General features: G+C 50.4%; 1 protein-coding gene across 1 annotated transcript in view; it reads left to right on the forward strand.

Moving 5' to 3' along the window:
- EFNB1 (ephrin B1) overlaps positions 1 to 8787 on the forward strand; it is a 13034-nt gene extending 4247 nt beyond the window's left edge. Inside the window, exons 2-5 of the mRNA XM_026485817.4 lie at positions 5231 to 5508; positions 6292 to 6384; positions 6591 to 6719; positions 6889 to 8787. Coding sequence (XP_026341602.1) covers positions 5231 to 5508; positions 6292 to 6384; positions 6591 to 6719; positions 6889 to 7301 — 913 coding nt within the window. The 3' untranslated portion in view covers positions 7302 to 8787. The remainder of the gene's footprint in view (positions 1 to 5230; positions 5509 to 6291; positions 6385 to 6590; positions 6720 to 6888) is intronic.
- Positions 8788 to 142697: the final 133910 nt, after the last annotated feature.

A 142697-nucleotide genomic window follows, 5' to 3' on the forward strand; every position in this document is an offset into this window, starting at 1 on the left:
GCCACAGGTGGGGGCTTCAGAGTGATGGGAACCCAGCAGCTCCTAAAGTTTCCTGTTCCCATCCCTCCCCACCCCCACCCCAGGCAGCCGGGCCAGGGCAAGAAGGGCCTGTGAGGCTGGGCAGGGAGCTAAATGGAGGGTTCCCTGTTTCCCCTCAGGTTCTCCACTGCCTCCTCAGCTCAGGTGGATGGGGATGAGCAGGCCCTGAAAACTACTGTTTTCTGGGGTTGAGACTATGGAAGGGGTGCGCTGCCAGGAGGCTGCTTGTTGCCATGAGAACACCAGGTTCGGGGGAGGGTCCACTCTGTGATTATTAGGGGAGCTGAGGTGGGGGGATGCTCACCAGCCACATTCTGGGTTCCTGGACCTGGGCACCATAGCAGCCCCTCCTGTGTGTGTTTTCATAGTGGGCATTTGGGGGTGGGGGTGCCAGCAGCCAGGAGCGGAAGCTCCTTTAGCTTCTTACTTCTCGATGGTACTATGTTTGGCAGGCTAACTTAACAGTCGGGCAGTACCTTGCTTCTTACAAAGCATCCTCATATGTAAGTTCATTGGTGGTTCCCAACAGCCCTAGGGAGTAGGAATTGCCCCCATTTCCAGATGAGAAGGCCTGTGCCTGGAAGAGGGAAGTGACTTGTCTAGACTCAGCTCATAGGGGTAGAGCTTGCTGTGTGCCATTCTTTCCATGCCATCCTGCTACCTTGGAATCTAGGAGAGAGAGGAATTCAAGGTGGGGTTTGGAAAGAGGTGCCGGCTCCCTGCCCCTGGGTTCCCCTCTTACCTCACAGGTGTGTGTGCATCTGTCCTTGTGACTCAGGCCCTGCCTACGTGGGATGAGCAGTGCCCTGGCTTCCTCATTTGCTTTTGCTAGGTCTGCCTCTGAGGGCAGCCTGCTTGGGTGACCTGAACTAGAGGCAGTCCATTCACCGCCTGGCACTCTCCCTCCTGAGCTCTGAACAGCACCTTTGGTTACTCTCTGGGCCAGGAATCTCACTTCCTCTCAGGGATCCCACAGAAAGCAGACAACGAGCAAAGGAGTTTTAAGCCCCCCAGTGGACCCAAGTATGAGCCTGGTGGGGCAGAGAGGAGGGCAAAGGTCAGTGTAGGTGGGGAGGGTGACTTCTTCTGGGTCTCTCCTGGCTTCCCTGCCTCCAACAGTGCTGCGTGTGCGCCAGGACCCAGCTGCTGCTCCTGCCCACCCACGCCTGGGCGGGCACTGCTGGGACACGCCAGGCCTGCTCCTGCCGCCTCGGGGGCTGGGTGGAGCTGGGGGAATGAAAGAGGAGCCTTTAATTTGGGGGCTCCCCACCCTTGCTGGGATGAGAGCAGACTTGAGCTCTGGCTTGGGGTCTGTCCTCCACTCGTCCTGCCACTCTGTGGGTGCAGGCGCAGTGCTGCCGGGGTCACCAAATCAAGGCTAGAGTCTTCTACCAAACCTGGACCGGCACGGCCTGGGACCGGGCTCTCCCTTCATCCACTCTCTGACCACCTGTTCCTAGAGGCTGTGGGAAGGGTGAAAGGGAAGGAAGTGTGGGCCTGGTGGAGCATGGGCACCTTTCTGGGCATGACCCCCATAGCTGCAAGCTGGCCCCACTGCAGATTGTATGTGTTTGGGTGGAGAGGGGCTCAGCTGGACGAAAGAAGCAGGAGGGCAGTTGGCCTCTGAGCAGGCTACTGCCCCAGACCCTTCAGGATTCTCCTGTCCCAGGATTCTTACTAGCAGTCATGGCAGCACTTCTCTGCTCAGTAGAAAGGCTGAGGGACAGACTTGGACTAAGGTGGAAGGGCAGAGGTAGGCCATAAGAAGGAGCTGGAACACTCAGGCTGCCTCCCCCAAGTCCCTTTACTCCCTGGGGTGGCTCACTGGGGTCCTGGGGCTATCAGAAGCTAAGGAGGGAAGGCCTCAGGGGTTACCATGGCGACCTGCTTCAGGCTTCCTGCTGGGCCTTGTCAATCCCCTTATTTTCCAGAAAAGGGCTTTGTCTGGGGGTGGCCCCAGGCAAGAAAGCTTGGCTTGATAATGGGGGAGTAGTAGTTTTTGAAAAGTGGGGCATAAAGAGTTTAACTTGGGGACAATCTCTTCCTCCTCCTCTCTTGCCCCTACTCCTAACCTGACATTTGTGATGGGAGACCTACAGGCTCCCCCCCGTATAGTATGACTAGTGTTGTACCTGGCTTCAGGCTTCGCTTTCACTGGCTACATACCTGCCCCTTTGTGTCCCCTTGCCACTTTCCTGGCCTTCTCATAGGCCAAGAAGCAGTTCTCCTGATGTTGGAGAAGATGCTGAGGAGGCACCATTATGGGGGATGAGGGTCAGGGAAGGCAGGTCTCATCCGGCTCCTCTTCCTTCTGCACTTTAGAGGAAGGTGAGTTTCCCTCTGCCAGCTGCTATGCAAATGAACAGATGAATATTTATGAAGTCTTCGGAGGTTGAAGAGAGTCTGAGGGGGGTTAGGGGCAATAGTCCTCTTTCCTTCTCTCTCCTCCATCCACTATATAGACATCTGTTTCCTCGATGTCTCTGGATTCAAGGTAGAGCCCCCAGTAGCTGGGAGCCCTGTGTTTCAGTCCAGGAGCTCTAGAGCCTGAGCGGCCATAGATGTGCTCAGAACAGCTAAGCCTCCCCGGTGAGGAAGCCAGGGCCAAGTGGTTCAAAAGGTGAGCCAGCCTGTACCCCTTCGCATGCCCTCTGGGTACCTGCCATCACCTCCATGGAGAGTCTCGTTGAAGTGCAGCTATGCAAGGATTCAGCCAAGGCTTTAGGTCTTCTTAGACCTGTAGGGGTTAACGTCCTGGGTGAGGGTAGCCTCCTCCAGTTGGCTTTGAGCATCTCTCTTCCATAGGGATGTTCATGTGATCACTCCCTCCCTCACATGAGGAGCCTGAACTCAGTGGGTCTCAAAGGTTCCTCTGGCTCTGAGAAGTTAGGAGTCATCTAATCCTGCTGTCTGGGTGGGCCCAGTGTGAGGCTGGGGAAGTGAAAACTGCCTTGGGAATTATAGGGGCGTGGGGTGAGGGTGTTCCCTCTCCGATGTTTGTAGGGGCCTTCATCCCATGCCTGCCTCCTTTCTGGCCCTCTGGAGTGCAGTCAGGCTAGGTACTAAGGGAAAGACCTTCTTGTGGTTTTTACCCTCTTGTACAGCAAGATGGCAGGTCTCAGCTTGTTGAAGCCTCATTTAACATGGAGGGAGGGCTGCCTTTCTTCATCTACTTGGTCTAGACTCACCTCCTCGGGTAGCATTTGCCTCCCTGGAGTGAGGCCCTGAGCTCCCGGTAGGCCCTCGTACCTTGTGGTCCCCAGTGCGCAACGGGCCCCCAGGAAGTGGAGCCATGTTCTCCTGCTGTCAGCTCTGTTCTCTTGAAGCACTGCTTCCAACCCTTCATTGTCCTTGCTGGAAGGTCTGTCCCCAGTGGGATGAAACTCGTACTGCTTGTTGTGACACTTGAGGCCTCTCAGTCCGGCCCGAGCTGAGCTTTCCCACCTCTTCTTCTGCTTCTCTCTACCAGTTGTGGGGCCAGTCACTGGCCTGGGGTTTGTGTTCCAGCCACTCCTGTCCACTCTTGCTCTGTGTTAACTTCTTACCCGCCCCCACAGGACGCACTTTCATTCTGCTCGTTCTGAGGAACCATCTCCTGTCAGATGAATTGTCTCCTTGCTCTCACTGCCTCCAGCCCTTGCAGTTTGAACCACCATCCTCCCACATAACCTACAGATAGCCTGGTACTGTCTGTTGCTAAAACATGGACCATTTTTACTTTTCTGACCCACAGCAGACAGTAAAATCCTCCGGGATGGGGCCATCGCTTCTCTTCCTCTCGCCTCCCCCTGCCGCCGTCACCCAAGACTGGCCTCATTGGTACTTGCTGTTAGTATCTTACCTCTTGGCAGACTAGACTGTTTCTAAGCAGGGGTCAAACATGTTGAGTGCTTACTATGTGCCATGTACTCTGCGTGCACCATTGCACTCCCTCCACAATCCCGGGGGGTAGGGCTCTTACCACTGCCAGTTTATAAGTGAGGAAACTGAAACTCAGGGAGATCAGGCAGCTCATCCAAGGTCACAGAGCTAGGAAGGGCCCTGTCTGTCTGGTTCCAAAGTCTATCTGCTTTCTCCTTCCACGCTATTGCTTTGCTCCCAGCTCCAGCCTGCCCAGGCTCAGAAATGGCCAAGAGAGCAGCACTGTTGCACTGTGTGCTTAGGTAAGGAGAGAGTGATATGAATAGGTGGGCTTGGGCAGTTGCCCTCCCTCTGCTCTTCCCTGTGCCAGGCCTTCAAGATTAGAAGATTAGCCTGGCTTGGAAGGCATTTGTCCATCTCCCTCAGGATCTGGAACAGAGGCAGATGTGGAGGTGGGGGGATTAGAACACAGAGGTGTGAGGTTCCTGGGGTCCTATCTTACGTGATCTGTTGTCCGTGTTTGGGGCCCTTCTCCCCTCCCTCTGTTCTTTTTAGGACTGAGACTGGTCAAGTTTCAGGACTCAGGTTTCTCACATTATGGGCCTTTGATGGGTACCCCCTCTAAGACACTGGGCTGTGGGTATGGGGAGTGGGGAGAGCTGTGTGCAGTCGCACCTGGCCAGACACTGTACCCATTACCCCTTGGTTCCAGGCGATGCCTGTTCCTAGCTCCCCATCATGCCCAAGATTAGCACGGATGGGAGAGAGGGCTTGGGTACCAGACAGGTTGAGCTCCCCCAGTTGTAGTCTGGGAGCCATAGGGGTGGTGGCTAAGGCATGTGTGGGCTTGTGTGTGTGTGTGTGTGTGTGTGTGTGCATGTGCACTCACACACACCATGTATTTGTATGCATGTGTGCACACACACACACACGTGTGTGTGCTGGAGAGATGGTAGCAGTGGCTCTGAAGGAGTGTGAGTGTGATGGGGGCGGAAGGAGAACAGGGCTGCCAGCTTGACACCATTGGCCACGTCAGCCCCCTGCGGAAATGCCACATTAGGACAATGGGCTCCCCCAGCTAGGCAGTGCCCCACCCTGCCGAGCAGTCAAAGCCTGGCAGCCTTGCCCATGGGCCACCCCTTCCACACCCTGCTGGTAGTGTTATTGTCTCTCCTCACCCCCAGCCTGAGGATGGAGGAAGGACAGAATGCCTATCCTTGCCATCTCTGCCCAGTCAGCTCAGCCTGGTCCTCCTCATGTGTGCCCCCAATTCAGGGGATGGCCCGGGACCCCTGACCCCGAGGCTGACTGTGTCTTCCCTTCTGGGCAGGTTCCTGAGTGGGAAGGGCCTGGTGATCTATCCAAAGATTGGAGACAAGCTGGACATCATCTGCCCCCGAGCGGAAGCGGGGCGGCCCTACGAGTACTACAAGCTGTACCTGGTGCGGCCCGAGCAGGCGGCTGCTTGCAGCACTGTGCTTGACCCCAACGTGCTGGTCACCTGCAATCGGCCAGAGCAGGAGATCCGCTTCACCATTAAGTTCCAGGAGTTCAGCCCCAACTACATGGGCCTGGAGTTTAAGAAGCACCATGATTACTACATTACCTGTGAGTCCCTTCCCGTCACAGGCTCCTCTCTTATCCAGTAGCAGTAGGAGCTTCTAAGTAGTCCAGTGAGACAGCGCATGGCCTATCCTGGTCCGGTCCCCTCTGCAGACTGGCATCCTCTCCTTCCAGCCTGGCCTTGGGCTTCTGGCCCTAACATCGGCCAAGGGGGTGGCTGCCAGCTCACGTTGGCTCTAGGAATTGGGGGGCAGGAGACTCCGATTCACGGTGCCCTCTAGCTACCTGAGGTCTCATCTCGGGAATGGCAGAGTTGGCAGAACCCTTGGGGATCAGCTGGCTGTTGGGCCTTTCTCTTCGTGGGACACTGGCCCCAAGAGGTGAAGGAGCTTCTTGCCCCATGTCACTCGGGAAGTTAGGAATAGTACTGGGACGCCAGCCTGGTTCACCTGAATGGATTCCTTCCAGTCTGTATAGGAGCCTCCCCCATGATTCCGGTTCTGATTGTTTTGCCTCTGAGCAACATCGCCCAAAGAGAAGATACCTTAGTGTCCACTGAGAAAGAAGGGCTAAGGCCTGGTCGTGCTAAAGGAGCAGCACCCTTGGGGGAAGCACTAGTTTCTGACGTGGGCTGGGCCGGGCCGGCTACTCTGTTCCCAGCATGAGGGAGACAAGCGGAAAGGTTCGCGGGTAGGTGGGAGCTGCTTGCCACCCCCCAACTCCCAGTTCTGTTCTGTTCTGTTCTTATGGGCTAAGAGAGCACTAGGATTTCTCAGTCATGTGGGCAGACCTTTCTCTCCCCCTGACTTCTCTGGCCTCCTATTACAGCTACATCCAATGGGAGCCTGGAGGGACTGGAAAACCGGGAGGGAGGTGTGTGCCGTACACGCACCATGAAGATCGTCATGAAGGTTGGGCAAGGTGAGCGCCCGGTGCGAGGGCTCCCCAGTTGAGCCTTTGCAACAGATGTCCCTGGCTGGGTATGGGTGTGTTTGGGAGTAGGGAAGGGGCAATAGGGTCAGAGTATCTGAGGTCTGACATACCTGTTCACTGTTGGCTCATGCTGGATGAGTGAAGCACCTGTGCTAGTGGGGGGCCCCTCTCACCCGTCCTCTCCCCACCCCCAGACCCCAATGCTGTGACGCCTGAGCAGCTGACCACCAGCCGGCCCAGCAAGGAGGCAGACAACACCATCAAGATGGCCACGCAGGCCCCCAGCGGCCGGGGCTCCCTGGGCGACTCTGACGGCAAGCATGGTGAGTGGATAGGTGTCTCCCGAAGGGCAGAAGCCATTTTCTGAAAGGCAGCAGTTGCCTTTTCAGGCCCTGTCTCTGAAGGGAGGCGGGACGGGGCCCGGCCTGAAACGGGCAGCGTGTCCCTGGGGCCCGCAGCCGACCATGTCTCCCCTCCCTCCTCTTTCCTTAGAGACCGTGAACCAGGAAGAGAAAAGTGGCCCAGGGGCGAGTGGAGGTGGCAGTGGGGACCCCGACAGCTTCTTCAACTCCAAGGTGGCCCTGTTCGCGGCCGTCGGCGCCGGCTGCGTCATCTTCCTGCTCATCATCATCTTCCTGACAGTTCTGCTACTGAAGCTGCGTAAGCGGCACCGAAAGCACACACAGCAGCGGGCGCCCGCCCTCTCACTCAGTACCCTGGCCAGTCCCAAGGCGGGCAGCGGCACGGCGGGCACCGAGCCCAGCGACATCATCATCCCCTTACGGACTACAGAGAACAACTACTGCCCCCACTACGAGAAGGTGAGTGGGGACTACGGGCACCCTGTCTACATCGTCCAGGAGATGCCACCCCAGAGCCCAGCGAACATCTACTACAAGGTCTGAGGGCCCAGCACGGCCTCGGGCCCCCGAGGGACAGTCGGCCAGGACTGCACCTCTCCTTTCTCCCCCACGCTCCCTCCCCTGACCAGCTGTGCCCACCTTTGTATTTAGTTTTGTAGTTTCTTGGCTTTTATAATCCCCCTTTTGTCCTGCCCCCCTGGGCTTCGGAGGGGGGTGCTTGTGCCCCCAGCCCCCATGCTCTTGTGCCTTCCCCCTCTGGCCAGGCCTCTGGGCTCTGCAGGGGCGCCCCTTCTTGGAGGGCAGGGTTGGACGCTGATGGACAGCAGGCAGGAAGATGCCCCCCTGGCCCTGCCTCCCCCACCCCCTTTCCCCCCTTCCCAGGACTGTTTGTCCGCTATCATCACTGTTTTTAATGTTTTTGTGTTCATTTTTTAGCTGTCAACTCATTTTCATCTGTTTTTTAAAGAAAAAATGGAAAAATGGAAAAGGCAGCCCCTCCTTAGGCTTTCTGAGCCTGGCCCAGCCCAGTTTAAGGGAACTGGGGCAGGATGTGGCCAGCCAGGAAGCAAAGGATGGCATTTCTTTTATAAATTCCTTGGTATTTGGGGGAGGGGTGGCAGGCCAGAGCCATTCTTGCCCATGAGGGAAGACAAGAGTGCCGTTGGGCAAAGTGTCTCACCCTGCCCTCCTGACCCTCCTTCTACAAAGCTGATCTTGGCAATGGGGTAGTGGCTGCCACCCTTCCACCAAAAAAAAAAAATCTCTTCCTTGTGGGATTCTTGGGCATCTCCTGCCTCCCTCACTCTCACGGTAATTAACGTCTTAATTGGCTGTTGCCTGGGGAACAGGAGAGCTGCTGCAGGCAGATGACCTCATGGGGGTGGAGGAAGGTGAGGTGCCCAGGTGGCTATTTGCCCTGCAGAGCTGGGAGTTCCCCCTCCCCCTCCCCTCCCTGTTCTCTCCTCACCTTTGGCATCCTTTGGCCTGGTGGGGAAACAGAGGCCCAGGGCAGAGACCTAAGCGGGTATAAGGCCGGGCGGCCTGCTCCTTTTCTAGGCTCTAGCACAGGTGGGTGCCCCCTCAACCCAGCTTCTGCTGGCCCCTCCAATCTTGGGCCGGGGCCTGGAAAGAGGAAGACGCTGCCCAGGGCTGGGCCAGCACGCCGTGCACTTTGACCCCGGCTCCTTGCCAGCACGGCTGCTAACAGACTGCCACTTGAGTGCGCTTTGCAGGCACTCCCAGAGTGGCCATGGATGGAGCTGGGCCTTACACCATCCACCTCCACACTGCCTCCTGGCCAGCTGCCCACCCCAGTGCCAGGTGGGAGAGGGAGTGAAACAGCCAGCCCCTTCCAGGTGGCAGTCGGAAGGGTTTTTTGTTTTTGTTTCTGTTGCCATTTGTGTAAATACTAGTCTTTTTGGAAGAAATAATGTAAAGATGTTTTGTATAAACTCTGAATTATTTTCTTGTTGCTTTTTTCTTAGAAAAAAATGAGAACTAAAAAAAAAAATTTAACCACATGGAGAAATGGGTGTAAAATGGTGTCATGATGTTGGGGAATGAGGTGTGAGTATGTGAGTTGCGTGCATGTGTGTGTGTGTGTGTGTGTGTGAGAGAGAGAGAGAGAGAGAGAGAGAGAGAGAGAGAGAGAGATCCTATGCCCAAATTACTGAAGATGCGGGCAGGTATGGGAAGAGGGTGGCATTCCTAGCGGAGCAAGAGGTTTCAAGTATCTTATGCCTGTCCTTTTCTGCCCCCCACCCAAGTTCCTCTGCCATCTCGTTTTGCTGGAGCCTGCGACCCTTTCTCCCCTGTCCATCCTGTCACCTCCGTGGCACAGGCTCTGAGCATCTGCCCAGTCTGTCATTAGGCTCTGCTAGAGAGAGTTGATGGGAGAGGGGGTGTTCCCATGGGGACCTAGGTGTGTCCGCCAGCACTGCCACCACCTGGCTGGAGCTATGTCTGGGACCTGCTGGCAGGCCCGGCCCTGCCCTGCCTCAAGACACCTAAAGGTGGATAGAAATAACTTTCCAAGAGCTGGACCTCAGCTGTGACCTACTGGGTACTGGGGTTGCTTGAGGCCACCCGGTTCACTTCTTAGCTAGGAGAATCTTCCTCTCTTGTCTTGTCCACACCAGAGTCCTCACCGCGGCATCCTTAGGGGCTTCTGGCTGGCAGGTGAAGCCCTAGAGCTAGGCAGCCGTATGCAGCTGTGAGCACCCAGTCTCCCGCCCACAGGCTGATGGTCTGGAGTGTGGCGGGGGCCGTGAAGAGGGTCTGGCCTCAATCCCACAACAGAGAGGCAGACTGGCAAGGGCCTGGGGCCTTCCTGCTGCCATCTGGGGGTGGGGAGCTCCCTGTAGAGATGGCCAAGGCAGATGTCAGGAGAGGAGGCAAGTGAGATCCCAGTAGCCAGAAATGGGTAAGAAGGCACTAGAGGAAAGAAGAAGGAGGAAGGAAGGGGAGGGTTAGTTAGTGATCCAGAGCAGAAGCTTCAGAGAACCAGCCAAGGAGCAGGCAAGGCTATGAGGGAAGTGGGAAGCGCAGGGAGAGGCAGGGGGAGGAGAGCCACGGGACCAGTAGGGTGAAGGGAAGAGGCTGCGCTGGAGCGGGGCTGGAGCAGGGCTGGGCCCGGCTGGGGTGCTCCTGGAGCCAGCTGGGGCAGAGGCTGTTTATTTGGTTTCTCATTAACCAAAGGAAGTGCCTGGATCAGATGGGGCCTCTGTTACTTGACTGCCTGCCCAGAGTGGGGCCCCCAGCCTGGGTCAGGGGGGTCTTTAACCAGGGCTGGTTCAGGCCAGGTTGATGTTTCTAACTGACGTGGAGCCTGACCCCGGTTGGGTGAGCCCTTCACGCACTTCTGCAACTCAGTGTCCTTGGGTGGTCCCCCACCCAGCCCATGATATCAGCTGCCCTCAGCCTACCAGTGGGGGGTCGAGTTCCTGGGGGACCCTTGGGAGTAGCTGTGGGGGTGTGAAGTAAAATCTGTGGGAGAGAGCAGGGGAAAGTGTGGGGCCATCTCTCCAGCAGCCCAGATTTGTGACTGGCTGTTCCCACTTGCCCTGGCCTGGGTGCCGCGGCTGGCGCTGGTTTGGGCTCGGTGCCCGAGCTGTGCTGGCCACACAGCGGTGCTCCGTAGCTCCTTGTGGCAGAGTGTCCTTCACCCGGACAGCGCCTGCCACTTGTTTCAAACACTTACCTTACACACATTATGTCACCGAGGCTCATAAACCTTCCTGTGAGGGTGGACAGTGGGGAATTATTTGCCTCATATATGAGATGAGGAAACTGAGACCCTATCAGGGGCAGGGACTTGCCCAGGAACACACGTCAAGTGATCCAGAGAGCTAGGACTGGAGCCCAGGCCTTTTTCTACACTGTGAGCAAATAGAAGTTCCTTGAAAGTGATTCTCCTTCTCCCCACCCCCTCACCCCTTCCCCTGTCTTAGGTGAGACCGAGCAAGTGTGCTTCCAAGCTTCCTTCGGGACCTTGAAGAACAGGGGCCCTCCCTCACCTTCCCTTCCCAGCTGTGTGGGTCAGAGAGAGACCAAGCTGAGCCAGGTGGACGCAGGAGGTGTGAGCCTCCTGTGGTAGGGCCCAGACCAGCCACACCCTCAGCTCTCCTTCCTGTCCCAGCTGGGCCCAAGCTTCTGGTGAGTCAGGGATAGAGGATGCTTTCCAGGTGAGGGTGGGGCTGCCTGGCTTCCTCTGCAGGCTGAGCCCAGATCACCAACGAGGCAAGCTGGGCAGGTGCTAACCAGGCCTCAGTTTCCCTTGAAGGGATGGGACTCGTGGTGCAGAAAACCAGGCCTCTTGTGATTTATTGCACTGGTCCATTTTATGCTCACAAGAGGCCTCCCCGAGGATGTGGATGGCCTGGCACACTCGAGGCAGGGACCTGAGGGTGGGCCGAGGAACCCAAGGAGAGTCCCGGGCCCCACCAGGACCATTCTAGGTTTGCCCCGGCTGAGCAAGCGGCCCTTTGGCCACCTGGCATCAGTCACTCTCAGAAATCCAGCCTTGCCTGCCCAGCCTCCTGTCCTGCCCAGGCATGTCACAGTCCCACTGACACCCCAGCTGAGTCAGCCCCAGCTGGCCTGGGGACCCTCCTTGCCCATCTGCTGCGGGTCTCCTGTACAGCTGGCCGTTAGATCTGGGGGAGCTGGAGCCCCAGCTGGTGCTTGTTAGGTTGGCTCCCTCTTTGGGAGGCTGCTGAGGGGGAGACCAACCTCCACCCAGGACAGGGGTCACGGATCCCAAACTGAAAGCAATTTAAGGGCATGGGGGAGACAGTAATTATAGGTTCTGTTTCCAATGGTTAATTACCCAGCTGGCAAAGAGAAAGTAAAGAGGAAAAGCTGGGGGGTGGGGGGAATAAGGAATGTGTGAAGGGATATGGGAGGGTGGGAGGAGCTTGCTGCAGGTCCCTGTGATAAAGGGGAAAGAGCCCAGCCTGAGAGGCTCGAGACTGAGGGCCTGTGCCAGCTCCAACATGACTCTTTCTGACTAGAGGCAGGCAGGTCCCTATTTCTTTGAGCCTTAGTTTCCCTGTCTGGGTAATGAGGGGTAGAACAAGATTTTTTTACCTATTCAGAAAATATTTACTGAGCGCCTACTATATGCCAGTGGGTGGTCTGGACATTGGGGTACAGTGATGAACAGAATGGACAAGGTCCCTGCTACGAGGGACCTCACATTCTAGAAAGGCCTTTAGGTGCCCGGTTAGCTCTAAAAGTCTTTGTGTGGGGATGGGTCGTGGGAATGTGAGAGGCAGAATAGAAGGTACACAGATTAGAAAGTTGGGTTCTAAAGTTAGCCTTTCATGCATTCATTCACCCATTTTTCCCCCCATAAAATGTTGAACGCTGGGCACGTAGTAAGCACCAATAAATACTACCTGTTGCTTTTCTCGTGAGGCAGGGAATGGACAGTTGGGCTGCACTTCCTGGGGACCGCAAGCCCCTGGCTGTTCCCATCATCACTGACCAAAGCTGGCCTTTTGTAAAGTTCCTGAACATCCTCATCAGAAGTTATCCTGAGGCTCCAGTCTCCGGGCTGCCTCCCCTAGCCCCTGTCCCAGGTTCCTGGGTTGGGGGCTAGGGCAAAATATCCCTGTAACAAACACTTCCAAAGCCAAAGTAGAAGAGATGTGTGTCCTTAGCCCTTGCTACTACCCCTGTGGCTCCGTGGGCTCATCTCTCCCAGCCTCCCTAGAGGCAGTACTTGAGGAACTGGCTTCTGAGAGAGGAGCTGCCTCTTTTCTCTGGCCAGGGCCCTAGGGAGAGGCTCCCGATACCAGGAGAAGCCAGGGAGATCCTGGAATCCACCCCGCATCACAGGGATTTCACGCCAGCGGGGTTCTACTGGGCAGAGCCTTTGCTCTCAGGGGGACTACCCAGATTTCCCTGGCTGCCCTCATGCCTGTTCAGTAGAATCTAAGAGGTCAGAGGCCAGGAAATGGTAGAGCTAGGACTTTCCCAGGAGCTCCTTTCCAGACCAAGCCCCTTATGGGGAAACTGAGGCCCAGACACAAGAAGGGACTTATTACCCAAGGGCACACAGGGAGGACCGGTCGAGCCAGGCATCAGAAGCAGCTCCTTTGCCTCTCGCTCTTCCACACTGTTGCTTTGTTCTCTCAGAATCCCCAAGTTTGTGCCTGTGAGTGAACCAAACAAATCTGTATATACACAATATTTTTATTGACAAACTATGGAAATTTACACACGGCAATTACCGAAACAACACATTATACACAACCCTGAGGGAAACATGGCCCTGGGAGGTTTAGGCCTGGTCGCAGCCGACCTGGAAAATGCACTAAGAGTTTGCCCCGTTCCCTGGAGGCCCCTCTCCTGTGGCACCTCACACAGCTCTGAAGTCACTCGGTACAATAGACTGGGGCCCACTGTGGAGGCGAGACCCGCTGGTTCATGGCCCAGACCCAGAACTGGGCATTTCAGTTGGACGGGGCCCTAAAGATAAGGCGGCTCACCCTTCCCTGGGAGACAAGTGAGGTGGTCCCGCCTCCTGTGCACACCTCCGGGACCTTCCTCCCTCCCTCCCTCCCTCCCCCACCCAGGCAGCCAGCCTGGGCCTCTCAGGCCAGCCTGACAGTTAGCTGTCCTTGCCCTGTCTTCAGCCCCCCTGCACACACTAATAGCCATGGCAGTAACATGCTTTCACATGCAAATTGCTATGGAATTCTCAGCCCCTGCCGGTGCCCCAGCCCCCAAGGCCTCCCCCTGGGCAGATTCAGAGAAGAGAATGGAATCTTTCAAGTTGTTAGGGCGTTTAGAGACCTCCTAGTCCAGCCCCCTTGTTGGATGGATGGGAAAACTGAGGCCCAGGGAGGGAAAGAAGGAACTGCCCACAGTCACACAGAAAGTTCAGCAGGACTGGCCTTCACCCAGGTCTTCTGACTTCCAGCCCATTGCCTCTTCAAACTACCACACAGCCTCCCAATACCCCTGAACCCCCCCCCCCCCCGCCGCCCCTCCGCCATGGATTGTTTACTGTGGACTCTGGGATCCCTTCCTCTAGCACAGATGCTCAACTGAGGCACTTCCCAGTGGGGCCTGGGAGGGTCGAATCCAGAGAAGAAAAGGCCAGAGGTATCTATGACCTAGGGGCATTGCCCAGGGAAGGGAGCCATTCCATTCTCCTTTGAAACAGCCAACAGGCAGGATTTGCTCATTTCTCGCTCTATACAACACCCCACCCACCCCCATCCCCTGATCCAGGCCAAACTGCTCTCACTACCCTCCCACCTACCCACTTACACCCCCCCCACCCGCCCCACCATCTGCCCCAGCAGGTCTGCCAAGCCACGCCAAACCTTCTTGGGCCCTAGCCTCACCAGATCTTCGTAACTTCATGTGCAATCACTCCGCTGGAGTTGCCACCAGTAAAACCTGGGCCCCAGAAGGTGCAGGAACCCAGGTCCCAGCTGCGGGATGGAAAAATCTCCCTTTCTTTCAGTTAAGCTGAAACAAGATCAGAATTTTCTGCAATGAACTTTACAAGGGAACAAAAATAAACACCAAAGGGGGAAAAAGAGAGCAGTTTACAGAGCACAGGTGTCCGCTCCCACCTCAGCCGTCGTCTTGGCACAGACGGGCCTCAGCTAGAAACTTCAGGGTTAATCCTGTAGTTCTGCCTCTGAACCAGCTCTTGGCTCTGCACATTGCTGACCACCCCTAATGCCACCACTCTGGTTCAAGCTTCCTTCACCTCCTGCCCGGACTGTGGCAATAGCCCCCCACCTGGTCTCCCTGCCTCCAGCCTGTCCTCCTGTCTTGCAACACAGCAGCCAAAATGAGCTTTCCCAATCCTGATACTGTCCAATTCTGTTCACCTTTCAAATGTGTCAATCATCCATCGCCTCCTCGGCATGGGCATTGGGGCCCCGGGAGATCTGGCCCCTGCCCATATTTTAAGCTTTGAACCTTTCATCCTTCCACGCCATACTCACCTTACATCCCAACGACAACCTACTCACTGGTCCCTGACCAGGACAGGCAGGCACCCTTAAGCCTCTGAGACTTTCTGGATGCGCTACCATTGGCCCGAAATGCCCACCCATTTGCCCTTGGCCTAGCAAATTCCTATTGCTCCTTCACGAACTCTTCTCATCCGCAAATCCTGGCAAAGGTAGGGTTCTCTTCTCAGCTCTCTCAGTGCTTCTGCTCACGCTATGTGGCCTGTGTCTGTTTCCCCCACTAGATTGTGAGCTTCTGGAGGTCAGAAACGCTATCTAGTTCATCTCTGTATCTCCCCTAGAGTGAGGCCCAGAACAGAGTTTAGTACAGAGGCAGGATCAAGACACTTTTGAAACGGTTGTCGCATTGAGGGGACTTGGATGGGCTGGGACTGTCATCCCAGGGTCCTGTCCCTGCCCCTCTACCTGCTTACATTACTGTCCAGCCAATCTGGAGCGTCGACGTCTTATCATATTACCCTACAATAACAGGGAACATTGGCTGAGTCCTTATTATGGGCCAGGCGCTGTGCTCAACACTTCACGCACATTACTCCATTGACACCTCAGGTCTCAGGCCTTATCTCAGATAGGGCTATGATTAGCCCCGTGCTACAGATCCGGAAGCTGAGGCTCAGAAAGGGGGCACAAGGCTAGAAGTTGCAGAGCAAGGATTTGAACTCAAGAGGCCTGACTCCAGAGTCCAAACACTTAGGTACTTCGCCACGCTGCTGAGGTGAGGGGGAGGTGCTGGCCAGAGGAGAGGGTAAGGCTGGGCCCTGCAGCCCACACCGGTGATGTTCAGCCACGTGGCCTCGCAGGCCAGTTGCCGGTGGTAGTTAAGAGCCCAGACTCTGGAGTTAGGCTGCCAAGGTTGGCGCCCCAGCTTTACCACTTTCTGGCTCTGAATTCTCTAGCAAGTTACTGAAACCCCTCTGTGCCTTGGGTTTTTTCTCTGGAAGATGGGCCTGAGAGCAGCAGCTGTCTTCAAAAGATGGCAGCGAGGATTATGCAAATGCAGGCATAACAAGCCCTGGGAACAGGGCCCTGGTAACTGCTCCGTGTGGCCTGAGGCAGGCTTCAGTGCTTCTCACCCACCTGTAGGCCGTCGCGTCTGCTCTGGTCTGGTCTCCGTGTGGCCACCGGACTCAGGGGCTCAGCAGCCAGAGACTGTCTGGCCTCAGCCTCAGCCTGGATCACGACGGTTCCGGTGGGAGCCCAGTGGTGGCAGGCTGCAAGCTCCTCCAGGCCCAGAGGAGGGAAGATCCGGTCTGTTGTTCCCCCATAGGAGCTTGGACTCAGGCTCGGGGGGCCTGTGTTTGATGCCTGACTCTGCCACTAATACTTGAATAATTTCTCTCTTGGGGCCTGGATTTCTTCTTCATCTGTTGGGGAAGGAATGATGCAAGTAAAACTGCTTGGTAAAAAGCACCTACAGAACTTTGATGTAAGGAGCCACCACTTCCCATCAGAATGTGGGTTCCTGGGGTGCCTGGTGGCTCAGTCGGTTAGGCGGCTGCCTTTGGCTCAGGTCATGATCCCAGGGTCCTGGGATCGAGCCCTGTGTCGGGCTCCCTGCTCGGCAGGGAGCTTGCTTCTCCCTTTCCCCCACTTGTGCTCTCTTTCTCTCTCAAATAAATAAATAAAATCTTTAAAAAAAAAAAGAACATGGGCTCCTTTGGGCCAGTGAACCTGGCACTCAGCAAAGAGCCAATGAATGAATAAATAAGTGAGTGTCTCTCCCACCCGGCATCTACGACCATCCCCCGCCAGGCTCCCGCCAGAGGTCCGGCTCCAAAGCAGGAGTGCTCTGGTTGTTGTCTGCAGTACTTCTGGGAAATCAAGAAGCATGTATTGCCCTGTTCAGGAGAAGCCCATTAACCAAAACCTGAGATCCAGAGACTATCTTGTTCACAACCTCTGCAGGGTCACTGGAGCTCCCAGGTCCCATTGAAAAGAAAGACACTACTCTAGATGTCTTCTTTCTAGCCTTATTAGGCTGGTGAAGGGTAAGCCAGTGCACTCTTTCTGGAGCTCACTTAGATAATATACATATCAAAAGCCCCCAAAAGGTGCAGACCCTCTGACCTAGCAATTCCGTGTGGATTAAGGGCCTGTATAAAACATTTTCATTGCAATTGTACAGAGTTCTAGGGTTTTTCTGAAATCAAAAAATTCATCATCTACACACACACACACACACCCCTCCAGTAATAATGCAAATGTTTTGAGGTAGCATATATTAGTTGTCTTCTCCGTTAAGATACCTTCCTGGTTCTTTTTCTGAGCTCTGTGGGTGTCCCTGGACTCTAACACATTCGATCACAATTACTGAGTTCCTCACCCCTCAATAATTCAGTTTTTTCATCTGTAAAATGGGATTGCTGATACCACTAATAGTGTTGGGTTGTTAAAGAGATGTCATGTCAAGCCCTCAGCACAGAGCCTGGCAGGCCATCATCACTCATTTTATTATGACGATTACTATCTCAGTGAGAGATAGTTGCGTGACTCCCTCTGTCATTACACTATGATGTCTTCGAGGGTGCAGACTATGCTATACATTTTTTTTCTCTGAATCTACAGGGCCCAGTACAGAGCTTGGCACATAGTAGGTGCTGAGGGAGTTTGATGAGAGAAGAAATTTAGTCCAGTGCCCTCAACGGGAAGAAAAGGCAACTGAGGCCCAAGAAGGGGGCAAGTCAAGGGTTAGGCCTAGAACTTGGGTCTTCTGTCCTTCAATTGTGGTGCCCTGGGGATTTGGGGGTGACGGTGGGGGTTGGGAGCAAACTCTGGATCCTTTGAACTGAACTGCCTGGGCTCTTTCCATGCTTTGGGTCTGGGAGCCCATGATCAGAGAGACCCCAAGGCTGGGGCAGTTGTGCTGACTCTCCTCCCCATTCTTGCCCTCATTCTCTCCATCTCAGGCTCTAGCCTGGCCCAGCCAAACAGGAAGATTCATTAACCATCTAAATATACAGAGCCCAGGGGCCATGTGCAGCCTGCAACAGAGCTGGGGTCCCAGCAGGGCCAGAGCCTGAGGCAATGGTGCAGGCAGAGGGCTGGCTGGGAGGGGCCCTGCAAAGGGGAAGGCCCTGAAACAGCTAATGTGATGATTGATGGGGAGGTGAGTGAAGCCAGGCCAGCGCCAGGCCCTTGAAACTCCCAGTCTCTACTCCCATTTGTAGCCATCTATCCCTGCACCCCCCCCCCCCACAGGTCTGACCCTGGTCCCCATGCCAGCTTTGGTACCATCCCCCTCTCCACGCTCCCCAACCCCTCTGTCCAGGTTTCTGAGCCTCAGAAGTATGGAGCTTAAGAGGTGGGCAACCAAGAGTGGGGGTGGGTTTCCCTAGGCTCCTGCCTGCTTATTATTGTAAGGGTTATTTCTCTAATCAAAACTCCTCAATTACCCAAGGGCCCCTCTGATTAATATTCCATGATAACAGGAACAGGTCACATCTGGCTGCAGGAGCTGGAATTCGACACTCCAGGAGCCCCATGATTGGTCTGCAGGAAGAATAATAAACTTCCTTTATCCTGCCCCCCTTTCCCTTCCTTCTCATTCAGAGGCTCCCCTTTTCTTCCACCTCCCCTTCCCCAGCCCTTTTCTGCCCCTCTCCACCCCCATCCAAGTTCCCTGCTCTGCCCTCTGCCCTCTGTGGAGGTGGAAGTCACCTTCCCAATCTTGGTCAGGCCCCCTGGTCATTATCTACCCCTATGTTGCTAGGCTGGCTCTTTGGCCAGGAACGTCTTATGCTGGAGTGTGGCGGACTGAGCGGGGAGGGCAATCCCTGAGTGATCGTGGATGCTCTGAATGTCTCATGCCATCAAACCCTCAGTCCCATCTCCTACAAGGGGGTCACACTACCCCTGTTTACTGCTAGGGGCACAGTGCCTCTGAGAAGCCTCTGGACTTGGCGCCATCACACAGGCTGTACATGACAGAGCTGAGATGTCAAACTCAGGGCTTTCTGCTTCCAAGACTCCGCTCCTCCCTGCGCCCCCACCCCGATCCGCCGAGGATGGCTGCAGTCTCTGGGTGCTTGGACTAAGATGGGACTCACTGACATGACATAGAATCAGTGCCCGGGACACCAGACCCCCAGGCTTCCATTGGATTCGAATTGGATTTCTAGGAAAGAATGAGCTGAGACCTTGCAGTTGAATTCCACAGGCCAGACGAGAAAAGACTCGCCTTCATGCATGCAGGGAGGTGGTGGTAAATATGGGACTTGGCCCCAGGTCTTCTAACATGCGGATGAAAACCTCTTCCATTTGCTGTCCTGTGGAGGGCTCCGAGAGAGCGGTTTCCCATCACACCTACATGCGAGAGATTGCCAGATGCCACCAACCTCTGACCTGACCCCCACACACCTCCAAGGGCATAGTTGCTTGTGTCTGTTCAGTCTTCCCCAAGGAGCCTGGGCAGAAAGCAGTCTCTGCCTGGAGTGGGGTAGGAGCACAGGAGAAGGGGCTGTGGTCGCCACTGAGGTCAGAAAGGATTTGCTTTCCACCAGCTCTCCCCTAGGCTGTGTGCCCCACTGGCAGCTGCTCCCTCCTTTCCTGCCAGGAGAAGGGGCAGGCCTTTGCGTGTCAGTGGCACTAGTCTCTCCTGTTCTCCCTTCCCCCTCAGTGGTGGGGTGCACACAGGCTCTATGAGTGCCCAACGGCCAGATAGCAGTTAGATTTTGCTAAGGAGGGCAGGGCCAGGGGGTGTGTGCCGGTCATCCCTCACACTCTCACCTGGCACTTTCCCTTGCCTCTCACCTTGCTCATACCTCCTCTGTGCGCTCTTTGCCCAGTGCTGTTCAGAAACACCGTGGAAGCTTCTTTCTACTTCATAGTTGGATAAACTGAGGGCCCCGGATGAAGAGACTGACGAAGGCTTGACTCCGTCAGTGGCACCGGCTCCAATGGCTCTTCCCACTCCCACCATTTCATGGCTGGGTTGGTCCTGGCCAAAGGGCTAAAACATGGGGCTGCTCCGTCCTTGTATTCTGCCCTTTGGTGAGGTCTGAGACCCACCGGGCTTTGGAGGAAGCCACGCGGCTTCTGGGACACAACTACCTCGAGATTAATGAAGGTCCACCCAGGTCTTGTGGGATCTTGATCCCTGCCTGGGGAGCAGAGGCCCAGGTCTCCCTCATCCCTATGTTGTCTTCCAGCTACTGTTTGTGTGGCCCTGGCCCCACAGCCTCTCGCTTGAACCCCTGACTCCACCTCCTTCCTGGTCCCACTCTACCTTCCAGTTGCCCCTGTAACTCACCTTCTATGCACTGAAGCCAGGTTGACCTTCTTAAACTCCAGATCCAGAAGGTGCTTACCTTCTCTATGCCTCAGCTTCCTCCTCTGGGAGGTGGGGATAAAAAGCAGACCTAGGGGCACCTGGGTGGCTCAGTCGGTTAAGCGCCTGCCTTCGGCTCAGGTCATGATCCCAGGCTTCTGGGATCGAGCCCCACATCGGGCTTCCTCCTCAGCGGGGAGCCTGCTTCTCCCCCAGACCCCCCACCCCGCTTCTGCACACTCTCTCTGTCAAATAAATAATGAATTTTTTTTTTTTAAAAAAAGCAGACCTAGCTCATGGGGTTGTGGGGGTGAACTGAGAGCACGAGGTAAAGCACTTAGCTCCATGACCAGAGGAAGAGGAAGCACCCATTATGGTCATGTCCTCTGCCAATAATGAAAAAGGCTAACACCAAGTGAGTGGTTACTGCATGCCAGGTACTGTTCTTGCTTCCCAGCCCTGGCTTAGGCGGTTTCTTCAGTTTGGAATGACCTTCTCCCCAACCCCCACCAAAAAAAAAATCCGTGCATATACGAACACAAACCCTGTCTTTCCAGGTATTTAATCTGAACCCATCTCCAAAGCCAATGGTTCAAAGCAAGCACCTGGAAAGGCAGGGTTTTGGGGGACATTTTTGGGGGGAGGGGAGACAGAGGAACCTGGTGGTGTGACCACCCTTATGAAGCTATATAGGGTGCTCCTTGCCAGTGGTCCTTAACCATTTCATTACCTCGGGCCGTCCTTGGAATTCTTCCTCCTCACTCTTCTCTTCTCCCTGCCCTCAATACCACAGCTTTGAAAGATCTTGTCTACCAAACCCTCTGCATTTAAAAAATATAAAGCAGGGTTGGAGAAGGCAGATCTCCTGGGAAATCAGATACTGCCTTTGAGAGGTGTATGGATTTTGCCTTCTCCACATACCCTGCTTCTTCTGAACTTGAGTTTGAATGAGTCCATGCAAGTTCTGGGCAAAACTGAGGCCGGGGCTGGGCCCCCTGCAAATGAGAATAGAAAGATCAGTATTTTCCGCTCTGCTGTTGATATGGCTTTATTGTCATGCTATAGGACTGACTGCAAAAGACAACTGATCCGACGGCCCAATTATTATCAGAAAGAAGACCTTAAGATCAACAACCCAAAAACCCAGATCATCAGCGTTGGCAGACAGCCCCCAGCATTCAGCTGGTTTCTCTCCAACAATTTAATACAGCAGGTCAAATCATTTAGTTACCTGGGGGTGCAATTTGCGACTAATTCATCTTGGAGGGTTCACCAGGAAGCTATATTGCCTAAATTAGATGTTCTAGGGGTGTTTTATTGAGTTTTTAAATGGCCACAGTGGCAATTGGTAACGCCCGCTTTGAAAGCATTCCAGACAGAAATGGCTACAGGCCTGGCTCGATGGCAGAGAACTTTGCACATTGGAGGGGATTCAGAACTGTTTTCAGGAGAACATTGCCCTTGCACATGGGTACCCCTCCAGGCCTCCCTGTGAAAATCCCTCCAAGGCCCTTTTGATCCATGTAAGACCTCCCCTCTGCCTAGCTCTCCAGCCAAGCGTGGGGCTCTGCCCTGCAACAGCGACTCACAATTGCAACACTCCAGGATCTTCCTCCAGATAACTCAGCCTTGAAGCCCCTGATGCCCCAGCCTTATCAGCAGTGCAGTTGGGAGAACCAATATTTATGGTGGATGGTCTGCAGAGCAGAGAGTCCAGCCTATCTCCTGGAGTCTCATGTTATTCTTAGCTTAAGGCAGCTCATCAGAGGGCTGGGTATTTGCAGCACAGCGCCGCGGCCCTTCAGGAGGCAGGAGAGTATAGTGATTACGAATCTGGGTTCCAGTGACAGACTGGTCTGGGTTGGCATCTAGCCCTCCCACCTCCTGTCCATCTGTGTGCCCTTGAACAAATGATTTCGCCTGACTCTCAGTTTCCTCATCTGTAAAATGGGCATAATAACATCGCTCACCTCCTGTGTTTATTTGGGGGGGATTCAACACCTGGCATGTAGTAAATGGTGGCTGTTGTTATTTATTGTGATCCTTGGAAAATTGCTTTGGGTCCTTGTGGTAGGTGGCTAGAGGGAACATTGTGAGAAAGTCAGCCTGGAATTCACTGACTGCAGGGATGTTGAAGACATTGTGTGGTCATTTCTCCCAGGGTCCTCTTTGTGAAGGGCAAAGGAAAAGATGTGATTTCTTTTCTGTCGAGGGAAAGCCATACTTCTCTGGAATATTTGCTTTATTTTTATCTTACGGATGCTATGAAGCTTATAATTGATGATATTTCCCTCTTTTATGAGGATACCAGAGGAGCCGGCTCCAATATCTGTATAGAAATTTAGAGAAGGGTGTGTGTGTGTGTGTGTGTGTGTGTGTGTGTGTGAATCTTACTTCTGGTTTTATTATTTTCCTGCCCTTGTTTTTCCTTATCTCGATTTCTCTCAAGTACATATTTTATCATTTCATATTTTATAGTATTTGTTCAGTTGTCCCAAATCCTTTAATGACTAACTTGTGATATAAATGACTGTGTTAGAGCCACCATCATTTAGTGACCAGTACTCACCAAGAATTAGCCTGATCACACAACAACCGTATAAGAAAGGGGCTGTTATTATTATTTTTACCTTTTATTTTTATTTTTTTAAGATTTTTATTTATTTATTTGAGAGAGGGAGAGAGAACAAGCAGTGTGAGGGGCAGAGGGAGAAGCAGACTCCCCACTAAGCAGGGAGCCCAATGCGGGACTTGATCCCAGGACCCTGGGATCATGACCTGAGCCAAAGGCAGATGCTAAACCGACTGAGCCACCCAGGTGTCCCAGGGGCTGTTATTATTATTCAACTTTTACAGACAAGAGAATTGAAGTTCTGAAAGCCTCAGTTACTCACGCCAGGTCATATGGCTTGGCAGATCTGGGTAAGGACCTGTGCCATCCGACTCCAGAGCTGTACCCTCACTCTGCAGTGTGCCTCTGATAAATGGAAGGTAGGTACACAGGTAGGTATCTAGGGGATACGTGTATACAGATGACAGATTTGATAAACAGATATAGGCAGATATGATAGGCAGAGATGGCAGACGGACAGTGAGATGAAAGATATGATTGGTTTTTCCGTAAGATAACCAGAGTTGCCACGTCGGGGAGATATAATTCTAGCCCAAGGCGAAAGAACTTGATGCCTTAGCTTGAACAACCCTACCATAAAGAAATGTTCATTTTCCCTTAGGGCTTTTGAAAATTGAGATACTTGTGGATGTTCGTTAATGACTTTGTGAACCCCTATTCATTCATGCATTCATCCATCATGCAATTACTATGTGGCTGGGCACGGGGGACACAGAGATAACTAAGACATGATGTGTCCCCACCCTCGAGGGGCTCCTGACTCACTGAGTGAGACATGCATGAAGACTAGAGATCACAGTGCAGATGCTGGAACCCAGGCCTCTTCAGGGTGTTTGGGAAACGCAGAGGCAGCCAGCGGTGGGGAGCAGAAGGTCAGTGAGGATCAGGAAATGCTTTAAGTCATCATCTCGTAGGGAAATGCTTCCAAGAGGGGGAGTTGAGCAAAGAGTGGAGGACGATTAAGGGTTTGCTAGGCTGCCGGAGGATGGGCGGAATCACATGGGCAAAAGCACAAAGGCGGGGGAGACCGGGGCACGTTGGAGAAGCTGCAAATAATCTGTTCTGGTTGAAAGGCAGGGGAATGTGTTGGGTGGCCTAAGAGATGAAGCTGGATGGGTAGGGAGGCCAATTCCTGAAGGGCCAAGGCATTTGGAGTTCATCCTACAGCAGATGGGGAGTCCCGGAAATGTCAACGGCAGGGCAGGGACCTGGTAGTCAGAGCAGCGTGGAGTGTGGAGGCAAAGAGAGCAGGTGAGAGGCAGTTTCTACCACCCAGTTCTGAGCCTGCTACCGTACGTGTGTCACTGCCTCCACAAAGATCCATTGAGCACCTATAAAGCTCCAGGCACCGTGGTGGGCATTGGAGACACGGCAATGAACAACGTGGACCAAGCTCCTTGCCCTCGGAGACACACCAGAAACAATAGACATAATAAACAAGTCATTTCTGTATGACGTGAGAACGTGAGGAGAGCTACAGAAAAAGACAAAATAGAGCACAATAGGGAGAATTGGAATTGTGAGGTTGGGGCTGGCTCGAGGCCTTTTCAAGAAGGTGACATTTAAGCCAAAACTGTGAAGAAAGCAGAGGCCAAGTACTCTTTCCATGTCTAATTCCTACAGACCTGCACAGCTCAGGCCAGTGGACTTGGGATCTGACAGGCCTGGGTTCAAGTCTTAGCAGCTTGGGCAGGAAATCGCCCCTCTGAGCCTCTATTTCTCCTGTGCACCCTGCCTCCTGAGGCTGGGGTAAGAGGGTGAACACCAACACTGGTTTCTAATCTGACAGGCAGGGCCCAGATGTAAAGGGGTTATTATGAATCTTCTCTCTGGCATCCCCTTTCCAGGCCTCTGGCAGCCCCAAGGCTCCTTGCGCCTGAGGAGCCAGTGGAAGAGGTGGCCGTGAGAGGCTTGCTGACAGCCTCTTGCTCAAGGAAGGGTGAGCAGCTTCTCTCAGAGCCAGTGAGGATAAAACCGGGCCACGGGCTGGGCCTGTGGCATTGTGGCTGTTGCCTCCGCCGCGCACCACTGGGCATGAACCCACCATGTGGCAGAGCTGGAAGAAAGCCCTGCCGAATAATCCAGCTCAGCCCCCATGGGATAGATGCGGTTGCTGAGCCCAGGGATGGCAAGGGACTGAGCCATGGGCACACCGTAAGTCAGAAACACCTGGAACTGGGCTCTAGGTCTCCTGCCTCCCAAGTGGGTCGTGGTTGAGCTAGGAGGCTCCCTTGACCTGAGTGAATTTATTAATAGTTAGGGCCTGCCCCAGCTCTTTTTTTTTCCCCTACTGAGGCTTCCCTTGGGGACCTGCTAAAAATTAGAAAATAGCTAACATTTAGCATTCTTTCAAGAGATTTCCATTCATGATTGCACAGAGTCAATGACCCTATGAAGCAGTAAAAACCCTATTTTTATTGGTGAGGAAGCCAAAACTCAGAGCAGTTAAGTGACTTGTCCAAGGTTACAGTTAGAAGTTGGGGAGCTGGGGGCACCTGGGTGGCTCAGTTGGTTTAGCATCTGCCTTTGGCTCAGGTCACGATCCCAGGGTCCTGGGATCGAGCCCCGCATTGGGCTCCCTGCTCAGCGGGGAGCCTGCTTCTCCCTCTGCTCCTCACCGCACTCATGCTCTCTCTCTCCTCTGTCTCTTGCTCTCTCTCTCTCAAATAAATAAATAAAATCTAAAAAAAAAAAAAAAGGGTGGGGGAGCTGAACAGTTTTGGCAGTTTTATTTCTGAGTCTTTGTACTTGACCACCAGGTTATACAGATGTGAGATGAGTGTTGTGTGCATGATGATTTTGTGTGTATGTGCATACGTGTATGTGTGTGTGTGCACATGATGGTTGTGTGTGGTTGGTGGTGAGTTGGGAGGGGTTCTTGGCTAACTCCCAATTTCTCTTTCATGCTCTGCACAGGGGGTGTCTGGGGCACAGGGCAAGCTATCTAAGACTGGGGGTTGGGGGCCTGTGGTTCAAAATAGCTGTGACCTCATGTCCAGATCCCCTTATCCCTCTGTTCTAAGAGCAGCACACATTAGCAAGAACACGCACAGATACCATGGTGGATGTGAAACCATTTGCATGTGGTTCTCCAAACTGTGGTCCCAGGACCAGCAGCATCAGCAGCACCCGGGACCTTGTCAGAAATGTTAATTCCTGGGGCGCCTGGGTGGCTCAGTTGGTTAAGCATCTGACTCTTGATTTCAGCTCAGGTCATGATCTTGCAATCGGGGGATCGAGCTCCACGTTGGGCTCTGCGCTCAGCGTGGAGTCTGCTTCCTATTCTCTCCCTCCCTCTCTCTCCTGCTCTCTCTCCTTCTCTCTCTCTCTCTCAAATAAATAAATAAAATCTGGAATGCCTGGGTGGCTCAGTCGGTTAAGCATCTGCCTTCGGCTCAGGTCATGATCCCAGGGTCCTGGGATCGAGCCCTGCATCGGGCTCCCTGCTCAGTGGGGAACCTGCTGCTCTCCCTGCTTTTGTGCTCTCTCTTCTCTGACAAATAAATAAAATCTTTAAAAAAAATTTAAATAAATAAATAAAATCTTAAAAAAAAAAAGAAATGCAAATTCCTGGGCCCTACCCCAGTCCCACTGAATCAGAGACTTGGAGTGGGGCCCAGCAATCTGTGTTTTAACAAGCCCTCCAGGTGATTCTGATGCAGCTCAAGTGTAAGCATTAGATACGAGCGGGAGGGGCCGAAGCCTGCCGGGATGCACACTTCCACGTACATGTACACACGCGCCCAGAGCCCAGCACTTTACAGTGTACCAAGGGCCTTCTCACCTATAACCTCCTCCGATCCTCTTAACAACGGGGATCCCGCCCACTTCCCAGATGAGTAAACTGACTTCCAGGGAGGTGAGGTCATAAAGCAGCTAGCCCTTGATGGATGCCAAGCATGGCAGTCCACAGCCTTCTCCGTTCGCCCAGTGCCTGTCTTGGATCCTCCCACCTTTGCCCCCCCCCATGCTGGTCCAGGGCTCTTCCTGCCCACAGCAGCCTCCCAGAGGAAAGAGCAGAGAGATGGCCGACCTTGGCTTTCTGCCCACCCCACCCCACCCCTTCCTCCTCTTGTCAGCAGCACCTGTAGAACAAGTTCCCTCTTCCCCAGGTGACTTCACCTGGCAAGCAAGGAGAACAGTGTCCACAGAAAGTAAAAGGGACTCCAGGGGCCCAGTGGCTATTTTCTAGGGGGTACCTAAAAATGGGTCTGGGGGCAGCGGAAAGTTTGGGCTCAGAGTCCCCTCTCCATTTCTTCCTCTGGGTATGGGAGCTCCTCTGGAGTTGGCCCAGCCCCAGTGGAGGGTGAGAGGTGGGGCCTCAAGCTGATTTCTGCCCAGGCCCGTCTCCCATTCTGACCACACTGCTGCTCTCGGGGCCCTGGCAGGAAAGTGAGAAGCCTATCTAGTCTGCCAGAGGGGCTGGGGGTAACAAGAAGAGACAGAGAGAGGGGGCATGTCTGGGTCCATGGAATTAAGGTATATACACAGCCAAGAGACCATAAAAGTAGGCATAGGTCCAGTGCGTATTGGCAAACATCTGGCCCAGTGATTCTTAGCCTGGGATTTGTGTGATTTCTGGGCGGGGAGCAGGGGGGTTGGTCTATTCTCAGGGGTCAAGAGTTCTTTGAGAATTGAACTTTTATGTTCTTATTTTGATGGTAATCTAAACATGATTTTTCTTACACTTACAACAACAGCTATAATTCATACTGGAAGACATTTTCATAGTCTCTGTTCAATTCCGAAGACATTTCTCAAATGAGGGACATGTAGATCTGGGGGTGGGAGTTGTAGTTGTTCAAAGATATCGTTTCAGGGGCTGGTTCTGCTGGAATGTTCACCCTATAAAGGGAAGAGCTGTGGCTTCCACCCCACAGTTGAGAAGCACGAGGCCTAGAGAGGGCTGAGCACTTGCTTGAAGTCTTCCCGGAAGTCAGGAGCAGGGCTGAGACCCAAGGCCTGGACTCCCACTGTCTGGCCCAGAGCTCCTGCTGTCACACTTGTAGGCATCGTGGCTCAGGCTGTGGCAGCTGCAGGCAGGGTGGCAGAAGCGTGTGCCTCAGATAGTTCCGTTAAGATTCATCTGGTCTTCCTTCTGGTCTCATTTGGATCTCTTTAAGAGATCCAGCCAGAGGGCAAATGGAGGAGAAGGACGGCTCAAATTTTCAGGCCACGGTGACTATTGTATCTCCATTCTGTGAGACACACACGGATGGGCAAAGTATAGCCCCTGCTTTCTCTCTGCTGCAGCACTGTCTGGGGAGGCAGGTGCAAAGACCATGGCAATGCCTCGCAAATCTTCAAAGCAGACTCTCCCACCATCTTGCTAACAGACTTTTATTGAACATTTACGATATACCAGGTACTTTACCTGTAAGATGTCAAGATGTCACTGAAGAAGATGCGGCCCCATTTTGTAGATGGGGAAAACGAGATCCAGGAAGGGTAAGTTAAATAAACCACTTCTAGGTGGCAGAGCCAGGCGGACTGATTCCTGGGCACATTTTACTAACATTTCCCTGTCTCATGTGATCCTTGTGGTAATAGCCCTGGAAATGGGCCCGGATGGGTCATTTCTCCCCATTTCACAGAAGAGGAATCTGTGGCTCAGAAAGGGGGGAATGGTTGGACCCCAGCGTAGGAAGCTGGGAAGTATTCTGTCTGCTTCCTGATGTAGCATTTGCACACTAGGCTTGTGCTGCCGCATTAGAGACCTGAGACAGTGAGATTTTTGTGGATCTGGTAGCACGTCAGAAACAAACTAGTGAAAAATCGGTGGTGACCACAAATTCATTAAGATTATAAATTGGTTGAAAATAAATATGTCTAGCCAAAGGTTTTCCATGTAATAATAATTTCCAGGCATTATGGGGAAGTTTTTTGTTTTTCTGGTTTTGTTTTGTTTTGTTTTTGTTTTTTAATTTTTGCACTTTAAGCGTGTTTGTCTATTTTCTGGATTTTTCAATTATTAATTTTCAGGGAAGAATAATTTGGGGATTCATTTTCAACTCATTCTTCCTGCTGTGGTCGTTCAACAATATTTGCACGGACTTTGAAGTCTTACCTCTGATTCTAAATAAATTGCCCCAAAAGCAAGTAAGTTGCAACTGAAATGTTTCCATCTGCTAGTCCCAGCTTCCATAAGTTTGTGTAAGCTAGGACGAATATACAACCTTTCAATGCAACACAATCTGCTTTTCAAGTGATTTGCCTTTAAGTTTTGCAAATTGATTTTTTTTTTTTTGCCAGTAACTCTCATGTTCTTTATATTTAACCTATGCTCTCACCGGTTTCAACATACACCCCTTTTCAACTTAAGCGGCTTTTGCTTAGCATCTTTTCAACTGTGCCATGGTAATCATTTGTTCCCATTGGGAATGCCACTTGCTGTCAGGATTGAAGTGCTGTATGGTTTCTGGGACAGGGACAGACTTGGGCTGAGCTTTGTTGGTGTAATGGTGCTTGAAAGTATTGGCAAAGAAAATGCCAGCAGGCATATTGTCCACACACACAGCACACCAGGCAGGGTGTGAGGTGAGGGAATCATCTGAAGGCGGTGAAAAGGATCAGGGCGTGTGGTTCATTGTGGCCCATGTACCGCTGCTTCAGTGTTGGTCCACATTGTCTGAGCCTTGGTGCTCCCAACCCTGGCTCGCCCTCAAAAACTGATTCGGGCCCCTCTCCTGGGTAGCAGCAGTGTGGAGTCTAGGCTCAGAGTGGTTGCCCCACTGGCCCTGCACGTGTTGATCCTTCCACCAAAATGAAATAAATACCCTTCAGTGCATCACACCAGGAAGCATGGGAGTTTCAACGACTTAGAAATAATGCCCCACAAGTAAAGAATGAGCTCCTCCCTTCCAAGTGCACTAAAAATGCTTAAAATTGTTAAAAAATTTGTTGAAGCATTGCACAGTGCGTCGAAATGACCAGTAAGTGGAAAAACAATCATGAAAGGAGTATGATTATTTTTTCTCTAGTTTATCGTTTAGAACCAACTTTTTTTTTTTTTCCATCATTTCACTTGGAGCCAGACCAGACGGGTTGGAACAAAGGTCCTCATCCCGTTCTCCCTGGAGTTGCCTCGAGCAGCACTGGGTCCATGCTTGGACTGCATTCAGCTGGGCCTCATGCCTCATTTTTCTACACACTCGCACTGCAATATCTATCCTCTGGCTTCAGAGTTCAGAGAAGACATGCATGTGAACAAATCGAGGTCAAATCAACCCTATAGCTAGTACGGATTCAAAGCAGACTTCTGCCTTTTTTTAAATGGGTTTTTCTGTGTTTTCTAAATTTCCTACCATTACCATGTATTACTTTAGTGATTAACAAACATAAATCCCACAATAAGAAGCTAAATGCACATATTCAAAATGCAGAACCAAATCACGTACCAAACACTGTGATGGGTACTTTGGGGTTGGGACTGTGGGTCCCTGTCCTGTGCCGTCTGGTCCTACAGGAGGCTTACTCTCTCAGCTAATGACTGGGCTCCTCTCAAACCTCCATGGGTAGCTTCATCTGCCAAGAGAGCCAAGGAAGGGGTAGGGTACGCAGGTCACTCTCACCAGGGGAGTGAAGTGATTAATATGAGGGGACACATAGTAAATTGAGACCCCGTTGGGATAGGACTACAACATTTAAGACAGGAAAATATGTCCACTCCAAAGACTAACGACCTGTCTAGGCAGGTATCTCTTCTCTTGCCTCCAGCTCCTTGACCCTCAGGCAGGCCTAGAGCCCCCCCCCCTTCTCCCTGGCTTCTCCCTCGGTCCAGGGAAGACCTCTTTTGAACCCTCCCTAACAGTCTGTCTGGGCCAGTCTGTCTCCCCAACCCCAGCAAAGCATTAAAAATTGAAAGCTCCTTTGAAGAGAAAACAGTTTAATAAAAGCTCTATCCATTTTTCATGAGGGGATCAGGAGAAGGATGGTGCAGAGAGGCAGGATGGGGGAGACAAGCAGGGGTGGGGACAGTGGGCAGTGAGGGGCTTGGGAAAATCCCTCATGGGGCTCAGCAGAGCAGGAGCTAGGAAGGGCTGCCTCCCCCTTACCTTAAGCTCTGATGGCCCCAGTGCCCTCTTCTTTTCTCGCTTCCTCTTAGCAGGATCCATGCCAGGCCTGTCAATACTGGGAAAGATGGCTTCCCCTCTGAGGAAGTCTCCTGCCTTCTCTTTGGGGAATGCCTCAGAGGACCTGGGTGGCACTCCCTCAGAGGAGTGGGAGCATTAGATAACCTCTGGCCTGGGGGGGCCTCTTCCACCACTGAGCAGCTTCCCAGGTTGGGCAAGACGAGGCCTGTTACTTGAGCCCTGGCCACATATTTGGCACCCAGAGGACTGGGCAGGGCAGGGCCAGGCTAAACCACCAGGCTGGTCACTGGGCACAGGGCTGAGCTTTGGGAAGAAGTACAACAGAGGGGTTGGGGCATGCGGGGCCTAGGAGAATAAGGTCTAAACCCTGGCTCGTGTTCTTTGGACCCTAGAACCTTTTCCAAATAAAACAGACACAATTGCATTCACTGTCTGGCTTAGCCTCCACCTTTTCTTATCAGTCCCACCTCAACAAAGACAGGTCCACCCAGGAGAGAGACCTCACAGACTGGCCCTGGCAGGAGAGCTGTGTACCTCAGGGTAGTTGGGTCTCTGTGTGTGCATGCGTGTCTACACATGCCCGTGTGTAATAGCAGCATGTGTGTCAGTGAGTGGCCATAACCCAGGTGTGTGTGTGTGTGCACGTGTGAGCAAGGATGTGGGATGGTGCCCATGCATGACAGTCCTTGTTCCTACCGCTCCCTGCTTCTGAACAAAAGCAAGGCCTTCCCTGAGCGCTTGCCAGAGGGCAAGTGCAACGGTGAAGGTTGGTAAGAAGGACATGGGAAGCATGGAAAGGAGGGCAGCCGCAGGGAACTGAGCAGGCTCTGGGGCCTGAAAGACGGGCAGGAACAAAGCTGTTCCCTCCAGGCCCTGGGAACTGAGAAGGAGTTTGTTCCCTTAGTGTCCCCAACTCAGGAGGGCAGTAGAGTGTGTGAATGTGTGTTTGTACAGGAGCAGGGCCTTCTGCTTCACCAGCATGGTTGGGGCGGGGGGGACTTCAGGGGACATTCCTGGAGTGAGGATTGGAGAGGAGAATGAGAGGCTGATCGACGGTGCCTCTGTGGTTTTGGGGGTCCAGCTTTCAGTTACAGACCCAGGCCAATTTTGGCAGAGCTCCTTCTCCACCCTTCTCTGCCCCACCAGGAGTCAGGTCTCCAGGGCCCAGCCTCCAGGTGGCTGCGGTAAGGAGTGAGGTCCTGGATCTGGGAGAGAATTTAGGACCAGTGTTGTGTCCCCTGCCTTGGATGCCTTCTGGGTTTGCTCCAAACATGTGTCCACCTAGCTGTTCTTCCATCCACCCACTCAACACTTATTTACTGGGCCTTGCCTCTTGTGCCAGGGATTTTATCAGGATATTGATCAGGCAGATAGGTCCCTGCCCCCAAGACCACTGAATCTAGTGCATTCCTAGCTATACTTCTCCATCACTTCATCTATGTTGCCTCCTTCGTGGTTCTGTGAGGCAGGTGACTGACCCTTGTATCGACAGTTCACTTTGGTAGCTCGATAAGCTAGGGAGCCAGAAGACACAGGACCTGACATTCCCCATGTGACCTTGCCACTGTCCCTGCCAGATCCTTTGTTTTGCCATCTATCCTGGGACTGGATGCCCTGTGATGGGCTCAGAGGGCCTTTCCTGCTTCAGTGACTGTTCTTGCCTTTGGACAGATGCTGTAAGATCTAGCGCTGACAATGCCTGGGGAATTTCGCCCTTGGCCCATGGTTCTGGGTGGCCTTAGGCAATTGATGGCATCCTGGTGTCTCTTTAAGCTTCATCTCCTCAACTGTCAAGAGGGCATCATAAAACTACCTTCCTCAGAAGATCTTCGGAGGCATTAACTGTGGGTGCTCGTGTGTACAGAAGTCCTGATGCAGAGCCTGTTGGCCTAGAGCAGCGTGAGACCATCGGGCTGGGCCTGGTGGTGGCATCGCTGACAGTGTTCCCAGTCCCGCCATGCTTAGCGCCCCCTGCACACTGAGGCAGAAGTGTGAGATAAGGTGGTGGGCATGGGAATTGGTAATTGAGGGAGCTGGTCTGGGTCTTGAGGAAATCTGGCAAGGGAGCCAAGGAGAGAGGTCATACCAGGTATGAGCTCCACTTGTCCTGTTCACCTGAGCCCAATGTTGGAAGGTTCCCATAGGCCCGAGGGAAGATCAAAGGGGTGGTCGCAATAGCCCATTTCATTGCTTTTCCCGCCCCCCCCCCACCAAGTCATCCCTTAAATGTGAAGGCCAGAGCTGAAGAACATCTGCTGGCATTGTCCTCGGTGGGTAAGGCATAGCAGAAGAGGGAAACGAAGCAGGAGGCCGATGGTCATGGGCTGGAATCCTCTTTCCCCTCTTTCCTCTTCTCAGTGGCCCTCCTCTACTCCTCACCCCTACCCTCCTCAAAGGAAGGAGTGGCCCTTCTCCTCCAAAGTCCGACTAGCCCATCCCTTAGGGGACCACGCTCTAGTCATTTTCTCCCCTCTGCTGCTTCCCTGCCCTCAGCCTGCACATACATTCCAGTTTTTCCCATCTGAAAATATCCTCTCTTCCATGCTATATACCCCCTCAAGCGCCCACATTCCTGCCTGTCTACCCGGTCATAGCCAAGCATCTCTGTGTGTTGTCTTCTGGCCTGGACGGCCTTCTGCTCTACTCTCACTGTAAAAGCCATTGATGTCTGTAGGACTCAAGGTCATCTCCTCCCAACTTGGCCTTGACAACACCCACTCAGTTTTGATATCAGTGCCCAACTTCTCCTTGCCATTGCCCCGTCCTGGCTTTCTTTGAAACTGTGCTCTCCGAATCCTCCTTTCTCTCTCCAAGGCCTCCTCGGGATTCTGAATGTTTTCCCTTGGATTCCTTCTCTTCTTCCAATATCTTACCTTGGGAAACTCATCTATTCCCGTGGCCTCAACTCTCTCCCTTGTCAGAGAAAGAGTGGGCATGTGAGGCTGGACCAGGAAGGGGAGTCCTCTCTCCTCAGAAAGGAGAGATGAGTGCTGAAGAGGAGACCAACTCTGAACTCCTCCAGGCCAGAGTCTGTGATGTCACAGACTGTGATGTCACTGCGGTATCTGAGTTTCCAGGGTTCCTCCTCCCCCTCTCTTTCTTCCCTGTCCCGTCTTTCTTCTCCTTCTTTCTTACCTACCACCTAACATCTTCTTGAGTGCTCACTACTTTCTAAGAGCTTTGTCATGTTGGAGGGCTGAGCAAGGAGGAAGCTGGTGGCATTGGAGGTGAGCGAGCAAGGGAAAGAGTGGTGAGGACTGAGTGGGATAGGCAGGTAGGGCCAGAGCAGGCAGGGCCCTGTAGGCCATGGGGAGGACTTGGGGCTTTGTTCCAAGGGAAATGAGAGGCCAGTTGGGAGTTGTGAGCATAAGAGTGACTTGATCTAATTTGCATTTTTAAAAGACCCATTCTGGTGTCTGTGTTGAGAATAGACTGTGGAGATGAGAGGAGGTCCACTGGGGTGAGTGAAGATGGTGGCTTGACTCAGTCTGGTGAAAGGGGAGGTGCTGAAAAGTGGGTGGATTAGGATATACTCTGGTGGCTAGACTGGCTGATGGAATGGATGTAGGAGGTGAGAAAAAGAAAAGATTCAAGGGTCTGGGGCTGGAGCAACTGGCTGGATGGTGATACCATTTATGGAGCCGGGGAATATAGGGGGAAGGAGGGTTTGAGGGAGACTCAAGAACTCTGCCTTGGCTATGTTAACTTCAAGATCCTTAGACATCCAAGTGGAGGTGTTAAGGGGGCAGTTGTCTGAAGCTCAGGGGAATGGTCAGGGCAAGAGATATAAACGTGGAAGTGATCAGAGTTTTTACCTGGGGACTTTGAACTTGCTCTTCCCTCTGTCTCACACTGTCCTCATTTAGGTCTCAGTTCAAACATTGCCTCTCACCCCAGGCATGCTTGATTTCACACCCTAATTCATTTCCTTCCCTGCACTCATCACTTGCTGAAGTCGTCTTGTTCACTTACTTACATGCTTCTCCACTATGCCAAACTGTTAAGTTCCATGAAGGCAAGGGTTGTCATCTGTGTTTAGTTACTGCCGGATCCCCATGGCCTAGAACAGTGCCTGGCACATAATAGATGCTCACCAGGTATTTGTGGACTAAATGAATAAGCACTTTATAGTGCATCAGCTTCCTTTGTCCTGACAACAACGCTGTGAGAGTGGTAGTTGTCATCCCCAGCTTTCAGAGCAGGAAGCTGAGCCTTAGGGAGATCACTGAAAGTGCTAGGCTGCCCGCTAAGAGGTGGTGTAACTGGGATTCAACCCCAGGTCTCTGGCTCCAAAGCCTGAAAGTGCTTTTGAGAGAAGGCTTGGGTTGGAGTCCTCCTCAGCCACATCTTTAATCTGAGATCTTCGACAAGTTCTTAAGCAGTTGTGACCCTCAATCTCCTCTTCTCTCAGCTGGGCAGAGTAAGTATCCCTTACTTCCAGGATTATTCCAAGTTCTCCATGTGGAAACATGTACTAAAGAGCTTTGTCTGCTCTATCAATGTATATATGTATATACGGGGTTAATAACCTCTTTGGGCTTTAGTCTCTTTATCTGAATAGTGGGTGGGAGTTGAGGAGAGTGTCCAGGGGACTAAATGATCTCTGACCACCCTTCTACCACTGACATCCCAAGAATCCTGGGACTCCAACTTTTGTGGAGATGAATTGAACTTAGACATTCCAACCGCGAGCATTGTGAACACAGGGGCCTCTGCTCTGGCCACAGAAGCTTCAGCTCTGTGGATGTGGGAGGGCTCTTTGAAGCTTGAGGGAGGTAAATTGAGGACAAATCAAAGGAAGTCCTTCCTCACCCCAACTTAATGAGCTTATGGCTTTCATTACACACAGGAGTGGTCTAGGCAGGAAACAGGACTGGCTTTGGATGCAATGATAAATGCCAGAGCCACGGATGGTTCTGAGCAGGAGCTGGCAGCGCTGACCTCTAAGGTCAATGGCAGGAAAGCGGCCCCTTAGGGCCCAGAGACCAGCCCGAGGCTTCCAGAGCGGCAGTTATGGGTGGTGGGAATTGGGGGTAGGAAAGCCACTGAGACCGTCTACCTGGACGCCCTCCTTGCAACTCCCGTAGCTTAGCCCCTGGCTGGGGGCTAGTAGGTAGAGCAGGGGTGGGAATTACAGGAGAGGCAGTAGGTTGCAGAGATTCCAACTTTGAACCTCCACCCACCTTCTCAGGAAGGCTTGGGCTGGCTATGCCAACACTCCCCAGCTGCTGTGAAGAATGTCTGGCATATGATCTCCCGTTTCCTTCTGCCTCACCCCCACCTACACCTGGTGACGTCAACTGGAAGGAAGGACCCTGTTCCTTCCACACACTACGGGGCAGGGGGAGATTGGTAGCACTGGGAAATCGGTGGGGTTTGGCCCTGGTGCCTTGCTCTCGACCCTATCAAAGCCCCTCTATTTCTCCTATTTCTGTCCTCCTTCTTCCAAGAGCCGGTACTGTAGGGTCTTGCTCTCAGCTGGCTGTCAACTAAGGTGTTAGCTGTCAACTAAGGTGTTAGCTGTCAACTAAGGTGTTAACTGATATCTAAGGTGTTACCTGATAACTAAGGTGTTAGTTGACAACCAAGGTGTTAGTTGATAAGGCTTAACACCCCCCAAGGGGTATGTGCATTTTAATAGGGGATTGTTGAAAAGGACTGGCCTTCAAGACTCAAATGATATATGTTATATTGGTGGAATTTCAGGCAATGGTGTTGATTATGGGTGGAGGTGTGCATAGTCCCCTCTAAATCATGCCACTTAGGTAATCACTTATTCATAAGGTCACATGTGCACACACGCATACACACACACAAACACATCTCTATCACTCTTGCAGAAAGGTTCTGAATTGTGTGTATATAGGTGTACATTTTTATGACACGTAATAGTAACAAACACATAACACTCTGATGGGCACTATTCTAAGCACTTTACATATATTAACTTATCTCATCTGCGTGGCAGCCTTAGGAGGTACATACTATCATTAGTATAAAATCCTGATTTTACAGTTGAAGAATTGGAGACCCAGAGAGGGGCCATAACTTGCCAGCAGGCCACACGGAGCTAGCTGGAGGCAGACCATGTAGATAGACTGCATTCAGGGTCTTCACTACTGTACCAAACACTTCTCAGCTGGGTACACAGTAGGGCGCGTTCACTGTAGCGTGGGTTTATCCTAGGATGTGAGGGTGGTGTTCTTGTTTGCAAATGTGCACCCTGAGTTTTTAAATCCTAAAGTGTTGGGCTTGGGAGAGGTCTCTTTGAATAGAGAGAATGTGTGCACCGTGTGAGGTGTAGGTCTGTGTGGTGCGAGGGCTCCATGGGCTGAGGGCGGTGCAGGTTGGTCGCTATGGAAGCACATACTGACTCTGCAGGGCTGCATGTACAGCTCTGTCCTGAGCTCACCAGTCACATGAGACAGTCCTGTGATCTCTCTGCCCCGCCCCCAGCCCCTACTTTGCAGCTCACCCTGCTGCCCTTTGCAATTGTCTCCGTTAGGAGGCTGGGCTCTATCAGACTCTACTACGGAACAAGAATCAGCCTCTGGTTTGCCAGCGGGGAAGACGATCCAGGCACCCAAATTAAAGCAGACAAGAGGAATGGATTGGAAGTGAATAAAGGGAATGTGTGTAGGGAGGGTGGTATGGGTTAAGTTTTGGTAGGGCTTCTGCCAAGTAGGGGTGGGATGATAGGAGCAAAGGTGGGAAGTGTGCATGTGCGTACACGTGTCCGTGCATGTGTGTGTGTGTGTGTGTGTGTGTGTGTGTGTTCCTCCTCCTTGGGAGAGGGGACTCTGGGAAATGAAGTTTATAAAAGAGGCTGACAGCCCATAGATCTTTTCTTACAGGCACTTAGGAACCACTGACTTGTCTTATAGATGGGGAAGACATGATTGGATGAACTCTTTAACAAAAGTTGTCCAGATTGCAGTGTGAGGAAGGTGGGGTGGAGGGGGACAGGCCAGAGGTTGCAGTAGCCTGAGCTAGGCGTGGCTGTGTAGCTGTGGGGAAGCTGGGAAGGGCGTGGGGTCAGGACTGTGGAATTAAAGTTGCTGCGGCTCTAAGAGGTGGAGAAGCCTGTGGCCCTGTGGAAACCAACTTTGGGTTTTATAGCCTGGAGGTCAGGAGGGAAGTCTGGGTTGAACATGAAGCCTTTTAAAAAATATTTTATGTGTAACTTTCTTTCTTTTTTTGTTTTAAATTTTATTTATTTATTTTAGAGAGAGTGAGAGAGCACAAGAGGGGGGAGGGTTAGAGGGAGAAGCAGACTCCTCGTGGAGCAGAGAGCCCAACGCTGGGCTCGATCCCTGGACTCCAGGATCATGACCCAAGCCAAAGGCAGACGCTCAACCTACTGAACCACCCAGGCGCCCCGACATGTAACTTTCTTATTGCTTTTTCTTATTACAAAAGCAATACATGCTTATTTAATGATATATGGCAAATATAGACAAGCAAAAATAAGACATCAATAATCCGCAACATCCTTGCCAGAGTTAACAAGTGTTAACATTTTGGTGTATTTCCTCCTTCTGGTCTTTTTTTCCCGCTGTATGTATTTACTGGTTTGGTTTTTATAAAGTGAACTTTAAGGTAGATTGTAAACATTTTCTGGCGCTGAATTTAATCTACAAGTTCTTTTTGTTACGACGCATTCAGCACTATGGGTAAACTAGAATGTATATACTCAGTCCCTTATTATTGGACCTTTATGTTGTTTTTTAAGTGTCTTCATTATAATGATTGATGTCATGAATGTCGCTGTGGTCAGTGAGACGGAGATTTGGAGGCTGTCAACTCTATCCTTCTTGGCACCCCCTTTCCCAGGGCCTGCTGGCTGAGGTCGGGTGTGATTGTCTGGGCTTGGCTGTTTAGAACCCTGCGAAGGACAGGCTGTGAGGTCTTGGGCAAGTCTCTTTCTTTCTCTGGGGCCTCAATCTCCCTGTTTGCGCAATGGAAGAGATTAGATTTGGTGAAATTCTTGGGTTTTCCTGAGCAATGTAAGCAATGTCATCTCTGAGCACTTTCTTTGCTTTCATTCTTAGTAGCTTTCTCTGCCCTCCCCTGCCCCCGCCCCCGCCATAGTCTCCTTCCCTCCCCGGGCTCCCTATTTCCTTTTTTCACTTCCTTGCTTCTTCCCACCTGTTTTTTGGTCCACTTCTTCTTGGCTCTGCTATTGGGTCAAACTGCCAGTGAGCCATTGGCCATTTTTGAGTTGGCCTGCTGGCCCGACGCCTCCAGTCCATGCTAGCCTTGTCTGGCAGAGACCTGCCATGGATGTCAGGGCCCCTGGGGCAGTTCTTGCTACCCTAGCGGCCACAGGGACACTAGGCTTTCCTGGCACTGGTTGTCAGGTAACTGGGTGGGCAGGCAAAACACTCCTGAAGTGAAAACTGAGGCTCTGGGATAGGGTAGGGAAGGTTGAGGATTTCTTTAGTTTATCCTAAAGGGGTAATCTTTCCCAAGAGGGGTGGCAGCACGCAAGAGAGAGCCGTTGGATCGGAGTTTCTGGATCCCAGTTCGTGACCAAGATCTCTGGGCAACTTCTGGGGACCTGGGGACCAATTCTTTGAAATGAATTGCAAACGGGTGTGGGCATGTGTTCCCACAGTCCAGGTTTTTCACCAAGATGCTCAAGAGGTGCGTGACTTCAGAAAAAGATTAAGAAGACCTGTCCCTGGAGGTCTTCTTGTCCCTCCCCTGTCTTTAAGGATCTACCCTGTGGTACCCAACACAGACATACATAAGTCCAGACACTGGGGATTTACTCCAGTGATGTCACATCACCGGGAAGGTGACATTGGTGTTGCTTAGGGATGTGCTCCCCACATATCACTTTTGGGAATCCCTGTGGTTCTAATCACCATCCAGTGCCTTCTGCCTCTTCCAAAGTTTTCTGTGATGGGCAGAAGTTTTTCAGCCAGGAGGCCAGGCTTGGGGCATCTGCATGGGAGGTAGCAAGGGCCAGAGCATCTGCTGCCTGGGGCCTCTGAAAGTGCCTGAGGACGGGAGTGTGTGGAGCAATGCAGAGCTGGAATGGAGAGGATTAGATAATTGACCTCATAATTGACCTAATTAGTGAGTGGCTGTGTGGAGAGCCCTTGGGGACGCTGGGCCTGCAGGTGGCACAAAGGCCAGGCAGAAACACATCGAGGCTATGAGAGCCAAAGCCTGGGCATTTGCCAACAGTTGGAGAAGAGATTGCATTGCAGGGAGAGAGGCAGGACCCAGGGGCACCAAGAAGAGAGGGGCAGGGGCAAATGGGGCTCACTGAAGGGGAGAGGGGCAGGAGAGAGGGATGGCAGCTGGCCAGCCGGTGAGGGGAAGGATCAAGATCTGGGGATACCAAGGGGAGGGAAGCAGGGACTGTTGGGGGTACCCAGAGGGAAGAGGGGAACAAGGTCTGGGGATACAGGGAAGAGGGTCAGAGGAGGGACAGGAAAGACCTCGTGGGCAGAGGGACAGAGGCTAGGGGGCCTGGACAGGAAAAAGGGAGCTATTAGGGGAACAGGAGCAGCAAGTGAGAGAAATGCAGGAGGGAAAGGGCAGGGCTTGGGGGTTCTCTGGAGTTCGGTGGGCCAGAGGTGGAACCAAAGAACCTGACCCTAGTGCCCACATTTGGGCAGTGTGTACACGTGCACACACACGCACATATGTACACTTGTGTGCACGGTCACTCTAATCCCGTTTGGGGCTGTGAGGAAACTAAAGGCATCTTGGTAGGAGGAGAGATGGTTGGATAGCATTGGAAATGAGAACTAGAACTCCTAGATCCCAAAACAAGCTATAGGAAGAACTTGGCCTATGGGGTTGTCTCCCCAGGATGCATTCTTCCCTTCTAGGATGCATATTCATTGTGCGCCTACTAGATGCCAGAAAGTGTTTTAGGAGCTGGGATACATCAGTGATTAGATCTGACAAAGATCTCATGCAGCTTACGTTCTAGCGAGTGGAGACAAATAACAGACATAATAAATGAGGGAATCATACAGTGTGCCAGAACGTGATTGAGTACTATGGAGAGAAAAAGGACCAGATTAGGGAAAACATGCAGTTCCAGGGTGGGGTGGGCAGTGATCTGTAATTTTGAATGGAGTGCTCCTGGTGGGCCCCATTGAGAGGGTGACAGGAGGCATATGAGTAAATAATGAAGGGGAGGGAGTGAATCTTGTGTCTATCTGGGAGAGGAGCCCTCCAGGCAGAAAGAGTAGCAGATACAAAGGCCCTGAGGCAGGAGAGTGTCTGGTTGCTGGAGAAACAGCAAAAAGGCCTGTGAAGTTGGAAGGCAGTGAGCAAGGGGGAATTTTAGAAGAGGTCAGAGAAGTAATGGCAGGGCAGGGGAGGGAATGTATCCCGTAGTGCATGTGGTAAGGGCCATGGATAAGACGGTGGCTTTTCCTCTGAGTGAGGTGGGGGCTACCGCAGGGTTTGCAGCAGAGGAGTGGCTGGACCTGACCTCGTTTTAACAGATGCCTCTGATCGGTTTGTAGAGCTTATGCTTTGGCAGGGTCAAGGGAGAAGGCAGAGAGCAGTGAGGAGCCTCTGTGGTAATCTTGGCAAGACAGAAAGGGGGCTCAGTCAGGATGGCGGTGGAGAGGTGGGTCGAAGACCCCATCGTCGCCAGCCTCCTGTGCTTGCGTGCCTGGCTAGGGTTAGTCAGGGCAGAGCGAAGAGCCCTAAGAAGAGAATATGAATCCAGGTCCAGGAGTTCTCACTCATCAGGAATCGGGCACATGTGATGGAGAGCCATGTCTAGGGATGCTGTGTTGGAAGCTTGGTCCTTGGCACTTGGTGGGCAAGTAATTTATAGGAGAAATGGCATCTGCAGTCCCGGTCCCCGGGGTGCTGGCAGTGTGGTGGAGGAGACCAAACATACACACGGACACGCCAGCTAAGGAAGAGCCTGTCCCCAGCCCTGATGTCTGCTGGGAGCAGAGAGGGCAGGGAGAACGAGGGCTTTTGGAGATGGCTCAGGAGAACGTCAGGAGACTTTCTGGAGGAGGTGGCTTTGGGCCCTCCTTCCCATAAGTGTGCACACACAGAAGCACACGTTCGGCTCCAGATGGCCATCGCAAAAATGGCCACCGCTGCATACGCACACAAGCCGGGACGTGCGCTCAACTCACGCCGATAGGGATGTGCACACACGGACACTAATGCACGGCTCACACTTTCATATACATACGCAAAGTCTTCACCTCAGGCCACAACCCCCTCCCAGCCTGCCACACACTAAGTGCTCCATCACTTGTCAAATGAATGAATGCAGGTCTTGAAGGGGTAGAGGGCTGTGGTGGGTTAAGGAGGAAGACAGACCCAGGGTACGGTGGCCAGAGTAGATTGTACACCTTTCTCTGAGGGGCAGCAGTGATGGCAACCGGGGGGTGGGGGCTGTCTGGTGCCCCCTGCTGCAGCTCCGCGAGCCCCGGGGCCTGGTCTCCCTCCATCTCCAGGCCTGAAGGAACGTCTTGGGGCTGGGGGAGGAGGAGGTGCAGGGGAGGGGACACAGAGGAGGAACGGATTAATCTGGGGATTAATTGAAGGACTTGGTGGCCTGGCAGCACGTGCTTGAGGTAGCGGCTCTAATGGCTTAATCAGATTACAGGCCTCGGCCCTTGGTCTGTCCCAGCAGTGTCCAGCTCACCCTCGAGAGCATCCCCATTCCAGGGCTCTCCAGGATGGAGCCCACACCCTGTGGTCAGAACACACTCTGAAGCTTGGCATCTTGAGCACCCACCGTGGAGACCCCTATCTATCCAGTCTAGCCAGCTCTGGGCCCACTAGATGAGGCGGTCTGAAGGACATATATTTGCAGTTGAGACAAAAATGGGTTCAGAGCTTAGCTCCACCACTTCCTAGCTGTGTGATCTTGAGCAAGCTATGTAACCTCTCTGAGCCTCAGTTTTCTCATTTGTAAAAGGGGACAGTAACGTCTCCCTTGAGGCACTGAGGTGAGAATTAACGAAGACGCAAGATAAAGCAGGTTGCAAGTGTTGCTTAGTGCTGGTAGAGCTGGTCAACCCTTTCCTCCCACTGGTTCAGTCTAGCTGAGGCCAGAGGTGAAGGACACTGAAGGGGCAAGAAAGAATAACAATGAAACCGAAAATAATCAGAAGCCATCCCCCAAACCAACCCGTGTTTGGCACTTTATTTATTTATTTTTAAAGATTTTATTTATTTATTTGACAGAGAGAGACAGCAAGGGAGAGAGGAAACACAAGCAGGGGTAGTGGGAGAGGAAGAAGCAGGCTCCTAGCGGAAGAGCCCGATGTGGGACTCGATCCCAGAATGCTGGGATCACGCCCTGAGCCGAAGGCAGACGCTTGATGACTGCGCCACCCAGGCCCCCCATGTCTGGCACTTTAAAGTCGAGGAAGCTCTTTGCTGTCTATAACCTTATTTAATACCTAGGAGAGCCCTAGGAGGCAGGTGATGGGGGATGGACAGCCTCCATGTAAATATAAGAAAGCAAGCAAGGCCAAGAAGAGAGATGAGTCAGTGGCCGGAGCTGGGCCCACAGAGAGAATCCTGCCCATACAGATGCTGATAGGACGGCCAGGTACCAAATAAGCTGGGAGCCTCTATCCCAAGCTCCCAGACCAGATAGGCTGGGGGTGGGAGCCCTTGGCCTTGCCACTTCTCCTTCCATGCCAGGCAGAGCTGGGCAGAGCCCCCGGGGGTTCAGTGAAGATGAGAGCCTCTGGCCTGGGGGAGTGCCCATGGTTCTGAGGCCTGGGGAATCTCAGATCCCAGGGCTAAGACTGGGGTGGGGGGAGGGGCTGGAGATATACTCTCTGTAGGTCTGGAAAGCCTATGGCTGTCCTGGGAGTGGCCAGGCCCACCAGGGCACGGATGGAGGTACTGCTTTGGGAACAGGCTGGCTTCCGGCCTCCCTTCCTCTAGCCCCCAGTAGTTTATTAGGAGTAATTTGTTAAGCTATTCCAACTTGTCAGCAGCCACTTCAATGCCTCTGCCTCCTGCTTGCTTTTTTGGGGGGTCCAAAAATGTCAAGAGCTGAGGGGCAGGCTAGAAAGGAGGAGGTCATGTGAGAAACAGGCCTTTTGAAGAAGGGGGCACCCAGGCCTCTCTCCATCTTGAGGCCTTAACCTCCACAGGATGCCATGTCTGAAGGGAAGAGAGATGGAATAATTAATCTATCACCCTCACACCCCTGCCCCCTCCAGTTGTGCTCCCTTCTCAGGGAAAGAGAGGTCCCCAAAGAGGAACCGGTGGCTGGGGTCGGGCAGGCAGACAGGGTGGCCTCTAGTGGATTCGGGTGGGGACTGGGCCTGGAAAGGAGGTGGAGATGGCTAGGGGGCCTCAGGCTGTTCTGTGGTGCTTGGCCTCAGGTGGGATGTTAAGAACCTGTGTGAGTAGAAAACTAGATAGCGTCGCATTGTGCAAGGCCCTGGGTTCCAGGTTTCACTGGAATCAATTCATTTTATCTTTGTCACCTTGTCATTTTACAGGTGGAGAAACAGCCTCAGAGAAGTAAAGCGACTTGCCCAAAGTCACACAGCTCAAACGAAAGTGGTAGGGCTGAATTTGAACACAGATCTTGCTGACTCCAAGACCTTCAGAGTATTTAGGACTGCTTTAGATTATAGAGAAGAACTTCAGTCAGGCAGGTGAGAGAGTAGCTCACCGGTTTGCCAGGACTCTGGCCCTGACCTGGTTTCCTGCCCCTGTGAGAAGCAGCGGGAACTAGAATGGGGTACGCTGGGGGATTCTGCCAGCTCTGATGGTCAATGATTTCCCAGGTCTGTCTTTTACTCCTTGTGATGGCCAGTCTGCTAGCCAGTCAGGGCTGGGGACAGGAAGGCAAATGTAGATGAGCTTGAGCCACCCTGGGATGAGGGAGGTGTGGGGAAAGATTTTTCATGAGACAGCCAGGCTCATAGTACCCGGCCAGGTGCAGCTTTGAGCAAGACTTGGCAAGAGGAGACAGGTCTGAGGCGAGTTTTGGCTCTTAATCACTGCTCCCCTCCCTCCTGCACACCCTGCCACCCTCCCAGGAGCTGGGCGCCATGGGGGGCTGGGAATGGGAAGGGCCTGCCTGCCACATCCCCTGCCCTGGCCCTGCCCCATAGACTCTGGGGGAAAGCTCATTAGCTTGGGGGGGGGTGCCCTGGCCCTCCCCTCACAGCTTGTCACACAATTAGCCACCCTCTCTGTACAAGTTGCTGCGTAATTATTGGGTCTTGGCGGGCTTGGGGCCATGTAATTAGCCTGCCCCAGCCTCCAACCAGCTCTCAGGGTCATTAGTGGGCCCACTGGGGGCGGGCGGGTGGGCAAAACATCTGCATGACAATGCACACATTGTGGTGTCTCTGCCTGCACCCAGGGCAGAGGGGGCAGCTGGTGCCACTGTGTGGCCAGGCTCCTGGGCACATCTGCCCCTACCCTAACCGCCTGCTCCGAAGCCCTCCCAACAAACCCTTTCCCACGCTGGCTCATCTGTGAGCCTCACCACCACCCAGGTAGGTACTCTGCTTATCCCCATTTCACTGATCAGGTAACCGAGTCTTAGAGAGGGGCCAGGACTCCGCTAAGATCACTTAGCTCACAGGTGGGGGAGCCAGGTTTGGTACTCGGATCTATGTCACTCATTCACTTTCTCCCCATGGGCTCCTGAGGGCAAGGGCTTGATGCTGAGCCAGAGGCTGCCTGAGCGGCCCGTTCACTCCCAATCTGCTTCTCCCTGCCTTGAGAGGTCTTTCACTATCTCCCACCCTCGCCTGCTGTCTATAAGCCTGGGCCATGCTGTCCTCCATCAGGATGTTCCTCACGGTGGACAGAGGTGGGGAGGAATGGACGCCACAAGGGCTCCTGGACGCCTAAGCCCCTGGCCTTGCCTCGCAGAGGTCTGTAGGTACATTTGCCGTGGGACCTTGCCTGGTTAAGAGCTCTTACTCTGGCCATCTAGAGCTGTGTGATCTTGAGCAGGGTCCCCAACCTTTCTGACCTGGCCAAGAGTTATTGTGAAGACTGACTGACATAACTTTGGCCAGAGCCTGGCTCTGCCGGTGCAGGGCACGGAGTGAGAAAGTGAGTTCTCTTCCCAGCAGCTCTTCGCAGCAGCTATCGGCCTCTGAAGCCAATCCCACCTTCTATCTCTCCCAGGGCTCTGAACAAAGTCCCCACAGAGCCCCACTGTTCTGCACCTTGCCCCCTCCCCTGCCGCCTGCCCCTGGCGACCCCCAGCCACCTTCCAACTCCCCCTGAACCCTCTCCCCAGTTTGAAGGCTGCATTATCCTGGCTGCAGGGAAATTAGTTGTTCCCTTGAAACCCCCTGCCCCGCCCTCCCTGCCCCCCTTCCCAGGGCTGGTGACAAGTATGTGGGACTTAATTGGCTGGCATGAAAGGCAGCACTGACATTAATTGGCTACATTTGGCAGGCAGGCCCCCAGCCTCCCCCTTCTCTCTCCAAACCCCTACCGCTTCCCAGGAACCTTATCAATCCCACCACAGGGACCAAGAGCTTCGAGGCCCCTGCCAATTAGGCACTTTTTGCTTCTTTTCTTCCCCTGATGGGGTTTCGTTAGAATTTATGACACTCTATAGGGCTGGGGGTGAGGAGGGTGGGAAGCAGGAGATGGGAAGGCTGGGGGAGGCCCATTCCTTTGGAGAACGGGCTAGGGGAGGGGGCGGGGTGCGGATGTGAAAAGGACACTTGGGATTAGGCCCCGAAGCTGGAGGGGAGGGGGTCTATGATGCAGGATGTAGGGCTTGGGGGAAGGGCTTTGGCCAGGCCAAGAAGACTGATTTAATAGGCACTACGTGCACACTTGAAGGAAGGTTTGGGAAAGTTTGAGGCAATCCAGTGACATGGCTAGGGGACAGAGCCGGAAGGCCCAAGACCAGGCTTTTCTTCCTGGCAATCGGTGTCTGCCCTTGCATCAATCACTGGCCCTTTCTGGGACACGAAGGTTTGGGGCAAGGTCTACGGTTCCCATCCCAAGCCAGTGTCCATGAGGAGACCAGCTGGAGAGTCCTCTGAAAGTCAGCCACACCGCTTCGGAAAGCCTGTCCTGGGTTTGGGCTGTCGTGCCAATGACTGATTGGTCTTGGCCAATTTCACGCTGGCCCGAAGCTTCGATTGGCAGCCCAGGATGTCTATACAATAAAACTAGGAAGACACGAATTCTGTGCGTGGGAGAATAAATCTTTCAAAGCCCGAAGAAGGTGGTAAAAGAGGTTCCTGGTGATGTTGAGGCGGACCCACTGGCCTGGGTAGGCCGGCACAGGTGGGGAGGAGGCAGAGATGAGGGACCATCTCTTGTCACACTCTCAAATCATCCTCGCAGCCAGCATAGCTGCCCTTGCGGGCAACAGGAAAAGGTTCAGCTGATTCAGGGCTCCCGAGGACATTTAAATACAGATGTGCTCTTTTGGAAAAGGAAGGCCTCGGGCAGTTTGGATCTATACCAGCGTTTTGGTGTAGATGAGTGGGTCAGACACTGTTCTTATAGGCCTCTGTTGTTCCCTGTTTTCACACTGCTTTATGGGCCTCTTCTTTCTTGTTCTTTAAAAATATGCCTGCTTCCATTTTTGTTTTCCCCTCTCCTTAAGGCCACACACACACCCCTCGTTCTTCTTAGAGACTGGGAATCACCTCTCTCCTCCCCATGGCACTGTCCCCCATTCTTTTCTCTGGCTTCTCTGAGCTCTGTGTTCCCAGTGCCCCGGGGCCCATGCCTGGGCCCAGCCCCCTGTCAACGGTGGGAGCCAGCCCTGCACTACCTGCTCACCTCCTCCTAGGGGCCCCAGCTCCTCCTCCCCCAAGGTCCTTCTTGTAGGTCCAATATAGGTCCAGAGAAGTCACTGGCCTCAGCTTCCCCTCTGCCAGCTGAGAGGTTGATGGTCACCAAGGGCCACCAAGGATAGGGCAGCCATTTTGCTTCTAGCAGTGGGGATCTGACCCTGGCAGCAGTCTGGAGAGGGAACACCAAACCACAGACCCCCATTGCTGCTCTGTTTTAACAAGGGATGGCTTCCAACCTAAAAAACAAAACAAACAAAAAAAAAGAGGTAAAAAGAGGTCCCGTGTCCCCAAAGTTTTCAGTTCCATCACTGGGGTCTCCAGATCACTTAGGACTCACTCTGGACTTTGTCTGATAGTCTCATTGGTCTCTGCATGATGTGTCAGGACTGGGCAGTGGGAGGTTGGCCCTGAGGAATCCTGGTGGGCTCCTTCAGACACATCTTGAACACAACGCACCTCTCACATGTGCCCCTTTGTCTCCTTGCACAGAGGTTTCCCATCGCCCAAAGTCATCTCTGTTTCTCCTGATGACTACTAACTAGACCATGGCAGCAACCACCATCTTCGAGAATATGCTAGGGCCGGGCATGATTCTAAGTACCTCGTTTATAGTCACTCATGGAGTTCTTATTCCCACGTTGCAGATGAGGAAACCAACGGAAAAGTCACTTGTCCTGGGTCACATAGCTAAGAAGAAGTAGAGCTGGCCTTCACAGGCAGATCTGCGTGACTTTGAATCCTGGGCCTCTTGGTCTTGGTGGGGCCAGGAATAGTTGTCACTGTCAGGGGAGCGAGCACTGCTGGTATGTGTGCGTGCTGCTTGGGGCACATGGAAAACACTTCCCCTTCCTCTATCCTGTGACACCGACGCCCCTCCCGTTCCTCAGACCCTCTTTATTTTTGTTTGGCATCTCGTACCCCATCTACAAAAATTGAATCTCGTCTGCGGATCCTAGGGGGACCTGGGGAGAGCCTGTAGAACACACACTTGGCCACAACCTCGGGCCCCAAAGCTCAGGGACAAAGACTTCAGTGGCCACCAGGGTTGGGTTTTAAGACCTTTAGAGGCCTTAAGCTCTAAGCAGCCTGCACAGCCCCTGCCCCCGCTGGCCATATATAATTAAAATTAAAAACAATACTAACCCATAAAATACGTGTAAGGAAGTTCAACAAAGTTTCAATTTTTCCCAAGATACTATTTTGATGCTTGAAAAAATATATCAAATTCTTTCAAAATGTTTTGCTTTCCCTCTCATGTGCATGTGTGGATGCGTGCGCACTGCTGTTTGTGCCTTAAACGCACGCAGGCTGCCTGCCATTCCTGGAATCCAGTACTCCTGCCCTCACTGTGGTCCTCACCCAACCAGCAAAGGACTATAGTCTCACCTCCTCTCGGATGCTGCCTTTTTGCTGAGCTTTTGGTTCCTGAGCCCTGCACTTCCCTCCCCTGGTCCATTTACCTCTGCTGAACTGCAAACCTGTTGGTTGGGAGGGGCTGTTGGTTAGCTGTCAACTACTCCTCTAAGCCTTGCTACCCCACGTGTGGCGGGTGGGGCGGCAGCAGCAGTATCTGGGAGCTTTTAGGAAATCCAGAACCCCAGGCCCCACCCCAGACCCCCTCTATCAGAATACGCAGTCACACAGCTTCCCCAGGAAGTCCACGTGCAAGTGATGGTTGCTGCTCGAAGGCAGTAGTCCTCAAAATGTGCTCCCCAGACCGGGAGCATCAAGCACCCCCAGAACGGGTTAGAAATCCCGATTCTCAGGCCCCGCCTCTGTCCTACTGAATCGAAACTCTAGGCGGCGGGGCCCGGCAATCTGTGTTTCAACAAGCTCTCCAGGTGACTCTGGTAGACTCTAGAGTTTAAGAGGCACTGTTGCTTTAAATACATAAAGCAGGAAGCTCTCACAGAAAAGTGGTAGGCCCTCGGATTTCCCTAACCCTGGCAAAGGTGACTACCAGGCAGGCTCCAGCATCTGCAGGGGGTCCTGCCCTCTTCTGATGATTCGTCGGGCATCTGGGGTAGTCTCTGGGTAATGATGCTTGGTGTTTGGGAGACTTCAGAAGGCTGTCATTTCCATAGCACTACGTATGTGCTAGGGATAGCCAGATGCAGTCACAGACATTTCTTTATCTAATCTGTAGACCGTCCTGTGGGCTAAGAATTAGTCCACTGCCCCCTTTAAAGATGAGGAATCTGAGGCTCAGAGAGGTCAAGTGAGAAACGTAGGGTTTACACCTAGATCTGTCCGAACCCAGGTTCCATGCCTTGTCTGTAGAACTCCCGCTGCCCAGACTTTAGTGTTCTCGAAACACTGAGTGTTGACCGTATGCTGGACACCATTCCAACTGTGTTACCAACATTAAGCCATTTAATCCCACAACACCCCCATTTTACAGATGAGGAGACTGAGGCCCAGGGAGGCTAACGTACCTGTCCAAGGCCTCACAGCTAATAAGGGGTAGAGCTGAGATTCCAACTCAGGCAGAGTGGCGCCAGAGGCCTCGCCTGAAAATCAGAGTTAATTTGCTGTCCCTTTAGAAGCCAAGTGCAGGTCAGGCAATGGGAACAAAAGAGGGAGTTTGTTGGCCTTGACAGGTTTATTGAGCTGGTTTATGTTTGATTTCCCCAATTTCCAGCTCAGCTGTTTCACTCACATCCCCTCCTTCCCGGGCAGAATCAGCCCACGGCTGCCGGCCACTCCCCTGCTCTGTCTAGTGCTTCTCCCACCTCATTCTCCAGGTCCCTTAGGGTCCCCTGGAGCAATCACCCTCAGCTCAGGCTGGTTTTTTGGGCTTCCTGCCCAGCATCCAGTTGGCCAACCTGAGGCCCCCAACCACCCAAAAGGCAAGAAATAGGAATCTTACAGGTTCTGGAGTCCCCAGGGGGCAGGGCTGGACGACAGCCAGATGAATGCGTCCTCACAGATCCTCCCCATACTTCCCTCTCCTCAGCATTCCTGTTCCCCAGCCCCTTTTTCCACTGGACTACTACCCACCAGGAGCAGCAGGCTGCTGGCTTGGCACAAGTTCTAGGATGCCAGCTTCTCATACCGACAAATGGGAAGGTGGGCCACTGGACGGGCAGACAAGCTGATGGGTTAGAGTGTCTTGAGGCCACGGCCCTCCTCCCAGGGGTGATGAGATTCTTCCAGCTGACATCTCTGTAGTGACTGACGGTTTACAAAGACCTCTCAGAGTATTCTCTCGGTTGATCATCACAACTACCTTGTGAGGGAAGCCTCCTTACTCACGCGGACACTGAAGACGTTCAGAGAATGAAGCAATGGGACAGAACTCTCGCGGGCCTGCTTACACTGTCTTGTGCCAGTATGGCGCTATGGTGTTCTGTTGATGTCACCCAAGAGCTGACCTCAGCTCTGTTTAGGTGCTAGTAGGGCCAACTTCTTGACAAATGAAATGGAGTGACTGGACCAGCTGAGGAACCCCAGGAAAAGTTGGGAGACTGACATGCTTTCTGCTGGTCAGCTTCAGGGACCCAGGCAGCCGTGCTCTCTTGTCTCTTGGATTTGGCTCTGTTGGCAAGAGGTTGGACAAGCTGCTGTGGTCATGCCCCCAGAGGACTGCTCCAAGGACAAATGGCTCTCTCAGACGCCACCCCAGTCCCTCATCCTTCTTTCCCAAGTCTGACTTCACCCTCTCACCACCCTGAGAGTTCTCCGTGAAAGCCTGTTGTATTGGAAGCGAAGCCACCAGCCTCCAGATTTTTTCCAAACACATTCTCCCTTTACCCTCAAGATCAGAACTGAAAGCCGGTATCTGCCTTTAGCAACTCTCTCCAATGGATGCCCTGCTTTTACCTTTGCCCAGCTTGGCTTCTAGGAGCAGTTGGGAGACTGGTGTAGTCCGAGTGTGCAACTGCTGTTTATGGCCCAAAGCTCCTGAGCCTACTTCCAATTAACCCTCTTCCACAGGGTTTGAGGGAGCCACGCTAATGACCAGAGGCCCCTCTATTTGCTCAGCCCCACTGCCCACTGGCTTGTCTTCAGTTCCCGCAGCACCAGGTCCCAAGCCTTTCTCTCTAGCCTGGCCGCTGCTGCCTTCCCTACTGCCTTTAACACCCTCATGGATATCTCCTCAGCCTGACCCCCAGCTGTCCTGCCCCCATGGCGTCATCTACATATCCTCTCTATGGAAATGACCCACCAGCATGGCCACATCTGAAGCCTTGTCATTGTTTGGGTTGGGCTCCAGCTCCAAAATTTCCTATCTTCAGCTCCTCTACCCCCAACCCTCAGATGACTGGCTGCTTTATTCTTCCTGAGCCTGGTTTTGGTTCCAGCACTTGGTACTGAGAGAAGTAACCATTTGCTGGATAAACGAGAAAGATGATGGTCCCTCCACTCCTGAGCACTTTAGTCTCACATCCCCATCCCCTCTCCCATTCTCCCAGCCCTCAGTCCTCCTCGAGCCCCCCTCACCTCCCTGCTTTGTCTCCTCTGGACGCTGGTGCCAGCCACGACCTTCATGACTTGAAGCCATTCAAGCTTTGCTATTTCTGCCTTCTCCTGTCCCTTGCCCTGGCCAGTTAGATCGTAGCACTTATAAATTGGCCAGCCTCAACAGGAGGCCCTTGCTGATGCTGCTGTTCCATAATTCTTCGACTCATCCCATGGGGACTGCTATTCCCATCTTCCACTTTTCTTACATTCCAGCATCACGAGTACACCCCTCCTAATACTTGGCTTTCAATTTTGCTAAGATAAAGCCTGTCCATCTCAGAATTTCTCTGTAGTCCCTCTGTCCCTCCCAGTCTCTCTTCTTCCTTAACCTCTCTCCTTGCCTCCCCCCTCTCTTCCTCCCTCTCCCTCCCTCTCCCTTTTGTCTCCTAGGAAGACATGTCTATCCTCCTCTCCATACCTAACCTCTAACTCCATCAATTATTCCCTTTCTCTTATATCTCCATCTCTCCCCCTCTTTTGAGTGCTGTTTCCTCCTCAGCCTTCAAGGATTTTCAGCTCTCCCCCATCCTTCAAAGAAACCCTCCCTTGACCCTTCCTCCCTCTTCAGCTATTATCTTCTCTCTTGCCTGCTTTTCTCAGCCAAACTTCTTGGACGCATTGTCTACTCTCACTGTCGCTGCTTCCTCACCTCCCACTCTCTCCTCAGTCTACTGCATCGTGTCCTCTCTCCCTCTCCCCTGAAATTGCTCTTTTAAGGGTCACCAGTGATTTCCTTATCACCAAATCGAGAGGCCTTTTTCCACCTTCACACATCTAAACCTGCCACATATCCCTTCCTACTTGACATTCTCTCTTCCCTTGGCCTTGGAGACCCTGGATGGCTCCAGGTCTCTTGCTTATTGCAGCTCCTTTACTCTCCTCTCGTGCAATGCATGGGTCAGTTTTGCTCTAGCTTTTGTCTCTGGTCTTCTCTCTTGATGCACTTTCCAGAGCAGTCACATCTAGTCTCCTGCTTTCAGCCATTCTGATCCTGTCCTATTATTTATCACTAGTCCGGATCATTCATTCAGTCCCAAACTCAGGTCCCAATGTACTTATTGGGTATGTTCATTTTATGTCAGACAGGGACCCTGAACTCAATGCATCAAGCTGAAGTTATCATTTCCCCCCCAAGCTGACCCCTTCCCATATTGTTCAGTTTCATAGATGGCACAGCTATCCACTCAGTTAACAAAGCCAGGAGCCTGGGAGTCACCTTTGCCTCATTTCTTCTTCTCCCCACATCCAACCCACACCAAGTCTTAGCATGTCTGCTTCCTCAGTATCTCTCCGTTTGTCCCCCTTTTTTCCCAGCCCCACATTCTGTTTTGCTTCATTTATCCATTCATTCAGCAGTTACTGAATTATTTGTGACCGTCACTGTGTCAGACTCTGAGGGACACCTGGTGAACAAGACAGCCGAGGTGTCTGCCCTCGGAACACTTACATTCTGGTGAGGGAAACAGCTGGTGAAGGAACAAACAAATACATAAAGAGAAATGAAGGGAGTAAATAGATGGCCGTGATAGAGAACAACAGGGGGACCTATTTTAGATATGGTGTTCTGGGAAGGCCTTTTCAAGGAGGCCCTGTTTAAGCTAAGGCCTGAAAGCTGACAAGGAGCCAGCAATGTGACGAGCCGATGAGTAAAGTCTGTAGGCAGGGGAAACACAACTGCAAGGGTCCTGAGGCCAGAAAGAACTCAAATATGCTACGAAGCAGGAAGGATGCCAGTGTGGCCGAGGTGGAGAGAACAAGGGAGCCAGATGTGGTCAGAGAGGGAGGCAGGGGCCACATCTCCAGGGACACTGTAAGCCAAAATAAGAAGCTCGCATTCTTATTCCAAGCACAATGCAAAACCACTGCAAGGTTTTCATTTAGGGAGAGACGCGGTCTGCTATGCATTTTGGAAAAAACAATGACTCTGGCCATCGTGATGAGACCAGTCTGTAGCAGGGTGAGGGAGGAAGCAGGATGGTGGAGAAGAGGTCTGTGCTATTGTCCGTGAGAGAGAAGATGGTGATGGTGGGACAGGTGGAAAGACATGGATGGACAAGATAAGCTCGAGGTAGAACAGAAGCTATCGATAGGTCGGACGTGGGGAGCGAGGAAAAGGAAAGAATCAAGGATAACTCCTGGGATTTGCAGCTGAGCAACAGAACATTTTACAGAAGGAGGAAGTTGATCCATGCTGGGGTAGTCCGCTGAGATGTCAGGCCAGATAGAAGCTGTTGATGGAGCTGGCCTACAGGGAGCACCTGCTGTGTGCCAAGCACTGTGTCAATGTCTTCAACGTGTATTACCTTGTTCAGCCCTCACATCAACCCTATGATGTAGGTGCTGTTATTATCACCTCCACTTTACAGATTAGGAAATTGAGACCCAGAGAGGTCAAGTATCTTTCTCAAGGTCACAGTCACACCGTTAGTGCGTGATTAGTGGTAAATCTGGGGTTCAAACTTCGGCAGGCTGGCTCCAGAAGCCCTGTCTTAACCCTGACACTGGCCTCTCACAGTATCAGCTCCTAGAAGTGTCTGCTGAATTTGACAATCTGGCAGTTGTTGGTGACCTCGACAAGGGTGAGTTTCGCGGAGGGTTGAGGGTAGAAGCTAGAATGCAGGGGTTGGCAGATGAATGGAAGTTGAGGAAGCAGAGACTGAGTATATGTAGATGGCCCCTTCGAGAAATTTCTCTGTGAAAGAAAGCATAGAAATGGTGTCATAGCTGGAGGGACTTGTGGATCAAAGGAAAGTCTTGTCTTTAATTTCTTTTTTCCTTTTTCCCTTTTCTTCCCTCCCCTTCCCTCCCTCTTTCCCTCTCTTCTCCCCTTTTCCTTTTTTGTTAAGAAGAAAGACACTGAACTTGCATCTTTGTTCGAGGGAATGAGTCAGAGAGTAGAAGAAGCTACCCAAAAAAGCCTTGGGAAGGTGAGAAGGGTGGTCTCTGGAGGACGGTTTGAAGGGCTGGTCTGAGATGGGAGAAAGGCTTCATCCTCCATTGCGATAGAGGGGAAGGAGGAACGATGGGGATATGGAATTTGTGGGGACAGGAGAAAGTTCCTGTCTGATGGCACTTGTTTTCTCAATGCACAATGAGGTGAGGTTGTCAGCGGTGAGGGGTGGGGGTTGGGGAACAATGGAATCGTAACTCCATCAGTTGCCCCCTGAGCCATTGCAGTAATCTCCAGCTGGCCTCCCTGCCTTTACCTTTTCCTCCATCCTCCACAAGGAAGCTAGATTACTCTTTCTAAAGATTTGAAAGCTTAGCATCTGCTCCAAAACCTTCAAAGTCCTTATGCATGTCTTCTCCTTTACCTGGAATGCTTTCTCCAATGGGCCACCTCTGCCTGTCGAAGGCTTTTCTGGAGCTCTTCCAGTGGATATAACTTCTCTGTCCAGATGGAACCGAACGCTCCCCACCCTTTGTGAGTAACAGTCAACATGCCTGGCTCTGAGCCCTCCGAGAGCAGGGAGTCTGCCATATTCACCTCTGTGCCCCTTCCAGGCCAACACAATGCCACCATGTGTTTATCTACACAGGAGAAAAATACTTATTAACCAGAGCACACGCATGGGCCTGAGAGTTGAGAGAGCAAGTTCCTAGGCTCCCCTCCTGCACCTCCGTTTCCGTCTTTGTAACATGACTGAATGTGATCTGAAGGTTTCGAATGGCTTAGGCCCAATACTTTGTATGCCTCTACCATTGATGAATTTACCTGAGTCTCTGGGGAAGCCAATGCCATTGCCAGCCTGTAACCTAAGTTTACAAGCTTCTGGATGGAGAGCGATGGCTTTTGACCTATGTGCCAGCCTCTGCCCGAATCAGCCTTTCTAGCTAACAATGGTAAGAGCCAGCCTTTGTGGAGCGCTTACTGTCTACCATGCTAAGATCTTGGTGCATATTTTTTTTCGCATTTCATCCTCCCCACTATCGTGGAGGTCCTATTTTACAGATAAGGAAACTGAGGTTTGACAAGATTGGTAATCTGCCCAGTGAGACACAGTTAAGTAAGTGGCAGAGCTTAAATTCGAATGCAGGCCTGCCTACTTGCAGAGCTCCTGTTCTTAACCACTCTGCTGTATGCTAACCTTTAACAGTGCTCTCGACTTGGGCTGCACAGTAGACTCACTTGGGGGGCTTTGAAAAATTATCGATGGCCGGATCTGACCCCCAGACATCCTGACACAATTGGTCTGTGGTATGGCTTTGTCCCTTGGGAATATTTCAGACCTCCCTAGGTTATTCCATTGTGCAGCCAGGACCGAGACCGCTGACCTAGAGGCCCAGCCCGCAGGCTGGAAGCTAATCTTGACCTGGACCACCTCGGCTCCACCAAGTGTTCCGAAGAGGGCTGGGGGTGGAGCTTAGGATAGAAGCAAAACGTAGGCACAGGAGGGGGGAGGGGTGGTAATGGGAAAGGCACCTGGAAGTTCTCTCATTATATAGGCTGTAGCACCGGGGGCTGGGAGAGAATCCTGGGCCAGATTTGTGTCCATTGTGACTTCCTTGCCCCCTGCAGCCATACATGGATCCAAACTGTATGACCTGTTGACCAAAAAGCGTATTTCGTCCTCACGGGGTTGATGCTCTGCTCAAAGCCCCCTCCTTACCCAAAGCCTTGGATGCTAGTTCACGGATACTTAGGCCCTGGCTAGAATGCTCTCGTCAGTGCGGAGTGCCTAGAATTCTACCAGTTTGATACCAACAAACAGTCACACACCCCCTGGCCTCTTGTCACTGGACCTGGCCCAACACTGAGCCTGACCAACGTCGGGGTCCACAATCCATTGGACCAAGATTCCTGCTCCAGAATCAGGTTCCTGGCCTCACCTTCCTCAGGCTCTGGCTTCCTTTTCCCCCACCAATCGCGATGGCTGAGGTCACAGCCTGCCTTTACAAAACACCCAAGTTACGACATGACAAGATCAAGCAGCCTCTTTCCAGAGGGCCGGGGCGCTCTTGTGAGGACAGTGCCAGGCTAGGGAAGTCCTGTGCCCCTAGAAACTGGCCTCTGCATGCCTGCATGCCAGGGCGGGGTACCCCTGAGGTGGAGAGGGCCTGGTCGTGGGAGGAAGGCTGTGAGCTGCTGGGTGGGCCAGGTGGGTGTGGAGAAATTCTCTGTCCAGCTGCACATCTTTATTCATAATGCTTGATTGTTCCTGGCTAGGGAGCTGATCATGCTGTGTGCGTTGGGGTGGGGGGAGCCCCAGGCAGGCAGGCAGGCAGTGGGCTCACCCTGCTCCCTTCTTCTGTAAGTGCAGTGGGAGTGGGGGTGGCCACGAGCCCGGGGCTCTCAGGCTGCTCACAGCTGGTCCCGATTTGCGGACAATGGGAACTCGGCTCACAGTGCATCTCATCCGAGCCCCAGCTCAGTCTGGGACTGCTTGAAGGCTTGCACAGGAATGCGGGGCGGAAAGGCTCAAAGGGCGCACTGCAGAAGAGGCTGCAAGAAAAAGCTCTGTCAGAGAGAGGGGTTGAAGAAGTGTGGGGGAGGGCAACGGGGACAAGGTATGCTGGCTGACCTCACTGGGCCAGGCAGGGCCTCAGCGGTGACCCCCACTTTTGCAGCCTGGAGCCCCTGCAGCCCCACCGCTAGGGGAGAGGGTGCCAGCCGACACCCGTATAAGGACAGGGACTCAACCAAGGGCCCACAGGGTCCCCGGCAAATCTGGGACTGGTATCCAGGCCTCCGGACCCTAGCCATGCCTTTCCCGCTCCTAGAGCTGACTACTCCCTGTGCCCAAGTCCCAGTCCCTGACCTCAGTGCCCAGGCCATCCAGGGCGCCTGTGAGCCCAACACCCCCAAGCCTGCCAGAGAGCACAGGGAGAAGCCCTGTGGTGACATGAATTTCTGAAGTCCTGGCCCCGTTCCCTCCGAGCAGGAACTTTCTCCCTACCCTCTGTCCTGCCAGGCACAGGAGCACCTGGGCTGTTCTGCAGGAATTCAAGATCGAGCTGGGCCAGATGGGGCGGGGGAGGTGTGGGGAGATGAAGGCAGGAGAGATGATGATAATAATAGCCCAACGTGTTACCACACACACACACACACACACAAATATATATATACACACTATGTGAGGTGGTGGATGTCAACTATACTTTGTGTGGTCATCATTTCACAATAGATAAGTATATAAATCATTATTGTTGAACACCTACAACGAATACACGGTTATGTGTCAATTTTATATCAAGTAAAAAAAATAGCAAGCCAACATATTCATCATCTAGTATGTGCCAGATGCAGTGCTAAGCACTTTGCACGCACAAGATCTCACGCCATCCTCATAGGCACCCTAGGGGTAGCTGTGATCATTAACCTCATTTGCAAAGAAGGAAACCAGGGTTTAGAAGAGAGAGGCAACTTGCTCAAGGTCTCATGGCCAACAGTTTGCAGGGCAGAGATTTGAACCCAGGACTGTCTGATTCCCAGATGCACGTTCTTGCCGCTAACCTGCTTTTATGAGTGCTTTGGGCTAAGAGTGCTTCTGAAACGTCATCTAATCCATGCTCTGCACTCAAACAGGGGTGTAAATGCCAGCCCCGAAGGCACGGACTGAACTTACATCTTTGAAAGACCTGTCGGGGTCTGGCAGGGGCAGAGGGGTAGTGTTGGTTACTTCTCACCGGACCTCAGGAAGGCTGAGGTCAGCCAGTGAGGGATGGAGTAGTAGACAGTCCAAACCTTGGTCTTCTCCATCCAGGGCTGGGCTGAAGTGGTGTGAAAGGCAACCTTGCCACTGAGCTGGGCTCCTGCCTTGGGAGATGGGAGTTACTAAGAAACCAAGAATTCCGAGAGAGAGACACATGAGAGCAAGCTAGAGTTAGTTCATCAGGGATATTTGGGACCTTTGTGGAGCTGCAGAGGCCTTCCCGCCCTGGGCAGCTTTGTCCGTCGCCCAAGCAATGTTTCATCAAAGCAGCCTGGGATGGGGCATGGGAGCACAGGCCAACAGTGGCAGAAGGGGCGGGAGCCCCGCAGGCCCCTAGTCCCAGCGCAGAGCTAGCTGTGGCTCTGAGAACAGCGCAGCCAGGTCTATCCTGGGGTGGGTTCTGACCAGCGGCAGAGGCTTTGCTGTGGCCGGAGCTGCTCCCGAGCAGAGAAGCCTCTCTGTGCCAGGCACTCTGCTGGGCTCTTTGAACTGAGGGCCCCTGAGTTTTCCCTCCAGCCTTGCGAAGTGGGCCGGAGGATCCTTCTCATGTAACCCATAAGGAAACCGAGGTCCTGAGAAGAGAGCAGCCTGAGGTCCCAGGGCTCTTGAATTGCCGAGCCAGGATTGCGAGCTGGGCTGTGCTTCGTCCTTAAGCCTGGCAGCCCTGGGCACTGGAAAGCCAGCCCTGGTTTCTGTGCCGATGTCTGACCTGTCCAGGCTGGGCCAGCGGTCTGGCGGCGCGCGCTCGCCGGGAGGAGGGGCGCGGGCTGCCAAGATGGAGAGCTGTGTGTGTTTGCGTGTCTTTTTGTGGGCGTGTGTGTGCCTGTGTGTTTCTGTGTGTGTGTCTCCCAGCGGCTGTTCTGCTTCCTCAGCAAGCCTTTCCCTCCCCCTTCCACTTCGTTTCTCTTTCTTCTTCTCCTTATTCCTCATTGTCGTCTTCTTTTTTTTAATGAGACTTAATTAGCGTCGAGTTCCTCCTCTGGCTCCCTCTCCGCCCCCTCCCCGCCCCTGCCCTCCCCTCCCTCCTCTCCCTTTTTCCCGAGGTACAGGCCAAGCGATCTGACAAATGCACTTGAGAACAAAGCGCCAGGCTAATTCGGGGCCTGCTCAGGAAGCAGGAGCTGAGCTGAGATAATGGGTCTGAAATAGCCCAGCATGATTATGCTTCCTCAGCCTGTGGCCAGGCGGGTGCAGGCTCAGGCCGGCAGGCGGGTGGCAGGTGGATGGCGGGCGCCGGACGCTGCTTGCCTATGTCCTGCCGGTGGGAGCATGCCAAGTCCTGAGCCCTTCCTTAAAAGCTCTCCAGATGCTCTGGGTTGTGAGGGCTGTGCTTCTGCACCCACGTCAGTCCTCTTCTGGCCCTTCCGGGAGCTGCTGCTATCCCTCCTGGAAGCCTACAGACCCCAGCAGGGACAATCCTGGGTCAGCAAGGGCCAGACACTCGACCACAGTTGCCCGGTGGGCTTATGGCCACGCTGTGTCAAGAGTCCAAGAGGCCAGGCCCCCTGCCCTAAGTCCTCCTTTCTTGGTCTGCCGTCCCCGAACCAGCTTGGTGGGAGAGGAGTGGGAGGGATAACACGGAGCAGGGTTTGGGCCTCCAGGCAGGGCCCCGCTAGGAACTTGAGTACTGGGGAGAGACGGAGCTCCCCCCTTCAGATGACCAGAGAAGAAGGGGAAGCTGGGTCTGTTCTGGCATCCGAAGCAAGACAGGACATTGGCATGGTGCCCACCAGAAGGGTAGGTTCAGATGTCACTTGGATATCCTCTGCCTCGGCTTCCTGGAGTTTGTCCAGAGCTTGAAGCCAGACTGCGGGAGGAACAGTCAGAAGGATAGGCCCAGGATGAGCAGGAATTACTTCCTGCAGGCTGCTGGCTCATCCCATCATCTCCCTGCCCCTGCTGCCATGCCTTCATCCTCATCCAGACATGGCCTGGAGCCCTGCAATCAGAACAGTCATGGATCTTTATTCCCTGGCCTGATCGTTAAGTGCGCCACCTTTCCCAGACCCAGCAACCAGTGAGCTATGTGTGGACATGTGTCCATTTTGCCTCATTCATCCAGACAATATGCGTTTCTGAAGCTCCTCCTAGCACCAGGCTCAGAGCCAGGCCATGAGGACTCAGGCAAATTGGACAGAGGCCCTGCTCTTAGGGGCCCTTAGTCTGGGGGCAGTGACACACAAAAGCAAGAGATAGAGTGCGGTGTGATCTGTCTGGTGGCAGTCGGAGTCCAAGAAGCCGTGGGAGGAGCTGAGAGGATATCAAGGGCAGGGGGTCAGGGAAGGCTTCGCAGAGAAGGTGACATTTGAATAAAGTCGAAAGACGAATAGGGCTCCGCCAGGGTGAAGATGGAGGGGCTAAAGTTTGGCTCCATTCAAGGCATAGGGGAGCTGGCGTGTGAAGTGCTAAACACATGCGTTCTAATGTTCTAGTGATCATTGACAACCTTGGGGTCCTGGGGCTAGAAGGAGGCAGAGGAATGGGAACTGCCAGGTGGGGCAAATGGGCCCCAGTTGCATGCAGTCCTGGAGGGCCACCACCTACTGTTCCTGCCCCACGGTGATCCGACCTAACACAGGACCAAGGGTTCTCTCCTCAGACCTACAGCACTAATCTCTCTTACCCTTGATCAGAACTCAGCCCTAACCACACTGATGGAAACCAAACCTCAGCCCTTGTCTCCTGTTCTCCAAACAGAACCCCAGGCCTCATACCTTTGGTTTTCATTTTGAACTTTATTTCTGACCCCCTTGTGCCAGCCTGCCCTCAGCCCTGAATCACTTTCTAGCCACCAGGACTCCAGAGATGGCCTTCCCGTCTACACGTTTGCTTCAGACACGGCCGTCTGTGGAGTGAGCAGACCACCTCCCTTTGGTGTTTTTCCATCTCTTGAACTATTGCAGGACTTAATATAACCATCCTAGCTTTTCCTGTAGCAAGGTCTCTATAGGAGCCCAGTCCAGGCTTTCTGAGCCTGCATGAGAAAACTCAGACTATCTCCCAGAGTCACCATGTATGGTTGCTCACGTTGTGAACTGCACAAGGGTGTCTGACTGAGGGTGTGAGTGGGGACTGACATCTGGCCTGCCTTCTGTTTACCAATCTTGGGCAAACTGGTGCAGGCTGTGTCTGCCAACAGGGGGTGCCCTTTTCTAATTAGCACAAAGGTACTGGACTAATGGGAGGGGCCCTGACTCCCCTCTCCCGTGTCCCATCCCCATCACGGAGCCCTGGACGAAGGGGACTGCAGTTGATGAACTCTGCAAGGCCCTCCCGGCTGAGAAACCTAGGTTTGTGAGCTGCAACAAGTATCTGGTGAGTGGAGCCAGCTCCGGGACAGAGGCTGTTCCGGGCTGTGCAAAGGGACTGTGTGTGAGGATTAGTGAGAGGAAATGAAAATTGGGGATGGCCCTCAGGGGAATTGACTGCAGATGATGTCAGAGAGGAGGCTGCCTCCTGGAGAGCAAGGGACCCGAACGGCTGCAGAAACAGGGGAAGGCGTGGGAAGGAGGGAGCTCCCCCCACTGTCCCCAGCAGCTAGGCAGGCTGCCACCTTCAAGGCCCAGGTCCCAGTCAGCCCACCTGTTTTTCTGACCCCTAGCTGCCTCCTAGCTCTCCCGGCGCCTTGGGAACTAAGGGGGCACATTCCTGCAGAAGGCCTCCAAGCACCCAGAGCGGGAAGGCAGGGAGGAGGGAATCATTAGGACAGAGTTTTACCTCCTGACTGCACTTTTCACAGCCTGCAAAAGGATTTGCTCTTCCAAACGTGTTCGTTATAGATTCTCTTGGCCATATCGCAAGGTGGGTATCATCACTGCCATTTACAGATGAGGAAACTGATGCTCAGGGAGCTAGGAAGTGACCTATCTAGACTCATTGAGCTAGCAAGTTGTAGAACCTGTATTTGAACTCCATTCTGCTCAGGCTTTTCCCATTTCACCCCACCGCCAGCCATGGGCAAGAGCCGAAGGCCAGGTGTTCCATGTTGATGATTTCAAAAACTCACAACACTCTGTTTGGGCATGATTGCCTCCATTTTCCAGATGAGGAAACCTGAGGTCGCACACAGCTGGTAAGTGGCAGAGTTGTCAGGGATGGCCTTGGAGGGGGCAGGGAGCAGGAGTGTTCTAGAGAAGGAAGGAGGAAATGCATGTGTGCATGTGTGTAGGCGTGTATGTGTGTAGGTGTGTAAGCATGTTGGGCCAGGGGCCAGGAGGCATCATGGAGCGCTCATGCCAGCTGAGCAGGGGAACAGAGATGGGAGGCCCCAGGTAGAAGTGGCTTTGGGATGGGTGGAGAGGGGCGTGGGTAGTATGTGGATCTGGCTGTGTGGCTAGAAGGTTGTACCCTGGAGAAGGGCAGGCTCCGTGTATCGCGATGTTGCCCCGAGTGTGAAAATAGCTCTTTCTTCTTTTTCAGGGACGGCTTTCTCTCCAAGGCTCTGCCACTGCCTGCCCCCCTCTACTCTCTATGGGGGCTTTGCCTGGTCCCCAGCTGGAGCCCCCAGCCCTGCTCCCTAATTCCAGCGGGGCAGGCAGCATGCCCGCATGCCCAATTGATTCTCCCAGCACACACAGGTAATTCATCTCAGCTTCCCTTTCAGACCCCTACCCCCAGATGTGCGGCCTTCCCAGCAGCCAGAGGCCAGCTCACCCCACCCACATCCCCGGCCAGCTGCAGCCCCTTATTTCCCAGGGAAGAGAGAACTAATAAAGGACGGTCTCTGAGCCACAGCCCTCCCCCCCATTCTTTCTTGCCACAGCCGCCCCATAAAACTGAGGGGAGAGATATAAAGGGAGCAAGTGTGAGTGGAGATAGAGTTTCCATGTGAGGAGGGAAGTGGAAAGGTGGGGATGTGTGGCTAGGGCTGGGACAAGAGTGGGCCAAGGCTGGGGCCTGAGCAGACATGGAAGTCGCCATTAACAGTCACCTTGGCCGCTGTGCCAGCTCCTAAAGAAAGGAGAAAGGTCATACGGGTCTGCAACAGATGGTGGTGGTGAACATGCCAAAGGTGGTAGGCCCAGTGTGGGCGCCCAGGAGGGGTAATCCTGAGAGCATCCTTTCTGCCTTTCCCTTCAGTTCTCTGACCTGTCCCGGAACATGGCAGGAGATTCCCAAGCCTAGCTGCACGCTGACCCAGACTGACTTTGGTCTGCTCCTTTACTCTTCTCCCCAGGCCTCAGTCTCTTGGACTGTGGAATGGACTCTGCCAGATACCCTACAAATCTGAGTTAAGACAGGATGTGCTATTGGCTGTGCCCCATGGGAATTCATGGAAGCCCCTTGTTCCTCACCTCTTAGGTGTGGCAGAGCCCTTGGGAGAAGGTAGGGTCTTACAGGTGTATGCGCCAGGTGCTCTGGGATGGGCGGAGTCTGAACTCTGCAGGAGGTATGCCCTTTCCCAATGTGTCCAAGAGAAAGAGGGGGGCAAATCTTAGGATGTGAAACCCTCCCCACTTGTGGAACTCCTGGTCTAAGATTTATTCATTTATTCAATTCAGCAATTACTTATCGAGAACGTTCCATGTGCTAGCCACTGTTGTAGGCACTGGGGATGGAGCAGTGAACACAACGCACAAATCCCTGTCCTCAAGGAGCTAACATTACAGTGGGGACAGAGAGCGACAATAAGCAGGTAACTCCTCTTCTGTAAACCAGAGGTTGGGAGATGGGGGTAGGAAGTAAGACTGGGGCTCTGGACCACGCGAGGGCCTCTCCTCCCTGCTATTGCTCTCAGAAAGGAGCCCTAAACCCTTCTCCCACAGAAGCTCCTTTGCCAGCACTGGGCCAGTTTGGACTGGGTTCAGGATATAAGGGTAGGACGTAGTGGCCAATCCCTTCTGTCTAGATCCTAGCATGGGAACACCCTCCTATGCTGTCCCCTGGCTTCCGCCTCCTGGGATGGACCTTATGTTCAGTCCTGTGTGTGTAGCCTGAACTGGCCCTGGTGTGGACCCCGTGGCTGATACCAACCTTCCCAGTGCCAAAGGGCCTGGGCACTCTGGGTCCCCTGCTGCCAGGGAGCATGGCAGAAAGAGTGCTGGATCTGGGATTATAAAAGTAAGCTCTAATCCTCTCTCTGCCATCGACTCCTTAGCAGACAGTGGGCATAAGGTTAATCACCATTTACCTTGGTTATTAAAAAGGTGGCAATTGTGACAATGTATGAGAGGGTCCCCTGGAAAGAGTAAAACTTTCGCCAGATATTAGAGTTTATTCATATCTGTCTGCTTTTCCCTGGGTTCTTGCTCGAAGCAGGACCTCAGTGTTCGTTGACAAAGCCTTTGCAGTAGAGAGCACCTGCCTGCTCCTTTGCCCCTGGTTCTGGGAACACAGTTGGGATGGGACGGTGCAGGCGGTTTGATCTCTGCTCAGTAGTTTTCACCACTGCTCTAGATCTGTCCCTGCCTGGCTGTATTTTCTGGGCCAAGTTCTTCGACTTGTTGGGACTCAGGGTTCTTGTCTATGAAGCAGGCAGCAGAATCTCCTGCTCTGCCTTCCAGAGGTCTCTGGTGACAGTCAGCTAAGACACTAGCAGATGTGCCCATTGTAAAGTGGGGAATGGATGGCAGCAACTGCGAGGCCCCACAAGGCTGACGGGGTGTGAGGACCACTTCTCAGCCCCAGGAGCCCCAAGATTTAATTGGGATGATGATTCCCAGGGCCAGACTCAGGAAGGACCTGGAATGGGGGCGAGGGAGCCAATTTGCAAACAGAGCCAGGCCTAATGCTGCCATTCCCTGCCCTGCCCGCACTAGGCTTGGCCCCCAGTGGGAGTCTGGTGTCCCTGAAAGCCTTGCCCATGCGTGTTCCCGATGCTCCTGCACACGTCAGGAAGGGGTCAGGCAACAGCCGTCCTTAGCCCTCACAGAGCGAGAGAGAGATAGAGAGAGAGAAACCCAGAGAGGGTGCAGGATTGCAAGATCCAGACACCAAGAGGGAGGAACCCCCAGCAACTGAGACAGACAGGGCAAACAGAAGGAAGAGATCCAGTGTGAGAGATACAGAGAGGCAGAGGCTACCATGACAGAGAGACTGGCAGAATGGGGAGAGAGAAAGTGAGACCGGGAGACTGAGCAATAGACGGGGGACAGAGACAGATTCAAGAGAGATCAATATTGTGTTTGAGAGAGACAGACAGGCTGAGGGACAGCAGACAGACAAAGCTCTGAGTAGGAGAGAGCCCACGAGACACTGACAAGAGAGAGGGTGGAATGTGAGTGCCACCATCAACCAGAGGCAGGAAATAATCCGGTTTTTCTGCTGCTGCCTCACCACCAAGGTGTGGGTACAGGACTGGGGGGAGCTGACCTGAGCTGGGGAGGGTGAGCCCCTTGGGGTAGGGAGGTAGGTGTGGCGGGGTGGGCACCTCAAACTGCCTGACTTCGTTGCCCAGGAGAAGCCCCTGGGAATTGCCCCAGCCCCCTGCTGCTTCAGAGAGAGCCTGAGAGCATGCTAGAAGGGGGTCCTGCAGTTGGGGAGATGCAGAAAGGGCCCTCACTTGGGAGCTCTGGATTCTGGTTCCACCGCTTGGCTTTGAACCTGAGGCTAGGCCTTTCCCTTTTTTGGGCCCCAGTAGGCCTTTCTTATAATGGATGTGTCTGGGGAGAGTTGAATTGAATAATCTCTTCCAGCTCTAATGTTCTAGGATTCATCTAAGGAAAGGCAGGAGAAAATGAGATCCCTTAAAATACAGAAACCCGGAGGCGGAGAATTTCCAGGCTCCATATGGATATTTATTTTTTCTGTAGAGAAGGCTAAGAATTTAGATTTTCAGTCTCTGGGGGGAAACACAATTGGGTGTCTGAGAGTTGGGAATGTAAGAAGGCTCTGAGAAGGGACTGCTTGGTGCTGAGCAGAGGGAGGCTGCCTCGGGTGGAGAAGAGCTTCACTTGCCTTCAGGTAGGGAAATGGTGCGATTCATGGCAGAGGCCCCTGCCAGTCTGCTGATCGGGATTTTGAGGGTTGCTGGATAGAATTTGGGCACCCCAAGAACTGTGCTGTCCTGAGACAACCCAGGGACCTGGCCCCTGTGGGACAGTCTTGCCCCCCGCTTTAGCAACTGAGAGCTCAGTTAACAGGGTCAAGGGAGATAGTGGGGGTTGCGTTCATTCCCAGGAGTGGGCCAGCTGGGGAGGGGCCGACCGGGTCCTGTTGTCCTGCTGTGCTGCTGGAGTGGGGACCCGCAGAAATTTCCCAGCCACTGCCCCAAGTGCCAGGAACCTGCAGTGTGATGAAAAAGATGATTGAGGGCTTGCCTGGCTGGTGGGATGGGAGAGAAGTGGGGGTGGCCCCATGCAGGCCCTTTCCAACACACTCCGTGCTCCCTCCTCCCCACCGCATCTTGCAAGCCTGCCCACCCCTTGCCCACAGGTGCCGGTCTTGCCCTCCGGGGTCTGCTGTGGCCCAGGGGGCAGGCACAGCCCAGGAGCTTCACCCTCTCCTACTCTGTGGCACAGGGGTCTGCCTTGCTCACGGCACTCTCATTTTCCACATTGATAAACCAAGGCTGTATCCTCCCCTGGTTCTTAATTTGGCAGAAGGAAGACGAGCTGGTTGAGCTTGAGGGCCACACCCAGTGCTTGCTCGCATCTTGCGGCCTTTGTCTGCGGGTAAGGATGCCAGCTTCTCCACCTTTGTTCTTGATCTCCCTGGAAGGACCGAAAGAAAAGGTAAGTCTGCTCTACAGCAGGGACAGGGGAATGTGATATCACAACACTCATGCCAGAGGTGAGGTCTTGGAGACTCAGAGAGCCTCAGTTGACTTGCCCGCAGTCACACAGCTAGACGAGGCACAGCCGTGATCCTCTGTGTGTCAGGCTCTAAAGCACCTGCCGAGTTCTTGTGGTTGGTTTGTTTCTTTCGGTCTTTTTCATTTTGAGGGAGGAGAGGTGAATGAGAAATGTAATACATATCCACTGTACAAAATGTAAAAACCACAGAAGAGTATTACCAAAAAAATATTACCTATAATCCTGCTAACCAGGGAAAAGCACTGTTCACTTTTTGGTATCCTTCTTTCTAGTCATTTTTTTCATCTGCACGCACACGCGTGCACACACACACACACACACACACACACACACACAATCCTCCTTTTTATCCAAGTGATCGTACTGGTCATTCTGTGTGTGTGTCTGTGTGTGTGTGTGTGTGTTTAAATTGTGGTTAAAAAACAAAACACATAACATGAGATCTACCCTCCTAACAAATTTTTAGGTGTCTGTGTAGTTAACTATAGGCGTAACGTTGCACAGCAGATCTCTAGAACTTTTCTAGTTCACATGACTGCAACTCTAAAGCCATCGAATAGCAACTCCCCCATTTCTTCCTCCTCCAGGCCCTGGCAACCACTATTTTACTTTCTGTTTCTAAGACTGACTATTTTAGGTTCCTCATACAAGTGGAATCAGGCAGTTTTTGTCTTTCTGTGACTGGCTTTTCTCACTGAGCATAATGTCCTTCAGGTTCATCTGTGTCGTTGCCTATGGCAGGATTGCCTTCTTTTTAAAGGCTGAATAATATTCCATTGTGTGTGTGCGTGTGTGTGTGCGCACATGTGTGTATGTGCACGTGTGTGTGTGTATTATGTTTTCTTTATCCATGTATCTGTCGACGGACACTAATGTTGTTTCCACTCCTGGCCGTGGTGAGTAGTGCTGCTATGATCACGGGGGTGCAAATGTCTCTTCAAGATCCGGATTTCAATTCCGTTGGATAAATACCCAGAAGTGTACTTGCTGGATCCTAGGGTAGTTCCATGGTTAAGTTTTCAAGGGCCCTCTATACTGTTTTGCTCAGCAGCTGTGCCAGTCTGCGTCCCCACCAGCAGTGCATGAGGGTTCTAATTTCTCCACCTTCTCACCATCAGTTGTTATTTTTTGTTTTTGTTTTCCTGACGGTGGTGTGATGACAGCCATCCTGACAGGTGTGAGATGATACCTCACGTGGTATTGATTTGCATTTCCCGGAAGATGAGTGATGCCGACCGCTTTTCACGTACGTGCTGGTTATCTGCGTGCCTTCCTTTGGCCACTGTGTTTTGTACCCTGAGTTTCCCATATATCCCTGAACCAGAAGCATTTCTCCACATCATTAAATATTCTTGGCACTGCCCCTTACCTCACCCTGAAGGCAGGGGTCTGAACTTGGAGAGCCTCAAGGTCCTGCCAGGCTGCTGTTGGTGCCTGGTACATCAGCGGGCCTGCAGCTTGGCAGGGATAGAGGTGGGAATACAACCAGGAGAGGCCCCGGAGCCGTAATAGCTAAGAGTGTAAATTTGGCGGCAGACAACCCTCAGTTTGAATCCAGATTTTGTCACTTCCAGGCTGCCTGGCTTTGGGCCAGTCAGTTCCTTTCTGAGCCCTGGCTTCCCCATCTGTAAAATGGGGCTAATAGTAGAATCTATTTCACGGCCCATTTTGTGTGGCTTCACTGAGCATGCCAGAACTTGAGCTATGGCAAGTCCCCTGTAAACAAAGAGCTGTTATTATTGTGGGAAGGTCAGGAAGCCTGAGCAAGATCCTTCCTCTCAATGTGGCCTCAGTTTCTTCCTCTGTACTATGGGGAACTATACCGGATGCCCCCTTTTGGCTCTGTCCTGAGATCTCTTTGACTAGAGGTGAAAGGAAGGTGAGATGTCAGCTGTGCAGAAGCTGGCATTCCTCCTCCAAACTCCTTGTCTTTATGGTCCCCAGGCTTTTCCTCCAGCAGACCCTTTCCCCCTGGTCTGAGGCCCAGACAGGCTCTTGTGTGGCCCCGGCTTGGTGGGGCCTCCGGCCAGAGTTGAACAAGGCTGGGCTGCACTGCTACAGGCAGCCCTTCTGTAGGCCTGGGTCGCATCCATCAACACCCTGGAGAATGCGAGCATTTAATTTTGGCACTTGTTAGGAGAGTCACAGGGAGGGGAAACTAGCCCCCCAGAGGCTGGGATTGGGCAGAACTGGGCTCACTTTGTTCCGGCTCAGAACCAGATACTCAATTAGGTTTTATAAAGAGAGAGATGGAACCTAATATGGGGTTCCTGCTAATTCCTTCCTAATATGGGGGTCCTTGAGATTTTGTTCTCTTCTTGCATATAGAAGGAACTCAACCAAGGGAGGGCCTTCAAAAGATATTGAATCCAATTCTCCCCATGGCACAGGTGGAGACACTGAGGCTGGGAGGGGAGAAAGGATTCGTCCACACTGCCCAGCTCTCGCATGTTACTGAGTAGGATTCGAAGATCAGTTTTGTTTTAGCTTCTCTGGAGATTATGGGTGAGCAGAACCAGAGAGTGCACGGGACATAAGTTAGATAAGCAGAAGAATTTCCTGGCAAGACACTAAGCTCATTGACTCTTCCAGTGTCAGGGTAGAAAGAAACCATGAGATGTCATTCCTTTTTTTTTTTTTTTTAGGTTTTATATATTTATTTATTTAAGAGAGGAGCGTGCACGTGCACAAGTGGGGGAGGGGCAGAGGGAGGGAGGAGAGAGAAAGAAGCCTCAGGCAGACTCCGTGCTGAGTGTGGAGCCTAACACGGGGCTCGATCTCAGGACCCTGAGATCATGACCTGAGCTGAAATCAAGAGTCCGACCACTTAACCGACTGAGCCACCCAGGTACCCCGAGAGGTCATTCTAAGCTAAGTCTTGGAAACTATCTTTAGCCACATAAATTGTATAGCTTGAAACCTAGGTGGGGACCCCAGCCCCTGCACCGTCTTCTGGCAGCACCCCCAGACGCATCTGCAAAGAACCTTGGAGCTAAGCTCACAAAGAGGGAGGAGCTGGCTCAAGGTCCAATGGGGAAGCATCAATTGCCCATTTTGGCGTCCCTCCCAGGACACACACCGCCCTTCAGGTAGTCTCCTTTGGCCTGCCCCCTGCCAAAATGCCAGCTTTCTGGGGACTCCAGCTTACGATGTCTTTAGCATCTGTATTTGCCACCATATGCCACAGCGGGCACTCAGCCTCCCGTGCGCCGCCCGAGTTTGTGAAGACCGAGGGCTGCTGGACACAGAGGAGCACGGGCAGAGCAGCTGGCAGAGCCCTGGCTTAGTTAGGGCCCTGACAGCTGTGACCATCTGTGCTTTGACACTGGAGGAGCTCTGTCCCCAGTAGTAGCAACCTGGAGCCTTTCCTAGGCAGCCGACAGGTGCCCAGGAGTTGCCCAGAGAACTGTGCCCATAGTCCTTAGGCCACAGGACCTAATCGAGCCCTTGCATCTGGGGCCCATGGCCCCTTTTGAAGTCCAGACAGGTGGCAGTAGGAACTGCTGACATGAAAGGCCAAAGCTGAGGCTTTTCCTTTCTTACCCAACTTCATTCAGCCACCAGTTTTTGGTAATTCCTTCTTAGAGACCAGGAGTGGCCGGCCCCTCTCTCTGGATGCTATTAGAAGAGAAGAGGAAGATAGCGTTCGTGACTCTGTTGATACGTATTATGTGCCAGGCTTTAGGCGAGGGGCTTCTCTTACATGATTTTATTCACTCCTGCAACAATCCCACGAGACGGGAGTGAGGATCCTTATTTTACAGCTGAATTAACCAAAGCTCAAAGAGGTTGCCTTACTTCCCTAAAGCCGGGCGGCAAGTAAGAGACTTGGCCGGGACAGAGCCTGGCGTACTCTTTTTATTGCTCCTACGAGTCTCTCAGAGAAACTTAGAAAGCTGCTGGCCATTGGGGTAAGGCAGGGCAAAGAGAGCACTGAGGTTGGGTGCCCTTGTCTAGGGCCCCTGGAGCACTGCCCTGCAACCCCCTCTCCCCTTTCATGGAGTTCTCCGACCCTGGGAGGGGCCTAAAGGGGCTGAGGGACAGAAGAAGCAAGGTGGGGACTGCAAAGAGCTGCCCCTGCCCCCAGGAACTCCCTGCTTGACCCCTGCCCGTGGGGTAGCTCCAGAGAGACCTTCTGGGAATAGAGAGAAATTCATTAGTGGATGTACAAGTCCCAAACCGATTAGCGATTTATACTCTGGGCTCAAACGGCAGGTGGCTTAGGTTTATTATCTGACTTAGCCCAAAGGCCACCCAGTTCCGCCCCTCCCTTCTTCTTTCCCTTCTTCCCCCGGTCATCAGAATTAGATCCTTGGCCTGACTTGTTTTAGGCCATTCCTTTAATCCCCATAGCCTAGGCCAGTTCCCAGGAGGGAATGTGCTGGGGAAGGTAGTGGTGGGGAGTGACAGGTGGCAGGGCGCCAGGAAGGCCTCCTGAACAGGAAAAGATTTTCTGATCTGAGCTTTGTTCATTCAGGGACCAAAGAAGCCTTCGTTTCCATTTTGGGGCAAGGCAGGAAGAGAGAGGGTGACGTAGCTACTGCAGCAATAAGGGTGGAGGCTAGGTATTAAGGGGAACTTCCAGAATGCTTGAGTTTTAATTCCTGGGCTGGGATAAACGCACTGCTTGGCTGTGGGAAAGGGGCTGGGATGGAAATGACACAGGCTGGGCCTATAGCCAATGGGAACTTCCCTACAGAAGATGCCACTTAAAAGTGTTATTAAACCCTCAGGACTTTTAAAGCAGAGAACAAGGTAACTATGAACACCCTTTAAAGCGATATTGAGAGTTCCCAAGGGAGCTCTGTGTCTTTCTCACTCCCCTCTGCCTTGGGATGGAGACATGTGGTGTTCCCATATCCACACACCCCCGCTCCCCCTGCACTGTGTCTACGGTCATGGCTGCTGTCCCCTTCTCTCTCCTCCAGCCTAGTCCCGTCTTCAGCTCTGAGCCAAAGAGCCAGCATTGATTTCTGGGCTTCTCTGTAGTGAAGACAGAGGGTGGGCTTGGGTCTGTCTGCCTCAGCTGGGTTCTACCCCCTGGGCAGCCTCTGGGGAGATAAAGGCTGTGATGGCCTTGAGCTTGCACTGCTAATCAGCAGCCTTGGCACTGGACTGGACATTCCTAGGTAGCATTAGCTTCAGACCACTAGACAGGAAATGAGGTGAATTGACTCTCCCCACTTCCCCCCACTTCCCAATGCTGAGCTCTAAGCTTAGGGATACAGGTGGAAAAGCCACTCAGCCAGCCCTTCCCCAGCTCTGAATGTTACTTCCCCATCCCCCCACCCACCCCCCCACTGGACTTCCAGTTCAGGGCAGGAGACTCCAGAGTCCACCTGGATTGCTTCTGTGGGGTTCCACCTTCAGGAAGTTCTTCCTGGTGTCTGACCTGAAGCCTTCCTGCCGTAACTAATTTATTTTTTTTCTAGTTCCATCCAGAGAATTATGAGGGGAAGTTTTCATTTAAGATCACACTGTATGCAGAGCTTAGAAGACTGAGAGGCATTGGTGGAACCAGGGAGCCTGAAAGGGCTCAGGATCTGCTGGAGTGGTTGCTGAGATGGCCAGCCCTTCCCTCCTTGGCTGCTCTGGAGGTTGCTCCCCAGTCGCATGAAGAGAGGCACACAGGGTGATGGGAAAGGACTTAGTGCTGCTTCTTCCTAGCCTTGTGACCTTGAATGGAGCCAGTCCTAGGGCCCTGGTCATTTGCCTTCTGGTTCATGATCTTGTCACTCAGTCTCTCCTGGTACCATTAGTCCTGCCTGCTAGTCAATTATTCAGCCAAGGGTTGTATGTCTATCCCAGAGTGAGGTGCTGCTGGGGGTGGGAGTGGCACTGACAGGAATGTGACCAAAGTGGCCAGGCCCTACCCTTCAGCGTCTCCCAGCCTAGCGGCCCTTCCCAGACTTACCTTCTTGATAAACCATCTGGGCTGGGGCTGGGGGTGGGGGTGCATCCAACCCAGCTGAACTGAGTAATTAAAATCTCTCTGATGACCTCCAAGGTCTGTTCCAGGCCTATGATTCTATAATTCCAGCTGGGGGTATCCAATTAACCCTTGTCATGCTTGGCTGGGCTTCGTGGGCTGGAAAGTGGGAAGAGGTGGTGACGCACACACCAGGATGCTCCACCCCTTCCTCTCCTTCCCTCTTCCCCCCTCCATCTTCCCCAGCCCCCATGCCAAGGTTGTGCTTACCAAGCCAGGGCAGTGAAGTCAGAGTGTCAGAGTAAGAACAGGGCTACTGGTAGACCTGGATCTGGGGGGCTGCCTCTTTCCTGTGTGGGCCTAAGGGCCCATAGATACCAGGTATGGCTTTGCATAGTATCTTCCTGGCCCCTGGTCCAGGCCCAAGCAGAATGTGTTCCCATTCTGAAGGGCTGGGCTGAGGTAGTGGGAAGTGGGGGCTTTAGGAGGAATACCACTGGCCAGTAAACAGGTCAGCTGGAAGACTAGCATCTTGGGTCACATCCTCCCCCACCCACCATGCCAAAGCAAGGCAGCCTCCTCTTGGTACATTCTGCCCATTCCCCAAGGGCATGGCATTGGGATGAGGTTTGGACTCCACTTAGTATGGTGGCAGCACCATACATGTGGTGATCGAGCTGACATGGGCCTTCGAGACTACCATAAAAAGACATCTTTTGGGCCACTTAAGACCCTCAAAAGTGTGGTTTTTTTTTTTTTTTTTGGCTCACACAATGCCTACATTAAGAAGAAATTAGCTACCATCATTTAAAATTCAGATTTTTCCATACAAATCCAGATTTATAACTTCTAAAAAATCTGAAGATCTAGTAACACTGGGCCCATATTCTCATGAGGCAGTGGCTGGAGCCCAGTGGCAGCTGTCCCCTTAACCAGGGCACGTGGTCTGCGTCTCGGCTGACCCTACCTGCTGGAGTTTGCCCTTCATTGGAGCAAATGGGGAAATGGAGGTTCAGAAAGAAAGAAAGGAAGGCTCTTGCCTAAGGTCACCCAGCCAGGGTGGGGGACCAAACCCAGATTTGAACCCCGGCCTCCTGCCTGCTGGCCAGCCCCATACCCTTCCCCTGCACCCTCCTCCCCAGAGCTTGGGAGCGGCTTCAGGGCCCCTGCCACTGCCATCTCCTCTATTCCTGAGGTCTGGGTAGCCTCAACGGCTGGGCTTTGTCTGGTTGCCTTCCTGCATGGCCCCTTTAGCTGCTGGGCCCCAGCCCCAGCCTAGGCCCCCTTCGGGCGAGAGCAGAGGCACTGCGGGGCCTCTGAAGCCCGGCCCCATCTCCTGCAGCTCTGAACAAGAATCTCATTAAGTATAGGGGGCGGCCGCCGGGCCTGGGGCGCCCTGACCACAGAGCTGGCTTCCTTCTGCAAACAGCCCTGGCTGGGCCTGGGCCGGCTGTGTGTATGTGCATGTGGGGGCACTGCAGCCGCCCATATCCAGCCCACCCTGCGGCCTCTCAGGCTGCCTGGTGCCTCCTTCCCGGCCCACCCCTCCGACCACCCCATCCCTGTTGTTTTTTGTCTCCCCACCATTCCTCCTGCCCCCCCACCCCTTTATTTCTCTCTCTCTCTCTCTCTCTCTCTCTTCTACTCCATTTTCTTTTTTCTCTCTCAGCCTGGCTGTTTCTGTCTTGCCTTTGTCCTCATCTCTTAAGCAGCCCTGGTTCCTCTTCAAGATCTGGTTTCCCATCTCAGCCAGGAGTCCTGCCTGCTTCCGTCAGGCACCATCTTGCTGTCCCAGAGAGGGGCCCTCTTCGCTTCTATTTCTCATCCTCTGTCTCCGAGCTTCACTCTGTCTCTCTTCCTTAGACTCTCCAGGGCTTGCTCTCCCTTAGGCCTCCCTTATCCGGAGCCTCTTAGTCACTCCGGGTCTCCCTTACTCTGACTCTCTGGCTTGCTCTGAGGCTGTGCTTCTGAGGCTGCCACAAGACGCTTCTGGGGAGGTTTGCTGTACTGGATAAACATGGCCCCAGCAGCAGGACGTGAGGAATTCTGCTGACGGCGCTTTCCTCAGGGGCTGAGGGGGGGGTAGTGTGAGCGAGCGGGCGGCCAGGGGGCCCCAAGGAGACAGCAGTGTCCTTTCCATGCCGGTCCCCTGGCTTCCCAGCAGTTCAGCCCAGCTCCGCGTGTCTCCCCAGCCCAAGCAAAGGAACAGACCCCAAGGGGCTGCTCACCCAGCCCAGCCCACTCACCAACATCCCCCTCCCCACACGCTACTCACACACTTCCCTCCAGTATCTATGCCTGGAGCCAACTGAATGGAATTCAGTCCTGTGTTTCTCCTGGCCTGGCCTGCCTAAGCCTCAAGGGCAGGGGCGGTGGGGAGAGAAAATAACCCCAGGGGCCTTTGATGTGAGGTAGTAGATGCAAGAACCCATTAGAGGTCATTGCAGCCACCCTTCTGCCCCCAAACAACACCCTGCCCTTTGTGATTGTTCTACATTTAAAATCCCTACCCTCAAAGGAAAAGTTTATTGATTTCCCCCTCTAACCTAGTCTGAGGCCTTATCCTACTGTCTTTCAGGAGGTTCCTGAATCAAACAGAAATCCTTCATCCTGAGACTCAGATGAGTACGGGTATGCCTGTGATGTGTGTGGTGTGCGGTGCCTGTGTGTTGGGGCATGGGGGGGGCGCTGAGTGCCTGTAGAAAATGGAGATGGGATCCTTTATCTGGAGGTGTGGCAGTGGCAGGGGATGAGACAAAATGCAGGGAGCTCAGTGGAGAGGCTGGCACAATAGTCCGGGGGAGGGAGAGACCATGGGGTCCAGTGGCAGAGGGGCTGAAGGAGGGAAGGCTCTGTGGGTACAAACACTGAGGGAGGAAGCCCAGAAGAAGGCACTGCATGGCGTGAGGCCAGGAGGCTTCCTGAGGAAGAACTGGGGGCAGATTTGGGAGAAGGTACTTTCAGACTGAGGAAGGTCAAGGGTTTGGAGGCATGTGGAGAAGCAAGAGGGTCTTCAGAGGCAGGCAGCTTCTAGGAACAAACATTCACCTAGCACCTACTCTTAGGATGACCGACTCATCCCAGTTTGCTCAGGACAGTCTAGACTTTAGCCCTGAAAGTCCCACGTCCTGAGAAACCCCTCAACCGCAGGTAAGTCAGGCTGCTGGGTGACGCTACGTGCCTAGCCAACCCCGCTGACCAGGCAGTGTGCGCAAGATGGCTCCTGCCAAGCTCACAACAACCCTGCAGGATACACTGTATTGGCCCCATTTTACAGATGAGAAAACGGAAGCTTTTACACAGCTTGTTTTAATGGCACACAGCGAGTGGCAGCTCTGAGGCCAAGTTCTGTTGTTTCCCTGCATTGAGTTGTTTTATCTTAGACTCAGAGACCTTCAGGAACAAACTTAGTAACCCCAACCCCTCCTCCCCTATGTGCATTCCAACCTCAACAGAGTTTCAAAGTCTTGACATGAGCCAGTGTCGTTTGGACCTACTGCCAGAGTCGCACTAGACTGGGGCTGCGAGTGGGGGTGGGCTAGGGGAAGGGGGGCTTTGTCCCCTTCAGCACCAGGCCTACCAGGGCTTCGCTATGGACTGCCACCTGTTGATTCTTTGGCTTCTCCCCCAGCTGGGGGTAGGACCAGCTGCTGGGGGACGGGGGCGGGAGGCGGAAACTGGGGGAAGAGCCGAGGGGGGGTGTCTCCAGGCCCTTGCTGGGTTCCTGGGCTCCAGGTGGTGGGTCTGGGGAGGGCTGGCCCAACATCTGAGAGCAGGCTGGGGGCCGGGCCCCAGGAGTCCCGCACTGCTGGTCAGCGCCTCCGGTGTGCTGGGGTGTGAGGAAGCGGCCACAGAGCAAACAAACAGAGCGTGTGAGGACAGGAAGCAATTACGGACCACCCGGCCTAGGCTGCTGAGGAGCTCAGGGTGGAGGAAGGCAGGCTGAGGCGAGGATAGGCCACCAGCTAGGTGTGGCCTGGGGTGAGGCCAGAAAAGCAGCATGAAGAGGTTCTAGGCTGGCGGGATTCTGGGGAGGCCAGAGCAGGTGTCCTCCTGCCTTTAGGGGACATGTCTCCCGGTTAGAAATAACTCCAGAGAGGGGGCTACCTTACTAGGCGCGGGGTACTGGCTTCTGGTCGGAAGGCCTTGGTCCTAGGTCTAGCTGCAGCCCTCATGAGCTTTGTTCGGAGCCTGTCCCTTCCATTCACTGAGTGAGCCTCAGTTTTCCCATCTATATAATGACAAGGTTGGAATAAATGATCTTCAACAGTCCCTCCAGATTTGATAGTCCATAGTGCAGTAAAGTTGCTGAGAGTTAGGGATTAAAAGATTTTATTTATTTGTGTGTGTGTATATGTGTTTGTGTGTGTGTGTGTGAGAGAGAGAGAGACCGAGAGAGAGAATAAGGGAAGGAGCAGAGGGGGAGGGAGAGGGAAAGGGAGAGGGAGAGAATCTCCAGCAGACTCTGTGCTCAGCATGGAGCCTGACATTGGGCTCAATCCCATGTCCCTGAGATCATGACCTGAGCTGAAATCAAGAGTGATTGGCTTAACTCACTGAGCCACCCAGGTGCCCGAGAGCTAAGGATATTTTAGCTAACAGGGATTTATTGCGTGCCAGCTATATGCAGCCCCTGGGGCTAAATGGTGGGGTTGGGGAAAGACATCTGGGAATTTCAGACCTGGGTTCTGTCCTTGAGGAATAATATTATCTTAAAAAATAATATGTATTGAATTTTGGCTGAGAAGTATATTGTAATGACATCACCAAATTTTTCCCCAAATCCTGCAAAGTAGGTACTATTATTATTTTCGTTTTATAGATGAGGAAACTGAGAGTAAAGGCAAGCAACTGGTCTAAGACTACATATTAGGAAGAGGAGACCCAGACTTTGACCTAGATCAGTCCACCCTGGAGCCAGTGCTCTGAACCCCGATGCTAAATTGCTTCTGGTGCAGATGAGAAACCAACAACTGCCCACAGTCTGCATAATGTGCTTGTCTGTTCATTAGCTTATTTCAGCTTCACAAAAGCCCTCTGGGCCTGGTGATATTACCCCCACTTTCCAGAGAAGAGGCTTGAGGCTCAGAGACATGAAGAGCCCATGGCTCTAGGCTCCTTCTGATGCTTGATGCGCAGTGAGGTGGAGCCAGACTCCCTGCTCCCCAACCCCTGGCTCCCGCGGAAAGCCAGCAGTGCCCCTGCAGTCATGGGGGGAAGCATCCCATCTTGTCACCCCCTTTGTGGTGAGTGGATAGGCAGGCAGGTGGCATTTGGCCCTTCGCTCCCCTCTCTTTCCTTCCCTCCCCAAGGGCTTATTAGGCGCCTGTTGTGCCACAGGGGTTGTGCTGGGGGATTCTGTGCATTGTTCCTTTTTTTATTTTTTATTTTTATTTTTTTAAAGATTTTATTTTATTTATTTGGCAGAGAGAGAGAGACAGTGAGAGAGGGAACACAGCAGGGGGAGTGGGAGAGGAAGAAGCAGGCTCCCAGTGGAGGAGCCCGATGCGGAGCTCGATCCCAGGACTCTGGGATCACGCCCAGAGCCGAAGGCAGACGCTTAACGACTGCGCCACCCAGGCGCCCCTGTTCCTTTTTTTTAAAGATTTATTTATTTATTTCAGAGAGAAAGAGAATGAGAGACAGTGTGAGAGTGTGAACAAGGGGAAGGGCAGAGGGAGAGGGAGAGGGAGAGAATTTCCAGAAGGCTCTCTCCTGAGCGCAGATGAAGTTGGGGCTCAATTTCCCAGACCCGGAGATCAGGACCTGAGCCGAAACCAAGAGACAGTCGCTTAGTTGACTGAGCCACCCAGGCACCCCCTGCTCATTATTCCTTTAATCGCACAGCTCCCCCACGCAGTAATTTTGACCCCTCATTGTGCAGATGAGACAACTGAGGCTCAGAGCATTCCCGCCTCCCTCCCTGCAGGGGCCCATCGCAGGGCCCTCAGGGGCTGTAGGGGCTTCAGAAGCCCATGCTTACAGTTCTGTCCCTTTTCCAGGAAACCCTTCATGAACGGCCCAGCCAGAGCTAGATCTTTCTCTCGGCTCCTGGAAACGAGGCCATGTTCAGCCTCTCTCACAACACCCTTCCTCTCTCGCTGACTTGCATGGAGCTGCGGCTCAGGCCCACTCAGGCTGATTTGAGGGTCCTGATTCATAAGTGCTTTTGTGTTGCTGGGACCTCAGCTCACAGGTCCTGTTCCAAGCTCTGCTACCTGAATTACCTCATTTACAACTTACTGCAATCCCATGAGACAGAGGGTTATTATCACCATCATTCCCATTTTCCAGATAAGGCAATTGAGGCAGAGGTAGGATTCACACCCAAGACAGCTGGTGCAGGGCCCCTCTGCCGAGCCAATTTGTGAAATCGTAAGCGCCAGCCTAAAGGAGGAAGGCCTTGATCCTGAGGCAAGAGGAAGTAATTGAGGAGCTTAGCCCGGGGGGAGGGGGGGGGGCGCATAATCTGCTTTGCCTATGGGAATAATCTGTCTGGCGGCAATAAGGAGGGGATTTGGAGGGGCAAATGAGAGGCAGGGACACCTGTGAGAAGGGTGAGGCAGCTGGAATCCTGGGGAAGGGAGGATGGTAGCCTGACTTAGGGCAGTGACAATGGTCATGGATGGAGATGGACAGAGATGGAGGACATTTGGGATTTGAACGCAGAGCCACTGCTCTGCCGAAGGACAAATGGGGTCTGGAGTAGTGCCCCTGCTTCTCCTGCCAAGCTGTGTGCCCTGGTGTGCAGGCGCGGCTGTCCTCAGGAAGGAACACTCTTCTCTCAATTATCTGCCCAGAGGGGCACCTTCTTTCAATGTGGCACGAGACACCATACGGGCTGTCTGAGGGCTCTGATTGGATGGCCGCCGAGGAGCCCACCAAGCCCTTTCTTCTCCTGCTCCCTCCTGTGCCCTGTAGTGCCGTTCAAGTTAGGGCAGATTGTGACAACAGGAGAAAATGCCATGTGTGTGTGCGTGCGTGTGTGTATGTGTGAAGGGGGAAGTCTCGATAGAGACAGCAAACTGTTAGTAGTGGTTCCGCTGGGGAGAGAGAAAAGAGATGTGGAGTACTTCACTTTTTTTGCCACATCCACTTAGGCACTGTACGAAATTTTCTTACAAGAAACGTCTTTGGTCTAAGAAACGAATAGAAGGACTTGTCAAGGGAATACAAACTGAAGGTTCAGGGTTGGTGTGAGTATCAATTGAGATCATGGACAGCACTCGGCAAACTGAGGGGTTGGATGACTGAGGAGTGATATTCCCACCCCTCCATGAAAAAGGAAAGGGCAAAATGTCCCGGGGCAGATCATTCCCAGGCGCAGAGCCCTAGGTGGGCCAGACCCTGTGAAGTAAGTGGTCAAACTCAGCTGCCCTGGGTTCCTCAATGGTTGCTCTTATCCCATCAGTCCCCCGGGGCCAGGCAGAGTTTGCACAAAAGGGAGCTTTACTTGTGGGCCTTTGCTGGGGCCCTGGGAATCAGTGACAAATTGAATGGGATAATAAGTTAAAGTTGTCCCATATGTGAGGCATCCCAGGGTAGAGGAAAGAGGCTTGGCCAGGGAGTCACACAGGGCACCTGGATTCCTGAGCCACAGACTTCCTGAGGAAGCTTGGGCCAGTCTCTCCCCCTCTCTGGGCCTCAGTTTCCCCACCTATACAATAAGGAAACTGGCAAACCTGGTCTCTTAGGGCTGTGCCAGTGCTAGCGTTCCAGGAATCTCTAATTAAAACTGTCCCCTGTGTATTAATCTTCTTGTCAAGTTTTAATTAATGGCTGACGGAGCCAGAGCAGGCACCAGCTGCCACCCCCTGCTGGGAGGCGGGGGACACCCACAGGATGCTTGACCTGATAATCATCACTAAGTGGCCTCTATCCTCATTTCTCCACCCCAGGCCTGCTCTCATAGCTCAATGCTTTTTCCACTACACTACACCACCTAGGGTTTGAGGGCCAGTGTGTGTGTGTGTGTTTGATGGTGGTAAAGGGTATAGCCTTTCTCTCAACTCTGCTACTAACTGACTCTGTGATCTTGGTTTGTAACTTAACCTCTCTGATCTTCAGTGTCCTCTTCTATTAAATGGGGATAGCAGTTGGCTGCAAGTAATGGGAGAAACACTGAAATTACCTTCACAATAAGCACAGTGCTTCAATGGCTGGTTTATTCAGCATCAAGAATTCCAGTTCTTTCCATCTTTCTGCTCCACCATTCTTAGCTCTTGGCTTTTGCTCTAGGACCTGTCCCTCATGGTCATAAGGCGGCTGCAGGAGCTTTGAGTCTTACACTCTAATCAATAAAATCCAAAGACTGAAAGAAGTAACAATCTTGCCTTATGTCCCTTACATCCCCTTTCAAAAACAAGGCAGCCTTCCCCAGAGTCCCACAACGGCTTTCAGTCCATGCTTCTCATTGGCCAGATTGTGTCACGTGCCCAAGCTGAACCCAACCACATGGCAAAGATGTTGGAACTATCATGACTGGCTTGCACAAATATTGTCAACCATGGCTATACACAAGAATTTCCTGGGGTGCTTTTAAAAAATCCCAGTGCCCAGATTGTACTCCCAGACCAAGTTAATCTCTGGAGGTGGGGCCTGATTACCAGTATTTTGTAAAAGCTCTCCAAGTGAGCCAAGCATGCATAAACCAACCAAGATTCAGCCCCTGAATCCCAACCTTCCACGTGCTGGTTCCGATAGAAAAGAGGAAATGGTGGCAAGTGGCTGTTAGCTACCCACTATCCACACCCACCCTTTGTCTCATATTAGCTCCAGGGTTTAATACCATGCAAACACGTGTCCTCCAGAGATTTCCTTCCAGGACCCGCCCAGCCATTAGAATGTAAGGCTCTCTTACAGCAGTTGCTTCCAAACCAGGCTATACCGCAGATGCCCCTGAGGTGCTTGTTAAAAATACAGGTTCTGAGCCTACTGCATGCCTGTAGAACTGGAATCATTAGAATAGATCCCAAAAGGGACACCCGGGTGGCTCAGTCGGTTAAGCTTCTGACTCTTGATCTCAGCTCAGGTCTTGATCTCAGGGTCATGAGTTTAAGCCTTGCGTTGGGCTCCACGCTGGGCATGGAGCCTACTTCAAAAAAGAAAAAAGAATGGAGCCCTAGAACACATACATGGTCACATACATACACAAACAGAAATGTCCATTTGTTAATTCTTCAGATGATTGCCAGGCACTTATGCATAGACTGGTGTTTTGGGATGACTACTCGAGGTGTCTTCCTCATGGGCCTAAAATGGTGCCTGAAGATCCACCATTACGGTCACTCTCCTAAGTTACCCTCCCCTCGTGTTGCCCCCCCCACACACATTAACACGTGTTACGTGATTGGTCGTTAAAGAAAGGTAGCTGGAAAGTCACTGAGAGTCTCTTGCATCAGTTTCCTCTCTCTTAAAATGAGGGTAATCATGCTTACCTCATCACTAATTACCAAAAGGGCCCAGGAGACAACAGAAAGTAGTTTGTCAACCTGAATGTGCTGAAGGGACGGTTTGAAAATATCCCTGGACCTGGAGACTAGAGGTCAGTGTTCTATCCTGTTCCTGGCTGCTCATCTTGGCCAAGTCCTTTCTACTTTCCAAACCCCAAACCTCCATTTTATAATTTGTGAAATGTGAAGGGTTGCGTACATGAATAGATTTTTAGCACCATTTTTATTCATTGCAGTATAATGGATATACAATGTTTTATGAGTTGCAGGTGTACAACATAGTGATTCGACAATCCTATACAATACTCAGTGCTCACCACGGTAAGTGTACTTAGCATCTGTCCCCGTACAACGTTATTCCGATATTATTGACTTATCATCTTGGTGTCTTATTTATTTTATAACTTGATGTGTGTGCCTCCTAATCCACTTTCTCTATTTTACCCATCCCCACACACAGCTCCCCTCTGGCAACCGCTAGTTTGTTCTCTGTATTTAAATGTCTGTTTTTGATTGTTTGTTTTGTTTTATAGATCACACATACAAGTGAAATCATATGGTATGTATCTTTCTCTGTCTGACTTATTTCACTTAGTATAATACCCTCTAGGTCCAGCCATGATGTCACAAACGGCAAAATCTCATTCCTTTGTATGGCTGAGTAATATGCCATTGTATATAGACCACTTCTTTATCTGTTCATCCATCGACGGACACTGGGCTGCTGCCATATCTTGGCTACTGTAAATAATGCTGCTATAAACAGAGGGCTGCATGTATCTTTTCAAATTAATATTTTCTTTTCTTTTTAAAAAATATTTTATTTATTTATTTGAAAGAGAGAGAGAGAGCACAGAGGGAGAGTGAAAGTGAGAAGCAGACTCTCCGCTGAGCAGGGAGCCCAACTCGGGACTCGATCCCAGGACCCTGGGATCATGACCTGAACCGAAAGCAGACGCTAACGACTGAGCCACCCAGGCACCCCTCAAAGTCGTGTTACCATTTTCTTTGGGTAAATACCCAGCAGTAGAATTACTATATCACGGTGTAGTTCTATTTTTAACTTTTTGAGGAACCTCCATGTTGTCTTCCAGAGCGGCTGCACCAATTTACTTTCCTACCTACAGTGTACAAGGGTTCCTTTTCTCCACATCCTTACCAGCACTTGTTGCTTCCTGTCTTTTTGATTTTGGCCATTCTAACAGGTGGAAGGTGATACCTCATTGTGGTTTTGATTCACATTTCCCTAAGGATGAGTGACGCTGAGCACCTTTTCATGTGTCTGTTGACCATCTGTCTGTCTTCTTGAGAAAAATGTCTATTCAGGTCCTCCGCCCATTTTAACTGGATTATTTGGGGGGGGTTGTGGGTGTTGAGTTTTATCAGATTTGTAAATATATTTCAGATGTTAACCCCTTTTTAGATTTGTCATTTGCAAATATCTTGTCCCATCCGCTAGGTTGCCGTTTTGTTTTGTGGATGGTTTCCTTTGCCGTGCAGAAGCTTTTTATTTTGGTGTAGTCCCAATAGGTTTTTATTTATTTTTTTTGTATTTTCCTTAAAGACAACAAGGAGAAACTCTTCTGCAGAAATAGTTCACCAGTTTAGCAGTTGCCTTTCTGTGTCCTGATGGGTAGTACGGAAGTCTTCAGTGTTTGGCAGGATGAAGGAGGGAAAAGGGGGGGATTGTGCGGTTCTCTCCAGGGAAGAAAGGCCTGGTAAGTGTCCACAGCGAGTCGAGGGAGATCTGAAATGAACGAGGAAGTTTTTCCACGTCTTTGGGGATTTCTCCTGGGGCCTATGGAGCCCTTAGTGTTGCTCAGTGGACTTTCAGAAGCTCGCTGCCTCACTCAGCAGCGGTCTGTTGGCACTGAGGGGTTTGTGAGGCCTGTAGGTCCCAGCACGGCCTCAGCCTCCAGCCCTCTGGAGGCCCGGGATGTCCTGTTTCCCCACTTCCCTTTGCTCCAACAGTGAGCTTCAGGTCAGATGTGGATTTCCTTTCAGCCCGCAGGCCTGAGAGTGCCCCTCTGTGGAGCCAGAGCTGGAGCCGCAGGCAATCTGACGGGAGCTCAGCCATCAACTGAGTCCAGGCTGCAGCTGGGAAAGAAGGCCGTGGGCTGTCAGGCCACCCCGGATATGGGGCGGGGAGGGGAGCCTGGGGATTTGCCAAGGAGGCTTCTTCTGACTGAGGCAGTCTGAGGAATGGGGCAATCCAAGATGAGGAATGAGGAATCCTAAGTCTGGTCCTCCGAGTACCACTGTTTGTGTGACATTGAACGTGACCCTGCCTCAGTCTCACCTGTAGCATAAATGGGTTGGGTTAGATGTTGGAAGTACCCTTAGCAGCTATCTAGTCCCAGCCCACACCCAGGACCTGTGCATGGTCCAAACTTGACTTGCATACCTCCAGTGATGGGAAGCTCACTTCCTCCAATGGCGTTCTGTTTAATCTCAGCATAGACACCCGTTAGCTGTTTCATCTGAAATTGGTCTCCATGTCGCTTCCATCAGTAGGCCCTAGCTTCTGTCTCTAGCAGCCACATACCTCATCTTCCCTGTGACAGCTGCTCAGAGGTCTGAATTCAGAGTTCAAGTTCCCTGAGTCTACTCTTCTCCAGACCAAATAGCCCCTTCATCCCCAACTATTCTCACAAAGTCTGGTCTGTGACTCCTTCATGTGTGGAACCATAACTGGACACAGTCCCCCAGGTGGGGTCTTGGCAAGGCTACATAGGACCTGGACATCCCCTGGCTCCTTTTACGAGCAACCTAAGTTCCCGTTGGATTTAGCACCTACATGGTCTCCCCCAGCCTGTGAGCTCTGTTAGGGTGGGGGGCTTTTCTGATTCGTTTCTATGACCCAAGGGTCCAGCCCAGGGCCTTGCTCAGAGTCGGCATCATAACTCGTGTGTTGAGGTAGCTGAGAGCAAAGTGCATGTGGGGGTGCAGCCCGAATTGAAAGAGTGGGCTGGGCCGTGGAAGGGCCCAGATTATCCATATACATTCAAGCATCTTCCTCCCACCCCTGCAATGGCTACCCTGGCCCACAGTGAGGGCCCGGCATGTTAGCCTGGTAGTACTGGTGCTCATCAGTGCCCAAGCCTCAGGGAGGCTGATATCTGTATCTGCGGCTTCCCATGGCTCTGGGGAGCCCTGCCTGCCTCTCACAGCTCTGTGTACAACTTGCCAGCGTTGTGTCCATGTGTGTGTGGCTGCTGGAGGTACCCCTGATATCTAACAGGGGCAGGAGGGGGTAGCTGTATGCCATCCGTTGGCAGGGGTGACCTGGGGATCCATCTGAGGCAGTAGGAAATATGCCCCATCAGTCAGCAGGGGTGTTCCTGGCTGGCTCAGGAGAACCGTGGCTATCACTTGACAGTGGTATTCCCAGCTGTCTGCATGAAGAGGGGGAGGCAGCTGCCCTGGCAGGCAGGCAGCTGGGGTATCCTGGGCATGCCCACCCTGATGTGGCCCTTCTCTGTGTGTGTGTGTGTGTGTGTGTGTGTGTGTGTGTGTCCTCCTGCCACTCAGCTGTCATCAACCCCAATCACCACAAGGGAAGTCAGCCCTGCCAGAGCTCAAGGTCATGGAAAGGACGCTTCAATTATTCTACCATCATCTGTCAGGGTCCCAGTGGAGTGGGCAACCATTGTCTTCACGGCTGGCTGGAGGGAGTGTGTGCCAGGGAAGAATAGGGCAGATGAAGGGAAGGAGAGGAAGGGTCATGAAGAAACCCATGAGCCGTCTTGAGTGAAGGGACAGCAGAGACTTCTCCAGACACACAGCCATGCGTGGGGCATTTCCAGAGCCAATTTCTGCAGTTGCTAGAGTGGCAAGGGCAAACATGGGTTTGGGAGTCAGGCCAACCTAGGTTCTAGTCCTGGTTCTACTGCTTCCTGGCTCCCTGGCCATTTTTTTTTCTCAGCTGAGAAGTGGGGATGTTGTAAAAATGCCAGGTCGGGCCCAGGGTACATACCTAGGAGACGGAAGGCCCCCCTTGCCCTCTCCTCTCTCTAAGGCTACCCACGTGAGGCAGATGGTAGCTGGCAAAGGCAGAAACAGGAACTGCCCTGGGGGGGGGTTCTCTGTCAGGTATGCCCTGAACCCAGTCCAGAGTCTCTTTTCTCTTGGCTTCTTCCCTTTGGCTGGGAAACCTAGCTGTCATAGAAGATAGGAAGGGGTGACAGGGGCAGCAGCTGGAGTCTCTGTAACCGATTCTGTGGCCAGCTCTAGCTTCTGGGTATTCTTGGCATTCTCCATCTCTGGGATCTTTCTAGAAACATAGCCAGGAGCTAATGACACACCAGCTCCACAGACTAAAAGGCTCTTCATCCATCCCCTTCCCAGAGTGGAAGGCAGGCACTAGTGTAGATAAGGAAACCGAGGCTCTGTTTAGTGACTTGTCCAAGGTCACACAGCTGTGGGATCGACACAGGATTCAAACCCACCAGATCCACTGTCCCTTTGATCTTCTTTCTCATCACTCTACCTCCCCCAACCCAGCCCCAGCATCCTAGGCCCCAGCTGTGATAGACTGATGACTCATGACTTCCATGATACTTCCTGCATTTTCCTGCCTCTGTGGTTCTCCTCAAAGGCTCCTCTGGCCTGGAACATGCACTGTACCCTGCCCTACCCACTTGTCCCACTTTCCCCCACCTGTCACCCCTCCTGGGCCTGTGAAAATCCTCCTCCTTCTTTAAAGCTCTAATGCCTCTTCTGATTCCTGAAAGCTGAAGGACTTCCTGTGCTCCCAGAGGGCTTTGCTTCACTCTTGCCTTCTGTCGCTAGTTGCTTTGCCCATGGAACAAGAGAGATCTTGAAGATCATTGAGGCAAACGCTCTCAGTGAAGGAGCCTAAGAGAACCAGAGAGCAGAAGGGGCTCCAATACCTTCCTGCTTTTCTCCCCAACCCTTTGGCTACTGGTTCACAGTCTCTTTCCTGTTGGAGGTCTCAAGGCTTTAAATCTTCCCTCTCCCCCTTGTCCCTCCCCTCCCCTCCCCTCCTCTCCATTCTCCTCTCCTCTCCCCTCCCCTCCTCTCCTCTCCTCTCCTCTCCTCTCCTCTCCTCTCCTCTCCTCTCCTCTCCTCTCCTCTCCTCTCCTCTCCTCCTCTCTCTCCCTAAGGGAATTCATCTATGATGAGACCTTAAAGACAATATTTCTAATTGCCTCCAGGTCATTGCCACGGGGATCTCCCCTACTTTCTTCAAATTCAACACATCACAAATAAATCCATCAGGTGCCAACCTCTCCAAACCTGCCCTTGTTTCTGTGTCCCCTGTCTCAGTGGATGGCATCACTACAACTCCACCAGAAACCTGGAGGCATCCTCCAATACCTTCGTCCCCCTACCCTTGTCACATCCAGTCAGCCACCAAGTCCTACACATTCTACCTCCAACACATGCTGAATCCCCTTGCCTCTCTCTCTCCGGCTCTGCGGTTTCTAGCTTGGTCTAGATCTCATCAGCTGTTGCTGTGGTTGCCTCCCCCCGCCTTCCAGCTTCCACTCTGCCCCTGAGTCTGCCAGCCCATTCACCCCAAGGTGGTCAGAAGGAAGGTTTCAAAATGCAAATCAGACCATGTTATTGCTGCCGTGCTCAGAAACCCCAGCGACGGAGAATACAATTCAAGTGCCTCAGGTGTCTCACCTTGCTTTCCTCCTCCCCCATCACATTGAATGTGCTAGTCCAGCTTCTGCTCCTGAGTGGGCTCAGCTCTCAGGCTGCTGCTTCTGCCCGAACAGCTGTCCTTTCACCTTTCACCTGCCAACTCCCTCTCAGCCTTCGGGTCTTAGGTTATACATCACTCTGTACGGGCCCTTTAGGACTCAACTCTTGTGCCACCACCTCCTCCTGAAGTTTTCCCCGACTTCCCTTCCCCTCAAGTCTGGGTTAGACACCCTCCTGTGAGCTTGGATCCCCTTACGGGACTCTCCCTTGCTGCCCCGTAGATCTCCTATCACAGCACAGTTCATCATGGATTGTAAGTTCTTAGGTGCTTGCTCGTTTCTCCCACTAGGCCAGGGGCTGGCAAACCACAGTCCCCAGGCAAAGTCTGGTCTACCATCTGTTTTTGCAAATAAAGTTTCATTGGAGCATGGCCATGCCTATTCGTGTATATATTGTCTATGGCTGCTTTCACATTATAACGGCCGAGTTGAGTAGTTGTGACAGACCACGAAGCCCCAGATAATTACTATGTGGCCCTTTACAGAAAAGGCTGCTGACCCCTGCACTAGACCATCTGCCCCACGAGGGCAAGGGTGGTGTTCTCCTGGTTCATTGCTGGGTCCTCATCACCCAACACAATGGCTAGTGGTTGGCAGGTAGTGTCTAGAAACATTGGTACTTGAAGTGTAGATGATCACAGGGTAAATCTGTGGCCTGCCCAGGGTCCCTGCAGCCCCAAGTGGGCTCTGACCTTTGGTTTCTCAATCCACCTCCCCAGGGAACAAAAATGAGGTCAGATTCCCTGTGTTTTCCCAGACTTCCCCAGAGCAGGGCCAGGTCCAGAGGCCAGAGACGCTGTGTCGCTGTGGGCCTCTGGAAGGGCTTGGGGGGGGGGACAGCAGGGCCCTGGGGCTGCCCTGAGGGGGCTATGCCCTCAACAAAGATGTGCACCTCCACCTTAAGACTGTCCCTGACACTAGAGCAGCAGACTTCCGTCAGGGACAACTTTGCCCCCAGGGGACATTTAGCAATGCCCGGAGACATTCCAGGTTGTTACACGCAGGAGGCTGGAGGGACGTAGTACCTAGAGGCAGCCCAGGGATGCTGGTGAACACTCTACAAACGCATAGGCCAGCCCCATGCAACAAAAATTACCTGGCTGAAAATGCCAGGAGTGCCCAAGCTGAGAAACTGCTCAAAAGGAAGGGTTTTCAGCCCTGCATGCCCATTAGAAATCGGCATGCTTGGGCTCCAGCCTGAATCAATTAGAACAGAACCTCTGAGCTGGGACCCAGGCAACAGCATTTTTAGAATCTCCCCAGGTGATTCTAATGTGAAACCAGGACTGAGAACCTCCAGGCTAGAGCTTCCTTTTCTGGGAAAAGCTTCCAAAGACGGATCTGCACATAGCCCCAAATCACCTAGGACAGTCTATGCCTCCAACGTCGGGTCCCACTGCCAGGCCCTGGGGCCAGCTGGTCATGGAGAAAATCTGACTGCTGCTCTCCTGGGGTACCTCTGAGCACTGAGGGGCTGGCAGAGCCCTCTTTCCCCCCTTCCCTCCCTGCCCATCTCTGAAGGAGGAGGGGTGATGGTGGAGGAGAGGGGAGGGGCTAGGGAGCACAGCTGGGATTCCAATCACCTCCAACCACAAAAATCCATATCAAGCCATCTCTCTCCTTTCTCCCCCTTCCAAGCTGAGCTGTAGAGAGAAGTACCCCCTTCCTGAAAGCAACTCAGAGGCCCCAAGCTGATGTGGAGAGGGGCTCAGCAGTGTGGATGTTGGAGAGGAGGAACAAAAGCTCCTACCTCCCTTATTTGGCCCTAGTTTGGGGATGTGTGTGAAGCTTGCCGCACCTCCTAAATCCAATCAGCCCCTGGGCCTGAGCAGGCTCCCCAGCCCAGGAAAGAAAGGTACTGGATGGATGAGGGAAGGTAGGTTCCTCCACCATGGGACAAACTTTGCCTCTCCCTCCAAAACAGTGACTCTACATGGGCCAACCCAGTCTGGCTCCCTCACTCTCTCCCCAAGATGGAGCTGGGTATCCATCCCCAACAGCAGGTTTTCCTCTCCAGGGAGATCTCCTCACCAGCTTCCACTTTTCTCCTGGGCTCGGCAAGCCCTGATCCCATTCTAGGCAATTCTAGCCAAGGCTGCTTAGCCACCGATTGCTGGGAGGAGGGGAGGTCTGAAAGAGCAGGGCCAGGCTTCCATGGGACTCTCGGACCAGGAGGACTTCTGCCCTTTAGAGGCTGCTGGAATTCAAGATTGGAGAGGCCACAGTTCAGCCAGGCTCTGACAGTAAGTCTGCAAGGCAGCAAGGAAGCTAGGCCAGATCTGGGCTTTGGGGTAGATTCCTGGGGTCTAAGCTGGGAAGCCGTTGCCAGAGGGACAGAGCAGAAGCCCAAACAGAATGAGGCTGAGCAGCAGCTTCCTGCCACACAGACTGAACCCTGGCCGGGGTGATCCAAAAATGACAGGCGGGGCCCCCAAGAGCGCTGACGTGGGAGCAAGGTGGCCACTGCCCTGCTTTGGGGAGGGGAAAGGAAGGGGGTTGGGAAATGACAGGCAGGGGACTTTGGAGCCAACCTTGAAGCATGAAGGGGAAATTGCAGAAGGCAGGGAAGAGTAGTCAAGTGGGAGAACATGGTGGAGACAAATGCCAGGAGGGGTGCTGCACCTGGGACATGCCGCCCTGGGCCCTGTGGGTATAACACGTGGTATGCATAGTCCAGAGATAGAACTGAGGCTCTCAGCAGGCATGCTCAGAATGGAAAGGTCTGTGTGTTCACCCAGATGAGAAACCTGGCTTTATCCTGAGAGCCGTGGGGAGCTATGGATATACTTGAAGCAGGGTAAGTGACATGATCACCTTTGACATTTATAACCATTCTTCCCCTCATGGTTGGAGGCCGGGTTAGAACATGGGAAAGTTCAAGACCTAAAGACAAAGGACCATCTGGAGGCCAGTGAAATGGTTTGAGCGTAGGCCCATGTGAGCCCTCGTCACCATTCAGGCGTCCGCTTTCTGGGAGGTCCTCCATGATCCCCACTCTTCTCCTAGGCTCCCTTGGCCCCTTGGACTCCTCCCATCTTGGCCCTTAGTAACATGGATGGTGGTTTTCTGTAAGCTGTGGGAGGGCAGGGATCATGACTGACTTGTTCACCACTGACCCCCACCTCCATGCACAGTGCTGGCACATGTCCCATACATGTGGAAGGAAGGAAGGAAGGAAGGAAGGAAGGAAGGAAGGAAGGAAGGAAGGAAGGAAGGAAGGAAGGAGAGAGAGGTCAAGAATGATGTTCAGCTGATGGATGGTGATATTACTGCTAGGGGCAGAGGATGGATTTTGTTTTGGTGGTGGAGAGAGACGAGTTTAGAGTTGACCTGGAGGTATCTGAGGGTCACCCCAGAAGACATACTGAGTAAACCGTCACCTCTGTGGGCCTATAGCTTGAGGAGCTGCTTGGACTGGGCCCGTGTGCTGAGAGGTATGAGCTAAGGCTGTGGGAATGAATTTAAAACTTGGTGTTTTTGATTCGTAAGTAAACAGCCAGCCAAGAACCAGTACATTTTGAATCGCTGGTGGCCAAGGATGTGAGAGGAAGAGGTGGAGGGAGGTGGCAGGAGGTGGCGCCCTCCCCCTGTGGGGTTGAGGAGGGTCTCTCCTCTGGAACTGCCCCAGCTGTCACATAGCTCTGTAGGGAGACAGAGCCCCGCTGGGGGGCCTGGCTTGGCACGGAGGACTAGACAGAACAAAGGTCCCCTGGGCTCCCTGTGCCCCTCCCTCACCAGGTACCCCCCCCCCCAGTGCTCCCTGGGTCATTCTCCCCGGCTTGAGCCTGTGGACCCCAGTTTGCTGTGAGTCTCCTATCTCTATGGACTTACCCACACCCCCTTCCCCACTGTTTCTTCCTTCCCCTAGCCAGCCTCTGTAACTCAATGCTCCTGCTCCTTCCTTCGCTGGGCCCAGGAATCCTGCCAAACATTGTGCTTCCTGGCCTGGGGATGACTCAGGCTTCTCTCCCCAGCACCACCCCACCCCCAGTCCCCGAGCCATGCCATAGGCTGAGGAGGGAGACTTGCTGACGGGCAGCTTGACTCTAGGAGCCAGGGTGCTGATGAGGTGGGCCCAGGCCCCTGCTCCTTGTGCCAACCAGGCGGCATCCATAGGGGCTGGCAGTACTGCAGGTAAGGTGTCAGGGCTGGGGATTGCTAGGAGGCCTGACAGGCTAGCATCCGCCCTCTGACATGGTCATACCCTGGGAACCAAAGGGTCCATAGATACCTACGAAGTTGCAGGCCAGGCTGTCTTCCTTAAAGCTTTTAAGTTTTCTATTGAAGATGCCAGAGGTCATCCAGGGGTTGTAGGGATCATAGGCCTGACATAAAATCCTGGTGCCACCTCTTCCTAGCTGAGTGACCTTGGGCAAGTCAGTCACTTGGACTGACCGACAGTCAGTTTGCTCATCTGTACAATGGGGAAAAGAATAACACCCCACTGCCAGGGTTGTAGAGAGGATTGAAGGAAGGAACACATGGAAAATGCTCTGTAAACAGGAACTGTAACAGGACGGGTGTTATATTTATCTGCATGGCTAGGATGGAGAAGAAAACAGGTGGCTTTCTGCTTTTCTGTCATCCGGGGGCACATTCCCCAGGTCTCTCCACTTGATACTATGGGATTCCTTGAGGCCTCAGCCTGTGGAAGGAAGGTCAGGGCTCCGAACAATGGTCGCATGTTTTGCTGGAGGACCTTCGGCAAGAGGCTCGACTTTTCTGAGCCTCAGCAAGCTGTATTCAGAGGGGGAAAGGAGGGGAGAATTTTCTTTCCCCTCTCCTCTCCCAACTTCTTTCCTTCCCCGGGGCTGGTGTGGTGTTCAAAGAGGAGGTTCACACAGAGGTGAGGCCCAAAGGCCCAGTACTCTTCCCAGATGTGCTGGGGGTGGGAGGAGGGCAGAAGAAATGTGGACATGTGGAGGGCAGGGCCAGGGCTGGCCTGTGTCTGTGATCAAAGGCACAGGGGTGGGGTGGGGCAGGGGGTGGAGGGTGAGTTCCTTGCATTGCTGAGGGTTTAGTGCTTTCTCTTGGTTGCCTGGATGCCTTGGTGTCCACCTTGGGCCTCCGCCCATAGCCCCCACTCAGGACTCGCGTGAGTAAAGAGCAGGCTGCTTGCCTGGTCACTAGGGAGCAAGTCGGCGGCTCACCGGCCTGGCCAGCTGTCCGAGCCCAGTCTCGCTGACAGCCGCCTAACCTCACCGTTGCATGTGTAGCCTTGGGCTGCTAGCTTCCTGGGTGGGCTATGAGAGGGCTGTGCTGCCTGCAGGCTGCCCATGGCCAGACCGTGAGGCCTGCCACTGTCCACCACCTGCAGCTTCCCAGCCTCCAGCCTGTGTGAGAAGGTGCCAGCCCTGGGGCTGCATCTAAGCCTCTCAACCTGGTGGCTCAGGGCAGCCGCGGAAGCCCGTGTTCCGTCCTGGGCCAGAGGAGCTGGAGCTCAGTCCTACAGGCCTGCATTTTCCTCTGAGGCAAGGAACATGGGAGCCGAAATAGTGCCTTTGTTCTGAAGGAAAGGAGGGAAGATACAGGCCCTCCTGGGCTCGCTCCAGTACGCCAGGGGCTCTGTCTGCCAACTCATCCAGGAAACGTGCCTTCTAAACAATACCCAGGCCAGCCTGTCCCAAGCCCTACTTCCCATCCTTGGTGGGAGTCCTGGGGGAGACGCCTCGGAGCCATTGTTCCCAGGGACAACTCACCAGGGTCAGGTCTAGGCCGAGCCAGGGTCCTGAGCTCCCCCGCCCTAGGAGGAGGCACACGGTGTCCCAGAGAAGTGGCTCCTCCAGCCTTTGTTCTTGGCTGGGCAGGCAGCCACTCAGGACACCATTTTGGTGGGGAGAGGGCTTGGAGTAGACAGCGCTGCTTTTTATTTCCTTTGGGAAGGGTTTATAGGGGGCAAAATGAGGAAGGGAGCAGACACTTTGCCCGGGATCATGGCAGAGTTGGAATGGCACCGCAAAATGGAAGGAACCCCCAAAGTGTGCTTCGCTGTTCTCTGGACTTTCGGCTCCATGGGGGCAGGGACTTTGTTTTGTTTCTGGCTGCATCCTCAGTGCCTCAAATACTGCCTGGCACAGAGCAGGGCTCAGAAAATATCCGTGACTCTAGGAACCCCTCTGCGTTCCCATTCACCACTCCACGCACACGACTGAAGGCCGCCGATGCTCTGAGCGCTCTGCCCTCACAGACAAGCCTCGTTTCCATTGTGGTCTACATCACTTTCTAGCTAGGTGGCCTCAGGATGCAGTTTCCTCCTCTATAAAGTGGAGAGAGTGATTCCAACCTCCAAGTTACGGGGAGGAGTTTTCGAGATAGCTTTGGGAGCTTTCCTGGGACACAGTAGATGCCCCCCAAATGTCACTTCTTTCCCCCTTTCTTTTTACTGAGTCTTTTCATGTTCAAGCTGAACACCCAGCAGCCTCAGACATCCTTTATTACTTCGTTCGATCCTCACAACAGGCCCTGTCAAGTGTGGGGCTCTCCATATCCCCATCTTACAGATTTGGAAACTGATGCCCGAGGAGAAAGATTCTGGTCACACAAGAAGTGCTGGAACAGAATGTTCATGCCATTCTGTCTGGCTCCTGGCCTTTTGCTCTAATGCAACCCTTGGCTCTAGCTTGTGTCTGACATTCTAGTTGCGTGACCTCAAGCACTTCACCACATGTCTGCGAGCCTCGGTTTCTTCAGCTGTCTGGTGGGAATAATGATTCTGACCCCCGAGGCCTTGATGCCAATCCAGGCTGGTTGGTCATATCATCAGTTCTTCACACACACACACACCCCCGCCGCTTCTCTCCCAGTGATCGACAGACGGTGTGCCTCTGACCACCGTCCTCCCCAGGCATTCCTGGTGAGGCGGCTTACTCTCTTTCCAGGAAACATATCTGAATGCAAGTGAGTGAGAGGGACATTATTAGAGGGATAACATTGGGTCAACTCTAGTTTATTAAAACAGCAGTAAATCATTTTTTAAACTATTATTAGCACCAAATGACTTTCGACACACTGTACAACTGATTGTGACACACTAGAGGGTCATGACTCCTCGGGGAGAACGGCTGGTGCTCCTGATAGCTCTTTTGTGAACGTGTACGGTCCGATGGAAACACAAGCAATTATCAGTATTGTTGTAATAATTGCCATTGTTCCTATCCTGGGAGCCATGTAGCACAAAAGTTAAGACCATGGCTTTAGAAGCCAAACTGCTGGGACTCAAACACTGGCTCGGTCATTTCCCAGCTGTATGGCATTGGGCAAGTTACTGAACTTCTCTGTGCCTCAGCTTCTCCATATATCAAATGAGAATAATTATAGTAGAATCTGCTTCCCAGGGTTGAGTTTCAAATGAGAAAATGTAGCTAAAGTATGTAGCCCCTTGTTTCATTCAAGGGTCAGCAAGCTACAATCTGCAGGCCACTTTTGGCTGTCTGCTCATCTTTGTAAATAGTCTTATTGGAACACGGCCAGGTTAATTTGTTGACCCATTGTCTGTGGCTGCTTTTGTGCTATATGACAGCAGAGCTGAGTAGTTGCAACGGAGACGGTAATCTCTGGTCCCTTGCAGAAAATACCCGCCAGCCTCTGTGCTAGTTCATAGAAGAATTGTTCAATAAATGTGAGCTGTTATTATTTCATTTCATTTCTTTATTCTAAAAGCTCATTCATCGTAAATATGGGGGTACAAGTCCAGAGAGGGGAAATGACTTGTCCAAGGCCACACAGCTCAGATGGTACGGGATTGGGCATGGAACCCAGGCCTCTTGACTCCTAGTCCAGGGAACTTTCTAGTACATGACACTGACCAAGGTCCCCTGTGCTTGGAGTCCTTGGGTTCAAAGTTCTTCCTTCAGGACATGGAAGGAGCTGGCTTAGCTCCCAGGCCAAGGGATACTGCCAGCTGCAAAGCCCATGGACACTCTTCCCTCCCTGTGTCAGAGGCTCTGCCAGATCAGTGGGCACAGAGCAGCTTCTTTGCCCCATGCAGGTCCATTAAGACCCTTCTCTGGCTTTCTGTCCTTGGGTCCATTGCCCTAGTAGGCTGAGCTTTGGTGGCTGGCTTGCTGGGTGATTAATGTTTCTGTCTCACACTCAGGACTCTTATCTGCTTGCTGGCCTTGCCCTTTTCTTGTAATGAGCTGGTTTAGGCCATTTACATTTCCTTTGGTTGCTCTCCTGTCCAATAGCAGCTATGACATAATTATGTTGCTCTCCCTTATCCTTAATCCTCTCAAACTGCCTAGTTATCTTTAATTTCCTGTCCATTTCCCTTATTGGGGAGCTAAGTGGAGCTAAGTCAGGCCAAAACTTATGGGATAGCGTGGGAAAGCTCATAGAGGCTCACCCAGGGTCCCCGGAGCCCAGAGAGGTAGCTGGGACTCCGGAGCCTATGAAGGCTGGTAGGACACACCACTGCCCAGTCTGGACCTCCTCTGTTAGTAAGTATGAATCATTGGTAGGGGCAGGGAGGGAAGACCTCTGAAGTCCCTTTCTCCCAACTTGGGCAGTCTGGGAGTCCGAAGACCTAATTTTAGTGGACTCTGTAACCTCCAGCCTCTCCACTTCCCCTCGGTACCTATATCAAGTGCTATTCCTGTCCCCGATGCCTTCCCCAGGTCTCATAGCCCCAGGAGTGGCAGGCCCAGGACTGACTAGCTAGAGTGACTGTGTGCATATGTGTGTGTGTGCATATGTGTGTGTGTGTGTGTGCACATGTGAAGTCTCACACATGTTCCTGTGACCATGGACTCCCTTTGACATATGATAGACACTCAAGACATTCTCATTTTCTTCCTCTTTTGGGTGACCACAGTGCCTATCATGGGGCAGAGCTGGTAGGATGGGAACACAGTAGATGTTCGATCAGTGTCTATCACATGACTAGATTGAGTAGAAGCGTTCTTCCTGAGAGTACGTCCTGTGTTTCTGTGTGCAGTGTATGGAATGTGTGCACTTTGGGTATGGAGTGTGTACTCTGTGAGCACGTGTACTACATGTGCTTAGTATGTGGGCACGAAGGTGCATGGCATGCTGCTGTGTATGTGCACATGGGAGTGGGTGTAAGCAGGAAAATGCAGTAGTTTAGAGTTCAATGCACAAGCTCTAACTGACCTGGATTTGAATCCCAGTTCCCTACTTTCTCATGGTGTTACCTTGGCCCCTGAATTCACCTAAGTTCCCATTTCCTCGACTGTAAAAATCAGATGGGTGGGGGTTTGGGGCGCCTGGGTGGCTCAGTACCTTAGGCGGTTAAGTGTCTGCCTTTGGCTCAGGTCGTGATCCCAGGGTCCTGGGATTGAGCCCCACGTCAGGCTCCCCGCTCAGCGGGAAGCCTGCTTCTCCCTCTCCTTCTGCCCCTCCCCCCACCCCGGCTCATGCTCTCTCTTTCTCTCTCAAATAAATAAATAAGATCTTTTTTTTTTTTTAAAAAAGCAGGGGGAGGTTATCAATGCCAAACTCACAGGGATGTAGAGAGCATAAAATGTGCTAATGTAGCAAAACTAGCACATGACCTCGCACATGGTGAGTGCACAACAGCTGATAATTGTTGTTGATGATGATGACGATTAGTACATGGAGCGCTTGGCTGTCAGAAGTGTATGTGCTGTGTGAGGAGTGTGAACATGTGTGTGTGTGTGCACGCGCGTGCACACCAGTGGGGCAGAGCATGTGAACGCAGACTCGGTGGGAGAGGCTGGAGGTGTTGGCAGACCCTGGGGATGCCCACCTAGAAGGGAAGCCTGGAAAGCAGGAGCAAAGGCCACATGCTTGCACAGAGGGAGCTGAGAGAAGCTGAGACTCCGGTGTATGGATATGATGACTTAATGAGCCTCTTCCCCTGTCAACAGCAGGATTAATAGGATGAAAATGGGCAAAGGACAATTTAGCTGGAGATTCAGGAAACAATCCCTGATAGGGCAGCCTATTAGCTTAAGAAACAGTCTCTCCTAGGACCCTCTGTGGCTCTCACTCAAGGCATTTCAAAGCCCTGCCTGCCCAAGTGAGGGGAGGAGAAATCTAGAGAGGTGAGAAAGAGACATCAGGGAGCCAGGAAAGCAGTCTGGAGAAGAGACCAGGAAGCTGGGCAAGTTTGCAAGGGGTACTAGGTGAAGGGGTTGGAAGAGGAGAGGGTGGGTTTGAGAAGGGAGAGAACAGAGGGGTTGGGAAGCGAGGGAAGAGAAGAGGAAGGCAGTGGCACTGGGAAAGCCACCTTCTCCCTCTCCCTGGGCCTGGTGGAATCTCCCTCAGGCCGGGCATTGCAGCTTCTCTGTAAATCACAGGGGCTGTTTCATGCTCAGTGACTGGGCTTGAAGTTGAGAACATGGAAAGTGACCAAAATTCCAGAGTGATCCAGGGACACCTCAATATGTGGAAGAGATACTCCTCAACGTGGGACTGAGTCTAAAAGGCAGACACTCTACAGCTCCCTAGCTCCCTTCCATGGCATTTTCAGCCTACCCTCGGGGCCTCTCCTTTGGCTTCTGTCTCTTAGGACACCATCTAGCCTACCCTGGCCCTTAGTCACTTCTGAGGCCCAGCTGAGGCTGATGTGCCGTGTACCCTGGGAGTACATGGATAGCTGCCCTTACCATCTGCTACTGTAGGTTTGAAGTCCTTCCCACTTCCCTGCGCTCTCCAGGATAGACATGCACCCCTGAATGGGGAGACTTCATTGGCCCCAGTTGAGATGGACATCTGGGGATCTCCAGATCTGCACACTTTGGGCCTCTGGCCTCTGGCCTCATCCTCTTTGCTTTCTATCAATTTTCTGTGGGCTTTTGGAGGCAGGGGCCACAGCAATACATTCCATTAATAATAAAAATGGTGGTGATCATAATATTACCGCCAATTAAGATAGTGACGGTATTGATGGTGGTGGTGAGGAGGACCATAGAAGTGATGATGGTGATGGTAAATGTGGTAACGGCAATGGTGTTAATGGACTTGATAATGGGGATAGACGTAAGGATGATAATGAAGGTGATGATGGTGGTGGAGGTAACGAGAATTATGTTAGAGATACAAATGGTGGCGAGGAAGAGAATGAGGGTGATGATGGTTGAGGTGTAGTAGTAATAACATTGCTGGAAGTGGAGATAGTAACGTAGAGGTAGAGATGGTGGTGGTGAACGTAGTGATGATGAAGGGACACCTGGGTGGTGCAGTCAGTTAAGCGTCCGACTCTCGGTTTCAGCTCAGGTCATGATCTCACAGTCATGAGATCAAGCCCCGCACTGGGCTCTGTGCTCAGTGGGGAGTCTGCTTGGAGATTCTCTCCCTCTGCCCACCCCTTCTCAGATAAATAAATCTTAAGAAAAAGAAAGTGGTGAAGATGGTAGATGTTCTTGAGATATTAAAGGTGGAGATGGTGGTGACTGATGGAAGTGTTAGTGATGTTGACAGTAATTGTGGATACAGTGGTGGTAATAGTGGTAGAGAAGGTGATGGTGAGGGCGATGATGCTGGTAGTTATGATAGCAATAAAAATGGCAATGAAGATAGAAATGGTGGTGGCAGTGGTAATGGTGATAGCGATGAAGACTGGAACAATCGATGATAATGATGGTGATGACAACATGATAGCCAAGGGTCTAATAGGTCTCCTCACGAGGTCTATAATTTTCTACATTATTTGTGACTTTTCCTCCAATACCCTCCCATCTTAGCTTTACCTTATCTTTCATCCTTCACTATTCCTGGGGAATTAGAAAATTGGGTCAACCATTAAAGACAGTGTACAGCTGTTGGTTTCCAGAAGAGTGGCTGACTTTCCCCATTTCTACTAAAGTCAAAACGGCAAAGACTTGATATCAGAAACTAAAGTTAGGTATTATAAATAGCACCCTAATGATGGGAAATACAGTGCTGGGAAGTTACCCGAGGAAGGCTACGGAATGTCTTTAATACCTTTGAGCAGGCACAGAACAAGAGAGAGACCCCCAGTGGTGTAAATGAATCATGCCTGAAGGCAGGAAGGATAGACATAATAATCTCTGTAGGTCAGAACCAACTTCAGGAGTCTAATTTTTTGGCTTGCTAGTCAGGGAAAGAAGTTCCATCTCTGAAGCTAATGGTGAGGACATGAGAGGAGGAGGTTTGGGAAGGGAAGTAGCAATGAAATCTGGCGGTTTAGAAAAATGTTGGCATTCTCATCCAGATTCCTTGTGGCTCTGAGTGGGAGGTGACCCAGGATGTGGGCCTCTGTGGCACTGCCTCCAGCTTTGAATCTACCAAGACGCTGCCCTTCAGGGCCATGATTCCCATCCCCCAGCCAGGCTGTGGTAAGAAGGAGGGAGAGGAAGGAAAGAGGGAGGGACACTGCTCACAGTTCTTGGGAGGAATCTGCTTTCTCCCACAGACTCTTGGAGCTCTAACCTCCCCCGCGGTTCTCCATTCTCCTCCCTCCTTTCATTTTCCTGATTTCTGAAGGCCACTCAAAAAAGCCCGCCAGGGACAGGCTTCTTGTAGCGGCTGGATGGGTACCAAGGCAATGGCCAACATACCAACGGAAGGGGGCACAGAATGGGCTTTAGAGTCAGTACCAGAACCAAGTCCTAACTCCATTACTTAATCACTGTGTGACTTTAGAACTGGTGTGCCACTCTCTGAGGCTCAGTTTCTCCCTCTGTAAAATGACTACCTACCCTACAGAGTTTTACGAGGATTAAGTGAGATCACGTATGTAAGGTTCCTAATATATTTTGGCACCCAATAGATGTTCAAGAAGCATTAGTTTACTCCCCACCCCCATCCCTTTCAGAAGGGGAGAGCATAGGGGTGCCTGGGAGGCTCAGTGGTTTGAGCATCTGGCTTTTGTTTTCAGCGCAGGTCATGTTCAGCACAGGTTGTGGGATAGGTTCCATGCTCAGCGGGGCGTCTGCTTGAGATTCTCTCCCTCTCCCTCTCCCCCTGCCCCTCCCTCCTCTCTAAAATAAATAAATAAATCTTTAAAAAAATTTAAAAAATAAAGAAGGGGAGAGCACAACCATGACCTAATCTTCTTGCCAGGCTCTATGGGCACAGACCCTTCCCATCTCGTTATACCATCTGAGTCTCCTCCCCATATTCCCCATGAGACTGGGAAAGTCTGCGTAAGGTGAAGTGGCAGGATCTCCTTCTAGCCTGGGTGCTGGATTTGGAGACAGGGCACTTGCTAGTGGTGTGACCTTGGTCATTGCCTAGCTTCTGAGACCCTCAGTTTCCTCATCTGAAAATAGGGATAATAATCCCTGCTTTGCTGGCCTTGCAGGATTGTCATGAAACTCAGATGAGATCATGCTTTGGGAAGTACATGATGCTGGGTACATGTGGGGGTTATTAGCTTAGTCCAGGAGGGAGGTAAAGAAGATTAGTTCCTGGAGACTAAGTTAGTGCCCATCTCGGGGTGATTTTTTCCCCTTGGGGATACCAAGGCCAAAGTATTCAGAGATTCACTGTGGCTGGGGATATAGAATTAGAAGCCAGCCATGAAGCCATCCAAGTTCAGCTTGGGTGGAAAGGGACAGGGGTCATGCGTTTATGTCCTTTAGCATAAGTCACATGTAAATATGCCAATTATAGGGTTTAAGTCAACTGCCTGGGGACTTCTTCAGCCACATGATAACCCCAAAAGACCAAAGGACTCCCTCTCTTTCTTCCCCCTGACCTTCTGGTTCCACTGAGGTCAGAACTTGAGCAGTGTTTGAAGTTGGCCAATCCTTCCCCACCTGGCACAGAAAACTGTGGACCATGCCTTCTGGGTGACCTGAAGTCAGAGTAGAGTTTTTCCAAGTTGGGAGTTCTGATGGGGTGCAGATCTTTATAGTACCCCCTGCCTGTGTGACCGTGAGCCCAGTGTCTGTAGCCTGAGAGCTCTCACCAATGGTCTTTCACCCACATGTCCTTCTCCCTTGTTCTTCTCATCAACAGCCCACTCCTCTTTCTCACAGCATTGGCCAGCTTCTGCACACGTTAAGCTCTCATCAGTGGGTCCTCTTCTCCCTTACCAAAGTCTAATTCTCCACCCCCACTTCTGGGCAGCAAGGATGCCAATGGCTGTCACATGCCCCAGGCTGACTATACAGCCTCCAAGTGCATTTCTTTTCCTTTGTCCCTGTCTACCCCTCCCCAGCCTCTCACTCATTTTTGGAAGCCTCAGTTCCAACCCCCTTCCCATGCCAGCCTCCAGCTCTGACTCCTCCTGTCTCCTCTCCCAATACCTGCCTCTTTCATTTTCCTGAAGGCAGGCCAGAGGAACCTGGAGATTCTCATTTTGCCCTTTCTTTCCCCTCCACCCGTCTTCCTGTCTTTCCACCAGTGTCTACTCTTACCTCAGGACTCAGTTTTTATCTCAAGTCCCTGCTGGTGATGCATTCTTGTGCTCCTCTCACCATGAGCAGCCTGGACTGTAGGCGCCCTCTCACCCAAAGTCAGTGTGGGCCCTGCCTGGCTCCCACCCACAAAGCTCAGTCCAGTTGGTCTCTCCCTGTGGGCATCCCATGGCAGCCAGTTGCTGCCTGCAGTTCATTGGTGGGGACCACATATCAGCCACCCTGGAGCTGAGGTTCAAACATGGACCTCCTAGCATGTGTTTGATCAGCTGAGACCAAATCCACAGGCGTGTAGGGAAGGGCACCTACCAATTCAGCTGTGCTCTGGATCCAGGGTCCTAAGACAGGTCAGGCATGGCCCAGTGGCCCAAGAAATGGGGAGGGGAGGAAGGGCAAGGAGAGGAGAGCTCTTTTCCTCTCTTCTGTGTGCATGTGTATGTATTTGTGTGTGCGTGCGTGCATGTGTGTGTGTGTGTGTGTGTGCACGCGCGCATGTGCATGTGCACGCGCGTGATGAGCAGGGGCGGTGGTGATGCATGTATTGTGTCACTGTGTTGGAGACTGCTGGGTGCCTCAGGAGTGTTTCTTGGGCTGTCACTGTGCTGTGCAAGTACCGAGAGCACTTACTCTGTGTATTGTGTGGCAGAGGTGGGAGAGCTGCCATGTTTTGGGGCTGGTGTGTGTGTTAGGTGTCACTGTGTCCTGTGTGTGCTTATGCTGTGGCTGTAATGTGTGCTGTGTCAGTACTCTGGGGTCTGGTAGATGCTATGATGAGTGTGTTATCTCACTGAGGTGGGGGTGCTATGGGGAATGCATCACACTTGGCTGCAAGAGTGACACGGGTATGCTGGGAGACTTGAGTGTCATGGTGCCGTGTGTAGTAGGGATGTGCTCTGTGTCACTAAGTGTGTGTCTGTTGGAGGCTGCAGTCTGTGTGGTGTGAGGTTTATAAACCCCAAACCTAGTTCTCAGTGCCTGTAGCTCAGACCTGACAGTCTCCAATTTCAGGTGAACTGGGGCCAAATTCTTGTATACATTGTCCCACTTCCCACCCTACCCCCACCCTGCAGGTCAGGTCGTCCTTCAGTTCCTGTGGTTAATCCAAACCACTGGCTGAAGTTCCATGAATACTCAGCTTATGATGACCAGAGTGAAAGGAGGTAGAGGAGAGCAGTGGGAAAGAAGGAGGGGGACTTGGGGGGGAGCAGGATGGTGAGGAGGAGGGAGAGAAAAGGAAGAAGAAGAGGAGGAGAAGGAGGAGGAGGAACAGGAGGAGAGGAAGTATGGAGCATGGAGAACCAATTGGAATGTTTGCCTGAGCCCTGAGACACGCTTCTAGGCCCTGGAGAGGCAATAAATTCAAGTGAGGTCAGCACTTCTGAGGCCAAGTTCAGAGGGCCATGGGAAAGTCAATCAGGTGAAGCTGGTTTAACCTGGGGGAGCAGAAAAGACCTCGAGAGGAAGAGATGTTTGAGTTGATGTCTGAAGGTGTGATGTGTGTGAAATCTCTGGGTTTATGATTCCAGCGCTTGGGAACTTTTCCAATTACTTTTTTGGTTACCCAGGCTCAAGCTGAGGGTGTTATCTTTGGATTATTCCTCTTCCCCCACATCCAATCAAGTTGGCAAATGTTGCAATGGCTCGTGCTTTTAATCATTCACTCAACAAATAGTCATTGAGCCTGGACTCTGCTAGGCACAGTGCCAGGCCCTGGGAAGTCATCAGCAAGCAAGCAGGACTAGGTTCCTGCTCTCATGGATACCGCCTCCCCTCAGTGCTGCCTTCCCCCACCACTGCTCTGGGTCAGGGTTAAAGTCCTCCACAGGGAGGACACTGGCCGTGTCCTCACTGCTCCTCTACCTCCAGATTCACCCCTCAAGCTCACCATTCTTATTACAGCCAAGGGAGCTGGAAAGAGCTGTGTTCGTTCTATGCTCATTCACCAAAATTCGCTGTGGTCTAACTGTGCGCCAGATACAGTTTGGGGCACTTGGGATACATCAGCGAACAAAACAAAGTCCCCTTATGGAGTTAAGAGTGTAGCAGGAGAAGATGAATAAACAATAACATAATAAGTAAATTATATAGGACGTTAGAAGATAGTACAGATCAGGGGTTGGGGATGCTAGAGTGAGGGGTGCAGTGTTACTTAAGGTGGTGAAGGGAGGCCTCATCGAGAGGGTGATATTTGAGCAAAGACTTAAAGAAGTGTGAGAATTAGCGTGCGGATATCTGGAGGAAGATCGTTCTGGGCAGAGGGAACAGCCAGTGCAAAGGCTGGGAGCATGCCTGGCACCATTCAAAACCAGCCAGGACACCAGTGCGGCCGACGTGCTGTGAACAAAGGAGGAGTAGCTGGAAATGCTGGGGGGTCAGATTGCAGGAGGTTCCAGAAGCCAGTGTAGGTACAATAGTGTTTACTCTGGGGGATATGGGGAACCTTGGGAAAGTCTCAACCTATGTGGTAACAGGATCTCTTGGGCTTCTCAGTGAGATGTGTAGGGGTAAGGGCAGAGGCAGAGAATCAGTCGGGAGGCTACTGTGGTGATCCAAGCAAGCTCAAAGGGATCAAATGGGAAAGGAGCTGGGATGGATTTTGTATGCTCAAAAAAGCCAGCAGGATAGGCAGGGCCGGGGAGGTATCCTTACTGCTGGCAAGGGAAAGCCCTAAGATGTTGCATGGAGCCCTCTCTGCTCAGGCCAACACTCTTGCCCCATTCCCGCCTCCAGATCCAGTCAGCAGTGCTGGGCCAGGTAGAGGCTGAACATGCACGTTCGTCACTGGAGCTTATGGAGCCCTTGCTAAGTCATTGTCTTTTACCCTCTTCCCATAATCCTGTGCCGTAGATGTCTGTATCCTCATTTGACAGCAGTAGCAGTGGCCGCCACTTGCGTGGTGCTTACTACAATGCAGGCACTTACCCCCAGAGCTGGACGTGCATCCAGTTATTTGACACTCACAACCATCCTATGAGCTCGATATTGTTATCCCCCTTATACATGTGTTGAAATTGAGGCACAGAGGAGTTAACTAACTTGCCCAAGTTCATGCAGTTGATAAAACAAACGAACAAACAAAAACACACAGCCAGTATTCAAACTGAGGCATTCTAACTCCAGAGTGTGCGCCTCATCCCTATGCTGATCGGAAAACCAAACTCCGAGGCAGAAGTGACTTCCCAAGGTTACACAGACAATCTGTGATGAAGTTCAGATTTGCGCCAACACACCTGACTCAGCCCACCAATTCCGCTGACGTGCCACACATTTCCCCAGCTTTCCACCCTAAGCAAGCTCACACAGACTGAAGGTCGGCTATTGTCTTCAGACTTCATTGTCATTACAAAATTTTTTCTTTTGCCTCACCCCTCCCCCACCTGCACGTTTCCAAGCAGAAACTTGGAGCTTTCACCCAGCCCAATCCCTGAATGGTGGAGGCCAGGAAAGGAGGTTGAGCTGACGCCAAGTGGGTGGCATTTGCTGGAGGCATTTTTCCGTTCAGTTACTGTCTTCGTCCCCCAAAGACTAAAGGAGAGATCTGAGGGAAGCGTGCGGTGCTGTGGGTTGGGCTGGAACAATCCCTTCCAAGCCTTCCCCGGAAGGTACATGCATATCTGTGGGTGTTCATGCATGTGTGTGCCTGTGTTTTCACACATGTGTCTGGATGTATGAGGGTGTTGAGGGACAGTGTGTGTAGGAGCTTCTGTGTGTGTGTCTGGGCATGTGCATATTTAGTGTGTGTGTGTGTGTGTGTGTGTGTGTGCGTGTGTGTGTGTGTGTAACTGTAGCTGGGTGGGTGAGTATGTGTTCATGTGTGTGCCTAAACGTGTGTATGATGGGAGAGGGGTGGGTATGTGCCTATGTCTGTGTGTGGAGATGGGTGTGTGGGGCTCTGGGGCGTAGGGCTAACCACCAGGCCTTTCTGCAGATCTGGCTTGCCTCAGCCTATCCACCCCCCAACCTCAGGCACACCTGTTGGCCCAGTTCTGCAGCCCACCTCAAAGATCACCTGGCTCTCTGCTTTACCTTCAGTTCAGCATCCTCCTCACTCCCTGCCTGGCCCGCAGCCTCTCCCTCAAAGCCTTCAGGCCTCGCGCAGGGGAAGCAGAGAGCCCTGTGAAGGAGGTACACACACACTAGCCTAGGACCCTGAGATGCAGCATGCTGGTGCTCCCGGGGTCCCGGGGGCACAGGACCAGGCACAGCCGGCCGCCAGCAAGATGGGAAGGGTTATGCATGTTGAAGCAAACTCTGTCAACTGCTTCTCCAATGGCACACAGGGGACTGTGTCTCTTAGAATGTAGTCAGGACAACAGAAACCACTCTAGGTCTTTCAACAGAGGGAATTTCATGCAGGGGTTTCATCCAGGTAGTACAGACCTGAGAGCCAGACAGCTCAGCTTCAGGTCCCGGCTCCGCTCTTTATTCGCTGTTTGACTTGGGTAAAAAGTTACTGACACTCTCTGTGCTTCAGTGTCCTCACCTGTAAGCTAGACATAGTAATAGTGGGATGTAGCTCACAGGTCATGGTGGGGGGCCATGTTAAATAAGCCAATATATATAAAGGTGCTTGGAGCAGCATCTGGCACATAGTAAGCACTAAGTGTGGGTTGTTATTAGTAGTAGGATGATAGCTATGGAGTACAGATAGAAGTTTTGGGTTTCTAGGATTTGTCCCACCTTAGGCAGGTACCTTCCTCCCTCTGGATCTCTACCTTTTTCAGCATCTGGTCAGAAAACCCTCACACACTGCTAGGATGGTGGTGGGAACAAGCAGTGGACAGCATCTTGCCACTCGGCTCTGAGCCAGGGCTCTTCGCCCTCTTTTTCCCAGGGTGCTCGTACCATTCAGCTTCTAGACGCACATGCACATCTGGATGCACACCAGGGGCTCAGCCCATTCCGGGCGTGGCCCCAGCCCTGTAATCCCAGCCCCTTGGAACATCCCCACACACCTGCACAACTCATGATTCACGAAGGACTCACCAGTCATTAGCTCATTTGGCAGGCCTGGCAATCCTGGGAGATGATTTTTAACCTTTTTTCCCCCTATAGACAAAAGTTGATTCTCAGAGAGGCTAAGCAACGTGCCCAGGGGCACACATCTAGTCCACGGCAGGGCCAGCACATGAACTCAGAGCTGCCTGACTCCAGGCCCACATGTATAATAACCACTCTAGCGGTGGCCCCTGAGGGTCTGTGGAGACGTCTGTCTCCCCCACAGGACCCTAAGGCCCCTGAAATCTCTGTGTCTCTTTGCCTAGCACTGGCCAGCAGTGTCTGGCACAGAGATGAGTGCTCGGGGGGAGGGGGTGCAGCTCACACACCAAACTCAGCCAAGAGATGTGTTTTGTTTAGCTTGCAGAATATTTCTAGGGACTTTAAGATTAGTCGTCAAGATGGCAAAATGGGGTGTTTTTTATATACAAATCCAAATTCCCTGCTCCTTTTGAAAAATTCAGTAGCCTTGGCAACCGGGGTTTGTGTTGCAACATGGAAACAACCAACTGTATTTGAGGACCCACTGCTCCTGGAGACTGGGCACATACTCGCCACTTCACCCCAGCCTCAGCCCCAGTGCTCCCTGTTGTTGTCCCAGCTGCCTTTCCTCAACCTGCTTGCACTATGACTGCCTGTCACTTACTCTAGTTCTTCGCTTATATCCCTCACTTGGCCTGAATGGGCACCTGGGTTGGGGCCTCCTGGGGCAGAATGTGAGCACAGAGGAAGTCCTGGGGGCCAACATAGCTGTCTACCCTCATGAGCTATCCAGTACTAACTATATATTCATTTTCCCTCTGGCCCATGTGTCCAGGTCTCTCTCCCTCTCCTCCATCTAGCTGGGAAGGGACACAGACAGTTTTGTTGCTTATAAATAAAGGGCTATGGGGTGGTAGAGGGTAGGGACATATCTTCTGGCCAGAGTGAAATCAGGGGAAGCTTCTAGGAAAAGGTGTTATTTGAGCCTAGAAGGATGGGCATGCTTTGGGTGGATGGGGATGGGAACAGAAGCGACAAAGGTAGGGAGGTGGCTGTGTCTGGGTTGTGTACTTGAATGGTCGAGTACGACTGGATCTTGGGGTGACAGAGGGAAGCTGGAAAAGGGGATATGGGAATTAACATTTGCCAACCCCCCATTTCTGGAGACTCCTAGTCCCTGCCTGGCACCCTGTGAGGGACACGCACGCAGGAACTTGGTTAGTTCTCACAGCAATCCTGTGAACCTGGAACTATGGAAACAGTTATTATAAATGAGTGAATTGAGGTTCAGTGGTTGGGGCGTTTTCCCAAAGCCAACAGCTAGTGGAAGGGCTGGGATTCTCCCTAGGGAGAAATAGGGCTGGGAGCCATAAAGATTTTGAGCAGGTTGGTGGCTGGGTCTGTCATGACATCTGGGCTGTGGGCAGGTGGCCCAGGGGATATGGGAGGGGAATCCCAGTTTCTTCTGTCTCCTCCCCTCACAGTTTACCCTCACCAAGTCTGTTGACAACACCTCCCAAACAGTTCTTCATCCCTACTGCCTTGCCCCTAATCTAGGCCGCCATACTTCTCATCTGGACCACAGCAGGAACCTCCCACCTGGTCTCCCTGTTCACATTCTTTCTCCCTTCCCATCCACTCTCTGGCCACAGCCAGAGTGAACTTCAGAAAGGTCAGAGCTAACTGTATCGCTCCCCACCCTGCGTTCACAGCCATTCATTTGCTGGGAGTTCTCCAAACAACTCCCTGTTGCCTGAAGGGTCTGCCTTTTCGTCAGCCCTCCACCCTTTCAGTGCCTGGCGCATTCCTTATGTCCTATAGGACTCCCTTCAGGTGTTACTTCCTCCTGGAAGCTGGCCCGGACTTGTCTCCTTCTCCTGTGTCTGCGTTAAATGGCCCTCCCCTGGACTCCCAGAGCCTCCTGGGCTTGTCTCCACCATGGGCCTTTCCCGTGCATCCTGTAATAAGAGCACCTTCCTTTGTGATCTCCTACAAGACTGGCCATTCCTCCCTGGCAAGACCAAGGCCCAGTAGAGTACAGTGGCTTTCTGCCTGGCTTTGAACCCTTGTACTGCCATTTAGTAGGTGTGTGCATTTGAGTAAGTCCCTTTGCCACTCCATGCCTCGGTTTCTGTCTGTAAAATGTGGATTATAATAGAACTGACTTGCCAAAGGGCTTTTGCAAGAAAGAGAGGAGAGTGCACATAAAGCACTTAGACCAGCACCCAGTTTACAGTGAGTGCTCAATAAATGCAACTGTTGTTACTGAGTTCTGTATCCCCAGGACTTGGCACAGAGTAGTGTTTGGTGGCTGAATAAGGGTCTGGAGTACCCTGGGTCAGGGGAGATTGCCTTTCTTGGAGGGAGACCTAGCTGGAAGATGAGCTCCTCGCTAAGTGGCTGGGAAGGGGTTGGGGGGTGGGGGCAGATGTGGCCTCCAGGGAACAACTTCAGATCTAATGGCTGCTGCATGTGGCAGCTCCTATCTGGTCCAGTCTCCAGCCTCCCCCATCAATGTGGTTCTAATAGTCAGCTGACACCTCATTAGCCTAAGTCCAGGCCCAATTCTGCCGCTGCGCAGTAAGCGAGCAAGCCGCTGGGGGGCCAGAGGCTCGTTAGGGCCAGGCCTTCATCAGGGCCAGAGGGCCCACAATGTGATACCGGCTCAGGGCCCAGTCAATGTGTTTCCAATCAGCAATTAGTCTTTAATTAATGGGGCTGCAAAATGATTGTTTTCCCGTCTGAATGGCGGCGTGGGCAGGGAACCGGCAGGAATGGCCATCTGGGGAGTGTTAAGCTGGAGTTACAAGAGGAGACATAAAGAAAGGAACCAAACACCCCAATTTGGGCCCAAATCATGGCCCTGGGCAAGCTGCATGGCGCCCAGCCCAGTGGCAAATAAAAGCCAGACCTGGGCTCCTGGTGGCACCTGTTCTTGCTCAGGCTTTAGTGTCCCCAGTGGCTCTGGAGATGGCCAAGAGGATATCCTCTGGCACACCATGAGGAGTTTCCTGCTGGTTCTCTAGGGGTGCTCACAGCTCTGGTACTCCAACAGGTTTGCACAAGTTACACATGACTTGATGGGGAAGCCAATCTTCAGGTCATGCTCCCTGATACCCCAACCAGGCCTCCTCTCTAAAATGCTGACCACCATTCCTACTTCCTGGGCCTGTTGGGGTGGAAAAGAGTTCTGTAGACTGCAAAGTGCTGTGCTGGGCCTGAAGCTTGGAGCTGGGAAGTCACCCACCAGCTCCTCAGGGTTCCTGTCCCTCTGTGCCTCTGAGCTTGGTTCTCATACTCTCTATTCCCATTGGCTAGAGAAGCAGCATCTAATGAGGATGGAAGTCACTGTATGTATTGAGCACCACCTTATCAAGTCTTCACCCCAGACTTCTAAGGTAGGGATTGTTTTTATTGCCCCCAGTTTACAGAAGAGGACTCTGAGCTGTGAGGAGTTTACTGAGTGGGAATTGAGCCCAAGGAGGTCTTGCTCTGGAGCCGGTTCTCTTTGGAAGGCCCCATCTTGGACAACAGTTTGACATCCTCCCCTGACATCTAGAACCACAGGCAAAGAACATCAGTCCTGGCTGAGCCATTAATGATAAACCAGAACTCAGTGCTCTCATGGTGTGGATGAGGAGATGGAGACCCAGGGAGGGCTAAGGATGTGTCCAGGACCAAAATAGGTGTTCCTGGCAGTTCTGAGGTTGGGGTCCAGGTTACTGACTCCTAGGTCTGTTCAGTTGGAGCAAAATCTCACCTCCTTGGGCTCCTTCCTCTACTTCATCCCTGCCATCCTGTTGATTCCACCTCTTAGGTATGCCACTAATCCATCAGCACCTCTACATCCACTCTGTGCCTACCTGGGGTCAAGTCTTCTCCTACTGCCCCCTGCCATGCCTCATCTCCCTCAGTGGTTTCCAAATGAGTCTTTGAAGTGTACACCTTGGACACTATTGCACACTTCCTTAGAACTCCTCAATGATTTCCTATGACCTTCTGAGTAATGTACAAGTTCCTTAGTTTGCCATCCAAGGCCTTCTACATAAAGCTCTAACATACTTTTCCAGCTTTAACTCCATTTTCCCACTAATAAATCTTATGCCTCAGCCAAACTGGACTCATCAAATACTGCTCTTCTGCTCCATAAAACTGTTGTGAGATTTAAATTAGTTGCTCTGTGTAAAGCCCTTGGAACAATATCTGGCTCAGAGTAAGAGCCATCTCAGTGTTGTTAGATACAAAAATAAATATGTGGACCTGCCTTATCCATGCCCAACTCCAGGCTTTTCTGCTCACTGGGTTCCCTTGACCTGCAGTGCCCATTCCAACACTCTCTCTACATGGCCAAACCCTACCCAACCATCAAGGTCTTCAGCTGTTCCATGTTACTTCCTCCAGAAAGGCTTTCCTGATGTCTTCTGCCTTGGAATACCACCAGCACTCTTTTCTTCTTCTCCCATGGCTTTCTAGTCAGTCTTTTATTACTGGTGTGTGCATATGTTCTTGAGTAGTCTTAAGGTAACTCGAGAGTAGGTGGTATGATATGGGGAAGAGAGCACCGGTATGGGCATCAGACCAACTTGCATGTAAATCCCAGCCCTTCCAAGTTCCAGCTGTGGAACTTTGGACCTAGCCTCTCTAAGCCTCAGTTTCCTCAGTGATAACATAGTCCTTACCTGATAAGAGGTTTTAGATTTGGCCTGAGATGGCAGGGGCTATCTGGCACACAGTGGAGCTATCACCTCTTACCCTTTTGTGCTGAGGAGCTAGAAAGGAGCCCTGGTCGTTATGGGCTGAAACTTGGCCACTTCTGGCCTGGGAGGCATTTCATAGGTGACTCGACCTCTTCCCATATCCTGAGGCCCAGGTGACTGTCCTATCCCAATCCTTCCATGGTCTAGCCTCCAGCACATACAGCAGTGACCTGAGCTGGTCAGAACAAGAGCCAGCTGACTTGTGTTTTCTTAAAGTGAAATTTGCCATTGACTGAGGAGGGATGGCCACTCTGAGTCAGTGCCTTCTGGCAGTTTCCTTCCAATAACCTTCATGGGAATCACAATACAGAAACCCTGGGATTTCCCTATGGGTTTGAGCCCACCTGCCAGCTCCCCATGACCTTGCTCAGGTTGCTTCCTTGGTCAGAGTGCGGGCCAGCCCTACTCCCATTCCATGCATTGAGGGAGCTTGAGAATGACCCCATGACTGTCCTCACCTTCTGAGGATTCCCAGGAGGGCAGACTTGAAACAATGCAGATTGCCTAGGAAGCTAAGAGACCTAACTGTGATTTTCATGCTATTGATGATTCCATAAATCCTGAAGCCAGTCATTCCCCCTCTCTGACCTTAAGATTTTGAATTTCTCAAATGACACAATCTGGGCCTCCATTATCTCTCACCTGAATGACTACACTAGCCCCTGACTCATCTCCCTGCTTCCACCCTTTCCCACCTCAGTCTACCCACAATACAGAAGTCAGTAGGATCCTGTTAAAGCATATACCACATCATATCATGCCGGCACTCAAAACCATCCTTTGGCTTATCAATAACCATAGTAAATGCCAAATGCCTTGCAGTGATATAGAAGACATCGCATCACGGGTTTCCAAATTTGGCTGCACATCGGAGCCATCTAGGGATTTTTAGTATTTAGATCTTTACTATTTTTTAAAATACTGATATCTGGGTCTCATCTCCAGAGGTTCTGACTTAATTGGTCTGGGATGCAGCCTGGGTGTGGGGAGTTTAAGAAGCTCCCCAGATGAGTCTAGGTGCGATACACTGACCATGTGATCTACCTCCATCACCACGCTTATCTCTCTGACTGCATCTCTTCATCTCCTACTCTCCCTCCATTCACTCTGCTCCAGCCATTGCCCTTGCTGTTCCTCAAACATTCCAGGCACACTCCCACCTGAGGATCTTTATACTTACGTTTCCCACTGCTTGGGATACTTTTTCTCTAGCCATCTGTATATATAGCTCTCTTCCTTCATTCAGATTTCTGCTCATATGCCACCTTTTCAGAGAGGGCTTACCTGCTTATCCAAGCTAAAATAGCAACTTCCATCACTACCATTGCTCCCTGACTGCTTCATTTTTTCTTATAGCACTCATCACTATTAGGCATATTGTTTAATTATTATAGATTTGATTATTTGTCTGTCTTCCTCCACTAAGGTATCAGCTCCGTGAAGGATAGTGCTTTGTTTTGTTTATTGCTGTATCCCCAGCATCTATAGTAGTGCCTGTTACATAGCAGATGTTTCATAAAGTTTTGTTGGATAGGTAAATGAATCAAAGCGATGGAAAAAGAAACTTGGGAATGAGGCTTATATGAATTGGAATTTCCTTTATTTTATTTTATTTTATTTTTTTCTAGCTCTGCAACTTGGGGCATTGAAACTTTCTGATCCTTAGTTTCCTTAGCTGTAAAATGGGCCCAGAGATGTCCACTTTATAGGGCTATTGTACAGAATGATTGTTCAGAAACAGGTTATAGACAGTCCTAGGGGCTATAGGGCAGCCAAGGCAGGTGACTGGTTATTTGTTAGTATACCTATATCCTAGGTTTCCCTTAACAATACTTTTTAGCTTTTTACATTGAAAAAATTATAGATTCACAGGAAATTACAAAGATAGTATAGAGATTCATTAGCAAGAATGACAAAATAAGGACCTCCAAAAATCCCTTCCTCCATAAAACAACCAGAACAATGGTAGAAACTGTAGAAATCATCAGGATCAACTTTTTCAGAACTCTGAAAATTAGCCTAAGTGTTGCAGCAATCCAGGGAGTGTTCATTCAAGAAAAGAGACTGTATCCTGGTAAGGATAGTGAGCTTTTTGGTATTTTAATTTCCCTTATCCCCATCCATGCTCCCCAGCTTTACAGTAGCCTTAAACATGAACAGCATGAAATCACAAGGAGAACCAACAGCCTAGCAACCACTGGAGAAAAAGGAATAAGATAACCCCATTCTCAGAGAATTGTCACTCTTTGACCTATCTCATGGTTCACATGGAGACACTACTTGCAAGGCTTATTTTTATTTAACCAGACTTAGAGCTCACCCAGTGCAAATAGTTTTTTCCTCAAGGGCATTTTGTTGAAGATGATCAATGGAAATTTTTAATTGTTTAATATCATGGTTGCCTAAGGTAGTGGCTAAGATTAGGAGCAAACGATAGGCTAACCAAAAAACTTAATAAAAAAGGTGGAGAATAATATGGTGATTTAGGAGGCTTGGAACAGCTCTCAGATATTCCTGGAAATCTAGAAGACCACACAGGCCTGTACACCTGCTTGTGAAATAACTGAGAAGGCCCTAAGCTTTCAACTCTGGCTGACATTGAGCCTCTTCATTAGCAGGAAGTGAAGGCTAAGGTGGAGTTATAAATGGCCTGACTGATTATTAAAGATGTGCCCCCAACATGCACACAGATCCCTTTCACAAAGACTGAGAGACTTATTAGTTCCACGCATTAAAAAAAACTTTCTGTCTAATCATTAGCTGGCCATTAAGCTAACCAAGCAGAGACTTTACTGGCCACACATGACAAAGAATACATACTTTATGGAATTAGTTCAGAAAACTCACTAAACAAATGAATAGCAACAACTGTAAAAAACAGCAACAACAACACACCCCAGGATAGTTGATTTTCATAGTTGTCATATAACATTATTTTAAATGTTCAGTTTCCAACAACAGCAGCAACAACAACAAAATAAACATGCAAAGAAACAAGAAAGTACATTCTATACACAGGGGAAAAAAGGAGTCCGTAAAAGTGTCCCGAAGGAAGCCCAGACATTAAACTTATTAGACAAAGGCTTTCATAATATGTTCAAAGAACTGAGGGAAACCAAGTTTAAATAGAGGAAAATATCATTATGTCTCACCAAACAGAGAATATAAAAAAATAGATGATTATATAAAAATAACCAAATATAAATTCTGGAGGTGAAAAGTACAATAATTGAGGTAAAAAATTCACCAGAGGGGTCAATATCAAATTTAAGCAGATAGAAGGAGGAATCAGCAAGCTTGAAGATAGGTCAGTTAAGATTATTCAGTCTGAAGAACAGAAAGAAAAAAATGAAGAAAAATGAATAGAGCCTCAGAGAGCTGTGGGAAATCAGTAAACACATCAACATGCTCATGACAGGAGTCCCAAAAGATAGATGAAAGAGAAAAAGGGTAGAAAGAATATTTTGAGAAATAATGACTGAAAACTTCCCAAATTTGAGGGAAAACAATAATCTACACATCCAAGAAGTTTAATGACTCCAAGTAGGATAAATTAAAAAAGAGATCTTTACCTTGACACATCATGATCAAAGAGTCAAAAGCCAAAGCCAAAGATAGAATCTCAAAAGCAACAAGAGAAAAATGACTCATCACATAAAAGAAATTCTCAATAAAATTAATAGTTGATGTCTCATTAGAAACAATGGAGGCCAGAAGGAAGCAGGATGACATAATCAAAGTGCTGAAAGAAAAATGTTTTCAACTACAAATTCTATATCCAGCAAAACAATCCCTCAAAAAATGAAGAAGAAATTAAAACATTCCAGATACACAAACCTGAGAAGATCCATCATTACCAGACCTGCCCATTAGAAATAAAAATTCAGGTGTAAATGAAAGAATGCCAGACAGAAACTTGAATCCACACGAAGAAATAAAAACAGCAGTATTTTTTGTTTGCAATGCTTTTCTCTCCCATCTGATTTGAAAGACAACTGCATAAAACAATAATTATAAATCTGTTGGTGTGTATACAGTGCATAATAATGTAATTTATTTGACAATAAAAACATAAAGGAGGAAGGAAGGAATGGAGCTATGTAGGAGCAAAGTTTTTGTATACTGTTGAAATTAAATTTGCCTTAATCTGAACTTGATTGTTATAAACTGAGATATTGATTATAATCCCCAGGGCAACCAATAGGAAAATAACAAAATAAATAGTAAAAGAAACAGAAAGAAGATTAAAATGATATGCCAGAAGATACCTATTTAACACAAAAGAAAACAGTAATGGAGGAATAAAGGATTAAAAAAGACAATATACATAGAAAGCAAATGGCACAATGGCAGATATAAATCCTATCGTATTAGTAATTGAATTGAGGCAATGGATTACATATTCTGCATAAAGGTAGAGATTGGCAAAATGGATTTTAAAAAACCCCATGATTCAATTATATATGCTGTATAAAAGAGACACACTTTAGATTCAGATAAAAATAGGTTTTTTTATTTATTTATTGTAAATTTTTTTATTTATTTTATTGTAAATTTTTCTTTATTTATTGTAAATTTTTTTTATTTATTGTAAAAAAAATAGAAAATAGAAAGGATAGAGCAAACGGGAACCAACAGAGATCTGGAATAGCTATACTAATATAAGGCAAAATAGACTTTATGGCAAAAGTTGTTACTAGAGATAAGGAAAAATATTTTATTTTGATAAAAGGATTCATCTTGTAAGCAATAGAACAATTACAAAAATATGTGTCCCTAACAACAGAGCACCAACATACATGCATCCAAAACTGACAGAATTGAAGGGAAAAATAATAGTTGGAGACCTCAGTACCTTACTTTCCATGATGGATAGAATAAGTAGGGGAAGAAAGGGATAAAGAAAGGAGGGGGGGTAATCAGAAGGGGGAATGGAGCATGAGAGACTATGGACTCTGAGAAACAAACTGAGGGCTTCAGAGGGGAGGGGGTGGGGGAATGGGATAGGCCGGTGATGGGTAGTAAGGAGGGCACGTATTGCATGGTGCACTGGGTGTTATATGCAGCTAATGAATCATCGAACTTTACATCAGAAACCAGGGATGTACTGTATGGTGACTAACACAATATAATAAAAAAAATTTTTTTAAAAGAATAAAACAGAAGATTATCACGGAAAAAGAAGACTTAAACAACACTATAAACCAACTAGACCCAAAGACTTCTATAGAACGCTCTGCCCAAAAAGAGCAGAAAACATAATCTGCTTGTGTCCCTTAAACTTTCTCCAGGTAGGCTATACGTTAGGCCATAGAAAAGTTTCAATACATACAAAAGGATTTAAATCATTCCAAGTATGTTCTCCAATCACAATGGGATGAAATTACAAATCAATAACAGAAGTAACCTTGATGATATCACAAATACAGGGAAATTAAACTAATTTCCAAGCACACTCCTAAATATCTAGTGGGTCAAAGAAGGAATCACAAAGGAAATTAGAAAATATTTTGAAATAAATGAAGACAAAACCACGCATACTAAAACTTATGGGATTTTACAGAAATTGACCAGCTGATGTTAAAATTTAAATGGAAATACAAGGGCCAAGAATAGCCAAAACAATCGTGATGGTTAATTTTATGTGTCAAATTGACTGGGCCATGGGATATCCAGATAGCTGGTTAAACGTTATTTCTGGGTGTGTCTGTGAAGGTGTTTCTGGAAGAGATTAGCATTTGAAATAGTAGACAGAGTAAAGTAGACAGCTCTCTCCAATGTGGGCATCATACAATCTGTTGAGGGCCTGAATAGAATAAAAAGGCAAAGTAGGGTTGAATTCATTCTCTGCCTGACTGTTGAGCTGGAAAATCAATTTTCTCCTGTCCTTCATGTTTCTCATTTTCAGGCCTTCAGACCTGACTGGAGTTTACACCATTGGCTCTCCACCTCTCAAGCCTTCAAACCAGAGCACCAGCTTTCCTGGGTCTTCAACTTGCAGATGACAGATTGTAGGACTTATCAACCTCCATAATCACATGAATTTATATATATATATATATATATATATATATATATATATATATATATATATATATATAATATATATTATTGTAGTATATGTGTATGTATGCATATATATGTATCTGTGTGTATACACACACACATATATATAATTGATTCTGCTTCTCTGAAGAACCACGACTAATACAACAATTTTGAAAAAGAACAAAGTTGGTTCTTTGAAACTCTCCAATTTTAAAACTTGCTATAAAGCTGCATTAAACCAAGTCTGTGTGATACTGAAATATAGATAGATGAATAGATGGATAGAGATGAGAGTCTAGAAATAAACCCATACATTTATGTCCAATTGATTTTCAGTGAGGGCATCAAGACCATTCAGTGGGGATAGAATTGTCTGTTCAACAAATGGTGCTGGCACAGATAGATATCCACATGCAAAAGAATGAATTTGGACATCTACTTTACACCATGTAAAAATGCCTCAAAATAGATAAAAGACCTAAAGTTAAGAGCTAAAACAATACAACTCTTAGAAGTAAACATAGGTGTAAAACTTCTTGACCTTGGATTAGACAGTGGTTTGTTAGATATGACACCAAAAGGATGAGCAACAAAAGAAAAACAGATAAAGTGGATTTCATCCAAATTGTTGTGCTTCAAAGGATGCTATCAAGAAAGTAAAAGCACAACCCACAAAATGAGAAAAGAGAACATATTTGCAAAGCATGTATCTGATAAGAGACTAGCATCTGGAGTATGTAAAGAACATTTAAAAGTTAAGAATAAAAATGGAATTTTAAAATGGGCAAAGGATTTGAGTATCCATTTCTCCAAGATATAAAGACGACCAACAAGCACATGAAAAGATGTTCGACCTCATTAGTCACTAGCGAAATGCAAATCAAAACAATGAAAAACCACTTCACACCCACTGGAATATCTAGAATCAAAAAGTCAGATAACAACAAATGTTGGCGAGGATATGGAGAAATTTGAACCCTCAGACTTTGCTGATAAAAATGTAAAATGATGCATCCTCTTTGGAAAACAGTCTGGCCATTCGTCAAAATGTTAAACATAGGTTACCATACAACCCAATAATTCCACTGTTAATGTGGATACCCAAGGAAATTGGAAACATATGTTTACACAAAAACTTGTACATGAATGCTCATAGCAGCATTATTCACAATAGCCAAAAAGTGGAAACAATCTGTTTCCATCAACTGATGAATGGATAGAAAAAATGTGATATCTATATATACGGATATATATACATATACAAGGAGACATTACTCAGTCATAAAAGGGAATGAAGTAGTGATATGTGCTGCAACATGGATGAACCTTCAAAACATTATGCTAAGTGAAAGAAACCAGTCGAGAAGACCACAAATTATGCGATTCCATTTATGCAGCATCTCCAGAATAAGCAAATCCATAGAGATAGAGAGTACATTAGTGATTGCCAGGGGTGGGAGAACATGAGGAGTGACTTCTCATGGGTACCGAGTTTCCTTTTGGGGTGATGAAAATGTTCTGGAATGAGGTAGTGAAAATATTTGTGCAACATGGTGAATATACTAAAAATAATTGTACACTTTAAAGGGTGAATATTATGGTATATGAATCATATCCTAATAAAAATTGTATAAGAAAAAAAGAGAATACAGATGGGTTCCGTGTATCCTCTCTCTAGTGTTTTCCAATGGCTACATCTTACATAATTAAAGTAGAACATCAAATCCAGGAAACTGGCATTGGTATAATGTGTGCATGTAGTTTTATGCTATTTTATCACATGAAGATTTATGTAACCACACCAAAATCAAGACCCAGAATTGTTCCATCACTACAAAGTCCTCCTTCGTGGTGTCTCTTTATACTTACACCTAACCCCCTTTACCCCACCATCCCTAACCCCTAGCAACTGCTAATCTACTTCCCAACTCTGTAATTTTGTCATATCAAGAGTGTTATATATGTGACCTTTGGTATTAGATTTGTCACTCAGCATAATTCCCTGGAAATTCATTGATGCATATATCAAGAGTTCGTTTCTTTTGATCATGATATAATATAGATGTACCAGTTTGTTTAACCAAGTACCTACTTAGGGCTATTTTGGTTGTTTCCAGTTTGGGGCTATTACAAATAATGCTGCTATGAACAATAATGCAGAGGTCTTTGTGTGGACAAGTTTTCATTTCTCTGGGATAAATACCCAGAGGTGCAATTGATGGGTTCTATGGTAAGTGTATGCTTAGCTTTTGAAGAACCACCATACTATTTTCCAAAGTGGCTATACCACTATACGTTCCCACTACCAATATATGAAACTTAGTTTATCTTCATCCTCATCAGCATTTGGTATTGTCACTATTTTTTTTTCCTTTTAGCCATTCTAATTGGTGTGGAGTGACAGCTCATCATTTTCTTCATTTGTATTTCCTAATGCTTATGGATTTTGAACATCTTTTTATGTGCTTATTTGTTCTCCATATATCTTCTTCAGGGAAATGTCTCTCCATATCTTTTGCCCATTTTCCAATTGGATTGTTTGATTTTTGCTATTGAGTTTTGAGACATCTTTATATATTCTAAAACAAGTCCTCTGTTAGATATGTGAATTACAAATATTTTCTCTCACAATGTAATTTGTCTTTTTATCCTCTTTACAGGAACTTTGTAGAGCAAAACATCTTAATTTTGATGAATTCCAAATCTATTTTTTAGGTAATAGATTGCGCCTTTCATGTTAGATCTAAGAACTGTTCATCAAGCCCTAGGTACTGCAGACTTTCTCCTATGTTTTCTTTTAAAAAGTTTTCCAGTTTTATATTTTACATTTAAATAATTGGCCCATTTTGAGTAATTTTTGTGTAAGGTGTGAGGATTAAGTCAGGGTTCCTCTTTTTGCTTATGAATGCCCAATTGCTCCAGCACCATCTGTTGAAAAGGTGATCTTTCCTCCACTGAATTGCTTTTACACATTTGCCAAAAATAAGTTGGGCATATTTGTGGGCCTGTATCCGGGCTATCTATTCTGTTCTATTGAACCATGTGTCATCTCTCCACTAACGCCACACAGTCTTAATTACTGTCCCTATATAATAAGTTTTAAAATCAGGTAGAATGGTTCCTCCCATTATGTTATTCTTCTTATTAATTGTTTTTAGCTATTCTAGTTCCTTGGCTTTTCCATATGGATTTTAAAATAATCTTAATATCTACCCAAAAACCTTGCTGGTATTTTAAAAAAAGATTTATTCACCTATTTGAGAGAGAGAGAGAGAGAGAGAGAGACAGGAGGGAAAGGGAGAGGGAGAGAATCCTTGAGCAGACTCCTTGCTGAGCGGAGAGCTGGACCTGGGGCTCAATCCCAGGACCCTGAGATCATGACCTGAGCTGAAATCAAGAGTTGGCAGCTTAACTGACTGAACCACCCAGGTGCCCCCCAAAAAACCTTGCTGGTATTTTGATAGGAATTGAATCAAACCTGTATTTCAATTTCAGAAGAACTGACATTTTACCATATTCAGTCTTCTAATATATAGACACACTGCCTCTCCATTTATCTAGATCTTCTTTGATTACTTTCATCAGCATTTTGTAGTTTTCAACATACAAGTCCTGTACATGTTTTGTCAGATTTATACTTAGGTATTTCATTTTTTGAGTGATTGTAAGTGGTACTGTAATTTTAATTTCTGTGTCCACATGTTCATGAATAGTAGAAATAAAGTTGGATTTTTGCGTGTTGATCTTATGTCCTGAGATCTTCAAAAATCACGTACTATGCAGCTAATGAATCATCGAACTTTACATCAAAAACCAGGGATGTACTGTATGGTGACTAACATAATATAATAAAAAAATTATCAAAAAAATCACGTATTAGTTGTGGAAATCCATTTGTTCATTGGTCTTTCCGATTTCTTGGCACTTTCTATGTCAACCATTGTGTCACCTGCAAATAGGAACAGTTTTATTTCTTCCTTTCTGACTGGCATGCTTTTCTTTGCCTTATTGTGCAAGCTAGGACTTCCAGTATTTGTTGATTTCAAGTGGTGACAATAGTCATCTTTGCTTTGTTTCCCATCGTAAAAGGAAAGCATTCTGTCTGTCACTATCAAGTATGATGTTGGCTGTAGGTTTTTGGAAGATGTTCTTTATCAAGGTCAGGACATTCCCCCTCCATTTTTAGTTGTCTGAGAGTTGTTAATGGGCACTGAATTTTGCCAATTTTTTTTTTCTGTATCAGTTGATGTGACTATGTGATTTTTCTCTTTTTGCCTGTTGATACAGTAGATACATTGATTGATTCTCAAGTTTTGCATCCCTGGAATAAATCCACTTCAAGTTACTTCTTTTTTTTCCCTCTGCTTTCTTCTTCTTTTTAGAAATTTATTATTTAACTATAACTGACATAAATGTTACTTAGTTTCAGGTGTACAACATACTGATTTGGTAACATTTCTTTTTTTTTCCATTTCAAGGACTCTCTTTATTATTATTTTTTTTATTATGTTATGTTAGTCACCATACAGTACTTCATTAGTTTCTGATGTAGTGTTCTGTGATTCATTGTTTGCTTATAACAGCCACTGCTCATTGCAATATGTGTCCTCCTGAATACCCATCACTGGGCTAACCCATCCCTCCACCCGCCTCCCCTCTGAAACCCTCAGTTTGTTTCCTGGAGTCCATAGTCTCTCATGGTTCATCTCCCTCTCTGATATCCCCCCCTTCAGTTTTCCCTTCCCTCTCCTAATGTCCTCCATGCTATTCCTTATGTTCCACATATAAGTGAAATCATATAACTGTCTTTCTCTGCTTGACTTATTTCACTTAGCATAATCCCCTCCAGTTCCATCCGTATCGATGCAAATGTTGGGTATTCATCCTTTCTGATGGCTAAGTAATATTCCATTGTATATATGGACCACATCTTCTTTATCCATTTGTCTGTCGAAGGGCATCTCGACTCCTTCCAGTTTGGCTATTGTGGACATTGCTGCTATGAACATTGGGGTACATGTGACTCTTCTTTTCACTACACCTGTATCTTTGGAGTAAATACCTAATAGTGCAATTGCTGGGTCATAGGGTAGCTTTATTTTTAGTGTCTTGAGGAACCTCCATACTGTTTTCCAAAGTGGCTGTCCCAACTTGCATTCCCACCAACAGTGTAAGTGTTCCCCTTTCTCCACATCCTCACTAACATTTGTTGTTTCCTGCCTTGTCAATTCGTGCCACTCTAACTGGTGTAAGGTGGTATTTCAATGTGGTTTTGATTTGAATTTCCCTGATGGCTAATGATGTTGAACATTTTTTCATGTGTCTGTTAGCCATTTGTATGTCTTCTTTGGAGAAGCGTCTGCTCATGTCTTCTGCTCATTTTTTAACTTGATTATTTGCTTTTTTGATGTTGAGTTTGAGAAGTTCTTTATAGATCTTGGATACCAGCCCTTTATCCGAAGTGTCATTTGCAAATATCTACTCCCATTCCATGGGTTTCCTCTTCATTTTGTTGACTGTTTCCTTTGCTGTGCAGAAGCTTTTTATCTTGATGAAGTCCCAAATGTTCATTTTTGCTTTTGTTTCCCTTGCCTTTGGAGACATGTCTTGAAAGACGATGCTGTGGCTCATGTCAAAAAGGTTACTGCCAATGTTTTTCTCTAGGGTTTTGATGGATTCCTGTCTCACATTGAGGTCTTTCATCCACTTTGAGTTTATCTTTGTGTATGGTGTAAGAGAATGGTTGAGTTTCATTCTTCTGTATATAGCTGTTCAATTGTCCCAGCACTATTTATTGAAGAGACTGTCTTTTCTTCCATTGGATAATTTTTCCTGCTTTGTCGAAGATTAGTTGACCATAGAGTTGAGGGTCCATATCTGGGCTCTCTTTTCTGTTCCATTGATCATTGTGTCTGCTTTTGTGCCACTACCATGCTGACTTGATGATCATAGCTTTGAAATACAGCTTGAAATCAGGCAACGTGATGCCCCCAGCTTTGTTTTTCTTTTTCAACTTTTCCTTGGCAATTTGGGGTCTTTTCTGGTTCCATACAAATTTCAGGATTGTTTGTTCCAGCTCTTTGAAAAATGGCATTGGTATTTTGATCGGGATGGTGTTGAAAATATAGATTGCTCTGGGCAGTATAGACATTTTAACAATGTTTATTCTTCCGATCCATGAGCATGGAACATTTTTCCATCTTTTTGTGTCTTCTTCAACTTCTTTCATAAGTGTTCTGAAGTTTCTAGAGTATTGATCCTTTACCTCTTTGGTTAGGTTTATTCCAAGGTATCTTATGGGTTTTGGTGCTACTGTAAATGGAATCAATTCTCCATCACGACCAGGTGGGACTTATTCCTGGGATGCAAGGGTGGTTCAACATTCACAAATCAATCAATGTGATAGAAAACATTAATAAGAGAAGAGACAATAACCATATGGTCCTTTCAATCGATGCAGAAAAAGCATTTGACAAAATACAGCATCCTTTCCTGATTAAAACTCTTTAGAGTGTAGGGATAGAGGGAACATTCACGAAAACCGTCTATAAAAAGCCCACAGTGAGTATCATTCTCAATGGGGAAAAGCTGAGAGCTTTTCTGTTAAGATCAGGAACACAACAAGGAGGCCCACTTGTGCCGCTATTGTTCAACATAGTACTAGAAGTCCTAGCATCAGCAATCAGACAACAAAAAGAAATAAAACCTATTCAAACTGGCAAAGAAGAAGTCAAGCTCTCTCTCTTCACAGATGACATGATACTTTATGCAGAAAACCCAAAACACTCCACCCCCAAATTACTAGAACTCATACAGCAATTCAGTAATGTGGCAGGATACAAAATCAATGCACAGAAATCAGTTGTTTTTCTATACACTAACAATGTAACTGTAGAAAAAGAAATGACAACTTATCTCTCAATGCTCACCATGAAAAGTATAGTCATCATACTTTATTACATACAATATTATTGACTATATTCCCTATGCTGTACTTTTCATCTCCATGACTTATAACTGTAAGTAAGTTTGTGCCTCTTAATCCAGTTCCTATTTTGCCCATTCCCCTCACCTACCTTCCCTCTAGCAACCACCAGTTTGTTCTCTGTATTTAAGAGTCTGTTTGTTTTTGTTTGTTTAGATTCCACACGTAATTAAATCACATGGTATATGTCTTTCTCAGTCTGACTTATTTCACTTAGCATAATACCCTCTAGGTCTATTCATGTTGTCACAAATGGCAAGATCTCATTCTTTTTTTTTAATGCCTGAGTAATTTTCCATTGTGTGTGTGTATGTGTGTGTACACACACATATTACACATATACACACACATATACACACCACCTCTTCTTTATCCATTCATCTATTGATAGACACTTGGGTTACTTCCATGTTTTGGCTATTATAAATAATGCTGCAATAAATATAGGAATGCATATATCTTTTTGAATTCATGTTTTTGTTTTCTTTGGGTAAATAACCAGCAGTGGAATTACTGGATTGTATGGTAGTTCTATTTTTAATTTTTTGAGGAACCTCTGTACTGTTACTCACGGTGGCTGCAGCAATTTACATTCCCACCAATAGTGCATGAGGGTTCCTTTTTCTCCACATCATCGCCAACACTTGTTATTTTTTTGTCTTTTTGATACTAGCCATTTTGGCTTGTATGAGGTGATACCTCATCATGATTTTGATTTGCATTTTTCTGATGATGAGTGATGGTAAGCCTCTTTTCATTTGTCTGTTGGCCATCTGTATGTTTCTTGGCCAAGTTATGTAATTCTTTTAAAATATTTCTGAATTCAATTTGCTAAAGATTTTGCTTCTAGGGATGCCTGGGTGGCTCAATCAGTTAAGCATCTGCCTTTGGCTCATGTCATGATCCCAGGGTCCTGGGATCAAGTTCCGCACCAGACTCCTTGCTCAGTGGGAAGCCTGCTTCTCCCTCTGCCTGCTGCTCCCCTGGCTTGTGCTCACACACTCTCTCTCTTTCTTTCTCTCTTTCTCTCACTCTCTGGCAAATGGATGAATAAAATCTTTTTTAAAAAAGACTTTGTTTCTATATTCATGAGGGATATTGATTTGTAGTTTTCTTTTCCTACTATCTGTGTCCAATTTTGGTACCAAGGTAATATCAGCCTTATTAAATGAGTAGGTGTGGGTTTCCTATTTTCAAGGAGAGATTGTATAGAATTATTGTTTATTTATTCTTAAATGTTTGGTAGAATTCTCCCATGAAGCCATTTTGGTCTGAAGATTTCTTTGGGGGGAAGTTTTTAATCGCAAATTCAATTTATGTGATAGTTATGAGGCTAATCAAATTATCTATTTATATTGTGTGAATTGTTGTAGTTTGTGCTTTTCTAGGATTGGGCCATTTCATCTAAGTTGTCAAACTTATGAGTTTAAAGTTGTTCATAGTATTCCCTTTTCATTCACTTGACGAGTTCAAGGTTTGTAATGATATTCCATATTTCATTTCTGATATGGGGTGGTTTTGTGTCTTCTCTCTTTTTATCATCGGTCTTGCTAGAGGTTAGTCAATTTTATCGATCTTTTCAAAGCACCAGCTTTTTGTCCCATTTGTTTTTCTATTTTGAGTTTTATTACTTTCTGCTTACTTTATTATTTCACTACTTCTGTTTGCTTTTGGGTTACTTTTTTTTCTTTTTCTAATTTCTTATAGTGAAAGTTTAGGTTACAGATTTTATACTTTTTCTCTTTTCTAATGTAAGCATTTAGTGCCATTAAGTTCCTTTTTATCACTGTTTAGCTGCATTATGCTGATTTTAATATGTTCTATTTTCATTTTCATTCAGTTCAATGTTATTATACATACATAACCTATCACCATCTACTGTTGTGAACATTTTACCGCTTCAAGTGAAATGTAGGAATTCTACCTCCTTTTATGTCCCTCTACACTCCCCCATTTATAACTTTCTTAATTATTTCCTCTACCTCCGTGGAGAGCCACATTAAACAGTGTTCTAATTTTTGTTTCAACTAACTTAGAAAATTCAAGAGGAAAGGTAATTATATTTACCAATATTTTTACTCTTTCAGCCATTCTTTCTTCTTTCCTGATAGTCCAACATCTATTCTTTTAGCCTTTCTTTTACATTTTAAGAATTTCCCTTAGCCATTCTTTTAGTGTAGGCCTGTTAGTAGCAAATTCCTTAGTTTTCCTTCATCTGAAAATGTTTTGTTTTATCCTTCACACCTGCAGGTTATTTTTGCTAGATAAAGAACTCTGGGTTGACAGGTTTTTTCTTTTAGCTCTTGAAAGCACTATGCTACTTCCTTCTGGCTTCCATGGTTTCTAATGTGAAATCTACTGTCATTTGAGTTCTTTTCCTTCATAAATAATGTGTTCTCTCCTGCTGCTTTCAAGAGTTTTTTTTCTTTGTCTTTGGTTTTTAGAAGTTTGACTAGGTGTGCCCTGGTGTGGATTTCTTTGGGTTTATCCTATTTGGGATTTGTTCAGCCTATTGAATCTGTAAGTTTAAGTCTCTTGCTGAATTGGGGGGATTTGTGTCATTATTCCTTTAAGTAGATTTTCAGCCTCATCTGTATTCTCCTCTCCTTCCATGACATGGATTCCAATGACATGAATGTTAGATCTTTCGTTATAGACCCATAGGTTCCCGAGCCTCTCATTTTTTTCAGTGTATTTTCTCTCTGTTGTTCAGATTGAGTAATTTTTATTGCTCTGCCTTCAAGTTGGAGTATTTCCCCTGTACCCTCTATTGTTTTAAAGCCCATCCATTGGATTTCTCTTTCAGTCATTGTATTTTTCCACTCAGAAAATTTCCATTTGGTTCTTCTTTATAGCTTCTATTTCTTTCCTAAGACCGTTTTTGGTCATTTGTTTCAAGTATGTTTGTCATTCCTTTCTGAGTGATTTTTATAATGACTGCTTTAAAATAATTGTCAGATAATTTTTAATTTCTGTGTCAACTCAGTTTGGGCGTCCATTGCTTTTCTTTTCTCATTTAAGTTGAGATTTTCCTGGTTCTTGGTATGACAGGATATTTTTTATTGAAACCTGGATATTTTGTGGATTATCCTATGAGACTCTGGATCTTATTTAAATCTTCTGTTTTAGCAGGATTCCTCTAACACTGCATTAGCAGGAGAAGAAAGATACTCCCAGGTTGGGGTGAGAACCCAGGCTCCCCACTCTGCCTCCTTTGATATCCCAGGGTGGGGAGGAGTGCCTTATTACTGCTAAGTAGGTAATAGGATTTCAGGCTCCCCACTAGATATCTGCTGACAGTGGGAGTAGAGAAGACCTCATCACCATCAGGCAGGGATAAAAGTCTGAGCTCCCCACTCAGCCTTTTCTGATACTATCCCAGTCAGGGGACAGGGGGAAGGATTGGGTCATCTTGTCACAGCCTTGTAAAGATGGAAGTCTAGGCTCCTCACTCAGCCTTTGTTGTCATGGGTAGGGGTGAAAACACAGTTTTTTCTGTAGTGTAAGATTGGAATAGAGTGACAACTGTCTAAAAGTTTTCTGTCTTGCTATACTGCTCCTTTTCTGGTCCTTTGGTCAAAAGAGAACAAACTTTTGGTGGAACTGTGTCTTTTAAATTTTTTTGTCTGTTTTTGGCTGTCCTCATTGGTGTTTCTGTTTGCTGGCTTCTCCAGCACCCAGGAAACTCACCACCATATTGTTCCTTGGGTGTGAAGTTCCTTAATTGGTCTGCCTTCTTCTCTCCACCTTTCATAGTCTTCTCATGTTTGTTTTATATATAACTTCCAGAATTTTTAACTGTATGCAGCAGGAAGAATCAGGAAAAACGTGTCTTTTCCTCTCATCCAGAACCAGAAGTCCTCCTTTGTTATCTTTTCTTCCCATTTAAGACCATAAGGAGAACCACAAATCTGCTCTAATTTGGCTTTTACAAAAAGCAAGAGGAAAAAACAGGAAATAATTCACAATAAAACTCTTTAACTGTAATTAGTGAATGACAAATTGCTTATAACACCCAGAGTATCTTAACAATGAGATTGAGAATATCTGGACTCTAGTTCTCAGAAAGGAAGATTCTGAGACAGTGATTTCATTTTAATACCTGCAGAAATCAACCCCCTCCCATCCTTTAAAGTTGCTTCCAGCCTTTCCCTTTACTCTTCCTTGCCTACCCCATTTCTGGTTGGGGACAGTTTTAGGGGTGTGCCCACAGAACCTTTGTCCCTGGCCTCCTTTGTCCTATGAGTATGGGCACAGGGAACAGGTAACAAAGTCCAGGTCTAATGCATCCTTTCTGGCCTTGTCCCTGGGGCTACCGTGTATAGACTCTCACCCTCAGAGACTTTGGCCCTTAGGATTATCCTTCTTCTTCATTACAGGCTGTCTTTTTATTCTTAGCTCCTTCTCTGCAGGACACCCCCCCCCCAACACACACACATACTACCCACTTCCTAATGGCTCAGGGAAGCACATTCCATACTCCTTCTTGGGGCTGAGGCCAATGAAGTGGTGGCAGCTGTTCAAGAATGCAGGTTGTGTGTGTGTGTGTGTGTGTGTGTGTGTGTGTGTGTGTAGGGGGAGGGCCTGCCTGCCTGGTTGGCCTGGAGCTGGGGGTGGGGGATCCCCCAAAAGGCCACAGTTTTGAGGGCTGTTGAGAGAGCTGGGAGTTGAGGCCAATGAGAGGGCAACAGCATGTGTCATCTCTGTCCCTAGAGGCTTGAATCTGGGGTGGGAGCACAGATATTTATTCCCTGTCTACTTCAGTCCTGGGATTACTGACGTCACTGCAGTCCTTCCTTTGAGGATGTTTGGCAAATGCTTTGTGGGACCTGACCTACTATAGCACCTTGGTTGACTAGACTCATTGGGACCAGACTTTTGCCTGCACTGTAGCCTCAGTTCTTCCACTTGCAAAATGGGAGCAATATTCTAGGAGGCTTTATGTTCTGATTTCAGGGGCTTCTTTGGAGGCTCTCTCAATTCTATCCTGGCATATTCCCAAATCCCAAATGACCTGATGGCCCTTTAACTGGGTACATAACCATTATTGTGACTGTACTGACAAACTAGTCATTGTTGGTTTTTTAAATACGGATTTGACTCTGCCATAGAAAATATACTTTAAAAAAATCCAAACACCCCACCACACATTTTTGCATGCCTTGATTTTTGGACTTGCCCATGGACCACTTAAAGGCCCCACAGACCACTACTATTCCCTGGACCACCCCAGAGAACTGCTGTCCCAAAGGACGTCTGTGAATGAGTCTCCGAGACTGAAGTGGGGCCTGGGGAGATGGCTTGGGGAGGGGGATGTCCTGGCACAGGGAAGTGAGTCAGGGTGGCAAGCAGCAAAATATGGTGGGGGAGGGGCAACAGCCCTCAGGCCTGCTCAGATATGTCTAATGGGAAATGGGCTGGGTAGCCATGAATGGAAGTCAGACTCTGGGTGGAAGAAGGCACCAGGCTAACTTGTTCAAGGGGTGGATCTCAAAGGGAGAAAACCTCAGATGGAGAGCCTAGCCCTCCTGCCAGTTGTCTATGGGACAAACAGATACCCAAAAATCAGAGTTGCGGAGGGAGCCTAGAAAAGCTCTGAGCTCAGAAATTCCCCACTCTTGGGGCGCCTGGGTGGCATAGCGGTTAAGCGTCTGCCTTCGGCTCAGGGCGTGATCCTGGCGTTCTGGGACCGAGCCCCACGTCAGGCTCCTCCGCTGTGAGCCTGCTTCTTCCTCTCCCACTCCCCCTGCTTGTGTTCCCTCTCTCGCTGGCTGTCTCTATCTCTGTCAAATAAATAAATAAAATCTTTAAAAAAAAAAAAAGAAATTCCCCACTCTTTCAGGAAAGCCCAGTGCTCTCAGAGGGGTACTATTCATCCATCCATTCATTCAACAATAATTCACCCATCTACTTTGTGTTTGGTCCTGTACTAGACGTCAGGATACAGCTGTGAGGTAAATAGTGCCCACTCTCAAGGGACTTCAAATCAGTGGGGAAGACAGGTAAACAATTACAATACAGTTTAGTCAGAGAGCTATGGGAGCTCAGTGGAGAAGACTCAACCCAGATGCGTGGTCAAGGAAGCTTCCTGGAGGAGATATCTAAACTGGGAACTGAAAGGTAAGGAAGCATCATCCAGGAGAAGACAGGGGCAGAAAGGAACAGTGATTTCAGTAGAGGGATCAGCATGTGTAAGTCATGTAGGTCTCAGCAAGCATGACTAATCCTTTGATCTTATTGGCTCATCCCCTAGGCTTCGGTTTGGCAGGGTTTGTCATACCCTGGCTTTTGTGTTACCTATGCCAAGGATGCCAGGGACCCTACACATTCTTGATTGAACATGATCCCACAGCAAAATGAAGTAGCTCTGGGCCCAGGGACCTCTGGGTGCAGGTGGATGAGAGCAGAGTCTCAAAGAGATCAGGGCCAAAGTATGCAGGGAACAATCACAGTGATCCTTGGCTGGGGGAGGATACGGGTTGAGCAACTGGTTCAGATACAGTGACAGTGCCGGCACTGGGTCAGTGCCTGCTTCTGGCGTGGTACTTTATAGTGTGCAAGTACTGCATCCACCACCACTGTCTGTGAGGCCTACAGTGGTTCTGAAGGGTACCCTAGAGCAGGATTTAACCACAGTTGGGCATGAGAGGAGCACTGCGAGATGAACAATGACCTGCTTAAGATTTATCAAATGGAAATGGTGAGGCAGTGACTTCACATGTCTGTGCCTCAGTATCCCTCTGAGGTCTCCAGATTTGACACTCCAGCAGGTGGCAATGCAGCCAGAGCTTGGCTCTGGCACTCTAGGGAACAAGTTACTACAGCAGCTTTGCAGGTGGGGCAAGTGTTAAGCAGGAAGCTATCCTGTTGGCTGACATATCAGAGTGGGAGCCAGGGGCAACCAGTGACAAATCACTTTCTTGTGTCTCCATCCAGAACAGCTTCCCCTTGGCAGGAGTGAGAGTCAACAAATAAGGGCCAGGGCAGCCACAACCCTGTGCAGGCTGCCAGGCCCAGAGAGTACCCCTGAGGGCCCTAGCGAGCCTAGGTATATATTTGGGCAGCTACTAAAGCCTCTTGCCTCCACCTTTGGCCTTTTTCCTTCCAAGAGCTGGCCTGGACTGTAAGGGAAAGCCCCACTGGGGTCCACTTCTGATCTCTGGACCAGGCCTGGGGATCAGGCCTGTCTGAAGACAGTGCAGGCAGGGTGTAGCCCTTGCCCTCTCCCTTGGACAACCCCTCTAACCAGGATCCAACAGCTGGCTTTTTTAAACATTTCTGGGCCTGGCTGGCTCCAATTCAAGACTACCGTTCCAGATCTGCCTGTTGTGTACTGTCTAATGCCCTTGCTTTCTCTGTGCCTCAGTTTCCTCATTAATAACCTGATGGGGGATGGTCTTGGTAGACTCAAAGTGCCCTTACAATTGTGAAATTCTAGGAGTTGGAGGTTGTATTGCAGGTTCTGGCCTTCTTTGCCCAAGTCTCAGGAGAACATTGAATCTGAGCATCTCTCCTACCTCTGGACTTCCAGGCAGAGCACTAGGGCACCTGCACTGGCCTCCCTCCCCTAGAAGAAGCTCTCTTCAGCCATGCCAATGCAAACTTTTCTCATCTTTCCTAGAACTTCCTCCAATTCTGGTGGAGCCTGGACCACATAGGTGTCCATGTGTGCACACACACATGTATTACTACACACACATGTATTAATACAGATATGTATTCATATCTGTACTTAGGGAAAGTCACTTCTTGACCCTCCTCCTTCCACAGGGTTTACCCAAAGCAGTTGTAGACACATTCCTGTGACCAAAATCCACACTCATTAGTCTGGCTCCATATGGAATTTACCTTTCTTAGTCTCAGTTTCCTCATCTGTTAAAATTCTCACTCCGTAGGATATTAGGAGACTTCATTCATTCATTCAGCAAATATATATGGAACATTTCCAATGGACCAGACATGTTTCTAAGTGGTGAAACTAAGTGAGATAATAACGTAAAGTGCTAAGTCCCATGCTGGGCATGTGGGAAGAGCCCAGTCAATATGAATTTTCTCTTCCTCATCCACACAGTAATAGCTAACATCTGTGGGTCACCTACTATGTGCCACACAGCTCCATAAGCACTTTTATCCTTACATTCCTCACAACAGCACTCTGACATAGATATTATTATTACTACCTTCATATTACAGATGAGGGAACTGAGGCACAGAAAGATGAGGTAATTGTTTCAGGGTCACATGGCTAATAAGTGGCATTCCAGCCCAAAGTCCATGCTCTTGACCACTTTAATGGACTGCTTCTCTGACTAGAACTTGCAGCTTTTTCTGCAATTAGGGCTCAACTCACAGCTGCAGCCACAAGAGAAATGTGCGTGCACATACACACACGTCATGCATACACATATTTATGCTACAAATATCACTGCTTGTGTTCAGTGGCCCAGGCCCAGTGCTGGCCCCCACAAACAGGAAAGGGCACACCCTCCACATATTTGCAATGCCTTCTCCCCGCCAGACCCCAGATGCACATCCCCTACCTCACATGGCTGTGCCCAGCCCTGCTGGACTCGCAAGCATGTGCATGCACACAGAGAACAGTCCCATGCACACACTCCTTCCTTAGCTTTCATGGTCAGATCGAGGCAGAAGAAAGGAGAAGGAATTTTATCTGTAATGCGAGGCTGTGCAGTGGGTTCAACAGAAGTAGTCAAGGTCGGCAGGTAGGGATAGGGGGAGCTGAGAGGTTTGCCTTGGCCAGAGACAAAGGGCCAGGAGAGGGAGGCAGCAACAGCAAGAAGAGGAGGAGGAGGGGGAAACCAGTATCTTGATAAACCATGCAAGTTAGAGAGGGGGAATGTAGGGATTGGACTTGCAAGAACTTTCTCAAGCCATAAATTCTCACTGGCTGCCTGAAGCCCAGAGCACGGAGTTCAGAGGCTGACAACTTGAGCATTCTGAGACAGCCAATCTCAGGAGCAGCAGGGTCAGAGCCTAGGCCCTGAGTGGGGGAAAGTGTGCAGAGCTGCCCAATCTTATGGGCTCCAGACCTGTGCTTTCAGCGTGCAGCTGAACATGGTGCCCTGCTCCAGAGTCTGTTTCTGGGTTACCCTGGAGTGCCAGCTCCCTGTGTGGCTCCACACGTCTACAGATGTGGGTGCTTGTGTGCCTGTGTCTGTGTGCGTGCTTGTGTGTGTGTGGTGGCGTAGCAGAGTGGATTAAGAATACGAGCTTCAGCGTCAGGTAGAATGAGTGTCCAAGCCTGACTCCACAGGTTACCAGCTGTCCAACCTTGGGCACATTAGTCACTCTTTCTGAGCCTCTATTTCCTCATCTATAAATGGAAATCATTGTAGCTACCTTTAGGGTTGTAAGAATGAATCGATATAATGCATGTGACAGGCTAAGTCCTCAATAACTTTAAGGATTATTATTATGTTGGACCCACCAACCCAAGAGACTCCTAAATTCAGGCCCAGGTCTGAGGGCTGCGACCACCTCCATTGGGAGTTAAGAACTCATGGCCCCTCGCAACCCTCAGACCTCCTCCGTGGTCCTATGTCTTCATGAGCAGTCATGGCTGGCTGTGCCCTTCCTGCACACTCAGCTACTCAAGAGCCTGCCAAGGGCCCATTTGTGGCCCTGGAGCCCCACCTAAGGCAGCAGACACACAGGATGCATGCACACAGCTGCACAAAGCACTGTATCCGCATGTGCCCACGCATACCTGCACGCACATGTGCAATCACACACCTGTGCACCTGGGTGGTTCATGCGTGTTTTCATGCGTAATTGCACGGGTGCAGGTGCCCACACGTGCTCTCTGGAACACACACATTTTAATTGTGACCTTAAACAGATTGCTGCCCCTCTCTGGGCCTTGCTGTTCTTATTTGTCGAGCAGGGAGAATATTGACCCTTGCTTTAGCCACTTGACAGGAACCTTGAGTGGATCAAATTAAATCATGCCTGTGGAAGTGTGAGGCAACCTGAAAAATGTTATGCAAATATCGCCATCAGTCCTGTCAACTCTGCCTCAGAAATAACTCCTAAATCCATCTTTCTAGTCCCCATTCTGCTGCCACCACTCTAGCCCAAAGCGCAATCATGTCTCATCTGGACCACTGCAGGGGCCTCCCCACGGGGTGCACTATTTCCACTCCTGCCACCCTACAGGCCACACTACCAGGGTGTGCTTTTACCAGCATATTGCTGACGAGACCCCCCTCCCCTGTCTAATCCCTTCAGTGCTTTCCTTTGATTCCAGTTCTCTCCTATTTCAGGAGGCGTTTGGCACAGAATCTGTCTCTGTAGTCAGACTGCCCGAGCTCCTGCTTCTACATCTACTGCAATCTTGTACTATGACCTTGGGCAAGTCATTTTCTTTCTCTGAGCTTCATTGCCCTCATCTGAGAAACAGGGTTAATAATAGACCTTGCTCTTAGGGTTGTTGAGAACATTAAATGAGCTGATACCTATAAGACACTGAAACGGGGTTTGGCCCCAAACTGTCACTATTAGCACACAGAACTGATTCCAGAACTCTTCTCGGTCTGGTCTTTGCTGACTTTTCCATCCGTGACTTAAACAGCACCTTCTTGAGGGAGGCTACCCCTGAACCCCAGCCTATAGCAGGTCTCTCAGTTACAATCCCAGGGCACTCTGGGCTTGCTCTAGCAAAATGCACATCCAGCTGTAACTTTTTGTTCAGTGTCTGTCTCCCTCACTGTCCAGGAAGCTCCATGAGTGTAGGGCCATGACTATTTCTGCCCATAGGCCCTGGCACATAGTGGATGCCTTTTAAATCCTAATAGACCTGATGAACTTTCTAACACATGTATTGGACCCTCAGAGGAAGGCAAGGGCTTCTAAGGAAGGAGAGGTGGATGGGTGAAATAGAAGCTTGGGACGTGTGGCCAGTGATGGCCACATGCAAAAGGAGGCCAGGAGTTTGGTGGAGAGACAGCAAGGGCCCCTGTTCTCCCCATCCTGGGTCAGAGCTGAGAATTTTGACTAAAGGTAGGTCCTCAGACTTTTTCAAGCTTGAATCTGGTTCAAGGTCCAAAATACCAGAAAAGGAGAGCTTCAGAAGGAAGGTAGGAATCGAACTCACATTCCTTGAGCATAGACTCTATACCCGAAAGAAAGCTGTGTGTGTTTGTTTTTCTCATGTTGTCCTTTAGAGTCTGTGGGCCACTAAAATTCAAGCTCTCTCAGACTGCTGGCCCAGAGTCTAGCACTGGGACTGCTCCCTGGAGCAGTCTTGACTCCACCACCCACGTGTTCATTCTCAGGGAAAGCCAGGTACAGACAAGAAAGACCAGAGGCTGAAGAAAACGCAGACAGACAGAAGTCGAGACAGAGACCCAAGATATAGATCATGCAGAGAGGAAAGCAGAGCACACAGAAGAAAGACAGATAGATGGAGGAAGAAGGGGTAAGAAAGGAGAGGAAAGGAGGGGGAATGGGAGCAAGAGAGAGGGAGAGTCTTGGGAAGAAAAGAGTCAAGTGTCTGATAATGGGTGGCACCCTGTTCTCCTCTGGTCCCTTCTCTGCTCGTGCCTATGCTGGAAATGATATGGTGAGGTCGAACAAATACTCCAGAGCATGCTCTCACCAGACCATGGGCAGGCCTACATGCGGAGAGAAATGAGAGAGCCAGGAATCAGAGGCCCAGAGCCAGTTGTTTCCTTTTTGGTCCCAGGCCTGGTAAAGCAGGGCTGTGGGCACTGGCTTGAGGCCACTTGGGGGCAGACACTCGTACTCTGGCCAGCAGGAGGAAGCAGACAGTGCTGCCCAGGGAAGGCCTTGCTGCCTTTACACTAACTACAGAAAGGAACTCTTTTCCAGGCCTAGCAGAGGGCTGCCCCACTCCTCAGGAAGGGAGGGAGAGGGGGCGTACCTTCAGCTCCTATCTCCAGGGGGTCCAGAGTGCTCAGTGCTGGGGAACAGCTCCTGGCTCCTCTGAGTACCTTACAACCTCTTGTTCCCACATGCCTCTCCTGGGCCCGTGCTCCAGACCAGGCACTGATTTAGGCACTCCACACACAGCTTCGTTTCATTCTCAACATCAGCAGCTTCATTTTAGGGTTGAGGAAGTGACACTCAGAGAAGATAAGTGACTTTCCCACAGTCACACATCCAGGGAGCAGTGAGCAGGGCTTCACTCAAGGTCTACATGGCTGCAGAGTTGATGGCTTCAATCGAGGAGCTCCTGGAAGGGAAGGGTGGAGGGGTGGGAGGTCCCATAGCCGGGAAGCCCTATGTAATGTCCAATAGAAAGTGTCACACCCAGAAGTGGCTTCGAGGGCAAGCAGGTTCTAACCTAGTTTCTCTGTTGAAAGATGAGGAAAATGGTGTCAATGAAGGGAAAGGACTTGACTTGCCCAGGGCCACAGAGCCTAGTAAGGGCCAAGACAGAGACTGGGACATAGGAATAACTCAGGTGGGGAGTCCATGGAGTGAATGCTGGGGTGCCAGAAAGACCTTCAACATTTGAGTTCCAAAACTCTTGGCATTTGAGGCTCGTTTTCATGTTTTTGTGGAGCTATTGGGACCACATGTTAGGATTTGGGGTTGTCCCGGAAGATCCTTGCTGCATCACTGCCACTTTGACCCTGGAACCCTGCCAATCCTAGGGCCTGGGGGTGAAGGGGAAGCAGATATCTTGGTCACTGACCTCTCAGACTCAAGGTGGCCCTTAAAGCTTCTTCCAAAAGCAGCGTCTCATAGGGGAGCAGGAAGGCCAGGGGTTGAGGCAGAGCCACTCACAGAACAGGCCAAGGGCTACCTGAGGGTGCCTCAGCCAGCACTCTGGTCTAGGCCTTGGTCCCAGACATATGAACCCAAGTGGGCAGTCCTGGTGGGGGCAACCCCTGCCAGCATCTCTGGACTCGTGAGAGCTGTCCTCCTGGGAGCTTTCTTTTAAACTCCACCAATGGGGCCAAGCTGTGCGGAAGCCCATGCAAATCTCTGCCAAATGTTGCCAGCCCACTTCCCACATCCAGGGAGAGATCTACCCTACTGGGTGCAGGGAAGAGGGTGGGCAAGAGGGCCGGCAAGGTACCCCGGGGCTTGCCCCACGAGGCATGTGCCATCTCTCAGAGCCTGCGGAGAGGGAAACCGGCACTCACCACCACTCTGCCCCAGAGCAGAGCCCAACCAGGAGATTTCCCTGGTTAGGCCAGTCTAAGCTCACTCAGACTCCACACAGGCCTGAGGAGGTGACAACCCTATCGACCAGCTAGCTCCTTCTGCCCCCCCCCCCATTTACATCTTGATTACATTCCTTGGGAAACCATCCAGGCCACATTCCGCCTGGCAGGCTGCTGGGAAGACCCACAGAGCGCTATGGCAACGCTGGAAGGGCCAGGCCTGCCGACCAGCCAAACAGCAACCATGAGACCTGGGAACCTCCCTTCAAAGGCCAGCCTGGATTCCTCAACCCCGCCAACTCCAGCCAGCCCCCACTCAGCCAGGGTGCTCCTACTTCAGCCCTCCTCACCCCTGGCCCCATCTCCAGCCAAACCTACACATGCCCCACCCTCTGCAGGATTTGACATAGTGCCAAGCCCAGTGCCCAGCTCCCCTTCCCCAAAGCTTCAGAGAGGGCTGCTCTATTCTTCCAGTCACTTCCCCAGGCACACATATTCAGGCCCCAGGAAGAGTCAGTGGAGGAGCCCACAGGTCCGGTGGGCTGCCTCTTTGAGCTGTTCACCAAGAGTGCTGGGCCACAGCTGTAGCTCTGAAGCAGTATTTTTTTTTCTTCTTTCCATTTTTAAAAGCAGTTCTTAATTAGGACCCCAGTAAGTCAATGAGAGTAAAAAACAATTGATAAGTTCCTCAGATTTTTTGCATCTTCACAGTTTGGCAGAAAATACTTTTTTTTTTTTTTTTGTAGAATAGTAGGAGCACCTCCATAGACCCCCCCAGAGCTAATCAGAAAATGAGGGAAAACTTCCTCCTCCAAAAACCCTCCCCAAAACCCTCCCCAAGAGAAGCAATGCACCTTCTTGCTGTTGTCCTTTTCCTCTGGCAGCCCACAGTCCCTGAGGAAGGGTCAGGGCCAGGACGGAGGAGAGCAGAGGCCTCCTTCTCCAACTCCTCATTATCTCCCTGTTTGGGGACAGAGGATAGAAAGTAATGTAGTTCCCATACTCCAAATATTTCTCTCTCTCCTCCCCTCTCTTCTTCTCTCTGCCTCCTCTGTCCCTCTCTTTCTTCCGTCGCTTCCTTCCTTCCTTCCTTCCTTCCTTCCTTCCTTCCTTCCTTCCTCCCTCCCTCCCTCCCTCCCTCCCTCCCTCCCTTCCTCTTTCTTCTCCCCTCCTTCCCTCCCTCCTGTCCTATTTTTGCAGCAGAAACTTTGCAGCAAGCAAAACCTATGTGAAAGCCCAATGTTGTATCTGGTAATGAATGCCTTTTTCTGGCTAGCAGCACTGTAACCCAATAGGTCCACCCACTGGGCTCCCACTTGTGCCCCAGAGGCCCCGGAGCCATCTGAGAGCCTCCAAGGAACAGAATCTGAAAACTACTGGTGTTGTCAACTCTGGTGGTCTAAACAGTTGCCTCTGCTTCCTCTTAGCATGCCCCCCCCACACATTTTCTCCCTCAACTTCCCTCCCTTCCTTCCTTCTTTCTTTCTTTGGCCTTCTTCTCTTCCCTTTCCTTCCTCTGTGCCTCTCTTGGTGCTCATGAGCCCTGAGTCCAGTCTGGCACTGCTTTTCTTCTGCCTGGGGTGAGAGTGCAAGGGCCTCATTCCAATGCTGGGCAGTAATTTTGGGTCCCTGGCTTGGCCAGATAGTGCTTGCCAGTCATGTGAACAGAGGCCCTGGAGCCAGGCATTCCTGCCCAGCCCTTTAAACTATAATCAAGGTGGGGGTGGTGGCACCAACTCCAAAGGGGAGTTGAAAATCTTTTGTTGTTGTCTGGAGAAACTAGGGAAGGTCAAGAACGTCAGGTGTAGGCACACCCTTGGATAGAAAACCCCGCCTCTCCCATGATAGGGCGTAGGCCCAGATAGTGGAGGAAGCTGTGGGCTGAGGTTCTGCTTAGAGGCCAAAGCCCTCTAAAGTGCCATTCTTCCCTGCAACTCTTCAGAAAGGACTCATGAAAGGGCCTTGTTTGGCCAGAGACAGGAGAAGCAAAGGCGGTTAGGAGCTGAGTGCCAAGACCTGAGTCCAAAGCCTCCACTGGCTTCCCTGCCCCGCTGGGCTCTAATCTCCTGGGCTGTTGCCTTTGAGAGGCTACTATGTGCCAAACACTGTGTCAGGCCCTGGGGATATGGCTGCAAACAAACAGACACAAATCCCCGTCCTCATGGAGCTGACATCTTAGGGGTGACAAAAAATAAGTAGAAGTAGACTAAACAGATAGTGTGAAGGGTAATGGAGAAAAGTGAAGTTGGAAAGGGGCATGAGGAAGGGGAGGTGACGGAAGAGAGCAATTTTAAATATAGTGGCCAGGGGTCTCACTGAGAAGGTGACACTTTAGCAAAGGACTAAAGTAGGTGAGGGAATGACTGATACCACAGCTGAGGGAAGAACATTTCACATAGAGGTAAGTTCCATGCACAGGCCCTGAGATGTTTGAGGAGCAGCAAGGAAGTGGGTCTGGCTGAACAGGGCAATGGAGACAGTGATGGGAAATTTTAAGAACTTTAGCTTTTGCTCTAAGTGAGATGGGAGCCAGCACAGGATTTGCAGGCAAGAGAGGGACATGATCTGACTGAACCTCTTGGCTCCTGAGCCTAAAATAGACTAGGGGGCAAGGACAAAAGCTAAGAGACTGGGCAGGAGGCCCCTGCAGTGACCCGAAGGAGGGACAGTAGAGGGGCTCTGGCTATGCTTTGAAAGTAAAGCTAGCAGGACTAGATGTATGTAAGAGAGTGAGAAGAAGCCCTCTGTGTGGCAGGCCTTGGATCAAGTTCAGGGCATATAGAACTAGATTGGCCAGGGCCCTACCCTCCAGGAGCTCACAGTCCAGTAGGGCCAAGAGATCCTACAGGGTGTCCTAGTGTGCAGACAATTCCAGGGACACACACAAGCTCAGGGGGAGGTCTGACCCTGAAATGTGAAAGGCTCAGAGAGAAGCCAATCTACAGAGGCTGGAAAATAGTCCAAAATGTGGTCAGAGAGTCCCAAAGAGTGTCAGATGAAGGCAAAAGAGGTGGAGGGCCCTTGGACTATGGTGAGCAGCCTGAATTCTGCCTCAAAGTCATACACTCTTTTTCTCTCAGGGATGGAGGGAAACTGGAGGACTTGAAAGCTAGTCTCCTATGGGACTCCTTTGTGAAGCAGTGCCCCAGCCACTCCCTTATTCTAAGTCAGTCAAGAAACATGGATTAGCCATCCCCTAAGCTGTGCCAGGCTAGGGTGAGTTGACCAGCCATTCTCTACTCTCCTATAGGACATACAAGACTTCCTGGGTAGAAAGACCCAGGTGGGAGAAGTTGCAGCTACGTCAGGGTCAAAGGCTGGGAACTGGGTTGGCACTAAGGGCATGACTAGTTTTCCCAACAAACCCATTTTCCAGACCAAGCACTTTTTCCCCTTTGCCCTGACCACCTCCAGAGGCTCGAGCCTTCTCTGCTCCCTGTTCTCTGCAAGGCAGGGGTGCAGGGTGCAGGGTTATGCTGAGCCAAGCCAAGGTTCACAAGCTTGAGGAAGGATGGCTGGAGCAAAAGCCAAGGCTTCACCAGCTGAGGGATATAGGCCCTTTGGCCCTGGAAAGGAAGGAGCCAAAGTCCCTTGGCTGATGTCTGAGGCAGGACCCTACACTCCTCAAGCCAAAGGCATGTGGAGGGCTCAGGAGTCACGTGTCATGTAATCTATTAATACAGGACAGAAGAAGCCCATGGGGTACTGCCTAATACTCTCTGTTACCATCTTAATGTCACATACTTGCGTCAGAAAATGTGTTGGCAGTTCCAGATTCCAGAAAGCCTAGAAATACCACCACCACCACCACCATCAAGGATTATCATTTATCAAGTCTTTCTGTGCACAGACACTGTGCTGGACACTTCGTGTGTATTTTCTCATATAAAGCTCCGCAGCCAGCCAGTGAGGTGCGTGTTGTTACTATGCCTATTTTCGACAGGGAGAAGAAACTAAGGC

This window comes from Ursus arctos, chromosome X (genome assembly GCF_023065955.2).
Source record: "Ursus arctos isolate Adak ecotype North America chromosome X, UrsArc2.0, whole genome shotgun sequence".
Classification (NCBI taxonomy): Eukaryota; Metazoa; Chordata; class Mammalia; order Carnivora; family Ursidae; genus Ursus; species Ursus arctos.